Source organism: Lampetra fluviatilis, chromosome 35 (genome assembly GCF_964198595.1).
Source record: "Lampetra fluviatilis chromosome 35, kcLamFluv1.1, whole genome shotgun sequence".
In the NCBI taxonomy this organism is placed as follows: domain Eukaryota; kingdom Metazoa; phylum Chordata; class Hyperoartia; order Petromyzontiformes; family Petromyzontidae; genus Lampetra; species Lampetra fluviatilis.
In genome coordinates this window covers 2,786,775-2,919,443 of record NC_136309.1, presented here as the reverse complement: position 1 = coordinate 2,919,443, position 132,669 = coordinate 2,786,775, and the positions used below count along the sequence as shown (strand labels likewise).

General features: G+C 48.3%; 5 protein-coding genes, 5 non-coding genes and 1 pseudogene across 13 annotated transcripts; 6 read left to right on the top strand and 5 right to left on the bottom strand.

The window, feature by feature from the left end:
* The first annotated feature begins 2,788 nt into the window (after window positions 1–2,788).
* On the top strand, window positions 2,789–22,065 carry LOC144944513 (diacylglycerol lipase-beta-like). Of its 2 annotated transcripts, none has more exons than XM_078872721.1 (15): window positions 2,789–3,306; window positions 4,812–4,966; window positions 5,882–6,062; window positions 6,317–6,563; window positions 7,147–7,266; window positions 8,046–8,173; window positions 9,360–9,501; window positions 10,038–10,121; window positions 10,570–10,647; window positions 11,147–11,227; window positions 11,863–11,990; window positions 13,248–13,316; window positions 14,662–14,734; window positions 15,636–15,982; window positions 17,145–22,065. In XM_078872721.1, the coding sequence occupies exons 1-15, from the start codon at window positions 3,212–3,214 to the stop codon at window positions 17,329–17,331; spliced, it is 2,115 nt and encodes a 704-aa protein (XP_078728847.1). In that variant the 5' UTR covers window positions 2,789–3,211; the 3' UTR covers window positions 17,332–22,065. The 2 variants fall into 2 exon arrangements, with proteins under 2 accessions (XP_078728847.1, XP_078728846.1); XM_078872720.1 differs by having other exon boundaries at window positions 8,043–8,173.
* A 2,772-nt stretch (window positions 22,066–24,837) lies between these two features.
* On the top strand, window positions 24,838–54,292 carry CEP95 (centrosomal protein 95). The gene is made up of 22 exons (XM_078872722.1): window positions 24,838–24,895; window positions 28,312–28,440; window positions 29,061–29,168; window positions 29,967–30,080; window positions 30,516–30,642; window positions 31,125–31,267; window positions 32,994–33,122; window positions 34,008–34,142; window positions 34,759–35,048; window positions 35,644–35,751; window positions 36,550–36,764; window positions 38,967–39,102; window positions 39,719–39,854; window positions 40,606–40,820; window positions 43,020–43,112; window positions 44,048–44,393; window positions 44,847–45,016; window positions 46,771–46,845; window positions 48,596–48,748; window positions 50,327–50,473; window positions 51,730–51,801; window positions 52,932–54,292. Exons 1-22 carry the CDS (start codon window positions 24,838–24,840, stop codon window positions 53,121–53,123), a joined length of 3,291 nt encoding a protein of 1,096 aa, XP_078728848.1. The 3' UTR covers window positions 53,124–54,292.
* A 282-nt stretch (window positions 54,293–54,574) lies between these two features.
* On the bottom strand, window positions 54,575–88,209 carry LOC144944516 (E3 ubiquitin-protein ligase SMURF2-like). 2 transcript variants are annotated; one of them, XM_078872725.1, is made up of 19 exons: window positions 88,038–88,209; window positions 81,494–81,532; window positions 79,067–79,175; window positions 76,747–76,880; window positions 74,605–74,670; window positions 74,230–74,314; window positions 72,048–72,131; window positions 70,910–71,133; window positions 69,228–69,312; window positions 67,712–67,870; window positions 67,127–67,328; window positions 66,609–66,712; window positions 64,184–64,298; window positions 63,364–63,542; window positions 61,512–61,649; window positions 58,802–58,922; window positions 57,857–58,058; window positions 56,415–56,490; window positions 54,575–56,266 (listed from the first exon to the last, which is right to left on the bottom strand). In XM_078872725.1, the coding sequence occupies exons 1-19, from the start codon at window positions 88,087–88,089 to the stop codon at window positions 56,167–56,169; spliced, it is 2,274 nt and encodes a 757-aa protein (XP_078728851.1). In that variant the 5' UTR covers window positions 88,090–88,209; the 3' UTR covers window positions 54,575–56,166. The 2 variants fall into 2 exon arrangements, with proteins under 2 accessions (XP_078728851.1, XP_078728852.1); XM_078872726.1 differs by lacking the exon at window positions 72,048–72,131.
* An 11,222-nt stretch (window positions 88,210–99,431) lies between these two features.
* LOC144944695 (importin subunit alpha-1-like) lies at window positions 99,432–118,557 on the bottom strand (annotated as a pseudogene). Its single transcript, XR_013639615.1, has 12 exons — window positions 118,469–118,557; window positions 109,397–109,579; window positions 108,230–108,379; window positions 106,440–106,595; window positions 105,997–106,085; window positions 104,403–104,671; window positions 104,185–104,279; window positions 103,770–104,033; window positions 102,154–102,387; window positions 101,433–101,615; window positions 100,600–100,746; window positions 99,432–99,530 (listed from the first exon to the last, which is right to left on the bottom strand). The product of XR_013639615.1 is annotated as an importin subunit alpha-1-like (transcript).
* On the top strand, window positions 112,256–112,328 carry TRNAR-CCG (transfer RNA arginine (anticodon CCG)). The gene has a single exon. It is a non-coding gene; the product is annotated as a tRNA-Arg (tRNA).
* TRNAA-CGC (transfer RNA alanine (anticodon CGC)) lies at window positions 113,299–113,370 on the bottom strand. Its single transcript has one exon. It is a non-coding gene; the product is annotated as a tRNA-Ala (tRNA).
* Window positions 114,293–114,364, top strand: TRNAA-UGC (transfer RNA alanine (anticodon UGC)). Its single transcript has one exon. It is a non-coding gene; the product is annotated as a tRNA-Ala (tRNA).
* On the top strand, window positions 114,814–114,885 carry TRNAA-CGC (transfer RNA alanine (anticodon CGC)). The gene has a single exon. It is a non-coding gene; the product is annotated as a tRNA-Ala (tRNA).
* Window positions 116,785–116,856, bottom strand: TRNAA-CGC (transfer RNA alanine (anticodon CGC)). Its single transcript has one exon. It is a non-coding gene; the product is annotated as a tRNA-Ala (tRNA).
* Window positions 118,558–120,316: 1,759 nt separating the features above from the next.
* On the top strand, window positions 120,317–124,371 carry RPS2 (ribosomal protein S2). Its single transcript, XM_078872717.1, has 7 exons — window positions 120,317–120,454; window positions 121,009–121,098; window positions 121,227–121,334; window positions 121,980–122,153; window positions 123,434–123,593; window positions 123,845–123,936; window positions 124,228–124,371. The coding sequence occupies exons 1-7, from the start codon at window positions 120,320–120,322 to the stop codon at window positions 124,288–124,290; spliced, it is 822 nt and encodes a 273-aa protein (XP_078728843.1). The 5' UTR covers window positions 120,317–120,319; the 3' UTR covers window positions 124,291–124,371.
* A 73-nt stretch (window positions 124,372–124,444) lies between these two features.
* Window positions 124,445–129,949, bottom strand: NDUFB10 (NADH:ubiquinone oxidoreductase subunit B10). Its single transcript, XM_078872718.1, has 4 exons — window positions 129,687–129,949; window positions 127,292–127,430; window positions 126,355–126,494; window positions 124,445–124,676 (listed from the first exon to the last, which is right to left on the bottom strand). The coding sequence occupies exons 1-4, from the start codon at window positions 129,832–129,834 to the stop codon at window positions 124,579–124,581; spliced, it is 525 nt and encodes a 174-aa protein (XP_078728844.1). The 5' UTR covers window positions 129,835–129,949; the 3' UTR covers window positions 124,445–124,578.
* Between the last annotated feature and the right edge of the window lie 2,720 nt (window positions 129,950–132,669).

The following is a 132,669-nucleotide window of genomic DNA, read 5'->3' as shown; positions in this document are numbered from 1 at the left end:
TGCTTTGCCGATCTCTGGTCTGAACGTGCTGATTTGCGTCGAGTGTTTCATATCGCGATCTCGTCGTTATCTCTCGTTTATTCATAATCAACGTTTTTGGGTTAGATCGCGTTATTTATAAATGTGTCGTAACCCTCCACCACCCGACACGGTCAATCAGCAAAAAAAAGTGTCACGTTGACAAAAGACAAATAGTTCACTGCTTTAGCCCACCGGTGTGTTGAAGCGTGAACCCACAGCATTTACAATTTTTTGAGTACGACGTTTCGCTGGTAATTGCATCCAGCATCATCGGGCAATTCGCAAGAAAACGTTGATTATGAATAATATTGGTCGCGAAAGCCTACGTGTTAAATCTCTCGTTTAGTTCAACTCCACACTATAATAGCAGTCCGTCACATTTGTTTCAGCACCTCCACGACCACCACAGACCCCCCCCCACACACACATCACCACCCGTTGCAGCGTTGAGTTGAGACGCACGCGAGATGGGGAACGACTGCAGGACGCCTTGCCTTGGATGTTGAACAACATCGACGCTTTGTTACAAACACGAGTGTAGCCGCCGAGTGTACAATAAACATGATTCTTGCATAGTTGGTGCTTGTGTGTGTGTGTGTGTCCGTTTCAATCCACTGCTGGATGAGGAGGACCCGCAGGCCTGCATGGCACGGGCAGGTCATCCTCGTTCGGCAATCGTCTCGCGATGAGTACTGGACATTCCACATTACTATGGCGGGTTGCAAGAGTGGTGAGTGCTGTGCATCGTGAACCTGGCGCCCAGAGGGCGATTCCCGCTCACGGCTAACATTAGTGGCCAGTAATAGGTGGGCTACCCCACCCCCACCCTCCCACTAGCTTCGCCAATCCTCACTAACCAGCGTGGTGAAGTATGGTCAAACCAACACGGGCACATAAAGACCATCATTCAGCAGTGGGTTGGCACTTCAAATTGAAAACGAATTTCTTTAGAACTGCTTTTAGTGTTTAGTTCTTTCCCCGCACCTCCGATTAGAACAGTTGGCTGCGTACGGTGCGAAAGAAGTTCAACACGCAGACGTGTATGGACATTGTGATCTGCAAGTGCTAAATTCATCTCGATCCGAAGTAATTGATTGCGGATTGTTAGTAAATTGACAATTTTCACCGCGTTTATCCGTAGATTATTGACTATATTTATCGTGAGCTTAGGGATAAATGTTAATCTGCGATGGTATGCGTCGTATACACCCAGAAGCCTATTTTTGTCACTGAATGTGTTTTCAGGGTCGCTGGGCAAACTGCAGTGGGCGCGAGCTAGTAGCCCCAGCAATAGCGAGATGGATACTGGATGTGGTGTGCCGGGCACTGATATATTAATTGCCGGTCGACCGATCACAATCAGGATATGTATTCTTGGTTCTTTCGGTAAAGTCACGTAGATAGAAAATAATAATAATTATTTTTTATTTAAATCCTTTATATTAAGTTCACTTGCTTGCTTGCTTGCGCGCTTACGACCGTGCAAATCTTTCGGTCGTTTTTTAACCCACTTCCCGTGATCCAATCGAGCTGACATTTTGCACACAGACTCGTTGTGCGTGACAATTTATTTTCGTGAAAATGTTTTTCCATAACTTTACACTTTTTAGGATTTTTTTTTGTTATATTTAATTACCAATTGCTTAATGGTGGCAGGCAATCATCTGACCCATAGGTGGCAGCCATCTCAAGCCAGAGGACGAGAGGACTCTAGCCGCCACGCATATAAAGGATTTATAGTGAAAAACTTTGTTTTTACGGGTTAATTTTTTATCTACTTTACTTTATCTACGTGACTTTACCGAAAGAACCAAGAATATGAATTCCTGCAGTCACGAAAGTTTTAAGTCAACATTTGATCAGGATATGTGTACATGAGGAATCCGATGAGCTATAAAGGTTTTTTTCAGAGATGCCATGTCGGGGCGGATCAGAATATTACGACAAACAAACAAAAAACTTGCGTTGTGGCCGAAACGTCGTGAGAATTATTTTATTATGTTTTATTTTTATTATTTTATTATTTCCCTTCTACGTGACTTTACCGAAAGAACCAATAAGATGAATCCCTGCAGTCACGAAAGCTTTAAATCGAAACGTTCTACTTAATTAAATATACTTTTTAATAAATGTTTTCTCCTACAACATCAGATTACAGCGCCACATTAAATACGCACTACAATGACAATAGTTTAAAGCGAGTTGAAGCAAGTTTTATTTATTGGAGGGGGGGGGGGCAGAGCTTTGTGACGTCATATTTGAGGGGGGGGGGTCTGACTTTTTGTGACGCCGTGTGACGAGTGGGGGGGGGTCAAAAATCGTCCAAAATCGCGTGACGTCATTTATGGACGGCCCCTAAGGCATCATGATAGTATCGATTGTTTACTCTTAAACGGAATAGCCCGCGTCGCTTATTGTAACCACACAACACACACAGAATACGCCAAGCAACGCATTTCAAACATGAACGTGGGTTGCCATGGGCAACACCGTCAAATACAGTGACGTCACCACACAAATACAGTGACGTCACCACACAAATACAGTGACGTCATTAACGATCACAACGACAACAATAACACAGCATTGTAATTCCCCGATCATCTTCGAAAACTAAAATCGATTGCATTTAATCGTCACACTGACGTCAATCGACGCATTTTAAACATGAACGTGGGTTGCCATGGGCAACACCGTCAAATACAGTGACGTCACCACACAAATACAGTGACGTCACCACACAAATACAGTGACGTCATTAACGACCACAACGACAACAATTGTTATTCCCCGATCATCTTCGAAAACAAAAATCGATTTCCTTTTAAATCGTCTCACCGACGTTCTATTTTTTTCTGTCGCCCACAAAAAATGTTTTTTTTATTAAAAAAAATCGCCGAAACGAAACCTGAAACGTGACGAATGGGGAAGCCGGAATGAGAGGAGGCTCGCGTCTGAGGGATGTTGAAATTATTTCTGCTTCACTTTGAAAAGTGATTACCTCAGAGCCTCCGACGAAACTCCGACATGCAACGAAACAACCACCGCGTTAAAGTGTCGTAGTCCGCGCGTTTGGACAATGTCTCGGCTTCGCGGGTTTGTTTTATGTTTAGTTTTTACGTTCATTCTGACGGCAGTAGCGCCGTGAGGCCTAGTGGACACGAGTGGACACCGGTCTCGGCTAGTTGCCATGCCGGGCTTGAGGGTGTTCGGCCGGCGCTGGGGGGTGGCAAGCGACGACCTCGTCTTCCCGGGCTCCTTCGAGTTCTTCGTGCGAGCGATATGGTAGGCGTTATTGTGTCATGTGAATTGACGTTAATTAACGTTCATCGTTGATTAATTAATGTGGGATGTTGATGAAGGAAGTCGTGGGTTGATGTGGTGTCGGATATTCGTGTCAATGACTCGGCATGCTGGATCAGTGTCATGGTTTTTTTCTAAAGTCAATGTCGGTATTTGATTAATAGGGGATTTGGCTGAAGGAGAGTGCTGCCCAGGAATGGGAAGGATTCGTCAATGATAGGCGATGAACCCACGTTCCAAATTAAGGAGTGTGGCGGTATATAAGTTCGTGTTTGAAGTGACAGTGTTTGTTTATTATTGGACGAATTCGGATCCGTTTAACACGTAGGCTTTCGCGACCAATATCAATAAAACCGGTTTTTTTAGGGTTAGATCGCGTAACATCTAACCCCCCAAAAAACCTGTACAGTATTTAAAATTTGGATCCGTCAGAAGATAGGACGCGATGCCCGGTGTGTGTGTGTCTGTTCAGAATTTTTCACAGTGGCATTGTCGGCAGTACATGGGGTTCATCTTGCAGTTATCTCAGTCAGTCAATCAACCCAAACAGTGAACACAACACACCTCTAGGGTCTGGCCCGTAGTGTCCTGCCAACGAGCCTTTTCACACTTTAACGTGGCCTCAAAGTGCACCTGGCCTGGCACAAATGTTGTGTGGAAGTCACTGCCATTCGTTGTATTCGACACGCGTACCCGGACCAATACACGTTAGCGTTCTTATTACACAACTATGGAATCTTCTTCTTGGTTCTTTCAGTAAAATCACGTAGAAGGGAAATAATAAAATAATAAAAATATAAATAATAAAAATACCATTATTACTTTATTATTTCCCTTCTACGTGACATTACCGAAAAAACCATGAAGATGAATCCCTGCAGTCACGAAAGCTTTCAATCGAAACTATGGAATCTGTCAAAGAATGGTAGTGTGGCTGGGTGTGGTGTGGTGCAGTGCAGTGGAATCACGGGGATTGACCAAAGTTGAATGTTTTTTTTGTGTGTGGTGGAGATTTATGACCCAAACTGCTCTCGTTATCTTCCTGGTGACACCTCGTTGGTTTACGAGATGGCAGCAAGTGGTGGGTGATGATTGGCGAAAGGGAAACTTTGAATGTTGAAGAGTGCTGGCCATCCCTCCCCCTCCCCCGTGTGCCGTGCCGGCCTTCATAAGTGCTTGCTAACAGGACTTACTCTAACAGTGTGTTAAGGCTATACAGGGGATCTTTGTCTTTGTATGTAATTACTTCATGCGACCCTTACAACCACTACAGGTGCTACAACTCAGCCTAAATTTCGATTTAAAGCTTTCGTGACTGCAGGGATTCATCTTCTTGGTTCTTTCGGTAAAGTCACGTAGAAGGGAAATAATAAAATAATAAAGATAAAACATAATAAAATAATATTTTATTATTTCCCTTCTACGTGACTTTACCGAAATAACCAAGAAGATGAACTCAGCCTAATGTTAAACATCGTGCCATGCAGGTGGATCGTGATGCTGGTGCTGTACACGGGGCAGCGCACGGAGCTCAGCCACTGCGAGGGGGGAGCCACACTCAGCACCTTCCTGCTCGGCAACATCATCATCCTCCTGGCCGTGCTGCTCGTGCTTGCGTGCGTCGTGTACACCAGCATGCAGGGTGAGGAGCGTGCAGACACATCGCCGATGGTGTGTTACGCGTAAGAGAGAGACGCGTTGCATTGCTGATTTATTTTTGGCTCTCCGATGTGTTCTCGGGTTGTGCCGCGTGTTAAGCATGACGTCTGATGTTATTCACCCCACGTGCTGGGAGCGTCTTCAGGAACTGAACTCTTCAGTTTGTTTTATTTCGATTTAAAGCTTTCGTGACTGCAGGGATTCATCTTGGTTCTTTCGGTAAAGTCACGTAGAAGGGAAGTAATAAAATAATACAAATAAAACATAATAAAATAATTCTCACGACGTTTCGGCCACAACGCAAGCAGCCGTCCTCAGGTGAAACCTCGACAGACCTGGTTTCACCTGCGCAGTAGATAAAAATCTATTTATATTTTTCTTTTACGAGGTAAGACCCACTGAGCTACTTGGCTCTTTTTTAGAAGTGACCTGGCTATCACAAATGATAGCTCAACAAAGTGGCTTATATATTCTTGGTTCTTTCGGTAAAGTCACGTAGAAGGGAAATCGGCGATTGCTTGTGTTGCAGTCGAAACGTCGTGATAATTTGTATTGTTTTATATTTATTTTATTTTATTATTTTCCTTCTCTGTGACTTTACTGAAAGAACCAAGAATATGAATCCCTGCAGTCACGAAAGCTTTAAATAAAAAAAAGTGGCTTATCTTCGTGGAAATTTCTAGCAGTCAAATACTCTAAACGCACATTGATTGTAAATGTGCAGGGAAAAACCGGAGGACTCAGAAAAATTCACGCGACCACGGGAATAACATGCCAACTCCAAATATACAGGCGCCATGGTTGGGATCGAACCCACGACCTCCTGCATACCAGGCGGGGGAGTTAACAGCAACGCCTGATGTTTCCGCTTTACGTTGGTGCGGTTCACCGCACGCAGGAACCATCGGCCTCCCGTACAAGCGGCGACGCATGCCGAACCTGGTGTACGCACGCACGCTGCTCTACGCACCCGAGCTCGTGTGGACGGTGCTGGGCTCCGCGTGGAGCGTGCGGTTGCGGTCTGTCGCCGACTGCGGCGACGAAGCGCTCACCGCCATGAAGGGAGCCGTCGCCACCAGGTGACCGCGCGTGTCACGTGATCGGCGGCCGTGTTTCTCTGACGTTGTCGGGCCCATTGTTTTCAGCACTGTGCCTATCGACTGCTGGATGGCTTTCCCGAGCCGTCGCTCTCTCTGTCATTCTCGCATTGCAATAATCCATCTAGCATTTGCGTGCCAGACGATTCCTTCGCTCCAGCAGAGCAGCAGGCGACAATATTAAAACACCAGGACTCCTGACCTCTTCGTCTATCGCTGTATTTTTCCCTCGGCAGCTGGATCATCATGCTGGCCACGCTGGTCACGGTGGCGCTGGCGTTTGACCCGCTGGGTGGCCACAGCGAGGCGAGCGGCGGCGGCGATGGCGGTGGCGCCGACTCGATGCGGCTGCTGTGCGCAGCGCGTGGCACGGCGCGGCGCGTGTGGGAGACGCGCGTGCGGCTCCTGTGCTGTTGGCTCGGGGATGAGGACCACGGCGGGGCCTTCTCCGAGATCGCGCGCGTGCTCAGCGACTTCTTCTTGGTATGTCGGGGGTGACGTTTGTATGTCGCACGCTTTGGGTATACACAGGCGGGAAGCTCATTTTGTCCGCAATCATAGATTACTTTTTAATTTTGGCGAGATGTTAACTACCTCACCTGGTATACAGAAGGTTGTGGCTATGATCCCAACTTTGACGCCTGTGTATTTTGAGCTTGCATTTTCTCCCCGTGGTCGTATGGATCTTTGTCCGGGTCCTCCAGTTTTTTCCTCCACATTTAGAAACATGCGTTTATAGTATTTAGCTGAAATAAATTTCCACATAAGCCACTTCGTTGTGGTATCGTTTGTGGCCAGGTCGCCTATGAAAAAGCTATATAGCTCAATGGGCCTCACCTGGTAAAATAAAAAATAGTTTAGTTTTACTAGGGGCTTTTTATCTGATGTTTCCTCAGCCTGTTTGCGATTCTTCCCAGGTTGATCCATCAAGCCTTGCTTTTACAGCGCCGGATTACAGCCGTGTTGCGCCACGACAGCCAGCTATGACTAAACAAATCAATGAAATTAGACGGAGCGTTTTGTATTGCGCAGAACCCTTAACCTTCATCTCTCTTCTCTCGCGCAGGACACGGACCTCGTAGCCAGCGACATCGCGGCAGGGCTGTCCCTGCTTCACCAGCAGCAGGACCGGCAGGGCCCACGTGAGGTCGTCACTGAGGGGCCTCTCTCGCTCATAGCCCACCCGGTGAGACTCGTGCTTGCTCCCTCGCTTCCAGGGTTATCTGCTTACCAGTTCGTCCATAGTTTCGTCCCTTTTTGCTCTTTGTTGATAACTTGACAAACGCGTTGTCTCTCTGGATCGTGGTCCGACTGGTCAGGCCCTCGCTCGCTCTCTCAGTTGTTACTCTGTTTGTTATTCTGTTGTCTGTCTTGCTCAGTGCCCATCCTGTAAGGCACATGCTCGTTCATTTGTTCTATTGTTCGTTTATTGATCATTTCAAACGTTCGTGCATCATTGCCCTCAGTTGTATTGACATCAGTTGCTGATGATTTAAAGGAAGAAGCAATCTCTTTCCATCGTCTTGTGTCCATGGGAAAGGGATGTATCCGATGGATGGAGGGTATTGTAAATGCAACTGGGTGGACAGTATTAAAGGAATGTTCTAGAAAAGCACAAAATTACAGAGAGTGGAGGAGTGTCAACATCATCATCGAGGTCGTGAATCCTCATCAATGAGTAGAACGTATGTATGTATGTATGTTGAACTTCTATCACACCGTACGTAGCCAACCACGCTAATCTGAGGTGCTGGGGAAGGACAACAAACCAAGCACAAAAAGCAGTTCTAAACAAATAAGTTTTCAATCTCGATTTAAAAGTGCATAGCTCCCAGTGGCTTCCTGCGACAAAGAGAGCTAGAGATCGCGTTGAGGTTTCAGCGTGCGCATTGTGCACCTAGCCTGGCCTGGGCTCGTAGCGGTGACTTGCGTCTGCGTGGTTCCCCATGTCGTGCGGAGCAGCAGGAGAGCCTGAATGTGGAGCTGGACAGCGCCGCTCACTACGCAAAGTTTGCGTGGGCGGCCTACGGTTGGCCCATGTATGTCCTACAGAATCCACTCTCCGGCCTCTCCGTGTTCTTCGAGAACTGCAGGTGGGGGTTTCTTCTTCTCGGTTTATCCCTTCCGTGTCTCTCGCACACGCTGACAGTGCCACGAGTCGGTATACAACATCCCAGTCAAGAGTTTAAAATCTTCCTAGTGAAACACCGTCGACGCTACCATGCGTGGCGAGATGTCATCACGCTCGACTGGTATGCAGGAGGACATGGGTTCGATCCCGACCCTGACGATGCCTGTATATTTGGAGTTTGCATGTGTCTCTCTCCCCATGGTTGCGTGGATTTTTCTCCGGATCCTCCGGTTTTTCCCTCCACATTTAGAATCAACATGCATTTGGAGTATTTGGCTGCTATAAATTTCCACGTGATAAGCCACTTCATTGAGCCTATCATTTGTGAGAGCTAGGTTGCTTCTGAAAAAAGAGCTATATCGCTCAGTGGATCTTACCTAGTAAAAAAAAAATAGTAGTTTAGTTTACTGATGGTGAGCACCAGTTACTTGCGATCCGGATGGGTGCCGTTTCGATTTTATCTCCCAACGCGGCAGTTTAAAATAATGGGCAAGTTACCTAAACCCCCTCTCTCTCCTCTGCCCACCCAGCAGAATACATAAGTTCACCACATGTTATCGATCAGCAGGTCGTGTGTGGTGGGGTCAAGTGTGGGTATTCCCACCTCTTCCAAGACAACTGACCAGTGTAGGACAGAAGACCAAATACCTCTAGTGGGGGCTCTCTGAAGCTCCCTATACTGGACGTCTTTCCGCCAGCAGTAATCTGAGCAAGCAATTGCAGGGCCTTTACTCTTGAAATGTTACGCACGAATCTAGCAATGACTCAACAAATCCTTAAACCAGGGGTATCCCATACATGTGTGCGTGCGTGGGTGGGTACGTGCGTGGGTACGTGCGTGCGTGTCTGTGTGGGTGGGTGGGTGCGTGGGTGCATGTGTGCGTGGCTACGTGCGTGGGTACGTGTGTGAGTGTGTGCATGCGTGGGTACGTGCGTGCGTGGGTGGGTACGTGTGTGGGTACGTTCGTGGGTACGTGGGTGCGTGGGTGCATGTGTGCGTGGGTACGTGTGTGAGTGTGTGCATGGGTGGCTACGTGCGTGGGTACGTGTGTGAGTGTGTGCATGTGTGTGTGGGTACGTGTGTGAGTGGGTGCATGTGTGCGTGGGTACGTGTGTGAGTGCGTGGGTGTGTGCGTGTGTGCGTGCAGCTGTAGGCGTGGAGGACAGCAGAGCGCCGAGTATTCGTTGGTCGGCGGTGGCGATGGCGGTGACGGTCGCCACGTCGCGACTGTGCTGCGCGTCACGGGCCTCTGCAGGAACGACCTCATCCACGTCAGCTTCCACAACGCGGTGAGCGCAGCCAGGGTTCTCTCGTCTCTGTACGATATCGAAGATTCAACGATGGACCGAAAATTTATATCGACTTTTTCGTGAAACCCTCCTACAAGCCATGCCCAGCGTGAGGCGGCTGATAATGTTGAAGATGTCGTCAAGCGCCGCCCGTCACCTCTCGTTTTGTCTCCTTAGTCGAGTAATCAAACACGTAATCGGTAGAGGAATCGATTACTTGAATGGACAGCTCAGCTTGAGAAAATTCGGTTTCAGTAAAGACCGTGATTTGGGTAGATTGGTGGCGCAGTGTTTATAAAACTGTCCTATGAATTCGACGACCCGAGTTCAATTCCTGGCCATGGCTAACATCATGTTATTTCCTTGACGTCTCTCAAATGTTGATCATGTTGCACTGTGAATAAGAGATCCTAAGCTGTAGCCGTGAGAGATGGTGACATAATGGGGAGGCCTTCGTTCAGCAGTGATATTGACCACGGCTGACGACGAATCTTTGTTGATGCGTCTCGTTGTTGATGCGTTTCGTTCTCACGCAGGTTTACCAGATCCCGTTCTTCGTGGCGCTCGATCACGACACGCAGGCGGTGGTCGTGTCCGTGCGGGGCACGCTGTCGCTGAGGGTGCGTTCCCCCCCCCCTCCCACAATGCCACAGTCCCGCCGCGGTAAACGCCCGGTTCACACAAAGTGCGCAACGCAACAGGCCTGCGACCAATTTACCTTCATTGCCCCCGATCTCGTCATATCTTGGAAGCTCAGTAGCACCGAACCTGGTTCGTACTCGGATGGGTTTGCAAGGTGTGGGTTTTCTGTGTTTTTTGGATTCATGTCAAACATTCATAGTCTTGAGCTGACGTATGACGAAGGAGAATTCATCGCGGAGTGAAATTGCGACACCGAACTGTGACGATCTATGAGAATTCTTGTCGGGCGAATCGAGAAACTTTAACCGGTGGATAAAGGAAAGATGAGTGTCGTGATGACTTGTGGAGGCAGTGGAGATGCAGCAGTCACGGCGAGGGTTGATTTTTTTCTCGCATGTGCTTGTCACGTGCGCGCGGGAACCACAGGACGTCTTGACGGATCTCTCGGCCGACTGCGAGAGCATGCAAGTGGACGGCCTACAGCAGGACTGCTACGCTCACAAGGTAGGTCTACAAGCAGCACGCTACGGCTAGGTGCCACCAAATTAAACAGATGGCTTGTGTAGCTCTTGTGGTTCGCACAAACTCTATGCACGGTAAACCCCAGTTTGCCGGGTTTTGCATTTATCCTGACCAATGTCGGCTGTTTGAGAACGTTTGTGAAAGACGCGGTCATGAGTGTACTCGTTACATCACCTTTTAGCATGGCACTCTTTGGCAAAACGGCCACTGCAGTGACTGCTAAAGTATGGCTGAAAGACACTTTCATGGTGGGGACCAGCCTCTCCATGGGACAACCGGTGTTGGCTCCCACAAAGTGGTACTTATTTTAGCCACTCAGGGGAGATGATGTTACCGACAATGATATTCCAAGTTATGCATTTGTGTAGGATTTATCGTCAGGTGGGTGTGTGTGTGTGTGGATTTATAGGTAGTTGTTTGTCTGCATGGAAGAGCAAGACTGAAATGTGTACCACGTTGCTCTTATCTATGACACATTCAGGGCATGATTCAAGCGGCCACATTCATTCACCAGAGATTGGTCAACGACGGCATCCTGAATGAAGCGTTTCAGCAGGCACAGGTGAGTTGTTTTTTTTAACACAAACCTGGTAACATAAAACTAGTTTATATAGTTTTTAATAGTTTATTACCGTTGTTATTACGCCCGCGGTGTTAACCAGGGTGTCCGCTGGATTTGAACCGCGAACCCCTGCGCCGTCAAGCGGCGACCGCGCTACCACTTGGCCGCATCCACCGCGGAACTGTAAGCGTGGTGAAGTATGGGCCGAATATCTTCTTGGTTCTTTCGGTAAAGTCACGTAGAAGGGAAGTAATAAAATAATAAAAATAAAACATAATAAAATAATTCTCACGACGTTTCGGCCACAACGCAAGCAGCCGTCCTCAGGTGAAGAACCACCAAGCTTGGCAGCGTATATAATATACGCTGGTTTTCATTCAGACGTTGTCTTTCCGACAGACCTGTTTTTCACCTGAGGACGGCTGCTTGCGTTGTGGCCGAAACGTCGTGAGAATTATTTTATTATGTTTTATTTTTATTATTTTATTACTTCCCTTCTACGTGACTTTACCGAAAGAACCAAGAAGAGACAAAGGAAGTTCCGCCCTTCATAGGTGCTTGCTAGCAGCACTTTCCCCAACAGTCTGTGAAGGCTATACAGGGATCTTTATCTTTGTTTAACTATCTCAATGCAGGACTACCACCTGGTCGTGACGGGGCACAGCATGGGCGGCGGGGTGGCGGTGCTGCTCTCCATCCTGCTGCGGTGTGCCTACCCCCGGCTGAGGTGCTACGCCTTCTCACCACCCGGCGGACTTCTCAGGTGAGCTCCGAGTTGGTGGATGGCCAGAGAGTAGAGTGGCGGAGAGACGTGTGGGCGACGGTGACACAGAGAGACGAGCGGGTGATGCCTATTAAGAAGCCACAAGAGCTACGCACAGTTAAATCCAGGTTGAAAACTACATTTCTTTGGAACTGCTTTTTGTGTCACGTTTGTTGTCCTTCCCCCGCACCTCCGATTAGCATGGTTGGCTACGTACGGTGCGAAAGCGCCTAAGGATATTTTTGCTGAATTGATAAGCGCACACACAAGTATACGCAAAAACACGCAGCATATACATAGAACCGCCCATGCACATGCATCACACATATATGTTCACACTAACTGCACGGAAATACACGCACAACAAAAATAGACGCACATACACAAAAAACAAAGGACCACCATATAGTCTTAACAGACTTGGACAAGTGCTGTTAGCGAGCACCTATAAAGGCTGCAACAGCACGAGAGGGGGTGGGGGGCTAGCAACATGCCCGGCGGTCTCCCTAGTGCCAATGTTCACACACTGCACCAGGTACTCATTTGAGGCTGAGTCGACCTCGGGGAGGCCGAGGACTGGTTCAGATAATCTTCACTCATGTTAGCCGTGAGTGGGAATTGAATTAGGGTCACCGGGTTCGTAGCACAGCTCGCTAACCGCCACAATACCCGAGGACATACGCTTATTTATACAAACAACAACAAAGATCCCCCATATAGCCTTAACAGACTGGAGGGGCAAGGGCTGTTAGCGAGCACCTATGAAGGCCGGAACAGTACACGAGGGGGTCGGTGGCCAGCACCACGCCCGACCGCCTTTGTCTCCCTAGTGGTGATGCTTACACACCGCACCAGGGACTCATTTGAGGCTGAGTCGACCTAGGGGAGGCCCGGGACCGGTTCAGATAATCGTCACTGGTGTTAGCCGTGAGCGGGAATCGAACTCGGGTCGCCAGGTTCATAGCGCAGCGCACTAACCGCTACACTACCGCTCCCCACACACACGGACACACACACACTCAAGTACACCTGCACACACAACATCATCATGAGTACATTTCGTATTCGTGACATTCTTATGGAGCAAGGCTACCACGAAAGTGCTTTGTTTCACAGCTATAAACACAAAACACACACACGTCAACAAAACACACCACACATCACACACGTGTGTTGTGTACAGTCACTGCAACGTTTCAAATTGCAACGCCTGCGTAGAAGACTGATTTGCTCTGTCTCTTCCCACCCACTTGGCAGTCAAACATTGGCTCACTACACCCGCGAGTTCGTCCTCTCGGTAGTCGTGGGCAAGGACGTGGTGGCCAGGTGAGACCAGCACGCACAGCCCTTCCTTCAATCCACTGCTGGATGAGGACCCCCCCCCCCCCCCCGCACTTGTGCCGGTTGATTGATCGTATCTTCTTGGTTCTTTCGGTAAAGTCACGTAGAATGGAAGTAATGAGAATTATTTTATTATGTTTTATTTTTATTATTTTATTATTTCCATTCTACGTGACTTTACCAAAAGAACCAAGAAGATGAATCCCTGCAGTCACGAAAGCTTTAAATCGAAATTTGATCATAGTTCGCCGCGCTGCTTAGTGCATATTGGTGGAGGCGGGGATCAGAGAGAGTGCAGTGAATTTTGCTGCAATGCCGTCTGCTGGTTGCCCACCATCATGTAGATTCGCAAGCCCTATGACAACCTGCTGTGCTTGGGGGGGTCGCACATCCAAGAGCAACTGCATCCATAAGTGTCTTATTTAACTGTGTGATAGTCCACTGACGTTCATTACCTATTCTGCTCGGAAGGCTTGGTTATATCAGGACACAACCCAAAAAACAAATATCTTTTAATATATAAGCTGTCCTGGGCTGTTTGCAGCATCGTCAATAAGAAAACAAATACATTTAAGTGATGTCCCCGGGCTCTCTAGCCATACCACCGCAATATTCCATGGAATTCTGAGCCATTATCACTGCAATGATGGCACTTGTGAATTTCAAGCAGTGTCAGACAGCCCAGAACGCACGCTCATTGGTGGCCGGGCTGAGATCAATTCGCTTGACTTGACAACCAGGGTCAATCGCGGGCGGCTGAAACCCGAATTCGTACCCACAATCCTAGCGGTGGCAGCTCCGTGCCAGAACCAGAAGTCGCAAACGGGTTTTGATTCCTTACCCGTACCCGGCTGCACCAGGGTCGCAAACGGGTACCCGTACCCGTACCCTACCCGATACCCGGCCGGGTATGGGTAGCCGGGTATCGGGTAGGGTACGGGTATCGGGTACCCGATTGCGACCTCTGGCCCGCACCCTTGAGCCGCCCAGCCACCCTAGGACCCTGGTTTTTGAACCGCGTTCGATGGGAACTACAAACTCATCGATGGGAGAAAAACCAGTGTGGACCACGAACGAAGTAATGGGAAAGTTTCTGGCAAAGAAATGCATGACTGCATGACGTTTCTTTGGAACTCCTTTTTGTGTTTCGTTTGTTGTCCTTCCCCCGCACCTCCGATGAATACGATTGGCTGCTTACGGTTCGAAAGAAGTTCAACATACATACATACATCATAAGTCAATCTTAGCCATTATTCATCCATCATAATCCATCGGTCATCATCATCGACTATGCAGGCATGAGCATTGAACACGCTGTCCTTGCCTTCAGACTCAGCCTGTCGAACATGGAGGACCTCAAGCAGAGCATCATTCAGATTATCTCTGCCAGCAATCGTCCGAAGGTGAGTGAGCGCGCGTTGCTAACAATGCACGGGACAAGCCTCACCTGCCTGTACTGCTGCCAGAGGAGCGAGACGCCATTGGCGACAGTGGGAACCATGATCGTTTCGTGCGCATTGGTTGAGGCTTTGTGTTGTATTGGAACACTATTGGCAGAGGCAGCGAGCCCATTTGGCAACGGTGGGAAGATAATTCATTCTGTGTGAAAGAGTCGAGGGTCTGTTGTGTTACATTTGAAGAGCCATTTGCTCGCGCGCAGGAAGACTGATTGCGTCGAAGGTTGTAGCTGGTGAAGGCGCAATGCCGTACGACTCTTAACAGCGTAGAAAAGGTAAAGGCGCAATCCTGCAATTGCTCACGCCCCTGCTGGCAGAAAGTCCTCTAAAGACAGCTGTAGAGAACCACTCTCGAGGACATTTGGCCTACTCTTCCACACTTGCCAAACATCTTGGAAGAGGTGGAATTACCAACACTTTACCCTCACATTGCAGACTGCACAGCGTAAACTGCATATCTCAATTGTCGATGCATTTGCATGGATCCTTGTAATGCTTTTCAACGTGATTTTGTTCTCAGAAGCGTTATAAAAAAAAATGTTTTATGAACATCACCGAGCCTCGGCGGCAACCCTTGGATCAATTTGTCCGATCTGCTCTCTGTTAACTCCCTAACAGCAACACAACTTTACGCTTAATTCCTATTCATAATGGATCGTCTTTACGAGAGTTATCGCGACGCACCACCCCCCCCATCGCTCCAACCCCCGTTACAGGCCGATAGAGCAAACGCATCAACACTTCCGACCTGAGCTGAACTGGAAAGCGCGTAGAGGAAAAAAAAAAACAGCTGATGGGGCCCCGTCGTTGACTTGCGCGGGGTGGACCCAACCGTGCCGATTCTCAGTACCAGATCCTGCTGCTCGGCTGCTGCTACGAGGTGTGCGGCGTGAGCTCGGGCACGGCAGACGAGGAGTCGGAGGTGCAGCGCACGAGGCTGCTGCAGCCGCTGCTGTCCACCGGCGACCTCAGCGAGGACCAGCAGCCCATGGTGTGCACGGCATGGGTGCCGCCGCCCGACTTCACGCTCTCGCTGGCGCTCTCCTCCGGGACCGACCTGGCTGATGGGCCGCCGGCTTCGGTGTCGCTGGCGGGCGAGGCGTCGCTCATCGCCCAGCAGCAGCCGCTCTTCCTGCCCGGACGCATCCTGCACCTCGTCGACGACGATGAGGAGAGGGGAGCGTCGACCGGCAGGTGAGTGCCATCGTCGCGAGCCACCGCGTTGTCGTTGCTGTGTCAGGGGCTGAGTCGGCCCCTGTGGCGTAGCCCGGTCGGCATGTGTCAGAGGTCGCAAACGGGTTTTGATTTCTTACCCGTACCCGGCCGCACCAGGGTCGCAAACGGGTACCCGTACCCGGCCAGGTATGGGTACCCGTACGCTACCCGTACCCTACCAGAAATGAGTGACAAACGGTGACTCACCGGTGACTCACGGCTTACCCGGCCGCACCAGGATCGCAAACGGGTACCCGTACCCGGCCGGGTACGGGTAGCCGGGTATCGGGTAGGGTTCGGGTATCGGGTACCCGGTTGCGACCTCTGGCATGTGTTCTGATGCACACCGTATGTAGCCAACTGTGCTAATCGGAGGTGCGGGGGAAGGACCACAAACTAAGCAAAAAAAAGCATGTTTAAAAAAATGAGCTTGCAATCTAGATTTAAAAGTGCATAGCTCCGGTGGCTTCCTAATATTGGAAGGAAGAGTGTTCCAGACGGCCTCGGAAAAATGGGGGGCGCACTCCCATGTTCAGTTTCCCTTTGCCTCTCGGTGTCGACTATAGCTATGCCACTGACCGGAGCGTGGATTCGTTTTGTTCTGCCTTGGATGATGATGACGATTTGTACACGGCCTTTCTCAAGTGTCTAGCCAGGTGGAGATGTTGAAGGATGCCAGACTCGCAACAATCGCAAGTTGAAAACCTGGTATAGGGAAGTAATTAACTTATCCAATCATCATGTTAATCATCATTAGCTCTCAACAGCATCATCATTTTAGCATAATTTAAAGCATCATAATTTTAGCACCAATATCATAGTCTTTTTTTCAGGGTCTAAAATAAGTAACAGCTCAAGTTAGTTGACAGTGACTGTCTTCTGGAAAGACTAGTCCCTTCCATACGACTTCATAATTTTCGCCATTTTCCTGCCTCTGATAGCAACAGCACTTGTAGATTTTGGGAAAGAACAGGCAAACACCTTTTTTAACGTTACAATTGCGCAGTGTCGTTAACTCGGCACTGCACATCTAGTACACCAATTGCCCTGGCCGCGTCCGCTAGTCACGCTGCCACCTTCCCTGGGTTCTACCAGCAACTCGGGAAAATTAACCCCTCTGGGTGGGGACTTTACTCCTCAGGAGTTGCATCGGGGGAGCGCGGCGTTTCCACGCCCGCTGGGAGGACCCCTCGGCCTTCCGCACCCTCCTCATCAGCCCGCGCATGTTCACCGACCACACGCCGCACGCCATCTCGCACGCTCTGCGCCAGCTCACCAGCCCCGCCGCTCCCGACCACCGCCCCGCGGCGCCCAGCGGCATCGCGTGACGACGGTCGCTGCCGCACGATGATCTGAGGAGTTTTGAGGTCCTCGAAGCGGTGGGTGGGGGATAAACCTACGGCCAGCGGGCCGGAAGCGGGCCAAGGCTTCATTTCATACGGCCCGTGGTGGCCGTGGCCACAGGAGGTCGACCACTTGTAAACGGCCTGTGAACCCGTCGCTGCAAGAATCTTGGCGTTATCACCGGTGGTACTGGAGTGGGAATATCATCTCGCTGGCAACGGCACCATGCTTCTGATTTTCACGATCTCGCTCACTTCTGTCACTGCAATGGCCTCCTGATGCTAGGCCGACGCGCGCGTTCGGTTCGCTGTTCTGTAATCCCACCAGACGGCACCCCGCGACAGGATAATTCTGTCCCGTCTGCTTCCGAACTGTGGCCTGACATCTACACGTCCATGATAGGGTAAAGCAGGCGACGCCATCGCATTAGTGCGGTATAGATGAGCTGTGATTAATGTTTGCGATGTTGTTGGATGACTTCAAGGTGTGTGTGGGTGGTTAGCGTGTGTATTCCCCCCGCGAAAGGCGTTCGAAAGTTCTCTTCCCTCCTTGGTAAGGAAAAACGGTTCCCCACCCCTGACCTGTGCGTGCTTTACGCGCGCATCAATCTTCCTGTCTATTGCGCGTACACCAACACCTGCAGCCCTTTGTCAGTCCGCGGCTGGACACGCACTGACACGTCCCGTGGGTCGTAAGCGTTATTTGACCTTACTTCACCACGCTTGGCAGTGGATGTGAGGGCATGAAGTTTGCTGCACTGCCCTCTACTGCCCAGCACAAATCCTAGAACGCCTCTTACGAACAACAGTCGCCCATCCACACGCCCTCCAGGCTCACTCCGCGTAGCTTACGAGTTCATTTGATCAGTAGGCCCTTTCTATCACGTCCCAAATTACCCTTCTCCAACGTCTTGCCCTAGGTGTATCTTTAAGATTGTATGCGAAGCCCTTTGAGATGTTTTGGCATTCAACCACTGAAGAAATGTATATGCTTATTTTGTGGTCTTGTAGGACTGTAGTGCCAGACTGTCTGGCACGAGTTTGAACTTTGTTAAGTATAAACACTGCTGATAAAAGTGACTTTCAGGCACGCTTTTGAAGTTACTGCAGTGATTTATTGTAAAGTACAGGAACGGTGCCACGGGGTAATGTCACCAGCATGTTCGCGGAAACTACTTTTAAGTGTTTTGTTTTTTTCTCATTAACAAAGATTCAAAATCGCGCTGGACAGCACGGGTCACGTAGTCCAGGTACTCAACTCGGTGAGTAACAATCCATCGATTCATTGATTAACGTCAATTCGTAGGGCTCGCGATACGTGCGTTGAATGGCGTGCGTGAGAATCAACGCTCGTCAACTCACGCAAGTTTATGTGCAAAATGGATGTTGCATTTAGGCTTTTAAATAATAATATTTCTTTGGGATTTGGGGGTTGCTGGGGATCCAGCATTCATTGCCCATCCCGAGTTGCGCTGAGGAGTTGGCGGTGGCTGGGCGTTCTCCTTGAGGTTCTGCAGCGGCGGGCGGTGCTGTGCCCACAATGATGTCGACAAGGATGTACAAATAATGAAGCAAACAACAACGTACAAGTCGGATAGGAAAAAAATATATGCAAACTGAGACGGTGAAAATGATACGTGAAGATATTCTTCAGACTGAGAAATCTTTCACTTCGACTGGAGGAGTAATCCGATGAGCTATGAAGCTCTTTATCAGCAGTGTCCAGTCGGGGCACGGGGTCATAAAGTTCCAACAACAATAGAAAACAACGATATGAGTGCAAAGTAGAGAAAAGGCAAGCACGTCACTATAAATAAATGAATTGAAATGTATTAAGTCTAAATACAAGCTGCATAATTACATACATTCCGACCGATAAATTGCAGCTCCTGAATTGCGACAATTCGGGGCATTTCTAGGGCTTGAATCTACTGCCATTGCTGGACCCCTACTATCGACGCGATGAGAACTGCTTGTTCTTTGGTTGCATCTTTCCGTTTGACGCGAGCCATTGCTTTGGTGACGACGATGTTGCACCACCACGCCGGTAATCCGGAGGGCCGGCGGCAGAGGTTGCATGCCATCACGTCAGACGCCCATCTGCAGGCCAACGTGGTGTGGTGCGGCGTGTGTGGGTGGCAATACAGCGGGTGGGTTCCTGAAGAGCGAAGCCCGTTTGCCAAATTAATCAAGCCGACCGACCAATCGTCCATTGCAGGAGATTCCTGAAAGGAGTCGAAGGCTTGAGCGAGACGCTTTGGGGTAAATAAAGAATGAACATTATTACAACGATTTAAAGCTTTCGTGACTGCAGGGATTCATCTTCTTGGTTCTTTCGGTAAAGTCACGTAGAAGGGAAATAATAAAATAATAAAAATAAAACATAATAAAGTAACTCTCACGACGTTTCGGCTACAACACAACCAAGCTTGGTGGTGTTTCACTCTTCACCTGAGGACGGCTGCTTGCGTTGTAACCGAAACGTCGTGAGAATTATTTAATTATGTTTTATTATTTTATTATTTCCCTTCTACGTGACTTTACCGAAAGAACCAAGAAGATTATTACAACGTTGTGCCATCTGTCTCACGGCTAGCAGTGAATGATAATTCAAGCGCTTGCAGTGGTTTTATTTGATAATCAAAATAACATTCATCGTCATCTCACCTGGGTTAATAAAGGACACGAATCAGTCAATATGATTACAAATGCATTGCACTTATTGTACGTTTTTTTTAATGTGCGTGTGTATAATATAAATGTTGTATATATGTATGTACAATGCCCATTTGCAATTATTATCGCCGCCATGTGTGTTATATCGTGCGAATGCGTCGATGATCTTTTCGCAATTGTTGACCACTTTTCAGGGCCACTTTACAAGATTGTTGCTTTACGTAAAATTAACATTACGATTATTTTATCAATCCTATGAATATCATTTTAAAAAATCAGGATGCGTGTCCCTGCGGTGAAGAGGACTCGTCCCGCAATGTGGTTGGTATGCCACAAGTATAAATAATGGTGAAGAATCGACTTAGCCCATCATGCCTCCGGGGTGGGTAAAACATTTTGAGAGAATAATCCTCAGCATGGCAATGCGGAATTTCCACCACTGGCTCGGCTATAATTAGAAATTACCACGAACTTGTAGACACTTTTACAGTAAATGTGGCCATTCACGTGATCATAATCTTAAGCGGCCTTGAGTTATTTGGGAATGTCTCAAAATCTTTTCCATACCCCTTGTACCCGGATTTATGATTTGAAAACTGTATCTTCAACGTGGATTAATTTACATGTGGTCGAATTTAAATATAAGGTGATTGAGGTCAAATACCATCTACAAAACGTTGCTTTAATCTGTTGATTAATAACAACTGTGTTTGATAGCCCATGGATCTCATTGGGTTTTTCAGTCTCCAGTCAATGATCGCACCCCTTTTTACGTGAAATAAAAAATGGTTTGAAGCAACTAGTGTGCCTTATCCAGACCCGTAGAACTAGATGCATTTTAAAAGATTTACTTCAAAAAACAGTGCAGGAAATAACTCTCTTCAGTAGGTAAGTTAATTGGTCGAAAAAAAGCTCGCTCAGAATAGTTGCACATAACCGGCTTTAGTTTCACGTGAAAATGGCGGCTGACTCCTGGAGTATTTGGGCGCGATTAAACTCAACTAAAAACTAATCCTTTTTTTACATGGTAAGGCCCATTGAGCCTATATAGAGCATTTTCAGAAGTGACCTGGTCACGTGTGATAGCTCAACCAAATGCGGAGGAAAAAACTGGAGAACCTGGAGAAAATCCACGCGACCGTGGGGAAAATTAGAAAACTACAAATACAGCAGCAGGCGTCAGAGTCGGGATCGAACCCACGACCTCCTGTATACCAGGCGAGGTAGTTAACATCTCCACCGCGGCGCCCAGATTCACAGCCGGTCGATTGCAGTGCCTCAGCAGGACCACTGTGAGGTCGCCAGGCCTAAGTGACCCACCACCAACTTGTAAATCACACCCAATGTGCCCCATCGCGCCTACCGCATTCTCCGGAATATTATAACACCGTACGGAAAGTAAGACTCGCGCCCGTACTTGTGCCCGCTGTCAAATAAAGTTATAAAGTTCACGATTGGTTTCTTCCGGGTTAGATCGTGTTGCGTGTAATGTCAGCGAGAGCTATGCACCATCCACCACTCGACAAAAGCCAAATAATGGATCCCTTGTCACGCGGCAATATGATCTGAATGTTTTACAATACCTTGATAAGCCCAAGCAGGATTCGACAAGTTTGTACAAAGGTTCCCCTGGAGCTAACAACCGCAGTCGCCACTCTATTGAAACCTCGCTTGTTGATCATCGATCTCTGCCAGTCTTGCGAGATATTCTTCCTATGATATTATGTCCTGAGTTTTTGGACCTCAAGAGGTAGCAACCCCTTGATGTCACTAGGATATGGCCTGAAAGACCCTTGAAAGTCATACATGTGCCATTTAGGAATAATTCAAAGCCCAGGGGACAGCCCAGGTGTTTCGATATGAGAGCTGTCTGTCTGCTTTGGGGTTCATCTCGAACGTGAGCCAAAGTTGTTCAGGTGTCCAAGTGATTTCTCGAAGCTGAAAGGTGACTTGTTTGCTCGTACACCTGTGTAAGTGATCTGATCTCATGCGTGTTTACATACAGAAAGAGTATTGTTGTTATCGTTCAGTTAAGTGAATAAAATCGCGTAAACGCTTTTGACGTGCGTGATGTGTGTAATGACGACTTCGACGCCCTTGTCCTGGGAAGGATTTCTTTATTAAGGAGCCACGTGCTCAACCTTGGACATGGGAAGACCACACTGCAACAGCCACCACGAGTCTCCCACGCGTATCTCCATATATATAAAAGGCAATGTTGTGAATGTGTGTGTCTGTTCAAAATGTTTAGCGTACTTCCAGACATGCAACAAACTGCTATGTGGGTACTTTCCAGACTGTACACCGTGCAAAAATTCTAAAAATACACTTTTTTTTGGAGGGGGGAGCTCAATAATGCATACATTTTTTGCACGGCACGTGAGCTGTGACGTCACATCTGTCACGTGACCTGCTCATGTGGAAGTGTAACGCATTGTAGTACTGTATAGAGGTTAGCGCGCCGTGCTACGAACCCGGCGACCCGAGTTCGATTCCCGCTTACGGCCACCATCGGTGACGATTATTTTTATCGCTCCTGGGCCTCCCCTAGGTCGACTCGGCCTCAAACGAGTAACTGGTGTGGTGTGTGAACATCGCCACTGGGGAGGCAAAGGCGGCCGGGCGTGGTGCTGGCCACCCACCCCCTGTTCCCAAATCTTCTCGCTCGCCCTAGACGACTCGAGCTACAGGTTGACTCCACTGTACCATGACGTCACCTGGCCACGCCCCTATTCTCGATCATTCTCGTGGCCACCACACACAGCAACTCAATACGTACAACTCGATCCATATGTCGAATGATTGTGACGTCACGGCGACTATCGTGGATCGATGATCAACAAGCGAGGTGTCAATACTCATGTGCACGTGTTTGTGACGCTTGTTATAACCACGCTTGCTCCAGGATCGTCTGTTAATACTATACAGGGGTGGGGGTCTTTGTCTCTATACTACATAACGCTTGCTTCCGATAAAAAAAAATCGGCAAAAAAATCACGAGAGAAAATAAACTCATCGCAACATTCCAGATTTGAAGCTTTCGTGACTGCAAGGATTCATACTCTTAGTTCTTTCGGTAAAGTCACGTAGGTAAAAAATGAAATTAAAATGAATAAAAAAAAATCGCAACATAGTGCGCTTGAAATAACACGCGGACGTGTACACAAATAACTCAGAGACTGTCAAAACAAGCTTCGTGTTGTTCAGTTAAATAAAGGCAATGTCTAGAAGGAGGGCTATTAAGTGCAAGTGATAGCGGAAGTGCAAAAATGTGTAAAACTAGAAGCGTCCACGCGGTTGGAAGCGGGTGTAGAAATTTGCAAAAAAATCGACAGAATTCGAGCTTGCTTTCTTGAAGGGAGGGGGGGTGGAGCAATACTTCATCTAATATTTAATATTTTATCATAAAAGTGTCAATTTTACATTAAACATCTGCTTAAGTGTTAATTAATTTTCTGAATTTCGCTTTACTGATAACTTCAGGAACGTATCTGTTTCATATATCGAGGTATGCCTGTTTTACATAGACACGTCATTCTGTGGCGTTCGTGTTATCACGAATGACGCCATAATGCTGTGGTGTTTTAGTAGTGTTAGTATTATTGCGAGTGACGTCATTAAGCTGTGGCGTTCGTGTTATCACGAATGACGTCATTGAGCTGTGGCGTTCGTGTTATTGTGAGTGGCGTCATTGTGCTGTGGCATTCGTGTTTCTGTGGTGTTCGTGTTATAATCAGTGACGTCATTAAGCTCTGGCGTTCTTGTTATCGTGAGTGACGTCATTGTGCTGTGGCGTTCGTGTTACTAGGACGTTCGTGTTCTCGTGAGTGACGTCATTGTGCTGTGGCGTTCGTGTTTCTGGGACGTTCGTGTTCTCGTGAGTGACGTCATTGTGCTGTGGCGTTCGTGTTTCTGTGGTGTTCGTGTTATCACTAGTGACCTCATTAATTCTGTGGCGTTCGTGTTTCTAGGACGTACATATACTGGAGGAAGGGCCTTTGCTATTGATGCCCCCAGGGTCTGGAATGCTGTTGCCAATAAATTGAAACTTGAGTCACTACCTATGAGATCTTCACTCAAAACTGCTCTAGAGGAGTTGTACACCCCTAGCTGCCAGTGCTATTCAGTGACCTAAAATAAAATGTTTCGCTCCGGATGATCGCTACAAAGTATGACCTGTGTTTTGATTTAGTGTGCTGATCTTAAAGGTGGAGTGACTCATGCAGCCAGCTATGGCTGCAGGGTTTTGGTAGTACATGTTGTTTATGCCATTTATTGTGAAAATTCTGTCACAGTTCCTATGATTGCTTTTTCATTGCTTTCATGGCTTTATTTTGGTGATTTCGAAAAGTTTATTGGTTTAGCCATGTTTGTTTGTTGTAGTACAGAGTTAGACTGATGGCCTTAATTTAAGCTGTCTTGTGGTTGTTGTTGTTGTTGTTTGACTTGCATCCCACTGGGATTTTTGCACACAGCGTTGGTGTACGGTGTTTTTTCTGCAATATTTTGCTGTCTTTTCTTGGATTTTCTGTTTGCACTTAGTCACATATTCACTTTAAGATGTTTTTTTGTTCATGTTTTTGTTTTTTGTTTGTTGCGGTTGCACCCGATTCAAGAGCTGAATGGCTCACAGGGCTATACCTAATAAATGAACTTGAACTTGAACTTGTGTTATCGTGAGTGACGTCATTGTACTGTGGCGTTCCTGTTATCGTGGATGACGTATTTATCCTGTGGCAGCCAGTGTTTTCACGGATGACGTCAACCAAGGTTGTCAACACTATATATTTGATGACGTCACGAGCCGCTCGGCCAATGGGAGCGCGAGACGGTTTGAACACGGAGGGAGCCATGGAGGGCAGCGGAGATGCGGGTTCGTGAGACGGCGATTTAAACTCTTTAATGTTCATCGATAACGTTCAATATCTATAACAATCGATCGCGCACACGCTCACGGTTTGCTGTTAAGTCGCGAGCGTCAACCTTTCCAACGCGTACACACGACGGCTATTTGCAGCCGCCGCGTGTGTTTTGTAAGCGTGTGAGGCGAAGCGTCCGTAGATCGATCGATCAGTATCCGATTATTGTTATTACAGAAGTCTGACAAACATCGATTAATGTCGCGATGGGCGAATCCCTTCGCGTTTGCAACGTCGTCGCATACCACTACGAATGCCACCCGTGTGTTTATAACGAACAGCGCCCGTGGATTTGGTTGATGATAACTGTCAGGCGATTTAAAGACAAACTTCACGGTAACTGCAGTTTCGATATAAAGCTTTCGTGACTGCAGGGATTCATCTTCTTGGTTCTTTCGGTAAAGTCACGTAGAAGGGAAATAATAAAATAAGAATAATAAAACAATTAATTGTATTATGATTTATTTTTATTATTTCCCTTCAAAAATAATAACAATAAAACATCACTTATTTTATTATGTTCTATTTTTATTTTATTATTTCCCTTCTACGTGACTTTACCGAAAGAACCAAGAGGAGTAACTGCAGTCTTTGTGTTTTTGGTGGGGGGCCAAGCTGTCATTTAGTGGTCCCCTCGGATTAAGCAAAGATCCCCCGTGTAGCCTCTAACAGACTGTAGGGGCAAGTGCTGTTAGCGAGTAGCACCTATGAAGGTCGGTACGGCACACGAAGGGGGGTGGGTGGCCAGCACCATTTCAACCGCATTTGCCTTCCCCAGTGGCGATGTTTACACACCGCAACGGGTACTAATTTGAGGCTGAGTCGACCTAGGGGAGGCCCCAGGTCCGGTTCAGATATTCGTCACCGGCGTTGGCCGTGAGCGGGACGCGAACCCCGTAGGTGCAACGCGCTCGCCGCTACACCGCCGCTATTCTTAAACACTTTCACAACCACGCACACTCTTTCTTGAGACGTTTCGTTCGGCTACGGTCACAATGTGTCACTTTTGTTTATAAGCGCGATGCTGTTGACTCGTGGGTGAGGAGGGGGTGGGGTGAGGACGTGTGGCGCTTGTGCGAAGTGGTAAATGTAAAGCCCCCCTCCCCCTATGCTTGGCGCGCAATAACAGCTCCTGTGGCGGCAATGTGAATATCGCGAGGTACAAGGCGCTGCCCTGCAATTACTAGCCTCGCGGCATCGCTGGTGGAAGGGGCCTCCGCTAGAAACTAGAGGGAGATAATCGAGAGCACCCCCACCGTATTCAGCGTCACTGTTTGGATATACTCTTATCAAGCTGGGCAGACGTTTTGGAAGAGGTGGGAGTGATACTCTTAGTTCTTTCGGTAAAGTCACGTAGGTAAAAAATGAAAGTAAAATTAATAATATTAATAATTAATAATATTAATACAATTAATAATAATAATTAATTAAAATTAATATTACAATAATAATGGGAGTGACCCACGCTTTACCCCACCACAAAGCCGATGGGTGGACAGGCGATTAGTTGAAACCCGTCCCTTGTTTTAACTGCCGCGCCAGGAGATCTGAAAAGTGACCTCTGGAATTGAATGAGATAATCCATTGGGGTTTATATTATCATAACGATGTCTGTGTGTAAGTCCATGTGTGTGTCTGCCTTTTTCGCCTGGGCAACGCCTGGTACTTACCGCTAGTACTTTATAAAGTTATGCTTTAGTAGTGAAATGTGTGAGTTGACCTGTAACATACTCCCAGTGACATTGCCCTTTATTCAAATATGAATGTATTTTGTTTGTGTATGTGTGTTTATTAAACGTAATTGTATTGGTGTGTGTCATTAAAATGAACAATGGATTTGGGGTAGCTTTATTCAGCAATGGATTTATTAAGGCTACTGTATATATATGTTCGTGTGGTGACATCACATGCTAATGTATTGTACGCAATTTTACAAACGTCTAATGTGTTTTTCAACAGTTTTTCATAAATGTAACTATGGTAATAAAAAGCCTATCAATTTTATATGATTCTGATCTGCAGTTGAATTGGCTTAAACGAATGCTGCTAGAAAATAATTGTCAAATGGCTATCAGCCAATGGACCTAAGTGTAATTGAGTATTTTTGGTCTTGAAATTATATTTTTTCTTGTTAAAAGTTTATATCGTTTACACCATGAGCGATAGAGATTGCTTGGAGAGAGGCTCTTACCCAGGAGTAGATCATGGTTGATGAAAATGAATCAGTCAGTTATTTTGTTTGACTACAATTCCTGATTTCCCTTTTCTGTCTTAATCTTATTTCAAGCTTGTACCTCTCCACGCTTCTTTCTGCTATATTTAAACATACGTTCCATTGTCTCAGTGTTTTTCATTCATGTCTCACAGCTTGGGAAGGACTTCTTCCAGCAGGGCATATGTCATAGCTGATGAAAACGACGATGATGAGGATCTTATCTACCTTTTTTACATGGTTATCTTATCAACATTAAGCTCAACAAGCGTTTTCTCCTCTTACCCCTACCGACCTTGCCGTAGCTCTTGCCTCTGCTGCTGCTTTTTGTTAAACGAATACACCGCAGGGCGGATAAACTCCCAGGCCCCTTGCTTAGCAACCGCAACAACACAAAGGACGGGCAGCATTAATATGGTCGTGTGGGAGGTGTCCTGGTGAGTGATTCGGAGGTCTAAGACTTACTGTATATAATAGCTCGCCCTAAGCTGGCACTGCTGAGATCCTGGCTCGGAATCCAGGTTTCGGCCACCTGTGATTAAAATGGGGTCTTGTGCGTGGCGATTTGTCAGAGCTTGGTGACCAGTGACTTGCACAATAACCAATCACGTTCATTATATTCTAGCTCTGAGAAGTGTTCATTTTGCTTTGTTACGGGGAAAATCAATTTTCAGGGCATAGAAACGGTGCACCAATAAGCGTGCTTTCTGCAAGGATGTTAGAAGTAGTTATGTGATGCTATCTTCCTGGCCACACCATGACACAAGGTAATGTTACGCTGCTCACTAGCGCTGGTAATAGCAGCAGCGGCAAAATCAATGGTTGTACTGTACTTATATTCTTCCATTATCTGTGCTGGCCGCCTTCAACCTGCACTCACCGCATGCTGATTTATAGCCAAGTAACTGCTACAATCTGTGGAGGCGCGGAGAGGCCCTAATCCAGCTGTGAGTTCACATGTACATCATGAGATGAACAATTAATTAGCACGTAGGTTTTGGCAGCCGCTCGTGCTCTCCCCGTGTTAGGCTGCATGTTGTGCATGTCTCCTGTCATGTTTTCGCCACGCACCATTGCGGGCTTCTTCCAACACCTCACGAATCCACGGTTAATCGGTCAATTGTTACGCCCCTTCTGCCGACCCACGGCGGCGTGCAGAGTGGGTGCGTGTGGCGAATGAGCTGCTGAAGCGCTGTCACGTGAACCTGCGCGTGCGGCGCCTGGCGGAGTGCGACGCCAATGTGTTCGTGGCGATCTACGAGGCCACGCTCGGGGAGAAGGTGCCAGGTAAAGACGTGCCCCACCTCGCTGTGAGCAAAATGGGGTCCTATGCTTGGCCGTTTCTCACAGCTTGGTGACCACAAAATAAGCATCACGTTCAATATATTCTAGCTGTGAGAAGTATTAATTTTGCTTTGTCACAGGTGAAACGTGCCCACCTCTCCCCCCTGCCTCCCCCCACCGCCACCCTCCCCCACGCCTTTCCGCACACGACCGCTGTTCTTTCTTCACTCTGCCTTGTCCTGAGAGTGCAGATCTGGTGAAAAGTGTCGATTGTTTGATTGGTCATTTGTTGAGGTTTGTCATAGACGTGTATGGAAATGATGTCGTAAACTATGAAATTGAAATAGAAAGTTTTCGGGTTTGACTGCAACAACAAATAAAGTGAAGCACAGACAAAAGACAAATGGAGTGAATTCGGCCTCGCCCATCGCTCTTTAGCTGACGGGAGGGAAAATAAGACGTTTGTCTTTTCACTTATAAGCTTGACCTGGGGAGCAGGCAAAACACAATTCTCGAATTGACGGACTTCTAATGCTTGAGATTTACTATTATGATCACTAGCAATCTCACTCGGGGGTTTAATGCCGACCGTTGTGTCGCTGTGCCGTTCCACGCCCAAACAGATTCAATAGCCGTGCCCAAGTCCAAAGAGGATGATGCACACAACGTACAAAGCATCATTGACTCCTTGGCTCTCGACTACCTGCAGATCAGCCTCTCGCACATCACAGGTGGGTTTTTAATGCATTGCCATCCGTGAATTGATTGGTACTGCGAATCTACACCCGATAGATGCCTTCTCATTACGATATTATAGGTACGAGAGGTTATTGGCCCAGCATTGTCAATCAAAATTCTAGATTTATTTTCGCTAATATCATAGGTACTAGAATTGTCATTATGAGACAATTGATTAACATACATTATTAAGCTCACTCTAAATGCATTAAATCGTCTGTGTAAGAACAGATGTTTTCCCATTTGTATATGTTGTATGTAATAGGTTACCATGTCCTCTGCAGCCATTAGTAGCTGCCACATTCACCACATCATTAATAGAGATAATTGATTCTTGAATCGAATTTTCAACCCTGAATTTGTGACGATACCGCTGAGAAATAAATCATTGCACCTCAAATGGGTACCATTTTTTTTATACTCTGTGAGGTTACCCAGTATTTCGTTTTTGCCTGGTTAAAGTTTGAGTTTATGTAACCTGGGTATCGGATCAGGCTCTGTGGCGTTGTTTTTATAATGCTCAACTCGAAGTCGGCAAGATTCCAGTTCAAATTCCCTTTTGACGTCAACAGAACTCATCCTCAACTTCAACGTCAGTTTCAGTAATAATGAGGCGAACACCACTCGCATGAGATAAACAATGTATTTTTTTCCCCCCATGAATGGACATGGGAATGGAGAATTTACACCTCTGGCTGGCTCAAGGTCGCCACAAGCAATGAGCGCCTCCGCATTTGTTGTTAAAACACCGAGACGCTTTGACTTTGATGGGCGTCTGTTCACGCATACAGGCGAAAACGTCGTGAATGGACACAAGGATTCGATACGGAACCTCCTGGAGATTTTTGATGGCCTTGTCGACTACCTGTCTGAGCAGGTGGACGAAGACTCATCGCAGCACAGTGGTCAGTGTTTGCTCCCTTGCCTCGCGCACATCTGCCTGCGAGACCACCCACCATTCCATGCTTTAAACCTCAAGTTTGCTTGATGATGGGGTGGGCCGGTAGATGAGCCTCAGCAAGAGTTGCTGCTATTCTCGGCTAGACAAACGGTTTGTCCGTGTGTTGAGAAAACACAAGAAAATATGGAATTTGAAGGCCTGTGGAGATGCCACTGATGGAGTATTAAAGGAGTTGGGAGTGGGCGGGAACTGAGGGTGAGATCGTGATGCAGTAAAACACGATATGGAGATACTTGATGTGACGAGAGAAGAGGCACAGAATAAAGAAATGTGGAGAAAGAAAATCCGAACAGCCGAACTCGCGAAAATAATATGCAGTATATATAAAAAATACGACTTCATGATTGAACCGGCTTGCGTGTGTGATTTCTCTCTGTAGGCGATGACGATGTCCTGCTCTCCAAGGAAGAGCTTGCGGTGGCTCATGACGTTTTGGGAGAAGACCTCGGACCGGATCGTGAGTGTGGAGCCTCCAGGGTGGAGATGGGTGGAGCTGCCATTCCAGAGTGAGTTCAGCAAACTGCCCAACAGTTCATTCTGTTTGACCCCCTTTTAAGAAAGCTACAACCCCAAAAAAAATCAAGATAACGTCCGCCGCAGTTATGCATCTAGGCGGTTGTTGCCACGTTCCCATGACGACTTAAAATCCAGCTGTCCCAATTCAAGAACCAGGAAAGTGCGGTAGGCCTGGATTCCCACGGCAGTCATACTGAGTCAAGCCATCACCAACCGGGCTGTATAGCCGTTCTATTGGTGGACCATTAAATCTTGCTCGCGTTACTAAAAGAGCCACACACTTTTACCTGGTGCGATGTTGGAATCAGTTGTAACTTCACGGGGTCGACGCACAAGAGGCACGCCCTTATTACACCGGGTAGGTTTTAGACACGGCGAAAATACAATCTTGAGCATCCAACCCCACGGAATAATGGTACCTTTGGCTTTGTCGAAGGCACATTCAACTTGTAATGTTTAACCCCAACTTTAGGCCTGCCTTCACCTGCAGCCGTGCGCACACGTCGGCGAACCTGTCTCTGCCGAGCTGGGACGTGGATGGCACGGAATCCACGGCTGAGCTCATCCGGCTGGGCGAGACTGCACACTCCTTCACCGTGCGCGCCGAGAGCCAAGGTGCGAAATGCGGACCCTCGACTACGCGTCTTCTGCAATTGACACATTCTTCGAGTGGCTTCTTGGTGATTTGGTTCGATCATCATCATCACGATCCCATGGTGTCTACTGCACATTCCGTCATTTGTTTCGACTTTCCTCTATCTTGTGCCAATACGCTCAATTGGTGCACATTTTTTGGAACCAATCTGTTATGTCTTAGTCAAGCCATTTTTCCAAACAACACACTTTAAAGTTTCCTGTTGTCGTCCATCCCACACATGTGTCCCAATAGTGACAGTTTTTTTACTTCTCATCACTGGCTGCATCCGGTCTTCTCTTCTATGTGCAACCTTTTTCCTACTTCTACGTTGGTCACTCTGGGTCCAGCTTAGATACAGTATCCTATTTGGTTCTGCAGTAAATGATAAAGGTTAAGGTGCAGCACTGCAATTACTTGCTCATGCCGCTGCTGCAGAGGTCGCAACCGGGTACCCGATACCCGTACCCTACCCGATACCCGGCTACCCGTACCCGGCCGGGTACGGGTACCCGTTTGCGACCCTGGTGCGGCCGGGTACGGGTAGACCGTGAGTCACTGGTGAGTAACTGTTTGCCACTCATTTCCCAACGTCTTGTCTCTTTTCACATTTCAAGTTCCTAGAATCAACCCACTCGCGCCTGAAACATGGCTTCATCCCAGAGGTCGCAATCAGGTACCCGATACCCGTACCCTACCCGTACCCAGCCGGGTACGGGTACGGCCGGGTACGGGTACGGGTACCCGTTTGCGAGCCTCGTGCGGCCGGGTATGGGTAAGGGATCAAAACCCGTTTGCGACCTCTGCGCTGCTGGCAGAAGGGCCTCCACACAAAACGGAGTTCTCGAGAACTCTCCCTAGGGGGTCTTTTGGCCTACTCTTTCTTCCATGCTGGCCAAACGTCTCCGGTAGAGGTGAGAATACCCACTCTTTTTCGCCACCAAACACGACCTGCCGATCGACTAACCATGTCGTACCCATTTGCAACATGCACAAGTACTGCACCAGGTGTGGGCTGTTCAGTGGTCAGGGTGGATATGCGACGGTCAGATTTGCGACGCATTGTTGTAGCTACCTTGCGAAATTTGTACTGTAGTGAATTCTCTGTTTAAATGTCTGCGAATGGCCGCTCATAATGGAATTGCTACGGATGATGAAAATGGGTTGCGTGGGGTGGCGGGATAAGATTGAGATACTGTTGGGAGAGTGACTATTGAAAAAAAATCTGATTACGGATTACGCAAGGTTTTTAAAAGAATGTAAGATAATTATCTCATTGCGAATTTCAAGTGTAACATTCTCATTATTTTGATTAATTTTAAGATTCTTCTAAATAAACTATTGTGAGGTTGTAATAACATTTGGAATAGCGTTAACTCAAGCTTTTGATGTAATCGGTTAGTTTTGTTATACATTCAAGAAAAACAAATCTTACAATGTATCATAATCTTTATCTAGACTGGAGGAATCCAATGAGTTACGAAGGTTTTTTTCACAGATCTAATTAACTGATGCATGCTGGGCAAGAGTAATTACAAAGCATTAACAGTGCATACCTTTGGTAATCGTATTACAGTAACTTGTTATTCCCCTCCACTGCTCTTAAGCAAATGGATCCTAAGACGGTGTCGTTTGCATTTAAGAAGCCTTAATAGAGCAGTAGATAGAGTATGACTGGTGATGCCGCTGATGATGGTTGTTCTACAGCTGCTATGGACCAGGTCTCTGTGAGCAGCGTGGACCTGGTACCAGACAGAGAGAAAAGGGATCTCAACTTGACCCAAACGATTCATGGTCCTGAGCATCACGTGCCTGCTTCTGGTCTCTTTCAAGCAGGTAATTTCTTTGGATTCTAGATTTGAAGCTTTCGTGACTGCAAGGATTCATATTCTTAGGTTTTTTCGGTAAAGTCACGTAGGTAAAACATTAAAATTAATATTTTACTTTTTATTTTACTTTTATTAATTTTAATGTTTTACCTGCGTGACTTTACCGAAAAATCCTAAGAATATGAATTTCTTGGGAGTTAATTTCTTCGTGTGTTGCGTGTGAACCGGATAGAACAAATCACGGTTGCTCATGAGGCATGTGAAGGAACTTGCCAAAAGTTGGCACCAGCGGTGTCAAGATCGACTTCTATGGAGAACGCTCGTGAAAGATGCTACTGGATGGCTGGTAGTGGATTACCTAGGCTACAACGTGAGCCGGTTGTTGGTGGTGCTCACAACAACAAGCAGAACATCGTATATACGTACGGACGGTTTTGCAAATCCACTGCTGTATAAGGGCCTCCTGATGCCTTGTGGTCTGTGAGGGATATTTGACCATACATCAACACCCTAGTCAGTGCGGGTTGGTGAAGGTGAGGGGAGTGCAGAACAGCACTGTAATTTGCTGCACTGCCATTCACCCTGGTCTGTTCACCCATAACACCTTGGTCTCATACCATTCTCTTGGTGAATGTTCAACACTTCACGAGGCTTCAAGTACAGCACAACATTGACGCGCTGCCCTCTTGCTGCTCACCACGTAGCCCCATCATTTCGTGGCCTACATCAACCTGACATGCATGATGGTCACCCATCCCAAGCACTGTCTCGGCTCAACTTTGCTTAGCTTCTGATGAGAATGGGTGTGTTCTGGGTGACTTTGTCATCGGCCATGAGGCTTTCCTGGGATATGTATATTTAATGGTGGGACTCTGCTCGTTTTGTTGCCTAGGTCGATCGGATTCTCTGTCGTCTCTGAGCGAACACACCATATCCACGCACCTTGCCCTGCCACCTTCCATCAAGGCCGTGTGGATGGAGGAACCCATGCCGGGTACAGCTGCCGGTCTGCTGGGCACCATGCAAGGTTGGCAGACATCCGTAGATTGTATGGTCATTTGTTTACAAAAAGAAAATCATCACAGTTGGATTGGCTTTTGTTGCGAATAATTACAAGGTGATTTTATATTTGCAAAATACTGGTGATAGTTTCTGTATACAATATTATAAATTGTATTAATTATGTTTTTGCACTTAGTGTTTAAATTGTGTACTTGCTGTTTTTCTAAACTTGTGCTCCTTGCGTTTTATTTTTTGTGTCTGCACTAAATGGTTTACCTTGTAAATGTACTCCAGGTTAATGATCAATAGCTATTTTGATACTGTCCTTGAAACACACTTTCCATGGAAATGAATAAATACTATCTCAACTGGAATTAATAATAGAGGGCTCATTTTTCTTCACTGAAACATATGCCCCACCTGTATTTATTTTAGCCACAATCCACTCAGTCCAGATGTAACTTTTACCCAACAATTTTTGTTACGAATTTTTTTGTTATTGGACACTGCTGGACTCCATTATAGATTTATATATTAAGCGACTTTCATTCGCATATATAGAGATCTGTTCACTAATGCGACTGCCATTCACATTTGTAGCAACCCGTTAACCGCAGTGAACCCCCCGTGAATTCCTCCAGTTTCCACGAGACCGCGAGAGCCGTTGGAGGGAGACGCGGCGGCGTCCCCAACGCACGACCGCGCCGGGTCGAGCCCTCGGCGTGTGGGCGTCCACCCTCGCTACTCGTGGGTGGACGACCCCCTGGTGGGGTCGGCCGTTTCGCTGAGGCCTCCGCTGCAGCTGGAAGACGGAGGCTACTCGCTGCGGGTGGTCGACGGCACCTCGGCGAGTCCCCGTGACGGACTCGACTCGTCTGCAGAGCGCAAGGACGCGGAAAGTCAGACCGATTTACAGGCGGGAACATCGCGTGTAAGAATGATAATCGTAATAATTGTATTTTTTTTACTCAATTTAATTCTGGATCGAGGACTCCCCTCCGTATGCTATGGCAGTCTTGGGAGTAGCTTGACCATATTTAATCATGCTGGCCAGTGCTGGTTGATGAAGGGGACGTGGTGGTTGAAGTGGGGAGGTCCGGGACTGATTTTGATATCACTCGTGACTGATGTTACTCGGTGAGGCTTTCCTGGATAAAAAAAAACATTCGGCATATTCATCAATTAAAAAATCAATGAATACGCTTGCAATTCATACATATGTTTGTGTGTATTAATACATTGGTCATGGTTTATTCAAATTACATGTAAGTTGATTATTTGGTTACATTTTGGTGAATTAAGTGAACAAAATTGTACGAACAAGACATAAAGAAGTGAGAGACAATAAAAACAAATGATTAAAACGAGACGATAGAATTGATTCCCAAATCGAATTCTGACCCAGAATCGTGACAGTTTGTCAAATTGTTGTAAGATTGCTTCGTTACCTTCCTAATTAAAACACGTCTTGATTTGGTGAGCTTTGGACTTCCACTAAACACTCGTCCGCCCTTTGCTGTGCGCAGGAGGAAGCGCGTGCCACTTCTCCAAAGAGTTGTGTTTGTGAAGACAGAGTAAGAACTGGAGATGACTCTACATCCAGAGACCGTCAACAGGCTGCAAGCCGCGATGAGGTATTGATGCCAGCTTGTCTCGCTCATCAAACCAGAACAGGGATGGCCCTCTTTTCTCTCGGCCACACTGAGCCAATGATGCAAATTACACATCGTCATGCCAAAGCTGTTCCATTGTACAATTATGCTCAACTTCACGTAAATGAGTACGTATTTTATGGACCTTGGCTTGATGAGATTAATAAATCGAGGGACTCATTTGACCCCTCGTGACCAGCATTTGAACTTTGCACAACCTTCTGATTGTGAGTCAAACGCTCTGACCACCGGACGTGTAACAGTGCTTTCATTCCCTAATTAATGTCGATTCTTAAGCTCGTGAACATGAAAGTATTTGCCAAAAAAATTAACCCGTAAAAACAAAGTTTTTCACTATAAATCCTTTATATGCGTGGCGGCTAGAGTCCTCTCGTCCTCTGGCTTGAGATGGCTGCCACCTATGGGTCAGATGATTGCCTGCCACCATTAAGCAATTGGTAATTAAATATACTTTATTTTTTCCTAAAAAGTGTAAAATTTTGGAAAAAAATTTTCACGAAAATAAATTGTCACGCACCACGAGTCTGTGTGCAAAATGTCAGCTCGATTGGATCACGGGAAGTGGGTTAAAAAACGACCGAAAGATTTGCACGGTCGTAAGCGCGCAAGCAAGCAAGCAAGTGAACTTAATATAAAGGATTTAAAAAGAGGTCAGCTTTATAAAAAAAATCACAATGGGGTCCCCCAAACCCCTGACTTTTTAGTACAGCTGTTGAGATATTACTTACAATGTTTTTTGTTTGTTTAATTCCATCACAGTCACTGCACACGGATGATGTCTCGGGCACCAGAAGATCCCTGGCCTTTGGCACCCGGCTCGGGGAAGCCATCGCGGCCACTGACAATCGTCGCCCGCCGCCACCGACATCGGCGCTGCCAACGATGACGAAGGCGTTATACGATGCCGGGGAGTTTCGCGACGCCGGGGAGTTTCGCGACGCCAAGGGGGGGAAAGGGAGCCCCTGCCCGTCCAGGTGTTGTGCACGATGCTCGCGCTGAGCTTGCTGGAATTACAGCCACGGCGCATTAATATTGTACGACTGTGGTCGTGTTTCGCTCACTCGCCCCACCCACTATCTCACTCGTTCACTCACTCACACAACCACCCACTGTCTCACGCATTCAATTGCACACTCACACACTGTCGCACTCATTCACTCACACACACCCACCCACTATCTCACTTGTTCACTCACTCACCCACCCACCCACTGTCTCACTCATTTATTCACATACACACTCACCCACCCACTGTCTCACTTATTCACTCACACACCCACCCACTGTCTCATTCATTCACACACCCACCCACTGTCTCACTCACCCACCCAGTCTCACTCATTTATTCACTCACCCACCCAATGTCTCATTCGTTCACTCACTCACCCACCCACAGTCTCACTCATTTATTCACTCACCCACCCAATGTCTCATTCGTTCACTCACACACTCACCCACTATATTACTCATTCACTCACTCAACCATTATCACACTTACCCACTCTCACTCATTCACTTAACAAGAACGCAACGCAAACTCACTCAGCCACTAAATCACTCAAAAACTAGCCGAGCACTTGCCTACCAATAAACTCACACCGATCAGTAGCTCAACACTCACCTGCCAACTCGCAAACCTCCTCACTCACTCAACACTCAACTAACCAGTTAACTGACTCACAAAGACAAAGATGTCTAGTATAACCTTGCACACTTTTGTGGCAAGTGCTGTTAACGAGCACCTATAAAGGCCAGCGCCACGCCTGACTAACTGAACACTCTTACACCAACTCAGTCAAGGCTATTCAACATCATCAACATTTTCGCAATCTTTTAGAGAATGTTCTCTTATTCCCCGTTCCTCACTCTGGAATGAGTGTGTCGAAATAATGACGTGAAGAGCTTTTATTAATATTTTAGAGTGTTTAGAAGGCCATCCGATAGGCATCTTCTCGCTTGGTGCACGAGTGATTACTGTTGGTAATGTTGGAACCGTGCCTTACCCACTTGCTCTTACCGTCTCATCTCACATTTTGTGTAGTTCTTTTCTCTTGTTGAGGTGCTCTACCGCTCTCCTGTGTCCAAGTTATTGTGTCACGGTGGTGATGGCTGAGCTGTAGATTTAAATATTTCATAACGTGGCTTTGTAGCATGGTTAAAAAAAAAAACATGCTACCTCACAATTTCACGCGTGCTGTTCATATCTTAACTCATTTATTCGCTCACTTTACACTAAGCCACGAGCTAAATCACCCTCCTACTAACGGAGTCGATGAACACTCGCTCAACATTCACTCATTTACTCACCATCTCATTCGCTCGCCTCACACTAACTTGGCATCAGCTCACTCACCCTTCCACTAACTCCATCAATGCAAGCCCATCACTCTCAACGTTCACTCACTCACCCACTATCTAATTCATTCCCTCACATAACACTAACTCAGTGCTGACTCGCTCACCCCCATCCTTATAACTCACTCGGCACTATCTCACTCGCATAACACTTAACAACGTGCAATGTTCGTATTTGGTTGTAAGGCGTTGTGCCTTGCAAATTGTACATTGCCTACAAACAAGCTTCGTTAGTACTTGGATGGGTGACCAACACGCACCATTTGGTACACGCATCATGGTATTAATCTAAGGGTCTGATAAACCTTTACATCGTTACATGCCTAACACAACCTCTAGAGCAGTGGTTCTTAACCTGGGGTGCACGCACTCCCTAGGGGTGCAAAATGCCCTTTCTGGGGGTGAGAGACATGCCAGATTATTTGAGAAGGTAAATCGTCGAAACACAAATTAAGCACGGCCACGTAAGTACATCTACTTTGTTTCATCATACATTTTTAACAATTGAGAACCAAAGGGGGGTGCAAGGCTACAGTCAAGGTTAAGAACCACTGCTCTCTAAAGGGCACTCTTCGTTTCATGTATAGCACTTGGCATATTAGTCGGTGTTTGATGGGAATTGAGAACAATATTATATATTGACCGGTCAAACTTTTTTCCGTCTTCTGTGCTCGTACGAAGTCCTTTCTGTCGCCTCTTTATCCACACAAGGGGCACAATTAAATTAAATAAAAATTGCTCGACCGCAGAATAAGCCAAATTTAAGTGAGCGACTGAAATGTAATGCGACGAGGGTGTGCTTTGTGTGTCTCCGTCTGCAGGCGCAGGCTGTTTGACGGGGACGCGCTGCCCGTGTCCGAGACGCTGTCTCGCCGGCGCGCCAAGAATCTGGAATCGGAGCGCGAGCTCCGCGAGATGTCGGACTGCCTGTCGCACCGGCTGGAGCAGCTGGACAGGGTAGGTCGTGGTGGGGGAGATGCAGAATCATTTGTTTGACGTTATTTACCTACAATAGCCAGAATAAGTATCTCTCTTTTATTTTTTTCAACACCCTTTTCGCCAATTCTATCTTCATTGAGCTCTTGGCATTTATGCGCCTTAGACAGAGCCGCATGTGGTGGATTAAAGAGCCGCATGCAGCTCGCGAGATGCCACTTGGCCACCGCTGGTGTATGTATACATGTTGAACTTCTTTTGCACCGTACCTAGCCAACCATGCTAATCGGAGATGTGTGGCAAGGACAACAAACTTAACACAAAAGGCAGTTCTCAAGAAATGAGTTTTCAATCTAGATTTAAAAGTGCATAGCTCCAGTGGCTTCCTAACATATAGCGGGAAGAGCGTTCCAGACGGCCGCAGAAGCGCATCTGAACGCGCGCGATGCAGTGACCGTCTTTGTTCGACGGCTAGCCCCAAAATCCGCCGCTACGAGGATGACCAGAGTTGGCGTGATGGTTTATGCTCCTTGATGAGATCAGCATGGTATTGTGGTGCATGGCGTAAAGTAAAAGAGAGCAAAAACACAAACGAGCGCGGCCGCGTTGAGCAGACTCGAGCACCGATGTGCCGCAGGCGCTGAGGATGGCGACGGGCGCGACGCCTGGGAGAGCGGGCGACCCCGAGCTCCCGCGGGGGGACGAAGAGGAGGAGGTGTTTTCGCGGCACAGCGACAGCGCCGTGGACTACAGCCCCGCTCGGCCCGTCACAGGTAACCACCGGGGCTCCGCAAACGCTCGGAGCGGGTTAGGCGATTGATCTGCAAGGCGACGGCTCCCACGGTAACGCACGCACGCCTGTAAACGTTTCAGATGGGATTGCAAATTGTTTTTACTTAATACAGAGCCCCGCTCCGTTTCGGGGAAACGACGCTGTTGATTGCGTATGATTTACGTGTTTCGTCACGTAATATTAAATGTATACAACGTGAAATATACGTAATTATATATCAAGGAATTATGTATTCGTACGTTTTTCATTGGTGAAAAATCTCAAATAGCGTATGGCATACGAGAGTCGTGTACACATTTCGGGATGGCAACCGCCGCTTTTGACATCGCCCACCCCTGGGCGACGTGCCCCTTGCCTGTGATACGGCGCTTTGGATGTAAGGGTTGGAGGATCACATAGATGTTTTTGAGACTCGCAAATCCGCTGGGTCTAGAGGTACCCCAGGGAGCCATGGGGGGGGGTGGGTGGGGGTTCACCTGTTGAGCGGTATTATCTTCATAATAATATCAAGAATGGATGGAAATGGCAGTTGTGATTTTGATGAATTGGTCACAATTGTGGTGAATGTTAGCCACTTCTCGTGGCATCGGGTGTCACCTTATAAAGCGATAATAAATGCATGTGGAAGAATCGAATTTAATTGACAAGCGGGGACAGATCCTTCGTTTTGAATGTAACGTCCTATAAAACATTTTTACGAAAACACCTTTTTTTGTGTCCCTCACCACCAGCCCCACGGGGAGGGAGGAGCACCATTGCCACGGCAACGCCCAGGGCCCGCCCCCACTCCACGTCACCGCCACGAAAGTTGTCGCCACGGAGACTGTCTCCACAGGGACCGCCCCCCCTGCTGGAGGAGGTGTTGCAGCTGGCACGCCCGGCCCCCATGAGGAGGGTGCGCTGGGAGCTGCGGCAGGAGGGAGAGCTGCAGCGACTCAAAGCGCAGGTGGGGCGCTGTGGTGGCTATGAGATGTTAACTACCTCGCCTGGTACACAGGAGGTCGTGGGTTCAGTCCCGACCCTGACGCCTGCTGCTGTATATTTGGAGTTTGTGTGTCCTTCTCTCATCATCATCACGGTAGCTATGAGATGTTAACTACCTCGCCTGGTACACAGGAGGTCGTGGGTTCAGTCCCGACCCTGACGCCTGCTGCTGTATATTTGCAGTTTGTGTGTCCTTCTCTCATCATCATCACAGTGGCTATGAGATGTTAACTCCCTCGTCTGGTATACAGGAGGTCGTGGCTTCGATTTTGACTCTGACGCCTGCTGCTGTATATTTGAAGTGTGCATGTCTCCTTCCCCGTGTCGGCGTGGATTTTTTTTTCGGGTCCTCCGGTTTTTCTTTCCACATTTCGAATCATGCGTTTAGAGTATATTGGCTGCTGTACATTTCCACATGATAAGCCACTTCGTTGGACTATCATTTGGGGCCAGGACACTTCTGAAAAATAGATATACAGCTCAGTGGGCCTTACCTGGTAAAATAAAAAGAGTTTAGTTTTAGGTGAGGAGTGGTTTAGCACACTATGGGTTCTCAGATTAGGCATCGGTATGTAAGAATTCACCCCCCTGCCCTTATCTAGCAAGTCCTCGTTTAACGCGGTTGATGCGTTCCTGAAAAGTGTCCCGTTGAGCGAAAACCGCATTCAGCCAAAACAATTTCCCCATAAATAATGTAACGATAAGTTTTTCAGCGAGATACGATGTACTACTACGCACGCGCAGTGAGATGGCGGGACTAATAACCGAGGTTACGCCGCCGCGTTACTGTATCATTCCGCTTTCTGTATCGCCCCCGCTCAGCCGCGCAACTCAAGAAAGTTCGTCATCATAATGGGCACGCGTGGTCCACGTTGTTCCCTCTTGGAAGAACCGCGAAAACTGTTCGCATGAACACCGCTCGTTCAGTGAGGACTTTACAGTATTCGTTTGTTGGTGCGGTGGTTATCACGCTGCTCCCTGCACCCAGCGATCTTGTCTTCTTCAGATCCTGGCCGCGGCTCGCGTTGAGTGGCGAGTGAAGACTGCCCTCGAACCAAGCTTGGTGCCTGTCTTGAGGATGAGAGCCGTATTTAGCAAATGATGAAGCCGTTGCCTGGCTCGGCGCGAACGCACACCGCTAAATAAAGCACGTACTTTTACGAGGAGAAAATATACCTCTGAGTCACTAAATGTATTCATTCAGACACTGTCTTCTTGACAGACCTGTTCTCCACCTGAGGACGGCTGCTTGCATTGTGGCCGAAACGTCGTGAGAATGATTTTATTATGTTTTATTTTTATTATTTCCATTCTACGTGACTTTACCGAAAGAACCAAGAAGATGAATCCCTGCAGTCACGAAGGCTTTAAATCGAAACCACTAAATGTAGTCGCACACAACCCTTAATCGATTGTGGAGAACACCAAGCATTATGAGCAATGTCATTTCCACTTCCTTGCAACGGAAACACATTGAATCATCTTGAACGTTTTCAGCAATGGCCCTTCTTGTATGTATGTTGAACTTCTTTCGCATCGTACGTAGCCAACCGCGCTAATCGGAGGTGCGGAGTAGGGGGACGTTATTGATTTGAGCTTGTTGTGGTGCACCACTTTTGTGATATAATTCTGGATGAGGCTGATCGTCGCGATGCGCTGTTGCTGCTGTTGCTGCTGTTGCTGCTGTTGCTGCTGCTGTTGCTGCTGTTGCTGCTGTTACTGCTGCTGCTGTTGCTGCTGTTGCTGCTGTTGCTGCTGTTGCTGCTGTTGCTGCTGCTGTTGCTGCTGTTGCTGCTGTTGCTGCTGTTGCTGCTGCTGTTGCTGCTGCTGCTGTTGCTGCTGCTGCTGCTGCTGCTGCTGTTGCTGCTGCTATTGCTGCTGTTGCTGCTGTTGCTGCTGTTGCTGCTGCTATTGCTGCTGTTGCTGCTGCTGTTGCTGCTGTTACTGCTGTTGCTGCTGTTGCTGCTGCTGCTGTTGCTGCTGCTGCTGTTGTTGCTGTTGCTGCTGCTGTTGCTGCTGTTGCTGCTGTTGCTGCTGCTGTTGCTGCTGCTGTTGCTGCTGCTGTTGCTGCTGCTGTTGCTGCTGTTGCTGCTGCTGTTGCTGCTGTTGCTGCTGTTGCTGCTGCTGTTGCTCCTGCTGCTGTTGCTGCTGCGTGCACCAGGTGGTGAAACGTGCATATGAAGCGGAGCTCAAGGATGCCCGAGTGAGGGAGGGGCGGAGGCTGGAGACCGACAGGAGGAAGCTCACAGAGATGGTGATCACTTTGCCTCCCGCTGCCTCTTCATAGGGTGGCGGTGTTCTTCACTCATTTTCAGAGGGGGCGGCACTTTCGCCGATAAGAGGGCCGCCTCTTATCGGCGTTTGAGGGTCGCCACACATTGGAAACCATTGGAGTTTGACAGCATGTCGGGGGGTGTTTTCACAGTTGTGTATTGTCAGGGGCCACACGTCAGGGGTAGGACTAAAGACCACCAGGGGCCCCCAGTGGCCCGCGTGTTTTACAGTGAAGAAGAACACGGTCTTAAGAGTAATATATTGCTTTTTGTTTTAAGTCACAGGAGGATTTGGATGCAATCTAGTATTGAATTTGATGCACTGCCCTCTGCTGCCCACCACGTAGCCCCCCCCCGGTAGTTCTATAACAACGTGCCGTGCGTGGCAGTCGCCTGCCCAAGCAGTGTTCAGGCTCGTGCACTTCAGGCTCGCACCTACAATTAGCACGTTTGTCTACGTACGGTGCGAAGGAAGTTCAACATACATACACACGTACACCCAGAGCTAGCTTCTGAGATCTGACAAGATCGCATTCTTGGTCATGATATGGTCATGGGTGAGTGGTCAACACTGGAGAATAATACGTTCCCGGTCATACGGCAGGTAACGCACCACGTTTTAGCACTCCGCATTCAGAACTTCCTTCTCCTGTCTCGCTCTCCTCTGTTATACCCTGGTCCACATTCCTTGCCCGTCACTCATTGTCCAGGGCTGTGTCTGACATGACGATTAACTGGCCAAGCATATTTGAGTTTCCATACTTAATCCGTGCCCCAGGGCTTTTCCCCAAGTTATGATTAACTGGCCCGGTGCCACCCAAGTCACCAACATAAATAAGGACCCACGTTCCCCTTTCACCGTCTGCCCCATCTGCTCACCCCCCCCTCCCCCCCCCCCCCCACTGGGCCGGCACAGGAGGACGAGTACAAGGAAAACGTGCGAGCTCGAGTGCCGCTCACCCCACAGTCCCGGCGCGTCTACGCCCCCCGGCGAGCCCCGGGATCGGCCCCGACGACGCCATCGCGCAAGCACCGCCTGCAACCGCCCGGCTCCGGCTACGGCTCGCGTTCGGCCACGAGCTACGGCTCGGGCTCGGGCACCGGCACACCCGTCAAGACGGCACGTCCCCCGCACCGGGGGGGGGCGGGGGGGGCGGCCAGCCCGGCGGCGTCGCCGTGGAAACAGGGCAAAAGCCGGCTCCGCTCCGTGTCGCTGTCGCCGGCGCAAGGGGGACTGTTGCGGCCGAGGAGACCCTCGCCCCGTGAGTTGGGACGTCGTCAAGTTACGCGGGCCAGCCTTGGGGCTGTTTAGAATCAGAATCGGAATCTTTATTCGTACTGGAGGAATCGGCAGGAGCGGGTCAGAATGGTACAACAGCAAGCGATACATTACCACGATAGGAGTGCAAAGTATAGGAAAGGTAAATAAATCGCTGAAAAAAAGTATACTACTAAAATGGAGGTGTTTTTATCTTACAAGGTAAAGCCCACTGATTTGACTGCGTTACATTTCCGCACGAGAAGCCACTTGATTGAGCTTTCGTTTGTGGCCAGGTCGCTGCTGAAAGAAGAGCAAAATAGCTCGGTGGGCCTTTCTGCTGAAATAAAAAATACTTTATCGTTTAGTCTCTATAAAATACATATGCCCACTCTCTGCGGTCACATTTAGATGATGTTATAACTCCACAATGCACTTGCCATTTGTACTGTCGCAGTGCGTGTCAAGGAGAACGACCTGTTGCCTGTGCTGCTGGCCGAGTTCCCGCACCTGCACATCTCCCCACACACGCTCAACCGCATGTGGCGCCAGCAGTGCCAGCAGATGGATCGCCTGACGCGGATCGCTGCCCGCCCAGACCGGAGCCACGCCAAGCTGCAGGGCGAGGTCAAAGGCCGCGAGTTTTGTTTAATTGCTTGTCGGTTGGTTAATGGGTTCCACGGTGGCGAGGTGTTGACTACCTCGCCTGGTATGCAGGAGGTCGTGGGGTTCGATCCCGACCCGAACGCCTGTTGTATATTTGGGAGTTTTCATGTTTCTCTCCCCGTGGTCGCGTGGATTTTTCTCCGGTTTTTCCCTCCACGTATATAAACGTGGTTTCAAGTATTTTGGCTGCAAGTCATTTCCACTTGATAAGCCACTTTGTTGAGTTTTCATTTGTGGCCAGGTCGCTTCTAAAAAAGAGTTCGGTGGACCTTGCCTGGTAAAATAAAATAGTTGAGTTTTATCTTCTTGGTTCTTTCGGTAAAGTCACGTAGAAGGGAAATAATAAAATAATAAAAATAAAACATTAAAATACACCATTCAGACGCTGTCTTTCCGACAGACCTGTTCTCACGAAGTTTCGGCCACAACGCAAGCAGCCGCCCTCAGGTGAAGAACAGGTCTGTCGGAAAAACAGCGTCTGAATGGTGTATTTTATTACGTTGTATTTTGATTATTTTATTATTTTCCTTCTACGTGGCTTCACCGAAAGAACCAAGAAGATGAATCCCTGCAGTCACGAAAGCTTTAAATCGAAGTTTAGTTTTAGTTAGTTTAGTTGAATTTAAACTTATAATGCAATTTATATCGCGCGCAATATGTCACGGACGTAAGTGTGATCCTGAATTTGAGGCGCGGGGACAAAGCTCGGTGTCACTCGAAAGCCAGGTGATATACTGGGCCTTGAAATTAGTTGTAGATTTAAAGCTGCTGTGTATGTGCAGCGGGACGACGTTCCAGACAAAGGGGGGGGTCTGCCACGGAGAGATGACGCCTGGAAGTGACGATCCTGGTCCTTGGTGTAGAGAGTAGGTTGTGATTCGCGCTGTCAGAGTTTTATACGTCCACGGTACGCGCAAACCTCATCTAGTCGCACATCAACTCGGGTGGAAAGCGTTTAAGCTGTCGTTTGCTTGTACATCCATTGCTACGGTGGTGTGTGGGAGGACACTCAAATTTTTGTAATGACGACCCAAATGGAACGCATCTTTGGTATGAGTTTGAGTTTCTGTGGGAATCGCCCTGTTGAAAACCAGCCAAATTGATTAAAAGGGTTGCCCAAAACTCGGGATAGACATACCAGCACTAAAAGGGCCATTTGCAAATGTGGAAACATGTTTTACTCGGCACAGCCACCCATCGGCTTCCGTACTGCTTAATAAATACTTGCGAGGACAAATACATGTTGGGAAACGTTACGTAATCCTTGCATACGGATGTGACTTAATAGAATAATTTCTCTGTTATCACTTTTTTGTTGTTTGCACCTTCAGTTTTGGTGGCATTGTTTTATTTGATAATTCATTTTTGTTTTCCGAAGGCTTTTCATTTGATGGGTAGTAGCTACATATAGGATTTGGCCCTTATTTTTCATTAATGTACAGCATTGTGGCATGCAGTTGGCATGAAAGACAGTGGTTATTAACCTTTAATAAATACAGAGGTTTGATGAAACAAAGTCGTTGTACTTAAATGCCCGTGCTTAATTTCTGTTTGGATGATTTACCTTTAAAAAAAAAAAATCTGGCAATGTATCACACCTCCAGAAAAGGCCATCTCGTCACCCCCAGGGGTTGCGTGCACCCCAGGTCAAGAACCACTGCTGTATAAAATGAATTCTAATAATCTTACCTGGCTTTGTATTTTGTCGCCAACAGCTGGAAGAGGCGCAGAGGAAACACGACCTGCTGGTGGCGATCATCAAGAAGGAGCAGGAGCACAACCAGCGGCTGGTGCGTCCCGCAGACGGACGTGACGACACTCGGTAGACGTTGACGTAATTGCCGTCTGCAGTCTTAATCCTCGTCCGTTGTCAAGCGTTTAGTCAGAATGACCCTTAACTCCGTCAGCCATGCACACAAGTACGTACATTGTGAGGGATCATTAGTTTGAATCATTGCGCACGACACGCACCTCCGGTGAGCACGGTTGGCTACGTACGCGTGCGTAAGGAGTTCAACGTGTACCCGTCATTGTGTGTATGTTGAACGGGAAGAGTAACCATGGTTGTGGTGATAGTAGAGTTATAAGCAGGCGACTGTATGTGTGTACGTTGAACTCATTACGAGCATCGTACGTAGCCAACCGTGCTAATTGGAGGTGCGGGTTGTGCACAACGAATCGAAGAAGAAAATTTATCTTATTTTTTAATTCCCGTTCTGCTATCGCCGTCACAGTGAGAGACAAAACAACCGTTTGGACATCTCTCAAAGAGCACAATGGTTTTTATAACCCCAGAATGCAGCCCTGTGTCTTGGCATGCTGTGTTTAGAAGACATTACAAGCTCTCGTGTGACCTTGTACAAGACATCTTATTGCATAGAGGGATCAATAAGTCATCTTTCGAGAGAAAATTTATGGGATTCAACGTAGAAGCCAGTCAGGGTGATTGATGATCCAACCAGGGTGGTGAGATGTTCACTACCTCGCCTGGTATACAGATCGTGGATTCCAACCCGACCCTGGCGCCTGTAGATGTGGAGTTTGCATGTTCTTCCCGTGGTCGCATGGATTTTCTCCGGGCCCTCCGGTTTTTCCCTCCACATTTAGAAACACGCGTTTAGAGTATTTGGCTGCTACAAATTTCCACGTGATAAGCGACTTTGTTGAGCTATCATGTGTGTGGCTAGGTCGCTTCTGATGAAAAGCTTTTTAGCTCAGTGGACCTTCCCCGGTCAATCGCCTCCTTATAACTCTTTAATCGCTACAACCATGGTTACTGTCTTCCCGTGAACTTCACTCGCTCATTCCTCCACCCATGACTGACCGTCATTACACTGCCGATCCATTACACTGCCGATCACAGCACTTCTCTTCCTGCTTCTGCCCCCGCACTGCTCGAATTTCAATTTCCCTCCCATCGTCTCTTTTTCCCAAGCTCTCGTAACCCTACTCGATTCGAGGAACTTGTTAACTTTTATCTACTACATCTTTGATAGTGCTGTTTGTTGCTGACCGGTTGAAATTTTAGTCGTCTTTTTAAAGCCTTGGCTCAAACAATTGTGAAATATTCTGTACAACATTGCGAGTTTCGGGTCTTCAAGACCCGACCACTCAGTGGAACAGAGTAGAGCAGCGGTTCCCAACTCGTGGTCCGCGGACCCCTGCTGCTCTGCGGGGCTACTCCAGGTTGTCCGCAGAAAAGAACAAAAACAATTACATCCTCGCCAAGGAAATGTACAATTTCAAACAGCTTGGTACAGGGGACGGATTTTTTTTTCCGAATTCGGCACGAAACTCAATATTTCAAACGGCCGCAATGCACGTGAAAGTATACTGCGTACGTTACGTCACGGAGCCTGTCGAAGGTTGCCGACCCGTGAGCTCTTGTAGCATACGGCGGTGGCCCGAGAAATGTTTGGAGGTTGAAAAAGGTGAGTCCGCACACTCAAAGTTTGTGAACCGCCGGTGTAAACTATCACGGGGTGGCTATTCGTTGTCCTTCCCTCACTCCGCGTCCCCCGCCCGCCCTCGCGATTTCAGCGCGAGGTGCGGGAGCGCGTGAGGCGACAGAAAGCGTCGGAGAGCCGGCGCAGGGAGCAGCGTGAGCAGGTGGCACGGGCGCGCCACTACTACAGCCGCTACCACCTGCAGCAGCGAGCCAGGATGCTGAGAGAGAGGACTCGCGAGGAGCGGGTAAGGTCGTCCGTCCATCCGTCCGTCCGTCCGTGCAGCCATCGTAATTATAACTTGGAATTGTAACGCGCGCAGTTTCCGATCGCTTTCGGAGAGAGATGGTGAGAGAGAGAGAATGATTCGGAGGCGTGGGACACCACAGACTACAGTAGAACCTCTGGTCACGACCATAATTCGTTCCATAACTTTGGCCACAACCCGATTCGGTCGTGACTCGAACCTAATTTCCCCACTGGATTGCATGTAAATACGATTAATCCGTTCCAGACTCCTACAAACTGTTTTTTTAAAGATTTTTAAGCACAAAAATAGTTAATTATGCCATAGAATTCACAGTGTAATAGTAAACTAAATGTAAAAACATTGAATAACACTGAGAAAACCTTTAACAACAGAGAAAACTAACATTGCCGCGTCAAGGTTTAGAATCGTTCAACAAGATGATTGTTTCGTCTGCTACATCAGTCGGTCGATTCTGAGAATTTTTTTTAAATTTTTTGGTCGGAACCCGATTTGGTCGTGGTCAGAAGCGTTCGTGATCAGAGGTTCTACTGTAGCTGGGAAGGTGTTCACAACTTGCGCCAACAATTGCCCAAGATCTGTGATCCTGCTGTATTGGGGACGTTTGGCAAACAGTTGTCAGACCATTATGAGACCTCCTTTGCCAGTAGCTCTCAATACTCTGATGGTGCGTTGTCTTTGAGTTGTGCGCCTTTTGGCGTCATCTGGTCCAACACCATGTGAGACTAGGCTCTAAGAAAAGCTGTCTCGGGTGTGGACCAATCAATTTCAAGGACAGTGCATACATTATCAGAGTTGTGTTTTTTGTTTGCATTTTGACCGCAAGTGTTGTGGTTAATGCAAACGTGATCCCTTGTATAAAGGTGTCAGTTTTGTTGCCAGATAAAAGGTAAAAACCTATTACTGGTTGTCAGACCGTCCGTTTGGCCGTGCCTCCAAAGACACGACCAGTTCTCAAGACACTTTCACGAAGGTCCCCTACGTTGGGATGCTTGACCCAAATTCTATTCGTGCCTCAGGACACCTCTTAACGTGATGCCTTTAACTTGCGGTTATGATGGACAAATCAAAACGTCATTGATTGCTACACGCGCCATCACGGTGTTCGTGATGGCGAATTCAGTTCCTTGCCGCACCCGACCTGCGACGAATAACAGATGGAACCGAGCGGCCGTCCCCCCTCTCCGCCTCCTGCCAATTATAAACTAAAACGAAACAATTTTTATTTGATCAGGTAAGGCCCCATTGAGCTGTGTAGCTCTTTTTCAGAAGCGACCTTGCCACAAATGATAACTCAACGAAGTGACTTATCACGTGGAAATTTACAGCAGCTAATACTCTAAATGCACTTGAATTCTAAATGTGGAGGGAGGACCCGGAGAAAAATCCACGCGACCACGGTGAGAGAGACACCGCAAACTCCAAATATACAGCAGCAGGCGTCAGGGTCTGGATCGGACCCACGACCTCCTGCAAACCAGGCGAGGTATTTAACATCTTGCCACAGTGGTGCCCAATTCATCCCCGCCACCCCCCCCCCGCTCTCTCCACCACCAGGTGTTCCGCCAGCTGTTTGAGGAGGGTCTGGAGGTCCAGAAGGAGCGGCTGAGCGAGCTTCGCAGCTACGCGCGCGACAAGCACGACGAGCAGCGTCAGCGGCAGCGCGACGAGCTGCAGTCGGTAGAGAACTACTACAAGGACCAGGTGAGGGGACGGTGTGTGTCCCCCCCCTCCTCCTCCACCGCGTGTGACGTCGCGTCAAACACTCCTTTGGACATCTGTGAAAGCTACCCCGGGGTATCTGTGAACAAGAGCTTCGAATAGTTCATCCGGATTCTGATGGGAAAAATTCAGCTTCTTTGAAACAAGGGGATTTGCAGCGTTCCGCGAGCTCTTTTTTTTTTTCCGAGCGTCGGACCGCGTTGGGAAGTTCGTGTAACCTCCGCACGAGGCCGAGATGGCTCGCGTAGAAGGAAGGACATCGCGCCACGTAGAGCGACGACACGTCATTAGTGATTACCACGTCACGTTCCTGGTGCAGAGGTCGGGCGAGGTGGCCTGCTCACCAGGGCTGAGGGCAGTGGTGAGCGCTACGCTGCGCTATGACCCTGGTGACCCGGATTCAATTGCCGCTCATGGCCACCACCAGTGACGATTTTCTAAACCGGTCCTGGGCTTCCCCCTAGGTCGACTCGACCTCAAATAAGTGCCTGGTGCGATGTGTAAACATCGCCACTGGGGGGACAAAGGCGGCCGGGTGTGGTGCTGGCCACCCACCCCCTCGTGTGCAGTGCCAGCCTTCATAGGTGGATTGCCAAAGGGGTTGTACATGTACACCTCAGTACGATCACTTTGTGAACAACATTTATTGTCGGCGCTGAACTCTGGAACTTGTAAAATGTTTTTATTTTAAGTTTCTGATAACGATGGGGTGATTTAGGGATTTGCTTCAGCTGCGCGCATTCGTAGCTCGGAGGAAAAATAAGTGCCGCCACTGGGCGTAGGGCCCCAGAAAGAAGGGATTTTTAGATGGCCTGTGAGCAAGGCTCGGGTGCCTGGTTTTTAAGTTATCTCTGCTGCTCGCCATTGCGATGTGTTAAATTAATAAGTGGAAAAAACTATCTGTAATAATCCAATTGTATCCATTGAGTGTCCGATATCTGTCATTTTGGCAACAATAACGTCAAGGCAGCTAATCTTAAATAATCAAAGTTTTGCACATCTGCTTTCACATTTAAACACATCACACGCGCACACACACACTTCATAATGAGTCTAAACGTGAATGCAGACCATTGGGGTTAGCGCTGTCCAGAGGGCAAACGGTGATGACCGCTCGCGGCCCGTGTTTCAGTTTGCTGTTCTTCCCCCGCACCCTCCGATTCGCGCGGTTGGCCACGTACGGTGCTAAAGAGAAGCTCAACATACGTACACTGTCCTCTCCTGCGCCGCCCCCCTAGTTTTCGATGCTCGCCGACACTGTCAGCCAGGAGCGTCGGGACATGCAGGTGCGGGAGAAGGCACAGGGCAAGGTGAGTGCACTACGGTAGTGCAGGGCTGTGAGCCGGCTCTCGCACGAGTGAGGAGAGTGGAACGTTGCTAATCGGTGAGGCACCCAGTGGAGGGAGCCGGACAGCGAGTGAGCAAGTGGGCTGTCTCTGGCCAAGCATTAGAGTGTAGGACCTCCCTGAAAAAAAAATATTGGCTTAAGATCCAATTCGGCTTTACCAGGTAAATAGTTGATATTCTTAATGTTCGAGCCAAATTATAAGAATGCGGTGCAATTGTTAAGCTTTGTGGACGCCCTTGCAAACTTCAGTGGCGTCCGTCAAGAAATAAGTGGCAGTCGTGTGTGTACTTTTAGCAATAATAAAAATAACTCTCAAGAAAGGTCGACAGGGTTGTGGAGATTCCACAACGGAATGCGACACAAGCAGTGGCCAAAACAAGACACGGATGTGCTGTGCTCAGCCATCCTTGGTATGTCTTTATTTGTTTCACCTCTGGAAAGGTTTGGGATATAAAACTCAAGAGCCGTGTTCTGCGGAAGGTACAAATAACTCCCGAGTTGTCGGGAAAGTGAGCACGTTGCTTCTGTTGTGACACCTGACGTGGGGTCGTAGAGAGAGAGGCAATTAAAAGAGCGCGTCAAGCTCGCATGACAGAAGTGCAAACGCAGGAATGAAGATCGCTTACACGAAACGGTTGGAAACCGAGAGAGCGTGCATCATAGTCGCACGTGAACTTGTGCCCACGCCCTGTGTAATACCCAGCGCAAACAAGTCGCTGGAGAGATCAGACAAAAGGAGTGCGCAAAGAATGTTTGAAGTTTGGATTTGAAACAGGACGGCGAAGGGACCGATCAAATAAAGAGAGCCGTGGCATCGTCTGCTCCGTGGATGACGAGAACAATCTTAGAAAGGACCCCTGCTCCCTCCCCAAAGAAAGGAGGCGACAGGGAGATAAAATGGAGAGAGAAAAGGGAGACTGTGTGGGTCAGAGGGTCAAGAGGTCAGCGAGGCACTGACAGGTGCTGCCCTGCGGGGTGGTTTAAAGCCCCCACCAAACTTGGGGGGGGGGGGGGGGCGGAAACTGATGAGACTGGTGCTAGCGTCTAGCAAGTGACCTGACCCCCCCCCCTTCCCCGCGGTGGCCTTGGCAGGCGGTGCACAAGTTGCGGCGGGAGTTGCGCGGCAAGATGGAGCGCGACATCCAGGAGCTGCAGGAGCTGTTGGCGCACGACGACGCCGTGGCGCACTTCCGCGAGGTGGAGGCCGACCGCGTGCGGCGCCAGCTGCAGGTGGCGACCTTCACTTATGTGCAGGAGCACGCCGCGGCCTCACCACCGCCTTGATTGTCGCCAGGGGCGGAAGTGATTTTGGAAGGAGCCCACAAGCTGGGTGTCGATTTTATGCCAGGTTTTGGTTGAATTAGCGGCTGGAATAATGAGTCGTGCCCAATCCAAAATGTTCAACTTACCGGTTGCCACCTGGGATGGCCAAACTTTATTGGTACCAATGGCTTTATATGGCCACTGAAAGCAAGTTGTGACGAGCCAGTGGTGGCACATACAAGTGGATGGCTGACAACCTTTTTAATAGTTCCTATGCAATTATCCTTTCGTGACTATATAAGAGGATTAATACCACTAAATGTTGTCCCCTTAAGTAGCACCGAATTAATGTGTGCCGACCGTGGGCTGATAAGTTATTTTGAACTCTGTGGGGGAGGGTGGGGAGGGGGAATGGCTCTGGAAGATGTTGGAAATATTTAAATGCGAGTCGCTTAAAGAAGTGTCCCTTAAAAGTGTCCCATCACCCACTGATGCATTCTTATTCTCCACGGATAGATTGTTCATTTCGAAACAAAGCAACGGAATGTTTTGTCCTCAGAGCTGGAACAATACAAAATTAAGTGAGGGGAAAAACAGATCTACATTTATATGGCTGGGTTTAACGTGTGGTCATTCGTAACAAGTGTGAAACCATCAGATATCGACACAAGTCTGGTTTAATGACAGTGGCTAGAACTATGATTTACACACGGGAACGATTGGTGCCGGCACAGTGCTGACGCAGGCATTTAGTCCCAACCAGTCACACACTTGATTTGTTTTTACGGCTGTTAGCCTGACCTTGTTATTTTAAGCATGAGTGATGCTGTTAACACCACAGGCTCACTCCTCCTCCTCTTGGCGGTAGCTCTATGCACAAAAATAGTTTTACAATTTTCACCTCCAGGAAATATTTAGCTTTTAATTTGCAATGCGGCAAAATATTTTTGTTCCCCAGGTGTGCATTTTTGTTGCTGTGGTTTTAATGTGAAGTAAAGAAATCAAAATGTGTTTTTTAAACCAATAACACTGTGCTGATGTACTGTTTAGGATCAATTTCATTGGACTAATGCTTGCGTTACGTCAAAAGCTATATTTCTGTGCCACTCAAAACGGCATTATTGTACTTAAGAATATTATTAAATGGTGAAAAGTTTTACTGTGATTTATAATAAATCTTTGTTCCACGAATGAACAAGTACATTTCAAAAACAAAAATGTTTATTTGTCATGAATCATGAGAACTGATGTCAGTGTTCGTGTCTTCATACCATCACATACTGCTCTATCAGTCTTGTATAAAGGACTACATCAAGCCAGGCTCAGTCTGACTTAAATAACCCTCTCCCCCTGTCATTGACCAGGCTTGTCTATTGTCTAAATACCAAGCAATAACATCCTGTAACGCAGAGGGGAAAAATCAATAACAACTCCAGCTGATTTAAAAGTAAAGGCACCAGAGTCGCTAAGTGGTATACAGTATAAATATATTTATTTTTGAAACTTTAAAAAAAGTTATGGAAAAACATTCAAGTCAAAACTAATACAATTCAAGCTTTACAAATCATATTACTGTACTATAGTTTAATGTTCTTGCTTGTTACAAATATAGAAAATGCTATGATCAGGCCACCGTAAAAGTCAGCGCAACAGATTACTCTATCATAAATATTGTTATAAAAAGTCAGGGAAGAAAAAAAGCACTTTGTTTATTAATTCTTAAATTAGTTTCATATGGGTTACGTGTAACTATAGAATATGTGCATGATTGTAAATATAACCGTTGTCTAGCAAAGGGCTCGCCTGATTTGACTACGGGCAAAAACACAAGGCAAGCTGAAGTGAAATGAACACTGCTACAGAGTCGTTACATCATCCAAAACAAAACAAAAAAACCAACAGCACCTGTCCAAAAAGGTGGCCGCTCACTTTCAAACATCTGAAGCTGTCTTAATATTACAATATTGACGGCCGAGGCCAAATCTTTCAAGCTTCGTCCAGAGGTTCAAACGGGGAGGGGGAAATAAAAACAAAGAAAACGCTTCAAAGAGCTCCAGGGGTAAAGTAAAACAAATTAAAACTGTACAAGTAAATAAGCGTTTGCATTCACGATTCTTGACGACTGTTTTGCGCGTAACTGAAAATGCACGCGTCTATTCGAGGATCGGTCATGGAAACGCGCACACCGCAAACTGGGTGGTCTGCAGGGCCGCTGTGCGTTCAAAGGGGGCGCTAATATTAGCAAGGACGCAATAGATGCTTTATCCGACCGACGCTTTCAACAAAGTTGGGTGGGGGGGGGGGTCTTCTCTCGCTGTACAAATACCCTGTCCAGAACATAACAAACCTTTGGCTTAAGCACGAGTTATTAAGCCTCATAAGTTGCAACATGTTCTGCCACTAACACTGACACGAAGGAAGTTTTCTTTTTTTAGTAACAATACACCGTCTTCCATACGTTAGTAACAGAAGACAAAAAAAGGTATTATCTGTGCATGGCTGTCCTTTGGAAATGCCACAAAGCAGCTGTTTTCACAAGCAAGGAAAAAGGTAATGGTCTCTGACGAAGCGTTTATACGAAACCAGAACCATGAACGTCGACCGTAAACGACAATTAAACTTAAGAGTTAAATTCCTTAAAAATTACTTTTTTGCAACTGAACACTGTACAGTATAGTGGGAGTGTCACGCATTCCGTTTCTGTGGTCCGAGGACGGTACGCTATCGTTTGCTGCAATACAGGCGGCGTGTAGAATGCAGTTTAACTCCACTAACAGGTGCAAATTGGGCGGACGGGCAGCCCTAGGGATAGACCTCAGGGGGGGGGGGGTGGGGAGCCCACTTGACCCACATCACAAAGTCCCGGTGGTGGTGTTTCACACAGTCGCGTTTCCCCAACACGGTCCCCCCCTTCCTTACGGGTTCGGGGAGCGTGGGGAGCGACCTGGCTGCTGGCCTGGTCACCGTCGCCCCACGTGGGTGCGGTTCGAGTGCGTACAGCGCGGGTACGGTGCGTTTGCGCGAGTTACGTGCGTGCGTGCGCAGTCAGCCGACGGACGTCCCGTCACTCGACAGCGAATCCGCACGTCTCCTCCACGGCCGTCAGGAGCTTCTCGTACAGCTTCTCGTACGTCTCGTACGGCGGGATGTCGATTCGGTTGAAGCTGCGCGTGTGGAGGAGGAGGAGGAGGAAACGGGACACGTGCACAGTTAGAACAAATGACTAAGGCCTCCAGGGCGGGTGGGGAAAACAACGTGGCGCTAAAAAAACTGCGTGTGCATCTCGGTTTGCTGACAGCTGCTCCCCCTCACCAGGTGTGAGCTTTGGGAAGGTTGTCCGTCTTGGCGTCAATCAGGTGGATCGTGAACAGCCTGGGCCCTGCTGCGCCTGTGGGCGGAACCGTGCAGCAACAATTAAACAACAGCAGCATTGGTAGAGGAGCAGTCAGGATAGAAAACATAAAGGGGGAAACTGTAAATGACACACTGAAGATGCAGGATGGAGATGAAGCACATATCGGAGGGATCGGAATTGTATCACAGCACAGATCTTTTGCCCTCCCGCCGAACCAAATCTTCAGTTCGCCAATATTCATTTGCTGCTGCCCAACAGGCAGGATCGAATCGCGGTGAAACGTCATTTTAAAACATTCCGCAAACTCGAATGTCACAACAGGAAATCGAAAGGGGGGGAAGGAAAAATATATCAAAAGTGTCGGCTTCACACATTTGGGTGTATCGGGCGCATGGGTGTGCACCGCATCTGGCCTCTTGCTTGCGCGTAGCTTGTAATTTGGGTCTTCCATTGTAGACTACAACACCGATTAACGCAGCATGGAAATGCTCGTCTATGCGTTTCCTCTGGTCAAGCATCCCCCCCCCACCTCAAATTGCCTATTAAATAATTAACCGTTTGGTCCAGTATTAATTCGTGCCTTCGCAGATGAGACCAGAGAGGGGGGGGATCAAGTGTGAGAAACTCTAGACCACTGATCTGAGCCGGCCCCAAACCAAACAAAAAACCAAGCTGGCAAGCCGGTCTATTAAGGGCGCCCCGATTTTGTCGGGAGGTTCAACAGCGCGTAGAACCATGTCGCACAAAAACATTCAAAGCGCGCACGGGCGGCAAAACACGTCAGGTGCCCCCATTCGTGCAGACGTCACGGTCTCGCGCACAGCAGCGCCAATAGCGCTGCTGACACGGTAGGGGGCATGCATAACATTTGCCAACAAGGCATGGTTAATAAAAGCAACCAAGTAAAAAATGATGCACACGCATGAATCATACAATTATTTCGTGAGTATTTCATTAGCAGGACAGGTCAGAGGCAAACTGGCAAGGCAAAATGTTCTCTGGCTTATGTCACCAGGGTTTGGGGGAACCCTTTGATAAACGTGTTCGGTTTTCAACAAAACGACTTGCCGATAGCAACATTTAGTTCGCACAGTCATAGTGGTCCACACCAATACGGACGGACAGATCTAAGGGAACAGAACTAATACGTCTTCTTGGTTCTTTCGGTAAAGTCACGTAGCATGGAAATAATAAAATAATAAACATAAAAAAATAAAATAATTCTCACGACGTTTCGGCCACAACGCAAGCAGCCGTCCTCAGGCGAAGAACAGGTCTGTCGATCAAGACAGAGTATGAATGACACGTCCTAGGCTTGGAGCGTCTATTTAATACGTAAAAGCACTTTCACAACCTCACGAGGTCGGAAAGCGCTAAAACACTTGGCATCGACACCGACCTTGCAGAGCCTTGAACCCCTGCAGGGGCACGCGCGACGAGCCGGTGACGAACTGCAGGAGTCGCGCCCTCCTCTCCTCGTCGAAGGACTCCACGGCGCGCCAGAACCACCGCACCACGCTGCTCTCAGGCGTGCAGTGCTTGAGCCGCGTGTTAGACTTCCAGTCGCTCACGTCAATCTTGCCAAGTCCGCCGATGATCAACTGCAGCACGAGGGTGACGCGGGGCGTTTAAGGGAGCGAAGTTTCACCAGCGTCGTCTTTATTGACTAAAACTTTTTTTTTCGATTTAAAGCTTTCGTGACTGCAGGGATTCATCTTCTTGGTTCTTTCGGTAAAGTCACGTAGAAGGGAAGTAATAAAATAATAAAAAATAAATAAAACATAATAAAATAATATAATATATAATTTTTTTGTTATGTTTTATTTTTATTATTATATTACTTCCCTTCTACGTGACTTTACCGAAAGAACCAAGAAGATAAAACTTTTTTGTATTTTAGCAGGTAAGGCCCACTGAGCCATATAACCCCCTTGGGGGCTGCCTTTGGTTCACTAGCTTGTGATGCAGACTCACGAAGGCCCTCTGATGTGTATAAAATAATTTGTTTGGTAATCGTAAGCATCGTCAGCCATGATTAATCAACTGCTTGATGACGGCCTCCCCAAACTGTCACCATCTAAGCTGCGGTTTATCAAGAAAATATATATGTAATCGGTTTAATTAATCATGTTGACAAGCATATTGGCTCTACATAGATTTGGCCGTAATAAAAACCTCTTTCCCAAAGCATTTTTTTAAATATATAAAAGCATGTATGCACAACTGTTATATTACTTTTGGTACGAGCGCTCCGTACAAACTAAGATCTTACAGATTTCCATTAATTTGCCAATATCGATGTGACGGGTCAATTCAACGTCGTGAACAATGAGAACGCACTTACCTCCAGCTCTTTCTCGTCGAAGGATTTGAGCAGTGGCTGAGGAATGAGCTCGTTGAAGCCTTTCTGCAGGGCCAGGAACTGGGCCTCAATCCCTCGCAGGAATCGCCAGCTCACGTACAGCCTGCGAGGGTGCAAGACGGATCATCGCGGGTCGCACCCCTTTATTCAACGTTCGAAAACAAAACTGCACTCTGTAGATCAGAGGCGAGGGAACCTCTTCCTTACCGAGGGCCCAAGGGGACTTTCAATACCTTTGGCGCGACGAAACAAAAACAAAGATCCCCCGTGAAGCCTTGACAGCTGCTGTTAGCGAGTAGCACCTATAAATTCTAGATTTGAAGCTTTCGTGACTGCAAGGATTCATACTCTTAGTTCTTTCGGTAAAGTCACGTAGGTAAAAAATGAAATTAAAATTAATAAAAATAAAGTAATAAAATCACGACGTTTCGGAGGCAACACAAGTCTCCGTCATCAGGTGGGACCGTCACAGCCAGATTTGCTGCATCAAGTGAGGCAGGGATTCCACGATGCAAGCTCTTGATGCAGCAAATCTGGCTGTGACGGTCCCACCTCATGACGGAGACTTGTGTTGCCTCCGAAACGTTGTGATTTTATTACTTTATTTTTATTAATTTTAATTTCATTTTTTACCTACGTGACTTTACCGAAAGAACTAAGAGTATGAGCACCTATAAAGGCCGGCACGGCACACCAAAGGGGGTGGGTGGCCAACACCACGCCCGCCAGCCTTTGTCTCTCCCCAGTGGCGATCCGTACCAGGTACTCATTTGAGGCCGAGTCGACCTAGGTGAAGCCCAGGACCGGTTCAGACAATCGTCACCGGTGGTGGCCGCGAGCGGGAATCGAACTCGGGTCGTTTGGCGGGGGACACACATTGACACCCATATCTCGGGTCACTCATGTCACTCCCAAGATGTTCTTGTGATTAATATGATATCTGAATTACCTCGGGGCTACAGTAAATAACGACAGCTTAAACCCCTGCCCCCGACTCCACACGCCTCCTCCCTTGCTCTTACCCTATATAATCACTCGTCACATACAGCTCTCTGCCCACTACAGCAGAAATTTTTTGCTGGGGTTCCACCTGATGACGGAAGCTTGTGTTGCATCCGAAACGTCGTGATTTAGTTATTTTTATTTTATTTTTTTCACCTACGTGACTTTACCGAAAGAACCAAAGAGTAGGGACAAAAGTGTCTGAGCGAGTTAAAATTAGAAACAACTTTGCAGGCCAGGACAAAAATCATTCCATCCTCGAGAGCTCGATTAGTGCTGCTAAGATGCCTGTTACCCAGGTCTCCCATGACGCAACAAGGCCTTTGGTCTCAATAGCTCCCAACCGGTTTAAACAAAGGAGACACATAGAGACGTTAGTCAGCACCCCACCCCTCCCCCCTACCGCTATGTACGGTATGTTCATGAAGAATGTTAACATCACTGAACGACCCCTAAAGTATGAATGACACGTACGACTCCTGTCCGTGCGTCGAATACGGGAGGCATCTATTTTAATCTTTCACTCGGGGGACCTTCGTGGAAGTTGTGACTCTTTATCCATAGGCCAAAGCATTTATGGCGATTTAAACCCAGTGCTGGTGGTGAAACACATTCGATACGCAACAGTTGAGAACAGTCATTAACGAACACTCGTATGTATGTTGAACTTCTTTCGCACCGTACGTAGCCAACCATGCTAATCGGAGGTGGTGGAGGGGTGGGGGGTCAAAGGACAACAAACTAAACACAAAAAGCAATTCTGAAGAAATTACTTTTCAATTGAAAACATGAACCCTGGCCCAACCATCTTTCCCCTCACCTTGCACAGGGCACTGGCACACTCCTCTAAATCCTAGCTCTTATGAGCAAATGAAATGAGAGGATGGGGGATGCAGGGGGGGTTGTACAATTTAGCAGACTAAGTGAAACTACTAAACTATTATTATTTTACCAGGTAAGGTCCACTTGAGCTATTAACACTCTTTTTCAGAAGCGACCTGGCGATCACAAATGATAGATCAACGAAGTGGTTTATGTGGCAAATTATAGCAGCCAAACGTACGTTTCTAAATGTGGAGGGAAAATCAGAGGACCCGGGAGAAAAATCCACACAACCCCAGGGGAGAGAGAGAGAACACCGCAAATTCCAAATATACAGTTGTCAGGGTCGGAGTCGGGATCGAACCCACGACCTGCTGTATGCCAGGCGAGGTAGTTAACACATCTCACCACCGTGGCAGTCAAACACTCTGAACCAGTGGTTCTTAACCTGGGGGTGCACGCAAAATGCCCTTTCTGAGAACCAAAAGACTGCAGTAAAGGTTAAGAACCATTGTTCTGAATGCACGTTTCTAAATGTGGAGGGGACAATCGGAGGACCCGGAAGAAAAATCCACACAACCAAGGGAGAGAGAGAGACACGCAAACTCCAAATATACAGCAGGCGTCAAGGTCGGGATCGAAGTCCACGACCTCCTGTATACCAGGCGAGGTAGTTAACATCTAGCCACCGTGATGATCATGAGAGAGAGAGAGAGACACGCAAACTCCAAATATACAGCAGCAGGCGTCAGGGTCTGTATCGAAGTCCACGACCTCCTGCATACCAGGCGAGGGAGATAACATCTCCGGGCTACCTTGGCGCCCAGGAACGGGCGGTAAAAATCTGTCCCGGCGGCAAGACACCCACCTGACATACTCCCGCTTGTTGGCCTCGATCACGGGGAGGTTCTTGCCGTTGGGCTTGAGCTCGTGCTGAACCAGCTGGCCGAACGCCTCGTGTTCCACACAGAACGTGTTCTCCAGCACGCCCGTGATGTCGTTCTCCCTGTCGGCGCACGCAAGGGCAAAACAATTCCCCATATTACAGGTAGGAACAACAGTTCCACACTGCCCCCCAGGGATTATTTGTCTGTCTGTCTGTCGTGCATAGCCACGCCCTCGATTTGTATTTCATAGAGTGCTTCGGGCGGGCTCAGCACCACGTGACGTGCCGCCCCACGCAGCTTACGCCGCGTGACACGGATCGCACGAATGCGCTGTCCAACAAAGTTCCTACCTGCCCACTCCGAAGGAACGTGTTTTAGAGACTCGCAGACTCGCGCTGTTCGCAAGCGCCGGTTAGGAGACACATGCGGGGCGGAGGGGGGAGGAGGTGTGGCTAGAAACCACACCCCAGCTGCCTTTGTCTCCCCAGTGCTGATGTGTACACACTGCACAATGTACTCGTGTAAGGCTCAGCGAACAGTAGCCGAGGCCCAGGGACTGGTTCGGATAGTCGCCACCGAGTGTGGATAAGAGGTCGCCGTGGTTTGTGTGATAACCGCTTCCACGTGTCGCTGCCTAACACGATGGGGTTGTGCCGCCCTGCAAGTTACAAATTAATTATTCCACTCGTAACATGATTGTCAATCGCACAATCAAAATAAAATTTGGATTTTGGGGATTATTTTTTTATCAATCATGCGCTGAAATCAATGTAGGATGGACAACAGGAAAATTAAAAGTGTGTTATTGTTGTTGTCCGGAAAAAATATTTAAAAATACTTTTAAACACGCTTTAATGAAATGTACTGTCCGAGCTGCCCCTACCCCTGCCCCCTTCCCCCATCGCCCCTCCCCTCCTTCCACATCCCCCTCCCCTCGGCGAGGCTCCCCGTGGCTTGCCGTGACGTCAGGGACCACGTGGTGATTTACAGCCAACGTGAGTTGAGCGTCGACAATTAGAGCCGTAAACGTGTAAAATTAGAGCCGTAAAAATATCGTTTAAAAAAATATATTTTTCATTTTTTATGATAGAATCTAGTATTGTCATCAGTATGACACACCTATACCAAGTTTGCAGTCGATATGACATTAAGAATACGGTTGAAATTGAATTACAAGATTTTAGGATACGACACACAGTAAGTTAAATAAAAGCGTGTAAAATGTCTAAAAATATATGTTTTGGATTTGTTATATAGTCTTGTCATCAGTATGACATAGGCATTTCAAGTTTGCAGTCGATAGCACATTGGAAAGTGTGTAAGAATTTAGTTACAAGATTTTTTTTTGAGAATACAACAGACGGAGTTAAATAAAAGCGTGTAATGAAAATGGAAGGAACCGGGAAAGCGAGGAAGACCTAACAGAGAATGCCTTGACGACAAAAGCGATTGGTGCAAGAAAGGTGTGTGCCACTACTTGGCACAAGACAAAAGGAAAGTGGAAACAAATTGTACAATGTGCAGTGGGACACCTACGGGCCATCTTCCAACGGACCGTCGTGATCACGACGATGACAAATATCTTCTTGGTTCTTTCGGTAAAGTCACGTAGAATGGAAACAATAAAATAATAAAAATAAAACAATAAAATAATTCTCACGACGTTTCGGCCAAAACACAAGCAGCCGTCCCTCAGGTGAAGACCAGGTCTGTTGGGGAGACTTTACCGAAAGAACCAATCACGAAAGCTTTAAATCGAAAGATGACAAAGATGACAATGAAAAGGCGGCGATGCGAGAGAGAGGAGCGTTGTGCGCGCCGTGCACCACTCACAGGATCCAGACGAGTGACTTGTGGAGTTCAGGGTCCACCGTCTCCATGTCGGCCAGCGTGATTGGCTTGCCCAGCAGCTGCTTGTAGAAGGGCAGCGTGAATCCACCGTCGATGTAGTGGCCGTGGAACACCGCCATGCCCATGATCCGTCCCACAAAGTGGAAGTAGGAGAGGTGCTCCTAGTTCAAAAACGTGGGGGGGGGGCAAAAAAGCTCATATTTTAGGATGTATGGCTACATGTTGGAAAGGGTTGTCGCCTGTAAGGAAAGGCAAGATGGATGTGGAGTGCCGTAGTATATTAATAGGGTTTTTCCCCTTTTTTCTGGCAACAAAACTGACACCTTTTGCAAGGAATCGTGTTTACATTAACCACAATACTTGCAGTCAAATGCAAACAAAAAAACAATACTCTGGTAAGTTATGCATTGTCTTTGAAACTGATTGGTCCACACCAGAGGCAGCTTTCTTTGGAACCTCGTCTCATATGGTGTTCGACCAGATGACGCCAAAAGGCGCACGCAAAAGGTGTCAGTTTTGTTGCCAGAAAAAAGGGGAAAAACCCTATTAGTGTATTTTGGTACTGGCAAAAGAGGTCCCATGATGAAGTGCCATAGTAATTAGCGGAAGAGCGTTCCGGCAGTAATTAAGCACTTGGGGTCACCTTCGACTACATCTAAAAGAACACTACCATCGACGAACTTTATCGTCAATAATCCCGCGAGCGAAAGCAGCGCTACGGCCAGCGCACCGACCCCACGCAAATGAGGCCGGCGGTGGACAGTGGGCAAAGCGACAGGTCGGACGGAGTGCGACAACTCACGGGGTTGATGGCCGAGTCGGGGTTTATCTGCAGTGTGTAGATGTCGTCGCGTGAGTACTGGAAGAGCCCGTAGTACGGGTTGAGCATCTCGTGGGACAGCAGGTACAGCCACTCCCTGCAGGGATATGGGTGGGGGGGGGGCAAGGGTGGAGGGGAGGGGGGCAAAGCATAATTATTGACAGTATATGGCTGCTATAACTTTGCACGTGATCAGTCACTTTGTTGAGCTATCATTTGTGGACAGGTCGCTTCTGAAAGAGCTATAATGAACTCAGTGGGCCTTAGCTGGTAAAATAAAACGTTTATTTTATAGTTTAGTCTTTATTCATATTAGAAATGTACGGTTTTCTCATTCCAAGGCTGTATAAAGGCCTCGTCATGGAGAGGATGTTTGACCAGAATTCACCACCAGCGCATCTGCCGCCAAATCAATGGACCCCACATTCCTCCCCGATTTTCGCGAGCGAAGAACCAGCCGACGACACTGGACAGGGCGCGGTCAAGGTGGGCCCAACAGCAGTTTAAGAAATAGCTCTCCACCGACGACGGCTGTGGTCGGGAATCGAACTCGGGTGGGCTGCGCATTGATAGCGAAGCGCATTTGGCACCGCGCCACCGCTCAACCCAACACGGCGTAACGAAGGATGGAGGACGACGCGTCATCCAAACAAGGGTTAAAACACCCGCATTGGTCGCTAATGACGAACAGGAGCGGGGGGGGGGGCGAATGACAACGCTCGTCAAGCGTGCGACGCGATTTCGGCGATGTGCGACGGAGCCAAAGCGAACACAACGTGCGGCAAACGTTACGCAAGGCTGTTGTCACGACGCGTTCTGATGCAACGGCTGGTGCGCACACCGGCAGAGAACAGGGAAGGGTTTGTTTCTGCGGGGCGCACGGTGTCAAAACACTGTGGCGCAGTAGACAAGACCGCCTCATTATTGTCAGATTAACCACCGTCGGTTCGGTTCACGGATTTTGGTTGTGACGAATGATAAATCTGTGTCCCTTCACAGTTATTATTTCACGGAAACGTCGGGGCTGTTTGTCGTTTAAATGCACACATCTACTTTTGAACCTGATACGCGTTTACGTGCGATGATTCATTCTGCCATTTTAATCTGCTGCATAAGAACCCATTTACTGTCACCAGCGACGATCGTTCAAGTATTTAAAGCTGAATTTCAATCTGTTGCAGAACCCGTTTTCTCTCATGTTTGCTGTTCAGACTCTGACCTCTGCATTTTTATTTGCAGCACAATAATCTGTTTGCCCATACAATACCTTGAACCTTGCTCCACCTTGAAAATGCACACAACTGATGCCAATGGGTTTTCCCCGAACCGTACTTTTAAGACGTACATTTTTTTCCCTCTTGTACAGTCTCAACTTGCCCCGATTCGTTTGTATCATCTAGCCTTAAGGTAACATTGGCGTGCAATTTACATAAATATTAAGTCATAAGATTCCATTCACCAAGGATTCGATGTGTACATCGTGAGCTTAAGAATACATATTCATTAATTGTTTTTGTTTCCCCGGGACCGCTGGTGCTGATACCTCTAAATTGGCGTGTGCGCACATCCGTGTGTATGCGCGTGCGTGGCACTACGAACACCGCGATCAGAGTTCGATTCCCGCTCACGGCCAACACCAGTGACGAATATCTGAATCGGTCCTGGGCCTCCCCTAGGTCGACTCAGCCTCATATGAATACCTGGTGCGGTGTGCAAACACATCGCCACTGGGGAGACAAAGACGGCCGGACGTGGTGCTGGCCACCCACCCCTCATGAGCTGTGCCGGCCTTCATAGGTGCTCACTAACAGCACTTGCCCTAACAGTCTGTTAAGGCTATACGGGGGATCTGTCTTTTTTGTGCATGTGTGTGTGTGTGTACGTTTGCGCGTCGCTGTGTATGCCTGCGTTGGCACTCCCTCTTCTGATATTCATCTTTTCTCCTCTCTTTCTCCCCCCCTCTTGTCTCTTCCCCTATTTCTACCCCGATGTGTTTTCCATTTCCAAGGCAATTTGAGATGCTGCAGCCTTTGAGCAATTGTACACAAAGACACACACACGTGTAGATCAGACTTGGGAGGATTTTGACCACACTCACCACCCTAGTATTAATTGGTTAACGAGGTTCGCATTGACGCGAGACTAGAGCAGTACAATACTGGAATTTTGCTGCAATGCCCTCCACTGCTCACCCCGCAAGCCTGCGCCCGATGACAACCTGCTTGTGTTTGGTGGTCACCCCATCCAAGCACACTAAGCTGGGCTCAATCGAGCTCAGTTTCTGGGCTGTGACGAGACTGGGCACATCGCCGACACTTTTGGTCATTTACACGACTAACGAACGGAAATCCTCATCCTCGATTCGGACCGAAAGTTCGTGCCGGGCGGTAGAGGTGCTCCTCCGTACCTGGCGACGCCGCCGTAGTCCAGCCCCTCCTCACCACGGAACTTCACCATGAGCCGCTTCTTGAGGTCGCGGGGCCTCATCTTCATCACCTGCCGGTACGACTCCTGCCAGGGGGGTGGGGGGGCGAGCCGGACCGACGTATTCGCTCAAATTGTCCCGTGGCAAAAGTGGTTTGCTTATCCACGCGGTGCGATCGTCAAGATTAAAAAATCCGGGCCCGTAATTAAGAGTTTTTTTTACCTATTCACTTATGCAGGACAAGATGAATAGACTGCTTGCAGGCCAGACACAATGTGATGGCATCAGAGTCAATTAAGACACCTTTTGAGCCTGCACTTGAGCAGGGGAATGAGTCTTAGTAGCCGGAGAACAGTGCCGGCAGGCATTAGCGATTGATTTCCAGACATTGAGGGCAGCAGGAGCAGCAGCAGAGAAAGCCACAGGAAGTGAATTGCCATCCACAGCGGCAGCAACAACAGCAGCAGCAGCAGCAGGGTGAGCGTCCCCTCTCGTCTCACCTCAAAGATCTCCGTGCGGGAGACCTCGAGCCGACAGTGCCCGGCCTGCGACTGCTGCAGCGCCAGCTCTTGCCGTAGGCACTTGAGCTTCTGCACGAGGTCGCGTTTGTAGCGGGGCACGGGGCACTCCTCGTCCGCGGGGGGTGGCGGCGGGCCCGGAGGGAGACCCGGGGGGCACGGGCCCTGTTGCGTCTGTCGGTTTCTGCGACGTTGGCGTGAACGTGCATGGGGAGGGGGCGGCACACATAGAAGAGACCGGTCAGTTTAAAATAACAAAACACGTCACTATCTTTCGATTTAAAGCTTTCGTGACTGCAGGGATTCATCTTCTTGGTTCTTTCGGTAAAGTCACGTAGAATGGAAATAATAAAATAATAAAATAAAACATCATAAAATAATTCTCACGACGTTTCGGCCACAACGCAAGCAGCCGTCCTCAGGTGAAGAATTATTCTATTATGTTTTATTTTATTATTTTATTATTTCCATTCTACGTGACTTTACCGAAAGAACCAAGAAGACGTCACTATCTTTTATTTTACAAGGATGGTGGGGGATGGGAGGGGGGCGGTGGGCTTGTCGTACTTGAGAAGGTGGTGCAAGTTGGCGGAGAGGCGCGGGTCGGTGAACTGTGTGGTGCGGTTGTTGTGGTCGACGAAATAGACGCGCCCCGTGGCGGTGCTGCGCGTCTCCCAGCCGGCGGGCAGAGGGCCCAGGTCCTCGCAGTTCACGTGCGACAGGTCCCTGTGTCAACAGGGGAGACGCGACGATGACGACGGTGGTGGTGATCAGTACAAGTGGGTTCATCGTAGTGGAGTTGTAACGACATTAACAGTGGCGTAGTGACTACATTATCAGTGGTCAAGTAACTACATTATTAGTGGTCTAGTAACTACATTATCAGTGGTGTAGTAACTACATTATCAGTGGAGTAGTAACTACATTATCAGTGGCGTAGTAACTACATTATCAGTGGAGTAGTAACTACATTATCAGTGGTGTAGTAACTACATTATCAGTGGTGTAGTAACTGCATTATCAGTGGCGTAGTAACTACATTATCAGTGGTGTAGTAACTACATTATCAGTGGCGTAGTAACTGCATTATCAGTGGTGTAGTAACTACATTATCAGTGGTGTAGTAACTACATTATCAGTGGTGTAGTAACTGCATTATCAGTGGCGTAGTAACTACATTATCAGTGGTGTAGTAACTACATTATCAGTGGTGTAGTAACTGCATTATCAGTGGCGTAGTAACTACATTATCAGTGGTCTAGTAACTACATTATCAGTGGCGTAGTAACTACATTATCAGTGGTGTAGTAACTACATTATCAGTGGTGTAGTAACTACATTACCAGTGGTGTAGTGACTACATTATCAGTGGCGTAGTAACTACATTATCAGTGGCGTAGTAACTACATTATCAGTGGTGTAGTAACTACATTATCAGTAGTGTAGTAACTACATTATCAGTGGCGTAGTAACTACATTATCAGTGGTGTAGTAACTACATTATCAGTGGAGTAGTAGTTACATTATCAGTGGAGTAGTAACTACATTATCAGTGGTGTAGTAACTACATTATCATCTCAGGGGGTGTGGCAATCGGTGAGGTGGGGGCCCCAATATTTGATTTGCCTTGCACGATCGCACCTAGAGGCTATTCGTTATCGTTGCTCCCCTTATTCGCCCCAACCAGAAAGAGAGATTCTTCTTGTCTACGTGATTACACGATGGCAGCAAAAATGCGATGCGCAATTCGCGGAAGCCAAACGATACAGCTCTAATTACATTAAAATAAAATGCGGAACGTAAAAATGAGAGCACTTTTATAGCAATAAATGTAAACCGCGTTTTAAATAATTGTTGTTGTTCTTTGACTGTTGTTGAAAACGTATCTCATGGTGGTTCGTCCCCAACTCGTAGCTTTGGCCACGAGGGGGGGGGGGGCGGGGAGCAAGGCACCCCCTGCCCCCACGCCCGTTACGCCGCTACCAGTTCACCGCGGATCTACCCCGCTCACAATATGTCACCCAAGCCTCCTCTGTCGACGCTCCCCTGTCTAGGTCTGGACGAGCCAACGCAGCCCGGTTACCTGGGAACGCGAGGGTCGTGCCACGTGCTGACCCCGGTCTGTGTGTGGAGGAAGTAAATTTGTCCCTGCTGGGTCGTTCGTTGTTCTGCCCGTGGCGGAGAGACACAAGTCATGGGAAAACGGTGATAAGAGGGGGCACAAAAGGGTCAATTGCTCTCCCAGCAACGGCCAAGAGAAAACCGTCAAGGCATATCACTTTAGTGTATCTTACAAGAAAAAAAGTGACTAAAATTAAACAAACCTATAGGACTCGACCACTCGCGTGAAACGAGATTTTTTTCAAAGTCTGTTTTTTTACTTCCGTTTCCTTTTTCCCTCCCCGATTATATTACAAATGCGCTATCGGCGTTCTCATGACACGGACATTATCATTCGGAAGTCAAGCAGTTAGCGGCAGTGCATCAAACCTGTGTCAGAAAATGTCCCTGGAAGATGATATCATAGAAATACTTGTGAAGTCACTTGATGAGGTCTCTTAATACAAACTAGGTGTCCACACACATGTGCATACCTTGCAAAAAGTGTTGGCACACAGAACTATTTTTTTTTTATTCTCAGAGCAAATAACGATCCAAATCAAGTAAAAAAGAAAATTTACGTGACGGGTTTTTTTTTGTGCGCGATCATTGAGACCCTCATACACGCGAGATGAGAGAAGTTCCGTCTAATCGCGGGTGGCTGGAACCTGGATTGAACCCAGGGCCGACCAGAGCCACCCGGCCACTTCCAAAACAACATCTCGGAACGCCGCAAACTTTCTGCCCGAGTTGAAGGGGACTGCCCAAAACCGGTCGATTCTCCTGCATGCAGCAAGGGGTCACATGCTGCACGGGTTACATTTTAACTTGGTTAAACGAGGCTCCTTGTTCAGCGCTTACAATTGGGAAAGTAACAACGCACCCCTGTAAAGTAAGAGAGCTCGGCACTCAACGCTAATCAGAAATTACCCAATTCTTACACGCACAAACGGATTCATTCAACGCGAGCAGAACTTAACCGATTAATCGTCACATCGCTGCCAGGAATCCATATCGACATATAAAATTGACAAGTGTCCGTCTGTCCATTTGTCATGTTCCACATCTCCAAAACGGGATGGTTAAGGAAATCAACAAATGTTTGTCCTCTGAGGATATTCCCACAAAATTCCATCATTTTGACCATGAAAATTTGACAAATACCTTTGGGAACAACCAATAGCCCCTCCATCTGTAACAATTTTATCAGAACGAGAGTCGCACCTCACTGCTCAAACCAGTAATTAACAATGGGTGCTTAAAAGCAGGCCGCTGAGTGGCAATGATAAACGAGTAGCAACATTCCATTTTTGCATTTCTTACTCCAAAGCATGCAGGTATTTAGAGACATTGCAGGGGGTTTCTCATACGAAATCCACATTACTTGCATTTCACTGAAGCTATATCCCATGCAAATGCTCATGCAGTGCTGGCATATTCCGATACAAATCGGTGCCAGTTGGCACTCGCTTTAGTGTACGTGCCACACCCCTACACGCGACCGTGGAACTGCCCTTAAATAGTGCCGAGTGATTTAGAGATCCGATTTGTGATAGCAAATGCAAGAGGAAACGGCAGAGGAGGAAGTGACCTCCGCGCCAACCGGGGCCCACTTTTCGACGCGAGATTTTTCCCGTCGGACCGAGTCGTCGAGTCGTTTCTCACCGTAGCCCTCGGGCAGATCTGGTGGCTGGTGGAGGTGCGTGCGGCTCAGGAAGTTACGGTGCCTCTGCGAGCGCGCGCCCAGCTCCGGGGAGCCGGGCGCCGCTGGCGCCGCCGCCGGCTCCCCGGCGGTGGTGGCGCGACCGTCGGCGCCCTGCCCAGCGCGCAGCGGCGTCCCCTCCTGGCCCGGAGCAACGCAGCCTGGTCCGCCGCACTCGGCCGCCGGCCTGAGACACGCGCGCGCACGCACACACACACACGACGCGTTTAGCACAGGGGCGCGTTGGCACACTCACTGCGTTAGTTTTTTTTTTCGCGGTTGTGCCGTGTTAACAACTCTCGGATGCGTTTTCGGGGGTTGTACCGCTTGCGGTGTTTGCGCGATGTCTACGTCGGACGTCGTGCCCAACAACACGCGGTAGCAACCGGAAAACACAATGGGCAGGTGTGGAATGTACGGCGTGGGACTGGCACGGCACCGCGGCTTCATTCGTACGGCTCGTGAACACACGAGGCCTATCACCCTTTATATTTATCCATCGCTGCATCTTTAGCCGCACTCATTGGGTACTAGAGGGGAACGTTTTCGACCTGGCAAATGTACTTTTAAGTCCGCGCTTCTTGCTTACATTGCTTTTGTAAAGATGTAATATGTGCACTACAGACACTATATAAACGATTTACAACAGAGAATTAAAACTGCGACTTAGAACGCGTGGCAATCAGACAGCCCAGGCAAGACACACAACTTAGTATCTAATAGATAGGAGTTTTTTTTTCTTCTAGATTCTTGCTATTTTCCTTTAGTATAACAATACGAGGGCGTGCTCTAGCCAGGTAACAGCACACCAAATGCCTCTCTCTCTTCAATCCCTCGGTCTTTGTGACCATCAATGCATCACTGCTGCTGCCTCCCCAACTTCTGCTCCGGTCCGAGATCCTTCGCCGATCCGTTTCAACTCCCTCCTCGGTCCATTTTTTGTTTTGACGTTTCCCAACCCTAGCTAACGCGCACGTTCTGCCAGGTCCTCTCGACCCTGCTCCCAATCGTTCCAAAGCCACGCGTGGAAAGCAGCCGCCCGTCACCACGCACGCTCTTTCCACGTCACAACAGGTGCCGCTTTGTTCCGCTGCGTTTTACCTGGTTGGTCTCTCCCACTGTGCGGTCCGCGTGACGTGGTTAACGTACTGTGTGCGTCCCATGGTCGACCTCCGCTCCTCCCACCTGCCCGACCGAAACGAAGGTCACGTAACGGCGCACGGCACACGTCACCTGCCCAAAACGGCTTCGCAGCGTACGTCCCCGTCGATTTTAGACTAGCTCGGTCAAGGTGTCCGTCACTATTTTGGCGTCAAGTTCTCCGCGCGATGCCTCAAAAGGCATCGTTCTCTGTCCGTCTGCCTATAATTATGATGAGGGAAGCAGGAACGCTCTTGTGAAGATGATCGGACATTAATTAGGCTTTAGGATACTGTTGCCTTGCTATTATGGACTTATCCCCCTGAGAGAAAGCCAGCCCAATTGATCAAAAGGCTCAAACCAGGAAAGGGTAACATAATCCATTCGTTTATATACCATTGTTTATGCATCCTGTTAATTAACTGGAGGGAGACAATGGGACACACTTTGCTTTTCCCCCCCAAGTAGTATGGGTTCATCCTTTCGAGTAAACATCTAATTTCCTGAAATCTATAATTTAAAAAACCCGAATCCATTTGCCACAAAACTTGTGTCACACTGCCTACCAATAACGGTGCCCATTAACAATTTCCAAAGCTTTTGAAAATTGTTGGAAAAATAGGTATTTTTTTTCAGACTTAAAACATCAATATTAAGCTGCATATCAGCAATCAGCTCGTGTGCGCGACAACAGGAAAGCGCGGGTGCAAGCCGGCATGGCCAAGGGTGTGTTCGTCTGTATGTGTCCATCTGTATATGCATGCGCAACTTTCATTGTACAACCAAAATGTCCAACAACAAAAAGAGGCCCCCTGAATGCACTGGCTTGCCCACTTTGTCAAAAGTACAGATGCAAAGCACAGACCGCAGGTCATGCAAGCCAGTCCATTTAACCAGCCAAGCGTCCCAACGAGACTTCTCAATTAGTCAAGGGAAGTATTGGAAGTTGATTAAAATAAAAAAAAGTTTAAATAAATCGATGCCCAAATGAGCATGAAGTGTGTGCTCGTCACCAACTGTGGGCCCTGAGCGGGTGATGACAATTCCACATTGCTTAGACGGGGGCCAGTAGATATGAAATAAACACGACTCCTGACCTTCTATAAAGCGATAATCGTTTAATCGTATTTGGCGAGACAATAACAGGCTGACGCATCCAAAAAGTGGAACGCGAACTCGCAACCGTATGACGGTGAGCGGATCGCTTTAACCACTAGCGCCACCCGACTGCCCTGGCAAAGCTTCGCGTGGAATAGAGTTTCTTTTCTCTTCGTTGAAATCAACGCACCGTTTTCAGTTTCATCAACACTAACCAAAATCGAGATTAAATATTAACCAGGGCATGGCCTTCTTTCCGAGGTTAAATTACCGCCGACACACGCGACTCCGCAAGCCCCGTGGCCGAGCTGGAAACTAAAACATGGAACGTGGGCGGTAATCCCAAAGACACCGGGGCGCACACAGACTAAAAACAATTAAAACTTAATTTTATTTTACCAGGTAAGGCCCACCGAGTTATATAGCTCTTTTTTTCAGACGCGACCAGGCTATCACAAATGATAGCTCAACAAAGTGGCTTATCGCATGGAAATTTATAGGAGTAGCAAAACTCTCAATGCATTTTGTTGAGTCTAAATGTGGAGGGATAAACCAGAGGGGGCCCAGCGAAAATCCACGACCACAGGGAGAGAGAGACACGCACACTCTAAAATACACAGGCGTCGGGATCGAACCCACGACCTCCTGCGCCCGATGACATGGCCAAGCAGTTGCAAGGTTTTTCGTTTGGTGCAGAGGTTTGCGGTTCAAACCACGTGGCCGCCCTGGTTAATATTAGGGTGTTCACCATAATATTAACAACACGCCATCCCCGCCCAACTGGAGACGTTAAAAGATTCCGCGACGTTATTTGAAAAGGAGCATGACCAGAAGCATAGAAGTCGCAGTCCAAATTTGCCAAAATCTAAACAATTACCCTCAAATGATCTAGTTGGGTAAAACCACATGGCAAACTTTGCCTCCTATAAGGACAGCGTGAATAGCATAGGTACTCAATCATTGTTTGTATGATTACAGACGCGAACGGTGGTTACAGCTGCTGCTGCTGCACATGGAGATGAACCCTAGTGGCCCCAAAACTCACCCCTCGGGCAGGTCGTTGGGGAACAGGCCCCGGCAGTCGACCACTGCTCCACCAGTGCCAATGCGATCGCGCGACTGCAAGCTCACTGCGGAAAAAGGAACACAAGGTTGGCGACGGCTGGCGGTATCAACTTGGCAGCATTCATAAAAAACTACAGTACAACAATGGATTTTGCTGCACTGCTCTTGGTTTGTGCAGTGCGCAGCCATACATATACGTGGGTGAAAAAGGGCACGGTTATGGCTGAAGGCAGGAATACGGCCTGGACTATCTGATTGGCTAAAGCAGAGAACTATTTTTCAGGGCGGCGGTAACAAACAAAAAAAAATTCGGCTCCAACACTGCGAGCCAAAGCGTTGGACAGGAAACACTTACAGACGATCTGTCCCCTGACGGTGTCGTTGCTGCTTTGGCCGAGTCTGCAGAGGTCCAGGCGCTGATCTGTGTACGTAGTTGTTCAGGGGGGAGGGGGAAGGGAGGAAATTCACCGCGCACGCGTGGAAACAACGCGTCACTTATCAAACCTGCAAGACCGCACGAGACCGTATCAAGAACGTGAACTTTAAACGAGGCAGTGCAGCCGGTGACATTTGAAGCCGTGTCTCTGCTCCAGTTAAAGCTTCCGCGAGGTGCTATGAGTCAGCTTTTTTTGTCAGCAAGGTGAAATTATACATTGCATGACAGGGGCGAGTCACTCCAAAGGTGTTACAAATGCCGAGTTTCCAAAGATCGGTATCATTTTATCAACCTCGCGTGGGGATAAAGGGATCAAGTTGACCACAGGGGCCACGGGTTGATTTGCGAGTCACGCACTCTGGCCACAAAGCCTCCTATTTGGATTTCGAAAAGGTCTGGCTTTAATGAGACGCACTAACCACGTAGCGGGAGAGTGATGCGAATTCCTGCAAGTGTTTTGCTCTCGATGCAACTGCTGAATTATACAGGGTCATCCGTTTACAGATACCACACCGATTTATAATGACACTCATACTTTCTTCGCAACAGGGGTGATTGAATAGCGTGAATGTTGTAAGCAAATTAGAATGGCTATGTTATTGGACAAAGTGTATTGAGATTGATGAGAGATGTGCAGAGGCTTTCAAGTTCACGATCATTTCTGCTGAATATTTGAGTTCGGTATCTAGAAACGGATTCGCCCTGTATTTTACAATGCGACTTGTATTTTACACGGTGCCGAGGGTACAACGTTTCCCCCCCAATATGCCGTATGAGAGGAGAGACAGCACAAGTGCGGGGGTAGCAAGGGATAACTAAAATAAATAAAAACGCAACGAAGATGACTATGAAATAACAAGGCAGACAGAAAAGCGAGCGGCTGGCGGAGGAGGAGAGGAAGATCTGAAACTTAGACTTGAACAGGGAGAGGAGGACAGCAGTGCAGACAGCCTGGAGGAGGAAGTTCCAGACAGCGTGGTCTGCAGAAGGGAAGGAGCGACCTCCTACTGAGCAGAGGCAGACAGTTATAGTCACACCTCAGCATAAGAAAAATATTTCCCTTCCCCACCCCCGCCGCTTGGGGTATGTCAATATTTCCGCCGAGCGTGTAAAAAAAAACTCAAAGCCAGCAAATTCCTTTTATGGGGCACAAAATCATCTTCCCCCTTTTTGTGGCAAGTCCATCAGTTTCCACGTTGTTTACATTTCACGTAGGACTATCAACGTGCACGTCATGTTGTGGCCAGAGGCACGAGAAAACCGAGATTGAGATACGATTATCCACATCGTAACTGGCGTAGCAGTAGCACCCGCAAGCTGAACACAGCACACAATGATTTTGGATGCAATGATTCATCAACTCAAATCGATTTTTACACGTGCCGCACATGCATTGCGAATGTGCGTTTAAAGAATGATTTTCAACATTTTTAAGTTTAGATTTTATATCGCTATAATTCTTTACAGAGTAGCGGTGGCGCAGGGGTTAACCCACTGTGCCATGGACACGATGATCCGAGTTCGGTTCCCAACTGTGGCTAAAATCAGTGGCTGAAGTCAAGTCAAACAACCCCCCACGACGACATAGGCAGGGGCCTTCATCCAGCAGCGGATTGACAAAGGGCTGTGTAGAATTCAAATAGATCATACAGATTCACATTACTTTAAGATTATAAACAAAAAATGACTTAAGTTTGAATTGTGGCGATGGAATCGGGAATAAATCTTTCACATGCATAATAATTAAAGTTAACAACCAATAATGTGCATTTCCACAGAACATTCCACAGGCGTCTGGGACACGCAAAACTTTAAGGAACTCGGTGTTTGCAGCTGAACTAAATCATCTGTTCAACAGACATTCCTCGCTCCCATGAAGACGGGTGGAAACTAAAATGTAAAAAAATCCCAACCTCAACAATAGGAATTTTCCCCACGAGGCCACAACGCAATGTGGTCAAAAGGTTAAGCGGCAGCGGCGGTGCAGGCGCGCGTGTGCGCAAGATCAGCATGAATCCAATGGGGGGGAGGGGAGGGGGGGCCCGCCGAGGGCCGACTCACATCCCGTGTCCTTGATGCGAGAGATGAGGTTGGAGAGCAGACGCACGCAGCCCAGGAAGCCGGCGCCCTGCTTCTTGTGGATCTTTTTGCGGTTCCACACGCTGATGGTGATGGAGTCGGACTTGCTGATGTACCTGCACGCCACAAAACAGAACGAGGGGTGAGGGGCAGGGTGGGGGTAATTTTGAGAGCGTAAGCGCCGCTTTATCTCTTTCTCCCTGCGTTTGATAGGCTGCTCAAATAACGCGACGGCCGACGGTGCTTTCTTTGGACGGGCGCCGGTTTCAGAACAGCGCGGGGCGGGGCGAGGGGGCGATACGCTAACGGCCGCTTTTGCGGTAAGGATGCCGTTTGTATGCCACGCGCGCAGCGGCGGCGGCGACACCGGCTCTGTGCTCCACTTAGCAAAGTCAACGAGTTTAAACGGCCGAGTACACAATACCTGCCGACAAGAGACGCCGTGTGAAAAGAAGGAAAGTGTACGACCACTTAAGGCAAAGACGAGAATTGTATCGCGCAAAGCGGGAAAACGTGCGAATGGGTCAATGGACTGTCGGCCACGAAAGCATCTACATAAGAGAATTTTGGGTTAGATTCGCATAAATATAAACGTGTCGTTACCACCACCACCACCGCCACCACACACAGCCAATTAGTAAGGTTTGTCACGTAATCAAGACATGCCAATTCGTTTACAATTCGAGTACGACGTGTCGCCAGTAATTACAACAACCAGCATCATCGTTGTGGAGAACCCTCCTGTTTCGGTCTTAAATAGATGAGGGATATATGTGCAGAGGACTATTGTGGGTATCCCATGAGGGGGCGAACGGGTTGAGAGTCATGTGGGGCCAAGGATGACGTAACGTTATGGGTTACATACTTTTAGGTTTTTTCGGTAAAGTCACGTAGGTAAAAAATAAGAAAATAAATTTAATTCATAATAGTAAAATAAAAATCACGACATTTCGGAGGCAACACAAGCTTCCTTCTTCAGGTGGAACCGTCACAGCACGCTTGCTGAAGACGGAAGCTTGTGTTGCTTCCGAAACGTCGTGATTTTTATTTTTATTTTACTTTTATTAATTTTAATGCATTTATTTTATTTTTTACCTACGTGACTTTACCGAAAAAACCTAAGAGTATGAATCCTTGCAGTCACGAAAGCTTCAAATCCAGAATTACGGGTTACGTAAGGGGCTTTCGGATGGCACTTGCGAGAAGGTGGGCGGTGCCGAGCTGGGGGGAGGGCCGCCCAAAGGGGTTCTTAAGGGGGACCCCGTGACGGGGGCGAGGTCATCGTTGGAGGCCAGGGTACGAAGCGGCTGGAAGAGGGTCTCTCTCCTCGTCACGGAGCGGTGTTGGCCGATCCCCCGCTCCGGGCAGACGAGTGAGTGGGCCGAGAAGATAACCGGGGTCGGCTCTTAATAGTTACTAAGTGTCCGGGTGAAGGACCGAGACAGAGTGCACCTACACTGCTGTGAGTGGAGGATGCCGAGTGAGAAAGTGTTTAACAAACGGCAATATCGCTTATAATATTCCTCATCTCCGCATGGTTCTACTGCACAACCTATGTGATGTCGTCACTTGTGAGCCAATTAGGTATAAAGGCCGGTGGGGGGGGGAGGGGTTAACGTATGTATATCATAACCCAACCTCTATTATGGATATTGGTCGCAAAAGCCTACGTGTTCAACCGAAAGCATCTCCGTCGGCCAAAACCAACATTGGGTGGGTGGGTGGGCGGCGGTGATTCTCTCCTGCAACTTCCACATGCCTGTCGCAGGGGCTGTTCTTCATAGGTTTTAGCTTGTAAGGCATCATTTACCCAATGAAATTGCATTGAAACCAAATTGCAGGGGGGGGGGGGGAATTCTAAAAAATAAAAACAAATTGTACACACGAGCAGTAACGATTCTTTCCCCCTGGCGAATCAACTGTCGTGATGCAGGGTTGTAATTCATTTAGAGAATCTATTAGATCGTACCATTGTGGAGAATGCACTGGCCTCTTAGCGCACAGGGGGGTTCAAGCGAACCCGCTGCACATACAACATACACGAATAACATAAAATAAATGCATCAATTCAAACGCGCGTTATCACTGAACGCGCCTATCAACGTAATAATAATCCGCGTGAATCATTGCACCCACGAGCAAAGGCTGCAGTCTAGCGATTAACTCGCACGTCGTACCGCCACCTCGTTAAACATTTGCCGCGCACCCTTCGCCACGACGGGCCCGAGAGAAAGAGTGTACAGCGATACACAGTGAAGCAGAGCGTTGTCACAGTGGCAGCCGGACGTTGCGAGGCGCTTACAGGTCATAGTGCTGGTTCCACTTGGGGTCCAGAGTGTTCCTCACGGTGTCGGTGGAGTGGCACTCGCCCGAGCCCTCCACCATGATCTTGGCGAACGGATCCGGCAGCCCTGCACGCGGTCGGTCAAGCACGACGGCGTCTTTTATTTATTACCGAGTTCGCAAGCGCCGGCCAGACTTTAAGCGAGCCGGACACGGCGAGACGCCAGCCTCCCAGCCACTCGCGCACTGCACCTCCTCAACCACCCACCCTGTTACCCACCTCACCACACACTTCGCTCACCCAACCACCCATCCACTGATCCAATTATGTCACTAAACCACCCACTCACCCACCAACTCACCTTCAAACCACTCACCTATTCACCCAATAACCCACTCATATTCACCCACCCATCGACTCATCAACCTTCTAATCCACCTACCCACACAGCTACTAAATCACCCATCTACTCACTCACCCTCCTACTCACAAACCCACCTACCCACGCATAAACTGGCAATGCAATGAGCATCAACATGAATAATAATGTAATTGATTGATTTAGAAAGACCTCCGAGCTGTATTCAGGAGGGCCCTGCATAAGAATGTTTGGTAAATTCCTTCATTCTCTTTTAATGAGTACATTGCATGTGGCTATAAACCAGAATACACAGGTACAATCAACGCATGTTTGGTCAAAACACTCGAATATCTGCATTGAGGGATTTGCAAAGCAACTTTTTGTACGGTCATCTCCCGGGCCATGCTGCAAATCTGTGATCCACCAACGCTTGGCACCAAAAGTGCTGGTTTACAGGCGTGTACACGCCACCACTCCCGGTCACAGAATTCTCTTTAGATTTAAAATACAGTTTAAGAAACTTAACTACATTTTCAGGTCAACAATTTATATTTTCACATGCTAAACAGAACCCACTCTTTGCACGAATTGCAAATGCATGAAGAATTAAGCGGCACAATAACGCACTTGAATTGCCATTTCCAAGCGGGCTTTGCTTCTGATAAATGTACGGAAACAGTTTTTGACAAATGAATGCCTGGAAAAGCCCAGGCATTATTTACTTTCCTCAGGAGCCTGGAGATGACGAGTTGGCAAGGGCACTGCATTTTCCGCGCGTCCGCAGTTGCCGGTTTCAATTAAAGCCGGTGCAGGGAACAGACGGGGAACCACAGCCTAGCACGTGACTCCACCATCGCGGCTCCGGTTTTGGCGATCACTCAATTAACCTGTGGCCACATTGCAAATGCGCACGTATTGCACACAATGCCGAAACAATGACATCCCAATGCTTCTTCCCCGTAGGTTTTTCGCGGTTGCGCCGTACGGCTGTCTGATGTGTTTGCGTTGTTCAACGTTTCGAGTTCCTAAAGGATCTCCCAGCACGTGGGAGTGAAACGTCGGACACCGTGACGGAGATGAAATCTAAACACAATTTAGTGACTGGCAGGATTATCATTTTAGTCTTAACGCTGAAACCGGTGAGGAGTTTACAGATGTGTCGCTAGATACATTTGGCAAAACAAGCGAGCAAAGTAGACTTAAGTGCCGAAAGAGATTATAAGGACGGTCTGCAATAGGGGCAGCTGAGAAAAGGAATTGAGAAACTGCCAGCCCCGTCTCCGATGATTTTCACTACACATGGACCGCACATTAGCAGCAGCGCAAAAACACTTAAACAAGAGCCATTTTCGGTTACTGTCATTTCTTCCTGTGGCCGTCACGGTTTAACGCTGGCTTCTACCAAAGGTGGTGGTGGGGGTGTAAAAAAAATATAACTCTGGCTGAACTTGCTGGAGAGGAAAAGGAGTGAGGCACTGCCAGTCGCCTCGCGTTTGCTTCCCGATGAAAAATTCAGGCTCTCCTGGTAAAAACTCCATGCCTCGCCGAGTAAGAATCTAGCACGTGACCGGGTACAGATGGTATCATGTGACCTTCTGGGGTCACGATGGACGCCCCCCCTCCCACATCCCCCCCTCCCACATCCCCCCCTCCCACATCCCCCCCCCCCAATGCCCCCCCACGCCCCTGCGACGCCCACCGCCACCACCGTCGACTGACGCCTTGGGGCCGACGTGCTGTTGACCTTCACGGTCTCCGTAGCAGCCACAAGGTCACGAGGAAAGTATTTTTTTTAAAAGGACCGGATCCCAAGTCCAAAAATACAACCAGAAACCGCAGAGTTGATGGACAGCACGTACAGCTGGGCACAGGGCACCCACTGGCGATTGGACGCGGCGGCGGCGGCGCCGCTAAGCAGCGCAGAGCAAAGTCGTCGCGTAATTTACTATTGTTAATTGTTTATAGTGCGTAGGTTTGTTGATAAGTGAGCTCATGTATATGAAGGTGCGGGGAGCAAAGTGTGCCCTTGCTGTTCGCAGCAGAAGACGGAGGGAGGGAAGGGATGTGGGTGAAGTGGTACTCACTGAAGAAATCTTTCTTGGCCAAGTTCTTGGCACACAGCACTGCAAAACAAGAAGCCCGTTCATGCACTCGGTTAGAAAGCTGAAAACCAGAGACGTAACTCCAGCCACGTGCGTAACAGTTTCACTGGGAACTGCCAGGAATTCGAGCACTATTGCCATTCACTCTTTTTTGAAAACTACAATTCTTGTTCTCAACCACTTTACAGTTAACGGAACCGTTGCAAACCCGCAAAAGCTAGTAATACGTACACATTACAACCGATGACTTTTTCTGATGTCGCTAAATTGCTGCTGGACTTTTCGTTTTTTTCCCCCCACCGCAAAATCCCCCGAACGCCGGAGCCAAACCTAACAAAAATCCAGCGCCGACCTAACGTTACATGGGCGTATTTATGTAAACACCGTAATGTGCTGCCTCTCACCGAGTGCGATAGAGGGCTGGGCATTTAAATGGAGGCCATGTGGAGGGAGCTGCGTTCGCAAACGACGCCAAACGACTTTCCCACCAACATCTCCCAGCAAAACGGCGTCAACGACTTTCCCACCAACATCTCCCAGCAAACCACGCCAAATACTTTCCCACCAACTTCTCCCAGATAAACTACGCCCACGACTTTCCCACCAACATCTCCCAGCAAAACCACGGGAACAACTTTCCCCCCAACATCTCCCAGCAAACGGCGTCAACGACTTTCCCACCAACATCTCCCAGCAAACGGCGTCAACGACTTTCCCGCCAACATCTCACAACCAATGGCACCAACGACTTTCCCACCAACATCTCCCAAAAAAAACACGCCCATGACTTTCCCACCAACATACCCAAGCAAAACTGCACCAACGACTTTCCCACCAACATCTCCCAGAAAAAACACGCCCATGACTTTCCCACCAACATCCCCAAGCAAAACTGCACCAACGACTTTCCCACCAACATCTCCCAGAAAAAACACGCCCATGACTTTCCCACCAACATCCCCAAGCAAAACTGCACCAACGACTTTCCCACCAACATCTCGCAGAAAAAACACGCCCATGACTTTCCCACCAACATTCCCAAGCAAAACTGCACCAACGACTTTCCCACCAACATCTCCCTGAAAAACTACGCCAACGACTTTCCCACCAACATCTCCCAGAAAAAACTACACCAACGACTTTCTCACCAATATCTCCCAGAAAAACCACGCACATGACTTTCCCACCAATATCTCCCAGAAACACTGCGCCAATGACTTTCCCACCAACATCTCCCAACAAACGGCACCAACGACTTTCCCACCAACATCTCCCAGATAAACTACGCCCACGACTTTCCCACCAATATCTCCCAGCAAAACCATGGGAACAACTTTCCCACCAACATCTCCCAGAAAAAACACGCCCATGACTTTCCCACCAACATCCCCAAGCAAAACTGCACCAACGACTTTCCCACCAACATCTCCCAGAAAAACCACGCCAATGACTTTCCCACCAACATCTCCGAGCAAAACTGCGCCAACGACTTTCCCACCAAGTTCAACTCCCATGCGCTCCCCTCACTTGTCCACCCCCTAAAAGCACTGGCTTTAATGTTCACTTGCACAACTCGGAAAGAATTTACTTGCAGCAATTTTCACTCGCTCAGGTTTTTATATTTTTTGTTGCCGTTTTCATTTTATGTCATCGTAACAGATCGCCGGAACAAATTCCCGCGGGGGGGGGGGGTGAATATCACGGTCAATAGAAAGTGAAAACAAAGGACCCGTTCGCGTAAAGCAGTCCAAATCCAGCACACCGCAAAGAATCCGGAGCTATGGCCATTTACGTCGAGCTGGTGGCACGGCTCCATTCCACTAGTGAAGGAATTCATGAAACGCGCGCACACTATACACGGTGGTGAGAGAGAGAAACGAGTGCCGTTTTCCGTTTTTTTTTTCAAGGAGGGCCCCTCGCAAATGCCAGACCCTTTGACATTCACCAAGGCCTCACCTCGAAGGCAAGCCGGTTTGCCTCCGTGTATTAATGAGTCACTTGTTGCGAGAGAGCGTCTCGTGACGCACCGTTAAGCATTGTGCAGTTTACATCCTGATTCCTATCGATGCGTTCTCCGTTCTCCGGTATGCGATGGATGAGAGAGAACATAATGAGCAGCCAGAAACACTCAGCACTTTTGGCCGCAGTCACCACTTCAAAAAAGGCGCCTTACTGTTTGCACCCAGAACTACGCCGCCGCACAGAAGATGCAGACGAAATTAGCAGCGATGTTAAGGAAACGTGAAAACAAAGGGCACTGTTGTGGCAGTGATTGCGACACAGTATACCCAGTGTCTACAATTCATGTTAAACTTGTATGTTCTGTTGGGCGGAGTGGCGGAGCAGCAGTTAGCAAAATGCGCTAGGAACCCACTGACAAGAGTCGAATGCCCGACCAGGGACAACACGAGTGGCAAGTGACATATAAACCGGTCCAAGGCCAAATGCCCTCTCACCAATCAGTAGTTATACTCGGTGTGGTGAAGCATGGTCAAACAACGCCCCCCCCCCCCCCCATTACCAACATTGCCCGGGGAGACCTTAATCCAGCAGTGGATTAATCAATGTCAGAAAATTATGATATATTACTATATTCGTTTATATTCACACATCAGAGCCTTTAAAACGTGTTATATAGGGTAACCAGTCGTGGCAAATGTACGTAAACTTTACTATGTCACGTGCGAGAAAGACGAACTGACTGTGTTGATTATATAATGAGAGCCGGTGTTGACTGCTGCAGACACATCACAACATTCCTCTCTTCCGTTTCCATTCCACAAAATAATGCTTCAACCCTTCCCCCCCCCTTCCTAGTTTGGCCATTTTTACTTTGACCCTAAGCAGCGCTCTGCTGACGCAGCAGCTCCTGCCGCCGCTGCACATACCATTACCACTCTCCTTTTGTATTCCCCGCGGCTCAAACCCCTCGGCGGCGCGAACACGAAAACCCACACGAACGATACTGTACAGCAGGGACAAGCGTGAACCCTACCATAACCACCGACCCCCCGTCCACCCCACCTCGCAACCCATCCAAAACTGGCCCCCCACACTCCTCATTCATACAATGCCGCCACTGGCGAGTCGTTGCACCGAGGCCTTAATGCCTGCCTTTGTCTGGACAAGTGCAACCCCAAAGGCTTTTCTATAATAAACCTTAATTACACGCGCAAGAGTCGGCGGCCAGTGGCATGACGCGCAGTGTTTCCAAGCCAGCACACTGCCAAAAGCCGTCTTCTCAATTCCAATTGTTGTCCCACTTTATTTACTTGCGCGCGCGCGAATATTCGCGTCTACGCCGCGCGCGAGCGTGTTACAGTCGGCGGCGCAAAATGGGATGCAAGCTTTAGTTGGAATTGGGGGACCAACCCCATCTCCCCCTGACTTACCCCACCCCCGCCCCAACATAATTTATTCACGCTTGTACAGATGGACGCGCGGTAACGTCCATCTGCGATGTGTATACAACGCGAATGGTTTCCCAGCTCAAACGATCGTTGGGCAGTGTGGTTTTCATGTCGATCAGCGGCCCTCGGCCAGTGATGGATATTCCACATTGCGGGTTCATGGGGGCAGTGTCTTCATAAGACAACCACTGCTGGGGTGTACATGCACAGCCGCTTTGTTAATCCACTGCTAGATGAGGATTCTCCCTACACGGAGCGGGTGATGGGGGGGGGGTTATTTGACCAGAACTTCACCGCGCTGGTCAGTGACAGGTTGGAGAAGACAGGGAGCAAATGACATCAGAATCTTTATTTATCCTGGAGAAAACCGATGAGCTACGAAACTCTTTTTCATCGATGTCCCGTAGACATGGGAGCATAGGAATACAGTGCAACAATTGATTTTGCTGCGCTGACTTCTGGTTTCTACCACATGGACCTGCAGCCTGAAAACAACGTGGTGGTCACACATCAAAGCACTATCCAAGGCCCCAATATGCTGAGCTTATGAGATCGAACGAAATCGGGCACATTGTTTGCGATTTAGTCCGTCTTACTGAAATGAATGTATGTTCAGGCAGTAATGGTTTCACGAGATATAAACTGTCTTTTTACCAACTCTTTTCTCGCCTCTTTCTCTCAGTAATCGCATCGTAAAATGTTCCCTTTAACTAAAAGCCACTCTCTATACATCCCTCTGATCTGACAAGGAGCCAGTAATTGAAACCGTGAGCTTATTATTCACCACCAGTCATGATCAATCCACTGCTGGATGCAGGCCTCCCCCATCTGTCACCAGCTCTCATTGTCCTGTAAAAAAGCTTCAGCGTCTACACACGACCTGATTTTTATTGCTCCGTCTCCACTGTAGACATCCTCTCAGGCACTTTGCAGCGCATGTTATGTTTACAGTTTTAAAATGGTGGTCAAGTATTTTTGGTATTTTCAGCCTGTCCTGTAACCATGACTAATGTTCCCATGAACTTCGCTCATTCAAACATCTACCCAGTTCAGGACTCGGTTTACCAGACTGACTTTAATCTCATCCAGAGCATGTTCAACCACCATACTGCAGGCCGAAACACTCCTTTCTGCTTCTTTCATTTCTGCTTTTTTCCCCATTACACTCCTCAGTTTCAGCATTCCCTGCCACCGTCTTTTCCCACTATTTTTACAACATTGCTTAATTCATGAGTTGTATTAAGGACCGTCTATTTATTACACCTTCAGCAGTTCAGTTTGCCGCTGACCAATTGGTACGAGTCTTGGGCCTGTACTCTGCAACCTCGATTTTAAAATATGTAACGGATAAACCAAGAATCCCACATCACCCCACTCTTGTTCTGCACATGTAAAACATTAGTAGCCAATGCAGAGGGGAGGTGGCGTGACCCAAAACTGAGCACCACAGCCCCTTCACTGGATCACCACCCAGACCATCAAATGCGCTAACACGGCTCACTGTGAATCATTACGCCCAGTCTGGACCCTGGAATGGCAAGGGCTCGAGACCTTTGTGGTGTAAGAAATCTCACCAAACCTCATTGTTGTTGCCGTCTGGTCTGGTCGTGCCCTTGGCTCAATGGCTACACTGGCGATTCGTGCACAAATCTTTAAAAGGCCAAGCATTTTAAAAAAGCCACTCAGCTGATGTCAATGCTTGAGACCGTTCACAAAGCCTGTGCGAGACCTCACTAACATTGATTGTTGTTTATGTATGGTGGTGCCCTTGACTTTATGACTTTTGAAAAAGCCCTCTGATGTACGAATAATCACAGTGCACTAATAATCATCATCATCATCATCAGCCATGATCAATCCACATCTGGATTAAGGCTTCCCCTAGCCGTTGCAAGCTCCACTGTTCTGCGACCTCACAATCCACATAGCCGCGAAACACGAGCTCATTCCATTGCTCCAATAATTTACTCGACAATAAATGATGCACTGCTGGATGTGGGGTTGTTTGAACTATACTTCACCACACTAGTCGGTACGCATTGACGATGGGGGGGGGTGGTTAGTGGTGCCCATGACCGGTTTCACATATTACTAACAGATGTGCGCGTATGTAACAATGTAATAATGTACAGCTCCCTTTGTCAATGCATTGCGAATGAGGCCTCAGCCACGCCACGTCGGTCGTGGGTTGCTTTGACCATACTTCACCATACCGGTGTTCCGTAAATATATACACGGCACACAAAAGATACAGGCCAACGTTGCGGCGGTGGTGTGGGAAACCCACTCTTGTTTCATAGCTAGCACCGTGCAAAACCCGGCCGCCTCGCCAAACTACCACCAACAAAGAGAGGGGAGACGAACAGAATAAAAACACAAGGACAGAAAGCCGGGCAGAGACGGCCAAGGTCTGAACCAGGCAGGCATATCTGCGATCTAACAAGAGAGTGAGAGGAGATGATGATGGTGGTGGTGGTGGGGGGACCTTTGTCTTAAATTTAAAACCCACGGCAAATTCCTCGTTCAACAGAAATCCCCACACCTCGCCCCAGCGCACGGGCTATTTAATTAAGTCTCCTGAGCGAAGGCTTCACGCGCGTGCAATCCCCTTCCCCCCATGTCGTCGTCGTCGTCCTTGTTTATTCTCTTTTTGTTTCGTCGTTTTTATAAATGTCGAGGCAGTCATTAGCTTTAAAGCAGCGTCGTGTGTGTGTATATATACTGTATTATGGCGACCGTAGAGGGAGCTTTTGTGTATTGTGGCAATACGATCTATTTATACAGCCATAGTGGTCATGCAGCATCAACGTGCATTGTTTCTAGACAATCTAACGCATCAATAGACGCCGAATACAAATTAGTCGGAACTAAAGGTCGTATTTGCGGTTAAACCGAGACTTCTTTAAGCGCGCCTAAGTCTAACACGCCTCTCCACCGAGGCCTAGCCACGCCCGCTGAAGCCTTACGATTATCCTAGTTTTCCCTGCGGGGCAGCGAGCGCCCGAGCCCGGCCAAGGCCGCGTCAACAAAAGGCGGCGGTTGGTGGCGCCTTTCGTCGGAACACACACGCGAAGAAGAAGAAACACGAACGAGCACGCAAGAAACGCGGCTCTTACCCGTCAGTCGAAGCTTGGTGGCACCGTTCCGTCGCGTGACCGCGTTGGACATGTTTGTGGCGTGAGGGGAAAAAGCCTCAAATCCGCCCGCTCGCTCGCTCGCTCGCCTGTGAGCTCCGTCGCCTCCCGTGTAATGGCTTCCGTCACCTCGCCTCCTTCGCGCAGGACCCGGATGTTCGGGGCGTCCCGCGGTGACGTCACCGCTCGCCTGCACCGCCTCCCGTGACCGGGTTCGATTCCAGCTCTCGGCGAGGAATTGAATATTATAACGCGTGGACTTTTCGCGATCAATTTCATCCGTAATAGCCATAGTCATTTATATGCATTCATTGTTTCCCACCCCTCCCCCAAGTGATGTCATCAAACCCTCTACTTAAGGAACGAAACAGGGTTTAAATTTCGATGTAAAGCTTTCGTGACTGCAGGGATTCATCTTCTTGGTTCTTTCGGTAAAGTCACGTAGAATGGAAATAATAAAATTATAAAAATAAATATAATAAAATAATTCTCACGACGTTTCGGCCACAACGCAAGCAGCCGTCCTCAGGTGTAGAACAGGTCTGTCTACTCGACAGACCTGTTCTACACCTGAGGACGGCTGCTTGCGTACCGAAAGAACCAAGAAGATGAAACAGGGTTTCTCCATAAATCTGGCTGTCGCCCTGATTAAGCTGGTTGTAGTTACTGACGAAACGTCGTACTCAGATTGTAAATGTTGTGTAGATTTGCTCTCCAACACACCGGTTAGGGCTGTACTTGTAACGAATTGGCATGTTCTGTTTACGTGACAAACCTTACTAGTTGGCTGTGTCGGGTGGTGGCGGGTTTAACGACACAACATTTACATATTTACGCGATCTAACCCAAAAAAACTGTATTGTTGAGAATATTACGTTTTTATTTATTTCCCAAAGCATTTATTGTTACGTATTTTTGTGCCTTGTTTTTCAAAAGTGATGCGCACCTATTAAAATGCATGAATCGGTGTGTATTATTTTTCATATTCTTTGGGTCTTTCGCTAAAGTCACGTAGATAGCATAACATGACTTTGAGACCCCCCACCACCTACATATTCCTAATCCCATATCTGCATTTGTCATAAATATGCTAAATTCCTCTATTGATATGTAAACGCCTTTGTCAAGGCTCTCTCCTCCTCCGATCCAGCTTAAAAATACGCTGCCAAGCTTGGCGGTGTTCATTCGGACGCTGTCTTTTCGACAGCCCTGTTCTTCACCTGAGGACGGCTGCTTGCGTTGTGGCCGAAACGTCGTGAGAATTTTTATCTTATTATGTTTTATTTTTATTATTTTATTATTTTCCTTCTACGTGACTTTACCGAAAGACCCCCAAAAATATGAATTCCTACAGTCACGAAAGCTTTCAGTCGGTGTATATTACCTGATTTGACATTTTGATCAGAAACATTGACAAAGACTTATGAAACCAAAGCTAAAAAAAGTGCACTGTGTGTGTGTGTGGAGAGACACGTGCTTTTGAAATTCCACTGCGCGACAGACATGGAGAGAAACACAACCCAGCAAGAATGCCAACTTTGGCGCAACGATTCCAACCACGCGCTAACGTTGGCCCAACGTTCAAGATTCGCTGGGCACGCATGAAACACATTACGCAAGTTAGTGGCATCGCGTTTGACTTCAGAGGAGCAAGGGGACGGTTTGGGGCTGGAAACGCCGCGGCGAGGCGGCGTAATAGCCGATGGTCGAGACTCAGGACGGAATAGCAGCCCAAAGGTCGAGAGTACGACCGCTGCAGAGACGGAGTGATGACATCAGCTTCCTGTGGCAAGATCTACGCTGATTGTGGCATCGCGATACCCCAAAGGAATGGACGCCTTCATCTAGCAGTGGATAGATGATGCTTGATGATGATCAGCTCAGCAGTGTTTATGAAACTAAAATGTAAAACTAAACCATTTTTCTTTTTTACCAGGTAAGGCCCACTGAGCTTATATAGCTCTTTTCAAAAGCGACCTGGCCACAAATTATAGCTCAAAGAAGCAAGCCTACTCTAAAACGCATGTTTTTAAATGTGGAGGACCCGGAGAAAAATCCACCCGATCAAGGGGAGAGAGACGTGGAAACTCCAAATATACCAGCGTCAGGGTCGGGATCGAACTCACGACCATCCTGTGTTCCAGGGGAGGTAGTAAACATCTCGTTACCGTGATCGATTACAAGAGACCGGCCCAACGTACCATTCATACACCGCGCGCAATTGCTGTACACGTAATTATAGTACTCTGTCCCACCTTGGAGCTATCTTTACACCCACTTATAAACTACACACCACACACAGCGCTTACTCACCGAAGTCCCCAGCTTATTCACCCGTGTACTTGTAAGCTTCTGAATGCTCACGTTTTTATAGGACGACATCCAGCCCACACCGTGACGACCACATCAAGTATTTTATTTACCCAGGGCTTAACGTATTTCGAATAAGACACAGGTAATAAAGTGAACACACATCCACATGTAGTGTAAAGTGGAAATACCGGTACGGGTGAAATTAATGAAAAATGTTAACTCTCCCGTTCGGTACTAGTTGTGAATAAGAATTGAAATTGTGGCCAAGTTATCGGAAAATCCAGCACCATGCACAGGTTGTACAACAACGCGACGTTTTATGAACTTTTTATTATTGATATTATGATTGTCTTGGACTTTGAAATAGAACGTTGCATTTTTGCCATTTCATAAAAGTAAAAAAATAATGTAATTACCATTCACATTTTTCGGCTGAGTTATATATTTTCGAAGCTGTTCAGATACCAGGATCAATGTCAGGGAATTCCTGTAAGCGGTGCAATAAACATAATACAATGCTGTACACGATACACATATTGTACTTCGATATTCGAGTCCTGTGTTAGCTGGGCACCACCGTGGGGAGATGTTAACTACCTCGCTTGGTATACAGGAGGTCGCGAGTTCGAAGTCGACGCTGACGCGTGCTCTATGTTTGGAGTTCGCATTTCTTTATCGCGTGGATTTTACTCCGGGTCCTCCGGTTTTTCCCTTCACATATCGTGCGCTTAGAGTATTTGGCTGCTGTACACTTCCACATGAGCCACTTCGTCGAGCTATCAGTTGCGACCATGTAGTCCAGTGGGCTTTACCTAGTAAAATAAAAAAAAGTTTGGTTTAGTACCGGAGAGCTACTAAAACCAACATGTAAAGGTGTAGCCCCTTGAGAATACTTCCCCACCCCTCGAGGGAGTTCTACAGAACCCTCGAGGCAGGGGGTATTCTGGCCAACCCAGTAAACATGCAACGTTGGGCCAACGTCAGCATAACATTGTAAATCGTTGGACCAATGTTGGCCCAACGAGTCCTACGTTTAATGGGGACCTGCCGATTGACTATGTGTTGAACTTCTTTCGCGCCGTAAGTAGCCAACCGTGCTAATCTGAGGTGGGGGGGGGTACAAACTAAACACACAAAAAACGATGTATTACTGGGAAGCTGCTGATTCACTAATTTCATGAATCGACTTGTTTATTAACTCGGATTTCAAATAAAAATAAGCTAATTTCACAGTTTACGTGCAAGCACCACTTTGCAAAAATGTACAAAACTAAATACGTGTGCAGTGTAGCACAAGTTAGAGACGAGGTCGTTGCAGGAGGCACCTTCTTTATTGACTCTTAGGTTCATAGGTTCCTTCCGATGTCGTATATCCTCGTCTAGATGCAAACCTAACCGTGTTCCACTGACGACGTCGAACGAGACAGCCAACAACTATCCGGCCGCGCAATGATCTCGTGAAGACGACAGCAACGACGAGACGAGTCCATTCCCAGAACCGGCAAGCCCGGAGCTGTTGATTGGCTCCACCCTGGCCACGCCTCCCTTCTCGAACCCACGAGCGAGTTTCAGGGGCTTCCAGACGAGGTCTTCCGTAAACCTTGCCCCAGTTCCTCCTCCCTGCCGGCACACCCAGTATATGCTCAACGGCGTGTGCGCCAACTGTCCACCGCATTTGCCGCTGCTGGGCAGCAGTCGACACTATGTCACTACACGTGTAACGGTGGCGGACTTAATAAATTTAGATGAATAGAAATCCAGCCCTTTTGCCAATTCACTGCTGGCTGCAGGCCTCCCCACGCCAATGCCAAAGCTCGTGACGCTGTGGTGCCACGATCCATGATCCTTCGGCACATCACCTCACCGCTTCTTCTCCTCTGCAGTCACCATCCCACGTGGATGCCCTCATTTGGCCGTCATTTCATCACCGGCTCTCATCCACCAATAATTATCATACCTCATCGGGATGTCCCATGCCCAAGCCCACTTTATTTACATCGACATCAATGTCTCTGATTTGTACGTGTTCCCCGATGCATGTGTTACTTTGTCTTTCAGTGTAATTCCCAGCGTGTATCTCTCCACGTGTCTTTGCACACTCTTCAGCTTATTCCATTTCCATATGCCTGCAATCCATCAGTGGAGGTCAGTACAGCAAGTGTGGAATAATCTCCCATCTGTTCCATCTGTACGGGATGGAGTGTTGCCCCCTCGCATGCATTTGATTCTTTGGGTGCCGGTTTCCTTCCACATGTAGGCATCTATTCATCGGCTGATAACGCCTTAATAAAGAGGACTGCAGAGTTTAGAGGGGGAATCTGGCACCAGCTCACCACATGAATGTTGCTGCACTTTCCGCTCATCTGTGGTTCCACCCCGCGCCTCTGCTAAAAAATATCAGAGCGGGAAAAACGCACCGATTGAAAACGTTCTTCAGTCACGTTGGTGGGAAAAAAATGTGATCATCGCATTCGGCTTGGGGGGGGGAATTATTATTGAGGACACAGGTGGAAGAGGAACGCTGTTTAAATCATTCAGCCAAGGCATGCATGTCCGTGTGTAGCAGAACATTTGGTCCCGAATGCAAATCACGTTGGGTTCGCCTTAAATTTGTACAAGTTGCCTTTGGCCAAAACTACGCCGCGTGCTCTCTCGCCCTTCTCTTATTAATCTCTCCCATCTCGCTAATCTATAAATCTCATTCGTATCTATATCGACATCTCCCGGCGAGCCAGAGCTGGGGTGGGTCGCTTCCAGAACCTTCTTGGGCCGGATCTGGCCCACGGGCTCCACAGCCTGAAGAGCTGTGTAGTCGGAACGCGGACAAGTTTCATTGTGTTGTCAGCGAGACCGCCGACTCGGATCAAGTATGATGAAGACCTGTTCTCTACCTGAAGACGGCTGCTTGCGTTGTGGCCGAAACGTCGTGAGAATTATTTAAATGTTTTATTTTTATTATTTTATTAGTTTCCTTCTATGTGACTTTACCGAAAGAACCAAGAAGATGAATCCCTGCAGTCACGAAAGCTTTAAATCGAAATTTAAAAGCTCTTTGTTGTTTGCCACGACATTTAATGCGCACTGCGTACAAAAAAATCATTCATTTTGACGAAATGTCTCCGCTCTACGACCGACACAATCAACACCGACTGATTTCACCCATCTCACTCAGGGGTTTCGCAGATTCAGCACGAATGTAAATGGCACTCCGGTCGCGTTAACAAATGCTGGGGTCCCATTAAAAGTGATCATCGGATATGCGGGTGGTAATATCACGTCTGCCGTTCGTTACCGGTTGTGACTCATGCGCGCAGCTGCCACCCATTGCATGCGGTTGTGACACAGCAGAGACAGTGGATACAGAACGAACCAAAACATAAAAAGCAGTTCTAACAGAAACGAGTCTGCCAATCTAGATTTTAAAGAAAACTGGAATACTAACATCGGAAGGAAGAGCGTTCCAGACGGCCGCAGAAGCGCATCTGAAAGCGCTCGATGCGGTGAGCGTCTTTGTTCGATGGGCAGCCAAAACTCGCCGCTTTGAATGTTTACCGGAGTTCGCGGGACGATATATGCGCCTTGACAAGATTAGCGAAGGTTTTGCAATGGTTCATTTGCGGCAAGCCCTTTGTGTGTGTGTAGAGGGCGACCTTGTATTCTCGATCGGCAACCATCGCTATGGCGAATGGACTCGTGACGTACTCCCCCTCCCTTAGGGGCCGTCCATAAATGACGTCACGCACCTGGGTGGGGGGAGGTCAGACATTTGTGACGATGGGGGGGGCGGGTTGAGAAATGTGACGTCACATCAAAATGCGCAACTTTAAATAAATAGACACATCAGAGTGCAGCGCCATATTAAATCCGCACTAGAATGACAATAGTTTAAAGCGATTTCAAGCATGTTTTATTTGGGGGGGGGCAGAGCCTTGTGACGTCATTTGAGGGGGGGGCTGACTTTGTGACGCCGTGTGACGAAGAGGGGGTGGGTCAAAAATCGTCCAAAATCGCGTGACGTCATTTATGGACGATCCCTTGGCGGGTCGACCACTTTACAAAACACGCGAGTTATTACGACTATCGCCATACGTGCCATCAACCACACCTATCGAGGCACATTGCAGAAACAATGCAAACAATGTGTTGTAAAACAGGTTATGGCGTAAATTGCAAAGCACATGGGTCATGAATCGTTGCTACGGCGGCAGTTTTTTGGAAGCCGATATCTTTGACACTCACAAATCCTTGTAATTGTGCTGCATAACGAGGTCATTAGCGCATGCAAAGCCTTTTTAAATTCTTTATATTAAGTTCGTTTGCTTGCTTACGACCGTGCAAATCTTTCGGTCGTTTTTTAACCCACTTCCCGTGATCCAATCGAGCCGACATTTTCCACACAGACTCGTTGTGCGTGACAATTAATGTTCGTGAAAAATTTTTTGCAAAATGTTACACTTTTTAGGACAAAAATATTATATTTAATTACCAATTGCTTAATGGTGCAATGCAATCACCTGACCCATAGGTGGCAGCCATCTCAAGCCAGAGGACGAGAGGACTCTAGCCGCCACGCATATAAAGGATTTAGAGTGAAAAACTTTGTTTTTACGGGTTTACTTGTTTAAAAATCCTTTATATTAAGTTCACTTGCTTGCTTGCTTGCGTGCATGCTTGCTTGCTTAGGACCGTGCAAATATTTCGCTCGTTTTTTAACCCACTTCCTGTGATCCAGTCGAGCTGACATTTTCCACACAGACTCGCTGTGCGTGACAATTTATTTTCGTAAATTTTTTTCCCAAAATTTTACACTGTCTAGGGAATTTTTTTAAAATATTTAATTACCAATTGCTTAATGGTGGCATGCAATCACCTGACCCATAGGTGGCAGCCATCTCAAGCCAGAGGACGAGAGGACTCTAGCCGCCACGCATATAAAGGATTTATAGTGAAAAACTTTGTTTTTACGGGTTAATTTTTTAAGTACTCGGGAGATCTTCCAAATGTTTGTAATAATCTTGAAAAACAGAAAATCGGGGCCTGCATAAGAAATTTCGGAATCCGAAATTAGTTACTGATCGATACGAACGCGTGACGTCAGTGAATGACATCACTTCCGGGCTTTTCACGCCAAATATGGGCGTCACGTGGTATCGGGCGACGTCATCTTTGCGAGCACGAGACGCATTTTCTAACACCGCGAAATAACCGAACATTCGAAAACAATAAGAATAGTTCCTAAAAAAATCGAAAATCCAAATTAGGATGTTTCAATTGGAAAATTATCCCCAATAAAATGGGCGATTGAAGATAACTACTTGATAAAGTTGATAGAAATGTGCATGTTTAAAAAAGATAAAACACGAGCACCAGATTGAGCATGGAGGTTCCGGCTGAATTCAATCTTTGAAAACTAAAATAATATTTGAAATTCTTTTTTTTAAAACACGCTTTAATGAAATGTACCGTACTCGTAATGGCAGAACTCCACGACTCCAGGAAGTGGCCCCGAAGCTTGCCACGACGCAAGGGAGCGTGGTGATTTACAGGCAACGTGAGTTGAGCGTGGACAATTAGACCCGTAAAAAATATCGATTAAAAATATATTTTTTTCATTTTCAATGATAGAATATAGTGTCATCAGTATGACATACCTATACCAAGTTTGCGGTCGATAGCACATTGGGAAGTGGGTAAAAATTGAGTTACAATATTTTGTAAGGATACAAGACTGAGCGAGTTAAATAAAAGCGTGTTAAATAATAAAAAGGACACCACGGGATTTATTTTTCCCCACCGCGCGAGTTTGTTTGTGCGCCACCGTGCGGATCAATGCAGGGTTGGTCAAAAGTGGCAGCACCTCATTGACTAAGGGTTCAAGCGTCAAACAAAGAGAACGAACCGGGCAGGTGCCATTAACGAGCACCAGAGCCGGCCCAGCCACTAAGCGACCCTTGCAATTGCAAAGGGCCCCGTGGCCAGCAGAGGGCCCCCTAGAGTTACTGCTAGCTAGTGGGTGAAAACAATCATACATCAAAGGGGCCTCCAACCAAATTTTGCTTAGGGCCCCCAAAGGTCTAGGGCCGGCTCTGACGAGCACCTATGAAGGCCGACACGGCACACGAAGGGGGGGTGGGTGGCCAGCACCACCACACCCGGCCGCCTTTGTCTCCAAGCAGCGACGTTCACACACCACACCAGGTTCTCATGGAGGCAGAGTCGACCCCTCAAAAACCCAGGATCGGTTCCAATAAATCTGTCACTCGTGTTGTCGTGTTGGCCGTGAGCGGGAATCGAACTCGGGTGGACCAGGTTCGACTTTTGGGGCAAGTGCCGTTAGCGTCACCACCCGCATGCCAGACAAGCAACATTATAATACATCTGTGAAGCGTATCCTCTTGACCATCTTAAGGGTGACCCTTAATCTTCCAACCCTGCCTTAAGATTATTAGATTCTAAATAGGTCACTCCAGACTCACGTGCCATCATATAATTATCATACATCTAAATTTAGATTTAAAGCTTTCGTGACTGCAGGGATTCATCTTCTTGGTTCTTTCGGTAAAGTCACGTAGAAGGAAACTAATAAAATAAAATAAAGCATAATAAAATAATTCACGACGTTTCGGCCACAACGCAAGCAGCCGTCTTCAGGTGGAGAACAGGTCTGTCAAGTAGACACTCGTGAGAATAATTTTATTGTTTTATTTTTATTATTTTATTACTTCCCTTCTACGAGACTTTACCGAAAGAACAAAGAATACCATACATCGCTTACGGTACCGTTTATGTCAATAGGAGATTTTAGAAACCCCATAAAATTAAGTCTGTGTCCGTTTTGTTTCTCAAATGTAGTTCTACCCAAAGACGGTTGCTTGTGTTGCAATAAAAACGTCGTACTCTATTATTTAATTTATTTTCTTTCTACGCGATTTTACTGAAAGAACCAAAGAATTAAGCTGCCACGTTAACATTCGAATTTAGAAATGTACTTTCCTACATTCGTCACGGAATTGGCCCAAGACCAACGCGGGGTTTCTCTTTCCGATAAGAATTCTGAAAACCCAGGGGAGGGGGGGGGGCACGGTTATCTGGGTGAATATTGACACTCGCCTCACTTTAGAAAATATCACAAATTCTCCTAAACGGCAGTGTAGCAATGCTCTAAAAAATGGCACACGCCCTCCATAAAATGTAATATAAAAAAAAAATCGAATACGAGGGTTGCTACGTGTCCCGTTTTCCCAGGATAGTCATCGTTTGAGGGGAGGAGTCATCCTGGGAAAAGAAATCGCTACCAGAAATTCCCACAACATTCAATATTAAAGTTTGTGGTTGTCCATCGTGTTTTAATGTATAACTCCTCAAGGGTATTCGGCGTTTACCTGAAGTTCTCCCCCCCCCCCCCCCTTTTGATCGCGATAAGTCCCGTTCTGTTTTCCTACCTCAGAAGTGGCAGCTCTTTACAAGTCATTAACATCTCAGAGTACGTAAAGTGCTCTTTAAAATCTTCTTGGTTCTTTCGGTAAAGTTACGTAGAATGGAAATAATAAAATAATAAAATTAAAAACATAATAAAAGTTTAAGCAATTGCCCACAAAACAATAAAACAGGAGGGGGGTTGGAACATGGTCACAAATATTAACAGAGTACTGTGGGGCCGTCTAAATGACGTCACGCGATTTTGGACGATTTGACCCCTCCTCGTCACAAAAAGGTCAGACCCCCCCCACCCCCCAAATAAAACATGCTTCAAATCGCTTTAAACTATTGTCATTGTAGTGCGTATTTAATGTGGCGCTATACTCTGATGTTGTAGGAGAAAATTAAATAGACTTTTTAATAAATCTTAAGTAGAACGTGTTGTCTATATTTATTTAAAGTTGTGCCTTTTGATGTGACGTCACATTTCTCAACCCCCCTCCCTCGTCACACATCTCATCCCCCCCAGTGCGTGACGTCCTTTATGGATGACCCCTGTAAAGGGTTTCCCTCACTTGCCGCGCAGTAGATGCATTCCAAATAGGGCACAAATGGGGAAACCGCACGAGACGGCCAACTCGCACAGCTCTTTGACCATACTTCACCACACTGGTCACTGCAGGTTGGGGAGTGGGACACCAAGGCAGAGTTGATTGGGGAAAGACATTCACATTATAGGTCAAAATCTGACCACCACTTACATAAATAAAAACCATTGTAAATGTAACCTTCAAGTAGCAATCTTTATTTGTCATTAACAGTAAAACTTCAGGATACATAAAACAGTCAATAAAGATTTGTTATAATTTAAACTTAAATAAGTGCTCGGGATTTCAAAGCTGTTGTTTAACACCGCTGCATTAGCGCAGACAGCTTTGTGTTTTACGTGCATTGAGCGATTATAACCACCACAAGCTCCAAAACGTACCAGTTTCGATGAAAAACCCCACTTAGATGCGGTGAGACTCGCACAGAAAAGGACAGTGTGAAAAAGCACCTCGTCAACCATTAGAGAGTTGAGACTTGTCAGGCTGGAAACATTACCCAGAATACATGGAACATGCAACTGAAACGCCGATTTAAAGACATGCGATGATCACCAAGACTCCCACACCGAGCTCTTGCGAGCAGAGTAGCACCACGGACCCAGATGAACTAGTTTCCCCCCGTTGGTACCACCAGGGAGATGGCAAGACCGGAGTTACACTAACGTCTTTAAAAAGCCAATAAAAAAGTCAATATGTAAACGACCTTATTTATGAAGACATCACAACCCAGGTATTAGCCATAAACAGAAACGTGTAGCCCCCAAAATTGTGCTGTGGTCCATGGACTAGGGAGGAACGGAATTTGATAGCGTGCCATATTTTCCAGCGGAGGTGATGTTCAACCTCTCACTCCGTTGCACAAACAGAAAGACACCCCCCACCCCTATATTCCCACTACCTCTTGGCACTGAACACGCAAGTGTAGAGAGAGATGACTTGCCGGCAGCATTCAAACCTCTGTTTCGCACTTCCAAGTCACGCGACGGGAGGTGCATAGTTCCCGCTATCTCCGCCGTCCCTCCTCCCTGTTGGCAGCTCAGAAGCCGAGGCCGCGGCCGTGTTCGTCACTGGGCTGAGTGAACATGTACACGTTCCCAGCCACCGTGGGCCTCACCAGCTCTTTCCCATCCTCCTCCTCCAGGGTACGGGGAAGAAAGCACAACGGTAGCAAGATGTTAACGACCTCTGCTGGCATACAGGAGGGGCCATGGGTTCCAATGGCAACTCTAGATTTGAAGCTTTTGTGACTGCAAGGATTCATATTATTAGAGTTTTTTCGGTAAAGTCACGTAGGTAAAATTTTTTTAAAATTAAAATTAATGAAAGTAAAATAAAAAAAATTATAAAAAATCACGACGTTTCGGAGGCAACACAAGCTTCCGTCTTCAGGTGGAACAGTCACAGCACGATTGCTGTTTCAAGTAAGAGAAATTCCAAGAAAACAGTCCTTGTATATATACTGGTTGAGGGTGGGAGGAGCCAAGGCAGGACATTATTATTGCGAGGTTCGGTGCGGCTGAACCACGCTGCTAGGAATGAGCCTTTGTTGTGTAGACTGGTTGAAATGGGAGGTTCCAAGAGTTGTTAAGGTGCAGCTGATGTAAAGGTGCGGTTGCTGTGAATGGGCCTGAGCCTTTGGTATGTAGATGACACAATATCAACCTTTATGCCTGCTGTATATTTGTAGTCCAGTAGTTTCACTCCATAGTCGCGTGGATTTCTGAATCCTGGGTTTGAACAGAGTATTTTGCTACTGCTATACACATTCACAGAAGCCACTTCGTCGAGCTATCATTTGTGGCTAGGTCGCTTCTGAAAATGCTATTAGCTCAGGAGGGTTTTACCTGGTAAAATAGCTAGAAGTGGACTATTAATAATTCGTTCGCGCGGGCCATTTATAAAGCAATCTGTGCTACTGTGGTTTTGAGTCCCGAAGGTTTGAGATGATTTATGCTCCAACCCACCGACTTGCAGCTGCTAGTGCCAAAAAGTACTGTCGCCCCCCACCCCCCCCCCCCTTGGCACAACCGCTCCTATCGATTGCGCCGAGCAGGGCGACACTGGAGGGTAGGGGAGTACTCACCAGAGGTGTGGACTCGAGTCATGTGACTTGGACTCGAGTCAGACTCGAGTCATGAATTTGATGACTTGCGACTCGACTTGGACTTGCATAACAATGACTTTGTCCCACCTCTGGTACTCACGGTGCTGAAGTATTTGTCGAGGAGCGCGAGCGCAGTCTTGTAAATGGTCTCGTTCTCGTGCATCTGGAGCATCTCCAGGTTCTCCAGCCCCTCGCCCTCCTCCACCATGAGCGTCATGTTCTCCACCTCGCCGATCTTCTCCGCGGCCTTCGCACCCCACAGCGAACGAGGGTCCCGGTTTGTAAAGCGGCTCTGTTGCGGTCAACTCGTGTCGTCGTCATCAAATTGTACCCACTGGGTGGTCGCATTGAGAAGCATCCACCTCGCAACTCGAAAGTTTAGTTGAACGGCTTTGCAGGCAAGCAGGTTTTTAAAGTCTGTACACCAAGTTGTTGTTTCACGAACCTGAAGCTCGGCAGCACGTCAGACGGCATGCCAAAATAAAATGCGCAATAACAGATCGGAGTGTGCAGCTGGATGTAATGGAGGATAGGAGAATGTGTATGTTGAACGTCTTGCTTCGTATGTAGCCAACCGTGCTAAAAATCAGGAGGTGTGGGGGGAAAGACAAACCGCACAAGTCCCGAAAGGAATTCAATCCAGATTTAAAAGTACATAGCTCCCAGTCACTTCCCAATATTGGAAGAGCATTCCAGACGGCCACGATAGTGCATCTGAAACCCCCGGGCGATGTGCCGACCCCATCTGTAAGAGGAGAGAGTCTGAAAGCCACCACGACCAAAGTTGGCACAGTGGTTTTAATGAGAATGAAGAGATCAGGCGTAGAGCGGTGGGAGCGTGCGAGTGGACCGAACCGACAAACGGGGCCACTCCGGTGGGGAGGGGAGGGGGGGCAGCCGTGGCCGCGATGACGACACGCGGGCAAAACCCACCAGGAAGAGGTTTCCCAGCGCGTTGAGCGCCACCTGCACGTTCCTGCTGTCCTTGGAGCAGAAGAGGTTCAGGATGGGCTTGAGCACGCCCTCCTGCACGAGGTACACGATCTGCTCCACGGAGCCGCCGTTGGTGAAGTTCGTCACGGCCCAGATGGCCTCGCGCTGACACTTGAAGTCGCCCTGTGGAGGGAATGGATGGACACGGCCACTCCACCCTCACACAAAGGCAATGGACAAAGATCCCCCCTCCACCCATACAGCCTGCCACAAGTCCTGTTATAGGTGCACCTATGACGGCTGGCACGGCACACCAGGGGATTGGGGGGGCAGCACCACGCCTGGCCGCCTGTGTTTCCCCAATGGCGTTGTTCTTACATACCGCACCAGGTACTCATTTGAGGCCGAGTCGACTTAGGGGAGGCAGCCCAGGACCGGTTCAGATAATCGTCATCTGGTGTTGGCCGTGGAGCAGTCATCTTAACTAGGGGTACCGGGTTCAGTGCAGCTTGCCAACCACTATAATACCCAGCGGCTCCCCACTACACGACAGCCAATGATATCCACCATTCGCCACTACGCGATGGCGACGTCACCACGGTGCCTGTGCCAGGTGTACCGAGGCCATCACATGAAGGGTCAAAGGGCTCGCCAACAGGTCACGGGACAGACCCAGGTAGACTGACCAAGTTGACCGTCCCAAACCCCTACACGCACCCACCTTGTCCAGGACGTGAATGAGGTGGGGCACGAGTCCGGCGGCGATGATCTGCTCGATCTGGTCTATGGGGCCAGCCGCCACGTTGGACAGGGCCCACGTGGCCTCCTTCTGGATGTTGCTCTTCGGGTGGCGCAGCAGCATGGGGAACATGTCGAGCACGCCGGCCTTCAGCACCACCTGCGTCTGCTCGTCCGTGCCCGTCACCATGTTTCCGATCGCACGCAGGCATGGGGTCTAGTGGTGGTCGGGGAGAGGGCGGCAGCAGACAGGAAACTCGCGGTCATGTCCTTCCCCCCCTTGTACTTGAACCGATAGATGCGAGTGTTGTTGGAGACCTTACCCCGTGGTGGTGGACTGGATCGTTTGGGCAGCTGAAGGGCTCGCCAAACCTACGAGTGTAACAGCAGCAGGTCTGGTCGTCTGCTCGGGTCTTAAAAATGCAATAAGGCAACTCCCCCTGCAGTGTGACCATGGCAATTATTAAGCAGCACGACCAAATGGAAGGGTTTGGGGGGGGGGGAGGTGCATCTCAGACGCAGCTCTGCAATACCCACTTACGCACGGCCTGTTCCGAAAAAAAACACGTTAGGGTGCCCACAATATGGATACAAATAATTAGATTTCACATTTTTAGAAAAAAACCGTTGCATCGTTCGAGCATAATCTAACGTCATTCACGGCCACGCAATGCAGCGTCACTCCTGCAGGGCGGAGGTGCTGTAGGTTGCAAGGGGAAGAGACCCCTGCAGATGTGTTACCTGCACACCTGCTGGAAGAAGGGCACTCAACCTTGCATCGTCTCAGGAAAAAATCGACAGCGAGAGAGAACAAAACCTGAAAACACCACGGCGGAGTTTAACAGCCACCCCCCTTGCCAGGTTCATGCAGGGGGCAGCTTAGGGAGCCACAGTCCAGGGCCTAGGAATTGAGAACCCACACTTGCACACAATTTGTACTTTCATACTGGATTTTACTTCCATTTAATTAGTGACTGGCTTACCTTTCCTATACTTTGCACTCCTATCAAGTTTTAGAATCGTTTGTCGTTGCAACTTGCCGACGCTACCCCTACCGGACAGGTGAAAACATTCTATAGCTCATCGGATTCCAATTCTGGAGGGCATCACATTAAGCTTTACAAAAACATTTGCGCTGCAGCACTGGAGCGCCGATAAATGTCATTGTAAAAATGTGGTCAAAAGCCAGAGCAAATTGCTGTCCACCACCACATCAGACATCAGTCCGTTCACACCATCCACCAGCCAGTTCCCCCACCACCAAACCGGCCATCTGCACCACCACCGCTCAACTGCCATTCGCCTCCAAGTGGCGGTGACATCACCACGGCACCTGTGCATGAAGCCAGATGCACTGGAGGCCACGTTAAGTGTTGAAGGTTCGTTACTGACAGGAGGGTCACGGGACCGACCCAAGTGCCATGGGTTAACCGACCGAGATGACTGGCAGATGCACCAGCCGTGCTCCCCTATTGTGGCAACTCGCCGAGTTTTATCCGCCCAGCGCCTCGTCGCGAGTGTCGCTCCGCCGCCCTCCGTTGCGAGGGCGACTGCCTCCCAACCGAGACCAACAGCGTCACCACCACCACCACCACTCACCACGACGGTCGGCATGTCGCAGCCCAGCAGTTGGACGAGGCGCGGCGTGACCCCTTGCGTTTGCACCAAGTGGATGCGCTCGTTGGTGCCGTCGGTGAGGTAGGAGAGGGCCCAGGCAGCGTCCGCCTGGACCTCGTGGTCGGCGTGGTGCAGCAGCCGCGCCATTGCGGGCAGCAGCATCAGCACCGTCGCTACGCTCGGCGCCGGGTTCTTGTTCCGACACAGGTTCGACAGAGTCCACGTCAGGTTGCGGAGCAGGCCCACCTGGGGTGGGAAGGCATAGAATGGCTCAAAGACGACGTGGGTTGCTTTGGAAACATTTTTACAATACATCCGTTATCCCAGTTTTATTATGCAGATTTTGTTCGTTCGATGGAGAGAAGACGATAGGGCCGAGCGGGGAAGGGCCACGCACGTGGAATTCGTTGATGTCGCGGTTCTCGAGCAGGGCGACCAACGGACCCACGGCGCCGCTGTTGACCACGAGGTCGCGGTGCTCCGCCCCATCACCTGCAGCAGCACCCAGGAGAGAGCGCGACAGAGCGAGAGAGAGAACGCTCCTTCAGCCTAGCAGTGGGGACAACTCTGCCACCACACCTGCACCACCACCCCATCCCGGCACCAACCACGCACCGGCGATGTTGCCCAGCGCCCAGACGGCCTGCTCGCTGATGTGCGCGTGCGGCGAGGTGACGAGACGCACAAGCGCCGGGACGGCCCCGGCCGCCACCACGATGGCCGTCTGCTCGCCGGTGCCAGAGGCGATGTTGGTGAGGGCCCACGCCGCCTCGAACTGCAGCGGCGGGCAGTCCTCGCGGTCCAGGCACGCCACGAAATCCGGCACCAGCCCTGCCGCGATTATGTCGTTCAAGGGTGGGTGCTTGTCACGGGATAGCATTTTCCTGCAAGGGGGGGGGGGGGGGGGGGGAGTGCGCGTTAACCAACACGACAAGCTCAAAACAAACTAAATTAAGTGTGATGTGAAATGTCAAAGCGTCCTCAATTTTTTTTTTCAGCTTTACACACGAGGGACCTCGAGCACAAATTTACCACTGAACTCGCCACCACATTGGGACATTTAAAAAAGTGACGAGATGAGACACCATCTATAGCTGTTCATCTCAAGCCTAACATAAGACCGTGCAAAAGCAGTGGGGCACAGCAGCAGGTCGAGCCTGGACTTGAGACGAGGTCAAGAGGTCAAGAGCAGTGCCACCCCACGATCCTTGCAGACTTCACCAGGGAGAGAGCACAAGCCACGAATGGATGATTTTACACAATTGCTGGCCGACGAATGATGTAGAGTCGAACGCCTACGTTGCACGGTATGTATAAAAGATTGGATTATATTATTGTAATCTTTAAAAAAGGACCGCAGGCCCACGAGACTGCTGGCACTTAGCCGGGCCTCCAACTAGGACAGGGGTCGGCAAGCTGCGGTTCTGGAGCCACGCGTGGCTCTTTAAAGGACTGCTCCGTGATGGTATTTTATCAAGGACCACCGTCACGTGTTCACCATGGCGCATTGCGGCTCTTGAAAATAGAGTTTGTCACCGAATTCGAACAAAAAAATTACCCTTTGTTATTGCAGACCCACGAACTAAAAAAGTGTTCTTAACCGATGGGCCTGCTAGCTGCCGTGCACACCCCCACCCTGCCCCACCCCCCCCCCCCCCCCCGACAAGACAAAATGTGAAGCAGACCCTCATCGTGCTGTCAAACCCCCCCCCGCCTCCCCCCAATGGTTTCAAATGTGTGTCTGCACCTCACACGGACGAGGTCTCATCAGCGAAAGGATGCCCCCCTCCCCCTACCCCGGCTGCTAAAAATTCGTGAACACTGCACTAGGACCATGCTTCCACACTGGGTAGACAACCTCAAAAACGGGGGTTACAAAGCCCCCGCCACCCCATTATAGCCTAAACATTCTTGGGACAAGTCCTGGTAAGACAGCATCCAAGCGAGCTACGAGTTAACACTCGGGGAGGCACTCAACTGGCACCTTTGCCCCACCACACGCGGACCTGCAGACCCACCCACGGTAGCATAAACACAGCACTACTCGGAGAGCAGCGCCACAAATAACAGGGAACCAGCACCCAGATTCGAACCCGGCTCCTCCGCTACGCCGACCGAAAACCTCCCCCCTCACCGCTGCCATCCACCACCCCTGGCAGAGTCGTCACCCGCGTGTCCACCACCGCCACCCCCCCGCTCCCTTCCTCACCGCGCCGCCTGCGTCGCATACAGGAGTTGCTCAGAGTTGCCGCTCTTCACTCCGCATATGATGTCGGTGACGGTCATGACGTTGGGGAGCTTTTCTTGCGAGCCACGCAACAAATTAAAAAAAAAAGTTGACGATTCACGGTTAGGCTTGTTAGAGCTTTGTGTTTTTTTGCAAGTTGACCAGGGTACACCACCGCAAGTGGGCTTCGTTTTTTTTGCAAACGCACGCACCTGTACGTACCGCCAATTAGCACGGGTTGGCTAGGTACCATACGAAAGAAGTTCAACGCGCACACGTATGCGATTTTACTCCTCCACCCCCCTATCCCACCAGATGATTAACCCCAACAATAACCCCCAACCAGATCACAAGCAGACCCCCCCCCCCCCCCTCGCTTAGCGCTCACACGCGCGCGGACACACACACTCCAAAGCCACCCGTACACATCTGGTGTCCAAGACGGGCGAGTCGCGGTCGTCCAGGTGGTCGCCGGGCGCCTCCGTGAGCGAGGAGCCCAGGTTGCGACGCTTCATGTGGCCCTCCTCCTTCTTGTTCTTGCGAAGCTCCACGGTCACCTCCATCCGCTGCCGCCTCAGCTCCTGACCGGGGGGAGGCGAAGTGCATGGAGACAAAACCCGGACAAGGAAGACAAACCATTGCACGAGAAGAAAGCGCGGCTCGAGACGCGATGACCGTATTTACACGGCGTGGTTTTTTTTGGGTCCGTCTCTAGGGAAGTACCGGGGGTATCTCGCCATGCAGAGTTCGGTTTCTCAAAAGTTGAGGATCAAAACTCTGGTAAGCGTTAAAAACAACAAGTGGCCAAGCCTCGCTCATCACCTCCCCATCCAGAGCAGCGCACACCGCATCAGACGACTTTCCCCAGCACCAGTTAACATCGTGTGTGCAGCGACGGATTAAGATAGTGCGGGGCCTGTGGCATCTGTTAGAAAGGGCCCCCAAATAAATAAGACTAAATAAATATAAACCACACGTTTAACTTGCATAGTAAAGTAATTGTATGTTCTCATTTGTCACACAGCCAGATAAGACAAATCGCTAACCTTAAACAGTCGTTCATAAAAGTTGAAGGCGGTATAGTACTATAGTAATAGAGCGAGTGCAGAATCACCGAATCGGAATTGATGGCTTTAAAGCACTTAGCGCGGGGCCCTTGAAAATGCGCGGCTCGTAGCTACTACACGTGTAGTAGCTACCTGCGCTACTCGTGACCGATCGTGTGGGGTTTGTTTTTCCATTATTTTGGTCAGCCGCTCGGCTATCGTAGCGGCAACGCCAACAACAATTGAGGTGCGCGAACGGGGACAAAGGTGAGGGGGGGGGTGGGGGGGGGAGGGAGTTTTGTTCGTATCGGGTTAACGAGCGCAAGAATCCAAACCATGCGCTTAGATTATTTGGCAGTGCCTATACAATGTCCACGTGTGATGATAAAACAACTTCGATGGAGCCATCATGGGTTGTTGCTGGGTCGCCTGTGGAAAGGAAAATACAGCTCAGTGGGCTTCACCTGGCAAAATTCACCACGCCAAATTAGTTTTAGCAACGCCATCATCCACAGCCAGGGCCGGATTTCCAAACAGTGGGCACTGCCAACGGCCGATGAAAAAATAATTTGACCATGGTTTTTTTGTTTGTATGACAAAAATATGTTCTTGAATGTATATACTTGTATAGCAATGATAGGCAGTGTGTAAGCAAAAGCGGCAGTGTCAAATCAATCTTTCTTCCCCCCCCCCCCCCATGAAGGCGAGAAATTAACACCGGGAGATAAACCGAGATGTTTTAATTGCAAAAATAAGCAACACCTTCAAAGGGTGTTTTTCGCACAAATCGCATTCTCAAACGGGACAGTCTTGCAGGGGAAGAGGCGTTATTGCAGTCCCTACGGTTGATCGGAGAGAGTTTCTTTTTTTGGTATCAGCTTTAGCGAGCGATTGCGGCTGTAGTGACATGGGGCAGTAGCAGCTGTCGAGAGAGTGAATCACAGAAGGCCGAACAAAGAAGAAATGCTTGGGCCTTTCGGTAAAGTCACGTGACTTTACCGAAAGAACCAAGAAGATGAATCCCTGCAGTCACGAAAGCTTTAAATCGAAGCCTTCGAGCAGGTCCTGCCTGCAGCTACACCCCCCCACCCTCACCAAGGCAGACTTCCACCACCTCCTCCTAACTTTGGAGCCACGAAGGCGAGCGGAGACCAGGACAGGAAACTCACGTTCATGTCCTTCCCCTTGTACTTGAACCGATGGATGCGCGTGTCGGCGACCTTTTCTCGGGGCATGGTGGTGGCGGTGGCGAGCTGGGTTTGTTTTTGAGTAGTCACAAGTCGCTTCAACCTGCTAGAGTAGCAAGCAGTCGGGTCCGTCTGCAATTGGGGGGGGGGGGGGGGGGGGGAAAGAGCTCAAAAAACGCAAACTCCTCACCTCCCGCCCGCAGTGTGACCACGCCAACAATTGAAACAGCGCCACCCAAGGGACGGGAAGGGGCGAGGGGTGAGGGGTGGGCGCGTCTCAGACGTAGCTCTGCAATACCCACTTCCGCGCGGCCCGTTTCGCCAAACGCTAAGAAAGTTCCCACAATGGGGATACGAATACAAAATTGGATTTCACACTTTTTTTTTTACATACACAAAGTTAACATCATGTTCGACAGGTGTAACAATAATTTCACGACCACCACGCGATGCAATTGTTACGATTCGACCCGCACCGTCTTTTCTTGCAACATTCCAAATATAGCGGCCACTAGCGGTTGGAGGAGTCGCCACCGCCCATTACACAACGTTTAGGAACTTGCAACAAAACCCCCCCCCCACGCAACGCTTCACATTACACGAGCTTAAACATCGAAAATTCTCTCAACGATTACTTGGCGCGAAACAACGCACAACCAGAGTTACCCTGGCCGCGTTTCGCCTCGAACGGAATTGCTCGGAATGAACGGACCCGAACCGTTCGATCCTCAAAAGCCAAAATCAGGTGTTGTACATGGACGGTGCATTGCAGACGCGTGACCGCCATGCACCACGCATGGTACAAGCGGCTACGGTGCTGTGCTGCAAAAGCCAGTGTTGTACTGTACTGTTCTTGACCGTCTACGGCTTCCCTTCCAAACTTCTACAACCAAGCACAGACCAGCGAGACGTATGCTCATGCCGCCACCACCACCAACACGACCCACACAAAAGCATGCATCGCAACGTGTGGAGGGAGGCACACATCCAGCAGTGGATTGACAACAGGGCTGTACATGCCCTCGTTCAGTGGAAAGTACTCGCAAAATCGTGAACGGCTTACTTACACACGACCAACACACACAGCACTCTCTCTCCCCCCTCCTTGTGCCAGGCTAGGTACACTTTGACAAGGGGCTATTGGCTTACCGGGCACGGGGGTTACGCCTACGTGAGTTGAACCAGCAATATGCCACGTGCTCCCCCGCACCCCGCCACGTGGGATTTAAATACCCCACTGCTCGCCCCCGATTGGCCGACACCTCGGCTCGGTGTACCGATCGGAGAGTCGGAGATTCTGGTTTTTCACACTTGGCCGCAATTTTGATGGAACTTGGAAAGAGGGGTGGGGGTGGAGGGGGGTGGGGGTGGGGGTGGAGGGGGGTGGAGGGGGGTGGAGGGGGGTGGAGGTGGGGGCGGGGGGAGGTCGAGGTGGGGGTGGGGGAACGTGGTTCGAAAATTAATCAGCGCACGTGGGTCATCAGACTCCAGCGTCTCGCGGTCGGTCTTGATTATTGTTGATTAGTACACGGACCGGAGCAGAAATTGCGAGCATCCCAAAGATGAGCGGGCCGCATCTTGCGTCGTGAGTGGTCGCGATGGATATTCCGCACCTCCGATTAGTCGGCTACGTACGGCGCGAAATAAGTTCAACACACACACACACATAAATACATTTGCACGGCTAATATGAGTTCAGTATTTGATAACCCCCTCCCACTAATTTCACACGGGAATCGCATAATTCACTACTAATAGCCACGGCAAAGCATTGCAATCGCTGATACTATGTATGTAGAACTTCTTTCGCGCCGTACATAGCCAACCGTGCTAATCGGATGTGCTGTTGCCGCCTCGTGCAGCTGGTAGCCGAAATATCTGATCTGATCCAGGCTCATGGAATGCACCACCATCACCAATTGTCTTGCTCTCCGTTGATATGCGAAATAAGTTGCGAGGCGCTGCACGCGCCTGATGATTGCAAAACAGGTGCCGCGTTTACACCATTGGAACCTCATTTGCCAGTAAAAAAAATATGATAATTGTTTTTTTACCCTTCTATCTGGCAACAAAACTGACACCTTTTTTTACAAGGAGTCCTGTTTGCATTTTGGCGTCATCTGGTCCAACCCATGTGAGACTAGGCTCTAAGGAAAGCTGTCTCGGGTGTGGACCAATCAACTTCAAGGACAGTGCATATATTATCAGAGTTATGTTTTTTTTTGCATTACGGCTGCAGGTATTGTGGTGTCAGTTTTGTTGCCAGATAGAAGGGTAAAAAAACAATTATCAGGTCTCACGTTGCCAGAGAGAGCTTGAATCGGCCACCTCCCTGTACGTTGATTAACGCGTCAACAGCCGACACTCACCACTACTTGGCGGTGACGTCACCGCAGACCCATTGTGCCAGGCTCGGTGCACTTTGAGGCTAATTGGAACAAAGACAAAGATCGCCCTATAGCGTTAACAGACTTTCGATTTAAAGCTTTCGTGACTGCAGGGATTCATCTTCTTTGTTCTTTCGGTAAAGTCACGTAGAAGGGAAATAATAAAATAATAAAAATAAAACATAATAAAATGAGACGCTGTCTTTCCGACAGACCTGTTCTTCACCTGAGGACGGCTGCTTGCGTTGTGGCCAAAACGTCGTGAGAATTATTTTATCATGTTTTATTGTTATTATTTTGTTATTTCCCTTCTACGTGACTTTACCGAAAGAACCAAGAAGACGTTAACAGACTGTTGGGGCAAGTGCTGTTAGCGAGCACCTATAAAGGCCGGCACGACACACAAGGGGGTAGGTGGCCAACACCACGCCCGGCCACCTTTGTCTCCCCAGTGGCGATGTTTACACATCGCACCAGGTACTCATTTGAGGCTGAGTCGACCTAGGGGAGGTCCAGGATTGGTTCAGATAATCGTCACCGGTGTTGGTAGCCGTGAGCGGGAATCGAACTCGTTTCGCCCGGGTTCATAGCGCAGCTGCACAACCGCTCAAGTTGGAACAAAGATCCCCCATATAGCCTCAATAGACTGTCGGGGCAAGTGCTGTTAGCGAACACCCACGCATACACACACACGTGCACACACACACACGTACCCACGCAGCACGTCCATAATTTCAAATCAGCGCTGTCTATCACACTCAAAGACAAATACCTCCCCCCCCACCACTGTGTAGCCTTTAACAGACTGTTGGGGCATGTGCTGTTAGCAGCGAGCAGCATCAATGAAGGCCGGCACGGCACATGAGGGGGTGGAGGAGGAACACGTGGATGATGAGAGAACACGCACGCGCAGGGTAGAGACATCATCGTCGCGCTGATATTCATCCAGCGGTGGATAGTGGTGATGACACTGAGAGAGAGAGAGAGACAGGAAGAAGAACACGTGGATGATGAAAGAACACGCACCACTGGTTTAGAGACATCATCACATTGACTGCTCAGAGAAGTCAAGCGGTGCGTGGACAAGCAGGACGCGTTCGGCCAATGAGAGACGCAGCTCGCGAGACTAACAGCGGAGTGCCAGCCAAGGGAGGGAGCACCCACGACATTGACGTGCCACGTAGATTGTGACATCGCATTGACATTTTGAGATGACCACGAAAAACATTTGTTTTTTATTTTACCAGGTAAGGCTCACTGAGCTATGAAGCTCTTTCACGGAAGCTACCCGGCCACAAATGGAAGTGGTTTATCATCACGTGAACATTTCAGGCAGCAACCCAAACACTCTAAACGCGCGTCGATTCTAAATGTGGAGGGAAAGCACCGGAGGATCCGGGAGAAAAATCTACGCGAACACGGAAAAAGAGACACGCACACTCCAAAACAAACAGGCGTCAGGGTCGGGATCGAACCCACGGCCTCCTGCATACCAGGCGAGGGAGTTAACATCTCGCAACCGTGGACGCTATGACGATGGCACGGGAACATTTTCATTCAGCAGTGGATTGACCATGGCTGGTGGTGATGATGACCCAAATGAGACACCTTGGCAATGCCAGGCCCAGTGGCCTAATGGATAAGGCACCAGCCTCCGGAGCTGGGGATTGTGGGTTCGAGTCCCATCTGGGTCGTGATTTTTTATTTTTTTATTCCGTATCCAGTTTAACTTCATATTAAACATAAGTCCACGATGAATATAAACCACAACTTTATACGTTCATATTAATATATAGATGTTTATGAAAGTAAGAATGAAACACCACGCTCTAAGCTTGGTGGTGTTTCATTCTTCACCTGAGGACGGCTGCTTGCGTTGTGGCCGAAACGTCGTGATCATTATTTTATTGGTTTTTTTTTCTTTTTTTTTCCCTTTTACGTGACTTTACCGAAAGAACCAAGAAGATGAATCCCTGCAGTCACGAAAGTTTTAATCGAAAAAAAAGTGGAGATGTTCGTGCACGGGCACTCCGAATGCAATCGATTGTCTGAGACTGCCAAGCGCGCGCGATGGACGAGAGGATCCTCCGAACGATGCCTTGCTGGAAACTCGCGTCCTTTTGTCTAGCCGTGGGTGCGGGCAGTGGAGTCATTCTGGCCCACCCCTGGTGGACATCGGTGAAAAATGGACTGATAGCTCATCGGATTCCTCCGGTATAAATATATCAAGATTCCCGACTCTGATTTGTTTTGAGTTTCATTCGGAGTTTCCTACAACGAGCAGCAGAGGGCGACGTGTTATGAATTTACAAACGAGTCGCGAGTCAATGTTCGACCACGGTGAGAGAGGCCCCCAACAGAGTGCATTGTATGTTACTGGAGAAAGAGCAAACACACATTTATCCTAAAAGTTTCGTTCTTATTGGCTCACGTTAACGAGAATCAATGTGCCGCCTCTCCCCTCCCTCGCCCTTTCGGTAAAGTGACGTAGAAAGAAAATGAATAATACATTAAAATAATATTACATTGCTTTATTTCTACGTGACTTTATTTCTACGTGACTTTACCGTCACGAAAGCTTCAAATCAAGTCAGAGCTCATTCAGTTTCCGCATTCAACTTTCGTTTTGAAGTTTCAAATAAACATTCAAAAAATAATCCCACGTGGAGATGCCGGGGATTGAACCCGGGGCCTCACACATGCGAAGCGTGCGCTCTACCACTGAGCTACATCCCCACCACGCTGACTCAGCCTGAACCCAGTAAGGTGACCTCGTCGTTTTGACCTTTAAACATTTTTTAAAATCCTTTATATTAATATTTAGTTAGGTTTTTTCGGTAAAGTCACTTGCTTGCGCGCTTACGACCGTGCAAATCTTTCGGTCGTTTTTTAACCCACTTCCCGTGATCCAATCGAGCTGACATTTTGCACAGAGACTCGTTGTGCGTGACAATTTATTTTCGTCAATTTTTTTTCCAAAATTTTACACTTTTTAGGATTTTTTTTTTCATATTTAATTTTAAATACCAATGTGATAAAAATGAAACTCTTACTCAAGAAAAACAAATGAATAATAAAATCAAACCGATGCCACGTATATAAAGGATTTATAGTGAAAAACTTTGTTTTTACGGGTTAATTTTTATTTTACCAGGTCAGGGCCACTGAGCGAAATAGCTCTTGAAATAGAAGCGACCTGGCCACAAGTTATAGCTCAACTACAGTGGCTTATCATCACGTGGAAAAGTATAAGAATATATATGAGAGTAGAGGAAAATTATGCCAAGGTAATTGAATAGGAAATCAAATTGTGATTTGAAGGAGAAAAATGATCGTTGAATTTTTACCAAAACACTAAAGATGCAGATGAGACTCGAACCCACAATCCACAGCTCCATAAGCTGGTACCTTATCCAGTAGGCCACTGGGCCACATTCATCTACCCGTTTGTTCTTTGTAATGACCCGTAATGTGGATGAGATGTCACTTTCATGGTCCTCGGAAGTAACCCAGGTAATGCTTGCTTCCAAGTGCCGCTATCTAACAACCGGGACAAGGAACAGATCTGCGAGACTTCCGAGTAGATTCTTCAACTGACCCCGATAGCCCCCTTACACAACGAGGTCACGTTACTGGGTTCAGACGGAGCCCGTGTGGTGGGGATGTAGCTCAGTGGTAGCGCGCACGCTTTGCATGTGTGAGGCCCTGGGTTCATTCCCCGGCATCTCCATGTTGGAAGCTTTTATTTAATTTATGTTTCCAACAAAGGTTCATGTCCCTGTAATCGGGGTGCACATGAACTCTCGTAAATATTACCATAAATGAACGATACTTTAGGATGAATTTGTGTTGATTTCAGGAACTTGCTATTATGTATAACTAGCGATGCACACAGTGATGAAATGGTTTCCTTAAACATTTGGAGATGAAAACAAGTGCTTAAAAGTATCCAAAAAACTTTTATTTCGGAATAAAATATTTCCAAGAATAAATAAATTGGGAAAGCATTATAGGATCCATCCACATGTATTCTTGTTATTTATTTTTGTTTCAAAGACTCGGTGGGTCCAGGGCCCAGGGCCAACAGGAGAGTGAGTGGGGTGACAAGGGAGAGGAAGAAGCTGATGACGAAGTTTCACCCCGTACCTAGGTGGAACTGCGCCCAGGTAGAACAGGAACGGGGATGTAGCTCAGTGGTAGAGCGCACGCTTCGCATGTGTGAGGCCCCGGGTTCAATCCCCGGCATCTCCACGTGGTGGCATTTTGCCAGTGGCCAATTTTACTCGAAAGAATATGCGTGGCCTGGACAAAAACGCCTGCTTGTGTTCATTCGTTTTGGTTGCTGAGCACAGATCCAGAAGACCAACAATGTCATACGGTCAGCATTGAACAGCACTACAATCAAAGTTGTAGTCGATAAGAGGAACATATTTATGGAATTCATATTATTGGTTCTTTCAGTAAAGTCACGTAGAATGCAAATAATAAAATAATAAAAATATAAAACAATAAAATTCTAACGACGTTTCGACTGCGACACAAGCAATCATCAGGTGTAAAATCTAAATATTTATGGAAATTAACAAGATAATTAGATTTGATACCGTACGATGGACTTCCAAATTCGAGCAGTGCGTGGAAGAAGCCGAGAGAAAAGTGTTGTGACCTGCCGAGTGGTGGTCGAACGGAGTGAGTGAGACGAAAATCAGTCTGGAGTCCTCATCGAGTGGAACGAATGGAATAATATCACCATACTTGGGAAATTTTCTTGAAAAGAGTAGAGGAAAGTTATGCCAAGGTAATTGAATGGGAAATCAAATTACGATTTGAAGAAGAAAGATGATCGTTGAATTTTTATCAAAACACTAAAGACCCAGATAGGACTCGAACCCACAATCCCCAGCCTTATCCATTAGGCCACTGGGCCACATTCATCTAGCTGTGTGTTCTTTGTAATGACCCATAATGTGGACGAGATGTCACTTTCATGGTCCACGCAAGTAGCCCAGGTAATGCTTGCTTCCAAGTGTCGCGATCTAACAACCGGGAAAAGGAACAGATCAACTCAGGACATGACCCCGATAGCCCCCTTACACAACGAGGTCACGTTACTGGGTTCAGACGGAGCCAGTGTGGTGGGGATGTAGCTCAGTGGTAGAGCGCACGCAGCAAAGTGGTGTAGCGGACACTTTGCATTTGTGAGGCCCCGGGTTCAATCCCCGGCATCTCCATGTCGGAAGCTTTTATTTAATTCATTTTTCCAACAAAGGTAGAATTCCAAAAACACTTTCCTGCGGAGGGAGCTGGTAGGAACGTTGGGTTGCTCGGTCAATGGCCAGGGTCAACGGCGGCGTGGTGTATTCCGCAAATATGCCCGACTGTGAGGGCGGGCACAAGCCTGCGTGAGTAGGTTAAACGTTGAGTTTATTAAGGCCAGCACGCGGTGACCAGCCCCTCCCCAGCCCCACCCGAGCTGCACACACGAGCATTCCTTCAACACAGCACAACACACATGCGTATATTAAGTGTTTTTCGTGTAACCACGTGAGAACTCTAGAGTCCAGGATAGCGTCTCATTTGCAAGAGCACCCTGGCGCATTCGATTGACCAGTAGCGTGGTGAGGGCGATGATTTTCTGCGTCTCGTCCCAATTGAGTTAATTGTTTGAAGCGTTCATGCACATGTAGACGCGTGTGTTGTTGTGCTTGCCAGCACTTATAACCTGAACAACGCTACCATTATACTAAATTATCATTATGCTGTTATTATACTGGTATAATATCATTGTACTGTTAAGTACCTTTCTTGAAACTAAGGCATGTTGAATGAATTTTTTTTTTTATTTAAAGCTTTCGTGACTGCAGGGATTCATCTTCTTAGTTCTTTCGGTAAAGTCACGTAGAATGGAAATAATAAAATAATAATAAAACATAATAAAATAATTCTCACGACGTTTCGGCCACAACGCTGTCTCCACGACAGACCTGGTCTTCACCTGAGGACGGCTGCTTGCGTTGTGGCCGAAACGTCGTGAGAATTATTTTATGTTTTATTTTTAGTATTTTATTATTTCCATTCTACGTGACTTTACCGAAAGAACCAATAAGATGAAAAAAAAAAGTTTTGGAATGAAAAAAAATCGGTCAAGCGTGGAGATGCCGGGGATTGAACCCGGGGCCTCACACATGCGAAGCGTGCGCTCTACCACTGAGCTACATCCCCTGCCACGGGCGACGCGCCCTCTGCAGGGCTAATGGTCGTCAGTCTGCAATCAACACACGAGATTGCCCCCCCCCTCTCTCGCCCCCCCCCCTCTCTCGCCCCCCCCCCTTCTCGCCCCCCCCTTCTCACCCCCCCCATTCTTGCCCCCCCTCTCTCGCCCCCCCCCTCTCACCCCACCCCCCTCTCGCCCCCCCCTCTCGCCCCCCCCCCTTTCGCCCCCCCCTCTCGCCCCCCCCTCTCTCGCCCTACCCCCTCTCGCCACCCCCTCTCGCCCCCACACCCTTTCGCCCCCCCCTCTCGCCCCCCCCTCTCTCGCCCCCCCCTCTCACCCCACCCCCCTCTCGCCTCCCCCTCTCGCCCCCCCCCTTTCGCCCCCCCCCCTCTCGCCCCCCCCCCTCTCTCGCCCTACCCCTCTCTCGCCCCCCCCCTCTCGCCCTCCCCCCCTCTCGCCTCCCCCCCTCTCGCCCTCCCCCCTCTCGCCCCCCCCCTCTCGCCCTACCCCCCCCTCTCGCCCCCCCCCTCTCTCGCCCCCCCCCTCTCACCCCACCCCCCTCTCGCCTCCCCCTCCCGCCCCCCCCTTTCGCCCCCCCCCTCTCGCCCCCCCTCTCTCGCCCTACCCCTCTCTCGCCCTACCCCTCTCTCGACCGCCCTCTCGCTCTCCCCCCCTCTCGCCCTACCCCCCCTCTCGCCCTACCCCCTCTCGCCCCCCCTACCCTACACCCTCATAGGCATTGCCCCCTTCAGGCTTTTGACATCATTCTCTTAGGTTTTTTTCGGTAAAGTCACGTAGGGAGAAAAAATAAAATAAATAAATAATGACGTTGCAACGTTGGGTCTACGTTCAATGTTTACCGGAACATTGCTGTTTTCCACTTGTGTGCATCTCCAGCTGTTTCACGAACTTATTGTACGGGGCTTTACAGGGATTGTAAGCTCCAATGGGCATGAACTATGCTAATTATTACACGGGTAATGTATGAACGTAAGAAAGAAGGCCTGCAAGTGTTGGGCTCAGGATAAATGTGACAAATAAAGTTAATTTATACCTGGAAATAAACACGTTTAAAACCTCGACGTATCGTTCAGTTAAACTGCGATTGGCAGTTGAGCTTAAGCACCAACGACCAACAAAAACTCAATACACTAATTTGATTTTTTAACACATATATATAATCGCGCGACGTTTCGGGCAATAGCCCCATTATTTTCCAAAGCGTTCTAAAAATCTGGATCTGGAAGTTTATTTAAAAAAATGTAGAGGGAAATCCTCTGAATCTCAAGACAAATCCTCTGAATCTAGAATTAAATCCTCTGAATCTAGAGTTAAATCATCTGAATCTGGAGACAAATCTTCCGAATCTAGAATTAAATCCTCTGAATCTAGAGTTAAATCCTCTGAATCTGAAGACAAATCCTTGGAATCTAGAGGTAAATCCTCTGAATCTGGAGGCAAATCCTCCGAATCTAGAGGTAAATCCTCCGAATCGAGAGGGAAATCCTCCGAATCTGGAGGCAAATCCTCCGAATCTAGAGGCAAATCCTCCGAATCTGGAGGCAAATCCTCTTAATCTAAAGACAAATCCTCCGAATCTAGAGGTAAATCCTCCCTTACCTGACAACGCCTTGACGTCGAAGAGGCCGTTGATAGCCGCGCATGCGCACTGGCGCCCCCTCTTCTCCCAGAGACATCACGTAAGTCATGGCGCCTCGCTTTCGCTCCCGTTGATTCCTCGTCGCAATCCGCCTCACATCGCGGCCATCCGACCCCGCGCGATCTCTCATCGAGTAGATTACGATTCCTCGAACGTTGCTGGAGGCTACCATTGCACTATTTGCGACTTTCGTTTGTGAAGTTCTCTCGTTAATTAGGTTTAGTGTGCCGGGTGGCCGCGCCGATAAGGTTTGCCGCTGGTGGTAATGGCGTGTTCAGTGCGGCGTGGATTGTGCGCGTTCACTTTGTCGCGATCGCTGTGAGTTTCAAAGGGTCGAACCCGATGTAAAGTTATCTGTTGGCTGGTATAGATACGCGATGATAACTTGAAGGTTTGTAATTGTAAATTTAATTTATAAACCAACGTGTAACTTGTGTTTTGAGTAAAGCCTGGCCTAGGCCGCAGCATAGGAAGGGATTTTGATTCATGATTGGGAAACCATTTATATAGAAATTACAAGTTTCGTAAAACTATACACTTAGACAAAAGGTAGTTTGGACGTCAATCGCGGAGATGGAAGTGATTGAATGAGCCCTTGTGCAGGGCTGTGGGGAATGGCAACAACTTGCCTTCATCTAGCAGTGGATTGATGATGGCTGATGAGAAACTTGTCAGCGTTTATAAATGCACACAAAACGGATGGCTTTTGTACTCTGATTAAGGGCCGTTGCCCGAAACGTCGCCTGTTTTATTATTAAGGCCGCGATATGCGAGGCATGTTACTTATTTTCATTAACAATTGTGTGATAGTGATTGATTATTTTCGTCATTCTACTGCTGGATGAAGCCCTCCACCCGCTCAGAAAGTGTTGGTCCACGTGGGTCGTTTGACCATACTTCGCCACGCTGGTTAGTGCGGAAAGGTGAAGAGGGGGAGACCTTTAGGATCGGTTCAGATGTAACTCGCCACTGATGTTCGCCGTGGTTGAAATCTATCCCATTGTAGCGTTATTATTTACCATTAACCTTTTGTTGGGGCTAATCTACGACCAAATCACCAGGAATATATTTTATTTCGAAAGCTTAAGCGGGGTTGCTCCTGGTTAGTATTGTAACAGGGTTGGAGGTTGATGAGGAATACCAGGCGTGGCCTAGAGACGGAAAGTACATCCACGAGACATCGTGCGGAGCGTTTAGTGTCATCTCCTTTTTGTGAGGTTTCTCCGGGTGTTATATGACGGATGATAATGGTCGCGAAAGACTTCGTGTTAAACTTTCTCCGGGTACGCCGGTTTTCCACTTGATGGCACGAGTAGAAAACCTACGTCCCCTGGTTCGCATGGTACCCCCGATGAAGCATCATTCGACACGAGGGCCTATCACTTCAAACCGGCCTGCAGACGCCTTTCACTGCAAGCTTTTTAACACCACTAGTTGGATACAAGAGGGGACATTTTCAACCTGGTAACAATAGTTTTTGGACATCTGTGAAAAAGGGCTTCAAAAATCATCGGATTCCTCCGGTCTAAATTACGGATTCTGATTAAGAAATAAAGATTGAGATACTTTTGTTTTGCTTTAATATTGGATAACGCCAAGGTGTGTGTGGGCCACCCAAATGACATTAACGAGGTCTAACGCAGCACTCCTGAGAGCTTGTATGCTTGTCCATTGCAGCTCATTGGGGCCATCATGCTTAAAAGAGCACTGGGAGGAGAGCCGCATGCAAACGTATCTTCCGGGTTTACCCTCGCGTGCTATGTAAATCCCAAATCTAAGTATCATGCCATGTGTGTGTGCGCGTGCAGCAAATGGCGGACGACGCCGGTGGTAATCGGGGCGGCTTCCGCGGGGGGTTCGGCTCTGGGGCCCGGGGTCGAGGTCGCGGCCGGGGTCGGGGTCGTGGCCGGGGTCGTGGACGTGGAGGGAAGAGCGAGGACAAGGAGGTGGGAGCGACACCTGCACACAGACTCTACCTGCGTACATGACAAAGATCCCACATTTAGCCTTTGTTATGGTGTGGCCAGAACAATACCTGGCTGGCTGACTTTGTGTCTTCCCAGTGCTGATATTTGCACACAGCACCAAGTACTAATTTTTAAGACTGGCTCAACCTCGGGGAGATACATAGCCGGTTCATGTAATTGCAACAGGCTGGAACAGTGGTGAAGTAGTTAAAATAACTGCACTGACCTCTGCAAACATCGCCTACATTGACAAACAGTGTGAATTTAATAATCATTAGTCCGTGATCAGTTCACTGATGGATGAGGCCTCACCCCAAACTGTCTCACTCGGTTCTGCCAAAAGTCCAACTTGAGTCGCCACACTTGTGTAGTGCAGTGCCTTGCACGACTGCTGTTCTAGAGCGCGCACATTCACCTACACATCCAAGCACACACAAGCAGACACGCGCCCACGTGGCACCCACCGTTACGGGCAATTGATGTCACGCAAAATGAGCACCGGATGGTAACGCCCAACGTCTCCTTGGCTGCAGTGGAATCCTGTTACCAAGCTGGGTCGTTTGGTGAAGGACATGAAGATCAAGTCCCTGGAGGAGATCTACCTCTTCTCTCTGCCCATCAAGGTATTGAATTGCAAAAATGGAGGGGGGTAACCCCCAGAACATTTTCCTCTCGCCAGCTCGTTGGTGCATTGTCGTGCGACGACTGTGCCCTTTATTAACTCGACATGTTTTGGCTGCCCCCCTTGCAGGAGTTTGAGATCATCGACCTGTTCTTGGGTCCGGCTCTGAAGGACGAGGTGCTCAAGATCATGCCCGTGCAGAAGCAGACACGTGCCGGGCAGCGCACCAGGTTCAAGGTGAGTGGTTGTAGCGCTTGTTTGCTGGGGGAGTAAGAGGTTCACTATTAAAACTATTATTTTACCCGGTAAGGCCCATTGAGCTATATGGCTCTTTTTCAAAAGTGCCCTGGCCACAAATGATAGCCCAATGAAGTGGATTATCACATGGACATTTATAGCAGCTAAATACTCTTAAACGCATTTTTCTAAATGTGGAGGGAAAAAATCTGAGGATCCGGAGAAAAAAACCACACGATCACGGGGATAAAATGCAAACTCAGATTTACAGGCGGGACGTTTGTGATCGAACCATTTTATTGCACAGGAGCACAGGGAGTGGAATACAGTATTACCAGCATAAGTGGGATGTCAATTCCCAACGATTTGGAAATAATCGGAACATAAGATGGTTGTAAAATACATTTTAGTAGGGGTGCAATGGTGCATTGATTCATCGACATTGACTCGCAAGCTCGAGTAGTTGAATTGTGGAAGACTTTTTGCAATACATTTGTAAGTTACACGTTCACCTTGTGACTTCTACAATGCCAGTGATTGTGGATTTCTTCACCTGAACATCAAGTTACGCGGGTGTGTTGCAGCGACACTGCTCGTGAATGTCATGGCAATGTAAGCGTGCTTTGTCACGATTCCTCCCGCCAGGCGTTTGTTGCGATCGGTGACTACAACGGACACATCGGTCTCGGCGTGAAGTGCTCCAAGGAGGTGGCGACCGCTATCCGCGGCGCCATCATCCTCGCCAAACTCTCCATCGTGCCGGTGCGCCGTGGCTACTGGGGCAACAAGATCAGCAAGCCGCACACCGTGCCCTGCAAGGTAAGTCCCCCACCGCAGCACTCCGCCGTCGTGCCCTGCACACCCCCGTTTCCACATGAGCCACTTTTTAAATCCTTTATATTAGGTTCGCTTGCTTGCGCGCTTACGACCGTGCAAATCTTTCGGTCGTTTTTTAACCCACTTCCCGTGAGCCAATCGAGCTAAAATTTTCCACACAGACTCGTTGTGCGTGACAATTAATGTTCGTGAAAATTTTTTTCCAACATTTTACACTTTTTAGGACAAAAATATTATATTTAATTACCAATGGCTTAATTGTGCAATGCAATCATCTGACCCATAGGTGGCAGCCATCTCAAGCCAGAGGACGAGAGGGACTCTATAGTGAAAAACTTTGATTTTACGGGTTATACTTGTTTCAGCTATCATTTATGGCCAGGTAGCTTCTGAAAAAAAAGCTTAATACCTCCGTGAGTTTTACCTGATGAGATTAAAAACAAGTAATGTTTTATTTGTCTAATTGTAAGTGATTTGTTTACCTTCCCTATACTTTGCACTCCTATCGTGTTTTTGTTTTGTTATTGTAATATTCTGAACCGTAGCTCAATCCTATGCATTGTACAGTTGTGTGTAGCACGCTGTTAGTTTTCTTGCAATGCCCGAACGCCATCACCACTCTCATCGCCTAACAATAGATGACACTAAAACATAGCAAACTGTTTGCATTGTACTATGTTACGTAGTTTACCGTTATTATTGCATAGTGCCTTATGCAGCACACCTTTTAGCATTCTATAATACCTCATGAAGTCACCACTACTGCCACATTGTCACTGTTCAATGTAGCACGCTGTTAGCATTGTTTAAAGACTCCTATAACACGAGTGGGTCGTCCAATTGCCCTCGAGGCATGGGTGACTACGCATTTGCACGACACCTGACCTTCAGTCATTCCCCGTGCTCTGCAACTCTCACGGGACCCCTTCCAGCCACCAGATTATACTATTTAATGGGAAGCCTTGGATTCAGTGGCTACTCCCGTACACACGTAAGGCTCTTCCCATATTTGGAAGTTACTGGAGCTGTGCACTTTTAAATCTAGATTTAAAACTCATTTCCTTAGAACTGTTTTTTCTTTCGTTTGTTGCCCTTACCCTGCACCTCCGATTAGCACGGTTGGCTACGTAGAGTGCGAAAGAATTTCAACACAATACACACGTTATCCCACACCCAGTGTCGCACCTATCCCCACGCCGCTCGACCAGAGAGACGCCCTTGCGCGCAGAGTGATAAGCCGCTGTTGTGACTCTTCTCGACAGGTCACGGGCCGCTGCGGCTCCGTGCTGGTGCGCCTCATCCCGGCGCCTCGCGGTACTGGCATCGTGTCCGCCCCTGTGCCCAAGAAGCTGCTGACCATGGCCGGCATTGACGACTGCTATACGTCGGCACGCGGATGCACCGCCACGCTGGGAAACTTTGGTAAACGCACTTGCCGACGAAGAGACTTAAGCCCGCTGTTGCACTATCGTTCGTCTTGCTGATTGTGCCGTTGGGTATTGGTCTGGTTATTTTTGATAATTATTTGTTTAAAGGGGCACAGCGGTGGTGCAGTAGTTTGTGCCCTGCATTGAGGTTGGAAAGCTTAATAGCAAGCTATGCTCAATATAACAGCATTTGCTCTCACATCCTGTGTCGTTTTGTCTAACCCACCGTACTGCTTGCATCCACAGCCAAGGCTACGTTTGACGCCATCTCAAAGACGTACAGCTACCTGACTCCGGACCTCTGGAAGGAGACGGTGTTCATCAAGTCTCCTTACCAGGTACCTGGTGGGGAAGTGGACGAGAATTGTTCTGGAATCACGCCATATAAATAATGCTTTCCTCTTCAGCGAGCACGCATATTATTTATACCGCGCTTTCCATGAAATACATCTCCATATCCTGGAGCAAATACAACATCCATACAAAGAGTAATAATATACACGACAGATGAGAATAAAACAAGCTATTGTGCGATTTTTTTACCCACTTCATTTGAGTTATATACCTGCTGTGAAGAGTGTGATGTAATCCATCTCTCCCCCCTCTCCTTGTGACTATTCCCTCTGCAGGAGTACAGCGACCACTTGGCCAAGAACCACACGAGGGTGGCCGTGGCCAAGCCCACAGCGTAAAACGCTGCTTCTCAGGGAAGCTGCACGGATTGCTCTGCGTTGTTGTGGTCACAGTCAATAAAACCACCCAAGGAAAAAAGATTTTGAATCTTCGTGCACTTAATTCCGTCGTGTGTGCGTATGTGATGGGTGGTGTGTATATATTCAGACAGTCTCGCAGAGGCATATTTTAACATCTTTATTAGAATGTACAGAGGTGGCGGGCTTGGCTTGCTTTGGCCAGTGCCATCTGCGCCAGCGATAAAGAAGCTTAAAGGATCTGAAACAGCTCTTATTGCTGCCACTCCACTACTCATTTTCAGCTGCCTGCCGCCTCTCCTTGATCATGCGATGCTTCTGCTTCATCAGGCATCGCCGTGAATTCCCCAGAACGCCCAGGTCGCCATCTGTGCAACAAACAAAAATTAGCTACCCAGCCACCTGCAATTAAACAGTGTTGTATTTGAAGATGTCTGGTCTGGTGGCCCAGCAAAAGAGCCATCAGATACTCCCAATCAGAAGGGTACAAGTTGAAATCCTGGTGAGAGGTTGATAAAACGAGGAACACTTGGGAACTGTGGTGGTTGAAACTTGCCCCTGAGGAAAGTTATCCCACCACTGGGCCCAGGGTAAACACGTTCCTTCCGAGTGGGCAGGTAGGAACTTGGTTGGACAGCGTGGCGTTCAGGGGGGGGGGCAGTTGGATGAGTGGGCATGTTTACCCTTCCCCCACCCCGACATCGTCAACCAATCACGGCGGTGTTCGGTGGAGAGGTGCATGGGTGGGCGGAATTCCGGATATGCACGACAGAAATAATCCCTGGTGGGCAGTGTGGAACCTGTTGTTCCTACCTGTTTAAAAAGATGACCTCTGCCAGAATTCTCATTTGAGCCGGAAATCACTAACTTTGTGAACCTTACCAGGTGCTCGCAGAACTGTCCTTCACAGGCTAGGCTGTACAGACAGGTCTTGGTATGATCAAGTCTGTTAGACGAGTGATTTCAGCCTAATTTTGTATACCGCTTAAATATATATCTAATGGCCATATGCCTTGGTTTACAGCTGCTGAGATACCGTTGTTGCATCCAGTTATTGAACTGCACATTTTTTTATTCTGTTATCAAATTTGCCAAAGTTCAGCTCTGGCAATTAACACATTCCTGCGGAGGGAGCTGGTAGGAACGTTGGCTTGCTCGGTCAATGGCCGGGGTCAACGGCGGCGTGGTGTATTCTGCAAATATTCCCGACTGAGGGCGGGCACAAGCCGGCGTGAGTAGGTTAAACGTTGAGTTTTTTAAGGGCACCACGGTGACCAGCCCCTCCCCACACAGCCCCTCCCTGCACGACAGACACAATAATCCCCTGTGGGCTGGTATAACCTGGCGGTTCCTACCAGTAAAATATTGACGTTGAATATGTACTCTCGGCAGAGTGGGTGCTGACCACTGCTGTGGACCAGATGTGGTTTCACATTGCCATCCATGCCAGAGATCCAAATGAATATTTCTGGGGTAAATCGCACAATCTATGTTATGTTGCCATTTACACTGGTGTAAATTATAATAAGCTCGCTCATCAATAACTATAGAAGAGAAGTGCTGGATTAAATTAGTGTATTTTTACAGCATAACGTTTGCATGGTTCGTTATGCATAGAAACTTAGCCGGGATCAAGTCAACTGCCGAGCTGTCCTGCCACCAGAGGTCGCAAACGGGTTTTGATTCCTTACCCGGCCGCACCAGGGTCGCAAATGGGTACCTGATTGCGACCTCTGGGATGAAGCCATGTTGCAGGCGTGGGTGAGTTGATTATAGGAACTTGAATTGTGAGAAGAGACAAGATGTTGGGAAATGAGTGACAAACGGTTACTCACCAGTGACTCACGGCCTACCCGTACCCGGCCGCACCAGGGTCGCAAACGGGTACCCGTACCCAGCCGGGTACGGGTATCGGGTAGGGTACGGGTTTCGGGTACCTGGTTGCGACCTCTGCCTGCCACCTCCCAATATGCCGAGCTGGCAAAGGGGTCATCCGGTCGATTCCCCCCCACTCTGCCAGGTGCAAAGAACTGGTACAGCACTCACAACGCGATTCGAAGGCGATGTTCACTTCTTTGTACTTCCGCATTTCCTCCAAGCAGTTCTGCTGGTGGTTCTCTCCCTCGCGAGTGACGCACGCCTGCATGCGCTCCTGCATGATTTTCACAACCTCTCGGTCCACTTTCCTGCGAGGGCGGTAGCAAAGAGGACCAGGTGAAGGTTTATTGGTGACGGAAAAGCAGTACTTGTGTGCTGGCCTATACCGAGCCCTGTAAATATTCAACAGAACGGAATGGCTTCTTCATTTATCCGCACGGATACCGCTCTACATCCGTGCCCACCGCCTCGGCACTGCCTAGGGCCTACAAAAAAAGTGTGACTGTATGATAACAAATGTAACTAAGATATCTTATTGAATACATGTATTTATATAGAAAGGATAGGCACATTGTGTCAAATTAACATGTGTTTATCTGCGGCGCACAGCACGCTTCAATCGAATTAGGGCACAGACTAAATAATGAGCGTGTCGATAACGACATCTGTCCAGTGGCTGGACGAAGTACACGTGAAACAAGCGGAGTGACAGTGGCCGTAGTAACTTTTGGAAAGTTATCACTGAAAGGCCTACAAGAATCCATAGGTTTTTGGACGAGATCGCGTAAATATAAACGTGTCGTTAAACCCGTCACCACCCGACACAGCCAATTAGTAAGGTTTGTCACGTACAGCACACTGGTGTGTTGGAGAGTAAACCCACAACATTCATTCCATTACGACGTTTCGACAATAATTACAACGAGCATCAGGCGGACAGCCAGATTTGTGGGGAAATCCTCCTGTTTCGGTCTTGAGTAGAGGGATACATTGTGATGTCGTCACTTTCGAGCCAAGCGTGTTCATCTGGCCTACAAGAACCTTAATCCGGCCCTGGATAGTGGTGGGGGGGGGGGTGCAACTCCAAGGTGAAAACGTTACGCACAGGTCACGCTTCCACTGGCGGTCAGCCTCGTAGTTGCACAGCAGGTCCCCGACAGTGCACTCGGTGAGCATGGGCACGCGGCGGTACTGGCGGTGGTAGTAGACGTGGTTGTTCTTCTGCTGCTGGCGCTCCACCCACTCTGCGTTGGCGAGAGAGCGAGAGAGACGGGCAGTCGCACACACACAGCCATGCACGGACACACACAGACAGGCATGGACACACACACACACAGCCAGGCACGGACACACACACACAGCCAGGCACGGACACACACACACACAGCCACACACACAGCCAGGCACGGGTGCACACACAGCCATGCACGGACACACACACACACAGCCAGGCACGGACACACACACACAGCCAGGCACGGACACACACACACAGCCACACACATAGCCAGCCGCGGGCACACACACAGCCACGCACGGGCACACACACATACAGCCACGATGTGGCTGAATTAAATCTAAATATACTGGTGGAATCCGATGAGCTATAAAGTTATTTTCACAGATGCCCAGTATGGGCACGGGGTAAAAACGTTACAACAACAATCAGTACAGAAACATGGTAGTGCAGAGTATAAGAAAGGTCAACAAATCACCCAAAACAAGATCAGGTCAACCGTAACGAATACTTACGGTCATGATGGATTCGTCGCATTGCGCGCATCAAGATTTGTTTTATTATTTATTTTATTTTTATTTTCCTTTTATGAATTTCAATTTTTTACCTACGTGACTTTACCGAAAAAACCTAAGAATATGAATCCTTGCAGTCACGAAAGCTTCAAATCTAGAATTAAGATTTGTTTTGCAATTAGTACAAATGGAACAATGCGGACGTCCTCAATAAACGCTTCATTCGAGACCCAAATATCGCACCTGCTTGGCTTTTGACATTTCTCAAAGGGCAATCAATCGCATCAGAACAACACGCCCGTGCACACATCTTCGTGAATGGGAATACACAAGGACGAGCCAGAGAAGGGCGACTGTGGCCGCGCAATCCAAACTATGGACCACAAAAGTAAAACCCACTACTGCTGGTCTGCGCTTCTTCAACGAAGGACGAACAGCAAAACGACACGAACTCTCTCTCTCTCTCTGTGTCCTGAAGTCCTCCCCCCGTTGCTGACAAGACCTCAACGTTGGCATTTTAGCTCTCGGACCTATAGCCGAACGCAAGAATAGAAGAGAATTGATCAATGGAATTGGAACGAGACAGAACGGCGCTACACACGGCGCGGTTTGTGCCAAATCATTGACTGACCAACGTGGCGATTTGGGGTCAAATTATTCGCTCGGCGTGGGAAGGCCTTCATCCACCAATGGGTTGACTAAAACTCACGCGCGAAGGACAAACAACGCACAATACAAGCTACTGTGGTCACTCGTCCAGTAGACATGATCTTACAAAGATAAAGATCCCCCGTATAGCCTTCACCGACTGTTGGGCCAAGTGCTGCTATGAAGGCCGGCACGGCACACGAGGGGGCGGGTGGCCAGCACCACGGCCGGCCGCCTTTGTCTCCCCGGTGGCGATGTTTACTAAGCACCGCACCTAGGTGCTCATTCGAGGCCGAGCCAACCTAGGGGAGGGTCAGGACAGGTTCAGATATTCGCCACCGGTGTTGGCCGTGTGCGGGAATCGAACTCGGGTTCCCGGGTGGCACGATCTTGCACTCACACAAAGATCCACTCTGTAGTCTACACACATTTGGGACACTGATACATATATATTTACGTATAAAGGTTACTAATGGACATTAGCCCCGGATAAATCAAATATTTTGATTCTGAACCTTCAATCGAGAGATGCATACCGAACTTACAGCTTACAAAACACACACACAGCACACACACTGCGCAGCGCGCACACTGCACAGCGCACACACTGTACAGCACACATACTGTTTAGTACACACACGTGCACTGTACAGCACACACTGTACAGTACACGCACTGTACAGTAGACACACTGTATAGCACACACTGTACAGTACACACACTGTACAGTAGACACACCCTGTACAATAGACACACATGCACCACCCATCACCGCGTGACTTCTGCTCATCCTACTCGGCTCGAGCTCTCGCGTGCGACTGTGAATGGCGCTACCCCGCACCCATCACACACACACACAGCAGCACATCGCCCTTAAGTCTACACAGAGGCGTGCACCACCAATCCCCGCGTCACTTCAGCTCGTCCTCCTTGGCCAGACAGCTTGTGGCGTGTGTGGTGTGGTGTGTGTGGTGTGGTGTGTGTGGATGTGCGTGTGTGGCGTGTGTGTGTGGCGTGTGTGTGTGTGGTGTGTGTGTGGTGTGTGTGTGGCGTGTGTGTGGTGTGTGTGCCACCATCAAGGTGACTGCGAATGTCGCTACCCCGCAAGGTCGTGACGGGGAGGTCGATGGCGAGGTGGTAGAGCTGGGCCACGATTAGTCCCGGGTCGGGCAGCGTGGTGCTCCTCTCTGCCGCAGGAGTGCGGCTCGGGGCCTCCGGGTAGACGTCCTTGTCCACCCCTTCAGGCATGGCGAGGCTCAAGGAGACGACGGCGATGAGAGACGGAGAGACACAGAAGCGCTGCAGAGGAATGAGAACGATTGCGGACGCGCGGATCTTGGGGTGAAGCTGTGAGAGCGACAGACGCCCCGAAGGCTGCTGAACGCGCGTGTGGGAAGCCGCTCGCGTGGGTGTTTCTGCCTCCAGGGCGAGTGGCGAGTTGAAAGGTTCTGTGCTTCAGTTGTCAGTGGGGGGAGCGGTGGCGCAGCGGTTAGCGCGCTACGAACTCCACGAGCTGAGTTCGATATTCACAGTTTAACACGTGGGCAGGCTTTAGTGACCAATATCGTCCATAAGAGAGGTTGTTTTTTGGGAGGGGGTTCGATCGCGTAAATAGATAAATGTGTCGTTAAAACCCGCCACCACCCGACACAGCCAACTAGTGAGGGTTGTCACGTAAACAGAACGTGGCCAATTCGTTACTAGTACAGCACTCGTGTGTAGTGTATAGTGTATAATGTAGTGTATAGTGTAGTATATAGTGTAGTGTATAGTGTAGTGTGTAGTGTATTGTGTAGTGTATAGTAGTGTAGTGTATAGTAGTATAGTGTATAGTAGTATAATGTAGTGTATAGTGTAGTGTATAGTAGTGTATAGTGTAGTGTATAGTAGTGTAGTGTATAGTGTAGTGTATAGTAGTATAGTGTATCGTAGTGTCGTTATAGTGGAGTGTATTGTAGTGTATAGTGTAGTGTATAGGTATGCAGTCAACAATGCTTGACTCAGGGAGGAGGACGCCCCTGCCATGCATAGTCCCATGGGATGTTGGCTATCAACAACAAGGCAACTCCTATGACTAATTGGGAATGGGACGCAAGCGTAGGATTGATCACCCTGTCGCTGGCCGCCTTTGGGGAGGGTGTATAGTATGAAAGGCCGAAACACCCTAGGAACCAAAGGTTCACTACTGACGATGCGCTCCCCAAATTTCACCAGGCTCACTGTTCTTGAACTCTTGGAAGTGCTTGCACAAAGGATAGTAACATCTCATCCTGTGTTCTTGGAATCTGTGTATAGTGTAGTGTATAGTAGTGGAGTGTATAGTAGTATAGTGTATAGTGGAGTGTATTGTAGTGTATAGTAGTGTCGTGTATAGTGTAGTGTATAATAGTGTATAGTGTAGTGTATAATAGTGTATAGTGTAGTATACTAGTACAGCACCACCGGTGTGTTGGAGAGCCAAGCCACAACATTTACAATCTGAGTAACGACGTTTCGCCAGTAATTACAACCAGCTTCATCAGGCGGCAGCCAGATTTGTGGGCTTGTCTTGAATGTACAGGGTGGTCCAGTTGTCCTGTGACCCCCATTTCATTCTCTAAAAGGTAATATTTTGGTATATTCTTCAGAAAAAAAATACTTGAAGTGGCCTCATGTGCTCTGAAGAAGGGACATTGCCCGAAACGTCGCCTATAATACAGGTTTCCTTTTAAGGCGGCAGTGTTATTAACCGATGTTGAAGATATTGGTTATAATTTAACACAGCAGGGGGCGCAATTTCCCACACTAAACTTAAGCCAAACTAAGACTAAACGAATGTAATTATTGTTTTTTTGTGCAGTCGTTTGTGGGCTGAGTAAGTTTACAAATATAACAATGCTCTTTGGTTCTTTCGATAGAGTGACTTTACCCACCTGACAACGGACGCTTGTGTTGCGCCCGAAACGCCGTCATTTATTTTATACCTACGTGACTTTACCGAGAGAACCAAAGAGTCTGGAGTCCTGCAGTCACGAAAGCTTCAAATCAAAATAGAACAATGCTTTCATGATCCTGCCCATTTCCACACATAGCACGTGACGAGTGTTTGGCGACCACTGCAGGCACTGCAGGAGGGTGGAGCGGTTTGGTGCGGAGCACTCCGTGACATGAGTTCGATTCCTGCCCACGGATAACTCGTCATTGGAGAGTGATGTCCGAACCGGCCGCGAACATAAACCACCACGCCAACTCCGGTCATCATCGCAGCATTTTTTGGCGAGCCGTCGAACAAAGACGTTTCACTGCATTGCTCATCTTTCGGATGCGCTTCTTCGCCCGTTTAGAACGCTTTCCATTCCGATATTAGGAAGCCACTGGAGCTATACAATGTTAAATCTAGATTGAAAACTCGTTTTTTTTTTTAAACAGTTTTTGTACCATTGGAACCTCATTTGCCAGTAACAAAATATGATAATTGGGTTTTTACCCTTTTATCTGGAAACAAAACTAACACCCTTTTTTTTTACAAGGAGTCATGTTTGCATTGACCACAATACCTGCAGTCGGAATTCAAACAAAAAACATAACTGATAATGTATGCACATTTGTGCGCATTTTGGCGTCATCTGGTCCAACACCATGTGAGACTAGGCTCTAAAGAAAGCTGTCTCGGATGTGGACCAATCAACTTCAAGGACAGTGCACACATTATCAGAGTTATGTTTTTTGTTTGCATTCCGACTGCAGGTATTGTGGTCAATGCAAACATGACTCCTTGTAAAAAAAAGGTGTCCGTTTTGTTGCCAGATAAAAGGGTAAAAAAACAATTATCAACAGTTTTTGTGTTTCGTCTGTTGTCCTTCATCTGCTGCTCCGATTCGCACGGTTGGCTACGTACGGTGCGGAAGAAGTTCAACATACAGAGCCGTCCCCTCGCCCCCCTCCCGCTTCACCTACTCATACTGACCAGCGCGGTGAAGTATGGTCAAACAGCCAACATGGCCAACCCGGAGCATGAGGAGATCCTCAGCCAGCAAACAGATTGACATTAGCACTATTCAAGAGCAAATTAAATTTCCAGTTTTCTCTTGAAAAACAAAAGAT

Bases quoted from the DNA above. Each gene is read 5' to 3' on its own strand.
- LOC144944513 (XM_078872720.1), top strand. From the start codon at position 3,212: ATGCCGGGCTTGAGGGTGTTCGGCCGGCGCTGGGGGGTGGCAAGCGAC. The intron at 10,122-10,569 runs GTGCGTTCCCCC...CGGGAACCACAG, and splicing joins GGGGCACGCTGTCGCTGAGG to GACGTCTTGACGGATCTCTC. The intron at 15,983-17,144 runs GTGAGTGCCATC...TTTACTCCTCAG, and splicing joins AGGGGAGCGTCGACCGGCAG to GAGTTGCATCGGGGGAGCGC.
- RPS2 (XM_078872717.1), top strand. From the start codon at position 120,320: ATGGCGGACGACGCCGGTGGTAATCGGGGCGGCTTCCGCGGGGGGTTC. The intron at 121,099-121,226 runs GTATTGAATTGC...CCCCCCTTGCAG, and splicing joins TCTTCTCTCTGCCCATCAAG to GAGTTTGAGATCATCGACCT. The intron at 123,594-123,844 runs GTAAACGCACTT...TTGCATCCACAG, and splicing joins CGCCACGCTGGGAAACTTTG to CCAAGGCTACGTTTGACGCC.
- LOC144944516 (XM_078872725.1), bottom strand. From the start codon at position 88,089: ATGTCCAACGCGGTCACGCGACGGAACGGTGCCACCAAGCTTCGACTG. The intron at 66,713-67,126 runs GTGAGACGAGAG...CCCCCCTGGCAG, and splicing joins CCCGCACGGAGATCTTTGAG to GAGTCGTACCGGCAGGTGAT. The intron at 56,491-57,856 runs GTCGGTGTCGAT...TTCCGCCCACAG, and splicing joins GGGGTTCAAGGCTCTGCAAG to GCGCAGCAGGGCCCAGGCTG.
- CEP95 (XM_078872722.1), top strand. From the start codon at position 24,838: ATGGGAGCGCGAGACGGTTTGAACACGGAGGGAGCCATGGAGGGCAGC. The intron at 28,441-29,060 runs GTAAAGACGTGC...ACGCCCAAACAG, and splicing joins GCTCGGGGAGAAGGTGCCAG to ATTCAATAGCCGTGCCCAAG. The intron at 34,143-34,758 runs GTTGGCAGACAT...GAATTCCTCCAG, and splicing joins TCTGCTGGGCACCATGCAAG to TTTCCACGAGACCGCGAGAG.
- NDUFB10 (XM_078872718.1), bottom strand. From the start codon at position 129,834: ATGCCTGAAGGGGTGGACAAGGACGTCTACCCGGAGGCCCCGAGCCGC. The intron at 127,431-129,686 runs GTAGCGACATTC...TCGCCAACGCAG, and splicing joins CCCCGTCACGACCTTGCGGG to AGTGGGTGGAGCGCCAGCAG. The intron at 126,495-127,291 runs GTGCGTAACGTT...CCGCCCTCGCAG, and splicing joins CGCCAGTGGAAGCGTGACCT to GAAAGTGGACCGAGAGGTTG.